Source organism: Colossoma macropomum, unplaced genomic scaffold, assembly GCF_904425465.1.
Source record: "Colossoma macropomum unplaced genomic scaffold, Colossoma_macropomum, whole genome shotgun sequence".
NCBI classification, from domain to species: Eukaryota; Metazoa; Chordata; class Actinopteri; order Characiformes; family Serrasalmidae; genus Colossoma; species Colossoma macropomum.
In genome coordinates this window covers 21,819,774-21,949,633 of record NW_023494806.1, presented here as the reverse complement: position 1 = coordinate 21,949,633, position 129,860 = coordinate 21,819,774, and the positions used below count along the sequence as shown (strand labels likewise).

The 129,860-nt window shown below is 38.9% G+C and overlaps 2 protein-coding genes across 2 annotated transcripts; one reads left to right on the top strand and one right to left on the bottom strand.

Moving 5' to 3' along the window:
- The first annotated feature begins 28,923 nt into the window (after positions 1-28,923).
- Positions 28,924-36,789, top strand: si:ch73-337l15.2 (glutathione hydrolase 6). Its single transcript, XM_036598661.1, has 4 exons — positions 28,924-29,243; positions 30,960-31,264; positions 33,249-33,362; positions 34,125-36,789. The coding sequence occupies exons 1-4, from the start codon at positions 29,119-29,121 to the stop codon at positions 35,393-35,395; spliced, it is 1,815 nt and encodes a 604-aa protein (XP_036454554.1). The 5' UTR covers positions 28,924-29,118; the 3' UTR covers positions 35,396-36,789.
- Positions 36,790-51,372: 14,583 nt separating this feature from the next.
- Positions 51,373-122,240, bottom strand: tmem8b (transmembrane protein 8B). The gene is made up of 9 exons (XM_036599150.1): positions 122,192-122,240; positions 104,651-105,030; positions 75,554-75,650; positions 73,210-73,333; positions 71,601-71,743; positions 65,627-65,805; positions 65,222-65,368; positions 63,575-63,691; positions 51,373-52,521 (listed from the first exon to the last, which is right to left on the bottom strand). Exons 1-9 carry the CDS (start codon positions 122,238-122,240, stop codon positions 52,186-52,188), a joined length of 1,572 nt encoding a protein of 523 aa, XP_036455043.1. The 3' UTR covers positions 51,373-52,185.
- Positions 122,241-129,860: the final 7,620 nt, after the last annotated feature.

Here is a 129,860-nt window from a genome sequence, read left to right as displayed (position 1 = left end):
AAAATGTGATTACTTTTTCTCTCTCACCACCTGCCTAAGCCCACTGCCGCTTCCACAATCCCAGAGCAGGAGTCCAGTACAACACCAACGCTCAACTTATCACCCACAAACATGTCCACTACCGAGGAGGTTACTAGTTTAATCATCCCTCAAAGGAGCTTATTAAGACTGAGACTAATAACTGACTCATCACATGGGTTTATCAGTCTACTTAGGCTTTAGCAGGAAGTTCAGTGTTTGTAAAGAAGCCATTAATTGGTCCTCATCTAACGAGCATGTTTGTTACATGCCATAGTTAGTAAAGAAGCATTTATGGTGTTTCTTTTGAGGATTGTTTTTTTTTTTTCCATTCAGTGGGTAAGTATTTTAAAAATAGTCTCCTAAAATATAGTAACTGTATTCTGAATATTGCCTTTACAAAGTGTAAGTTGGACTGAATACAAATACCTAATTTCTGTATTCTGAATACATATTCCTAATACTGTTAAAACACTGTTTATGTTTGAATTTCTGTATGTAGGCTTTAGCATCCCAACATTGCACCTCCCACAGGTCAGACCAAATTTGCATGCCTGCATATGTGTTTGTGTATTTTGTGCTTGTTCTGATTTGACTATGACTGTAGAGAGCAAAGACTTCACATTCAAGGTGCAAAACCAGCCATTATGTGTTTTCACCTGCTCTTTTTCTGTCAGTCACTGATACAAACTAATGTAATGTTAGCTAGCTAGTATGTAGTTAATATGGCAGTAATGTAGAAATAAAGTGAACACATCAAAACACATCTGATATTGTAAAAGAACAAAACGAACAGACATGTTCCAGCCCATTTTATAGGTTTTAATATTCCTTATTATGCTTATATAATCATTTATCCTTTAATTTGTTTAATTCAATGAGAGTTCAACTTTTAAAACTTGATATATAAGTGAATGCACTTGTGCAATAAAACTAAATGTTATTTTCACAGTTGTGTGTTGGCTTATAGTACACTGTATTAAGTTTACAGTAACAATATTTTGGACAAGACTTTTATTCCAGACAGAGATCATTTGGCTATAGAGTATAAAGCATGGGCCTAACAGGGATGCTAGTTTTCTCTCTGTAACTCTCTCTATGTATTTTTTGTTACAGCTTACCTCTAATATGTCCAATAGTGATGGTGGTCAGGGTTTGTCAGTGTGGGGCTATTTACTTGCTCCATGCTAGTGGGTGGCTAAATGATTTCATCAGTCTTATCTTCCCTACATGTCCCTCAAAGACGAACACAACTCTCAAGGTTGGGCTGTTGACAGCTGCTGGCATGAGCCTGAATTAGATACAGTTTAAAAAGGCACATTATTGACTGAACAGCTAAAAGGATGACATAGTACGGTATATAGAGCGCTGTCTTGGGTCAGAAGCAAGAAGACAGTGTGACCCCAGGTAAACAAAACTATAGAAAAACTCCCCGAATCCCAGGCTAAACTCAACATTTCTGTGTTACTTTTATTCAGGGATTTTAGACTGGAGGTATGTGGGAAAGATATAGGATATAATTTTAGGGACACTAAAATTGACGTTGGATGCTGTCTGCGTAGGGTTGTTTTGAGTCTCCTGTTATCACTGTCATGGTTTCATATATGTAGTATAGCAAAAATTCATACTATGCAGAAGTTAACTATTGGTTTAGGTGCTAGCTTTCCATTGGGCCAATAAAATCAAGATCTGAATGGCAATAGCTGATGTTAATTCTAGCTAAAGTTAGGACACTCTGTTTCATAATTTAGCTGGTAATACATAGCTAGAAAACTGTTACAGTTGGTTAGTGCTGAAAGATGGAGTATTTTTCTGCTCAGTAGTTTTGGTATTTCCAACAAATTGCTTTTTTACTTCATCTACACTGTGATAGCGTTCAACCTGTTGTGGTATGTCTTCTCAGAACTTGTTACATTGCTCCTAGCATAATCACACATGACTCAGAAGAAGCATGTGCCAGCCTTTACCCTCTAAGTGTGATAGCATTGTGTGATAGAAGTAGACTTAACTAGAAGCTGGGAATTTGATATGACTAAATCAAGGAGAAAATCGGCTAAAAAAATTCTATTTCTATCAACCAGACAGCTTCTCAGTTTAGCAACTTGCCCCACAAACTGTAGCTAACTTGTATGCATGCATGTGGACTTTATTTACCTAATAAATGCTGAGATAAGACTCTTTTGAGGTGTTCTTGAGGTGCCCTGACTTTCCAATGTGGTACATAATGGTACTCCATCAATGAGGCCTAGTGAGATTTCCATAGACCTACTGGTGACCAAGTTCCTTGGTGAAGGGTGCAGCTGAGGCTCAAGCCTTAAAACCAACAGTGACCTCTGAAGTCCTTAAATAATGCCACTATAAGCATGTTTGAGCTTGACCTTGAAAAATATGTCACCATGTATTTCCACATTTATATTCAGGATTGATATTTGCTGTTTTGTTGTTATCAGTCAACACCATGCTGTTACATTTTTGAAAGTCAAAAATCACTTTCACTTCCCCCTGTTTGCGGTCGGTGTGAATAATCATAAGGACGTTTGGCATAGCCATTTGCTGTTCTAAATGGCTTGTGTTTACATGCATGAAATTCAAGCATCAAGCCTTTTCAAAATGCAGAGGATACATATTTTCTATTATCCACAACTAATGCATATTACCACCTTCAGCGGTGGCTGTGTGAGCGAGTGCTATGTCAGCAAAGTCGTCGGCTAAAGCTTCGACCCAATCTAACTCGTGTGTTTCTTCAGGACTTGCGAGGCTTCGTCATCTTCACGCTTCTGTAAAAATGATGTGGAAAATTTCTACATTTATTGACTACTTTCTGCCTGAGAGGACGTTGCTGAAACTAAGCTTTCAAAGTCACAGAGAAGTTAATTCTTAAGGCCTTTACACACCGAGAATGATTTATTTGTGCAGTTTATTCAAATGTCAGTAAATTAATTCAAACAAGTGTTAAACTGATGTATCTGCCACATCATGCAGCTTTTTTTAGAAGGCAAAAATGTTAGTTGCCATCTGTTTGATTTTTTTTAGAACTTTTACAGGCAATGAGAACTCCCTGACCAATGACTGTCATCTCTGACATCAGCATGGCAATATCCAACATGCCAGCAACTGCCCAGCTAGCGGAGAACGTTCCCATAACTTTTGGTCAACATTACCGAGAAGTTGTAATAATGTTTAAAGAAAACCTTCTAATGTAAACATCTAATAAGAATGTTGTAAGGTTGTTTAGCATTTCAAATAATGTTCATGTTAACTAAAACATTACACATTTTAACTGCAACATCCAGAGGACGTTTTGATGTTTTTAGATAACATTGCCAGCAGACGTCCGAGCGGTGTGCAAAAGCACTCATAAAGATCTCGTTCCCGAACATGCTCCTTACGCTTCTGCAAAATGGAAAGTAACCTGCCTAATATCTTTGGCCTCTTTTCCTCTGTAGAGCCATATTGTAATGTTCTGTGCTGGTGCAGACTCGAGAGACCAGTTATGTTTTCTTTTTTTGACTGTATTGCCAAATCAGGACCACGAAATAGAGAAGGGAAACTATGCAGGACAGTGGCTCAACTACAGCTAACAGGCTAATATCTACACACACCACAGAACAAGTTCAGTTCCAGCTCAAAGCACCGCAGAACAGGTTTAGTTTTTGCCTTCTGTCACTTCGTCACCAGCTGCTCAAATTCACTCCCTCAGATTTGCTTCATTAACATCTAAATTTGCCTCAGCATAGCCTCAGTTAGCTTCTGTTCTGTGATGTGCAGAACTGTTAGCATGCTATGCTAATGCTACTTATGTCCTCTCTCCTAGTTAGCAGTACTGTTTCACATTTAATAATTGCTGCTTGGCATGGTTTGGCATTTATTAAATAATGGATTGAAAATTGTGTACCGCTTTCATTTCTTTTGTGACAGAATTTATTTAGTTGTTTTCAGTTTTGAAATAAAGCAGGAAGCACAATACCAAAGCAAATGTGGAACCAATTAGCAACATTAAGTCATCCCATTGAACAGTTCTTTGGTACTGAGCACGGGTAGCCAACTGTGTCAAGAAAACTGTGTTAAGCCTTTCATGCCCACAGTGGAAAATAGACCATTGTTTGCATTTTGTTTCCAAATGTTTTACAGTCTAAACAGTTAAACAGTCTGTTTATGTCACATTTTGTGTGTAACAGCATTTACACTGATAACGGAACCAAAAAGGGTTCTTTGGGGAACCATCTTTGCTACATGAGAATCATCTTTGGTTCCCCGAAGAAGCATTTTTTGTAAGTGAGACTTAAAATATGAACAACTTTCTTAAAGAACCCCCACATAATGTAAATGATCTATACTAAACTATACTGTACTATACTTACATTCAAACTTACTATACTATACTTACATTCAAACTAAGAACTGTTGAAGATCCTCTAGTTTTAAGAGTTCACAGTGAAAGGGGAAAAAATATGGATTAGTCTTCAGCTCTGCACTCATAAAAATAATGGTTGCTAAATGGTTTTTGGCTTGATTATACGTTTCAAGGACAAAACTTTTAATTGGCAACTTTAAGGTTTTGAAACTTTAAAAATGCTCAGCATATTTGCACAAATAACCATCCAAGGTCCTTTAGGGACCCAAGATGGTTCTCCAAAGAGCCCTTTTTGCCACATTTATTTTTAAGAATGTAAATCATTAATAGGGAGAAAATAGGAAATGACTGGCACAGGAGAAATGGCTCATGGATAACTTCCCTACTTGTAGCCCAGCACTGTTAAAAGCTTTTCACCTCCTGATTGTAACTCAAAGGATAATTGACCTCGAGGGCCCTTAATGAACATCACATATCACACTGAAATTACACTGTCCTGTCAACGGAGCAGTCTAGCGGAACAGAGCAACCCTCAGACACCCGTGGTGAAGGTCATGTTCCATGAACCAAACAAGCCATACCCAGCTTGGTAAGCATTTTGAGCGAATTAATACCATTAACGCTGCAACACGTCACAAGAAAACCGCTACGTTTCCAAAACCATGTTGCCATTTGAGGAAGCTATCTTGTTTTTGATGTACTTTTCTCATTGGCAGGCTAAAGTTGCTACGCGCTAACCTTTTCACCTGCATCTCAGCCAATATCCTCATGACGGTGTGGACTGTGATCGTGTATTGATTGAGCGCCCTGTGCAGCAGACAAGGATGCCCTTTGTGCTCTAATTAGCAAAGCCTTGAAAAATGAGCGCTGCAGCAGAGCAGATAAGTGCATTTGTCAGAGTCTGGTGCTTTGCGCTGAGTTAGCCTCGTAACTGCCATGCAGGTTTCTTTCTGTTGGATTAAGGTCACGATCTTTGAAGTAATGTAGAAAGGAAATGAGGTAAAGATGCGCGAAAGGCTAAAGATGATGCTGAGCTGGATCCGTTCATCCATAAACAGGCTTAGTCTTTGCTATTAAATTACAATATATGTTTGTTGCATAGCAATATACACTGACTGGCCACTTCATTAAGTACACCTCTTTCAATCTACACTCATTTACTAGGTTGATGGTATGATACATATTCACTTTATAGATCTATAATTACAACCTGTAGTCCATCTGTTTCTCTGCATAATTTGCTAGCCACCATTACCCTGTTCTTCAGTGGTCAGGACCCTCACAATACCACCACAGAGCAGGTATCATTTGAGTGGTGGATCATTCTCAGTACTGCAGTGACACTGACATGGTGGTGGTGTGTTAGTGTGTGTTGTGCTGGTACGAGTTGGTCAGACACAGGAGTTTCTAAATTCTATGTGTACTCACTGTCCACTTGATTAGACACACCTATCTCATTGGCCACCTTGTAGATGTAAAGTCAGAGACGATAGCTCAGCTGTTGCTGCACAGTTTGTGTTGGTCATCCTCTAGTCCTTCATCAGTGGTCACAGGACGCTGCCCACAGGACGCTGTTGTCTGGATATTTTTGGATGGTGGACTATTCTCAGTCCAGCAGTGAACCTGAGGTGTTAAAAAACTCCAGCAGCACTGCTGTGTCTGATCCACTCGTACCAGTGCAACACACACTAACACACCACCACCACGTCAGTGTTACTGCAGTGCTGAGAATGATCCTCCACCCAAATAATACCTGCTCTGTGGTGGTCCTGTGGGGTCCTGATCACTGAAGAACAGGGTACAATGGACTAAGAAAATATGCAGAGAAAGAGATAGTTCTACAGTTACAAACTGTAGTCTATGAAATGCAACTATAGGGTAAAAGGCCCTGATATAATAGACAAAGAGTGTAGATACATGGAGGTGTGCTTAATGAAATGGCCAATCAGTGTACACAACATATTGCTGTTAAAGCAAGTGTTAAAGCATCCTTCAGTAGTTGAAGGAAATGAAAGGATAAAAGTGATTTATGCCAAACTAAAACATTTTTAAGCTGAAATCATAGCTTTATTTTGAGTCAAAATAAGGAGCTTTGAAGCACATGTCAAGATATTAGGGCCCTTTTAAGCTGAAGCTCATATTGATGCTTGTTTTGACTTCCTGAAATGCTGTAATTGATCATGACATAAAGCCTCATTTAGGGATTGCTTTGAGATGGGTTTGGTTTTGGCAGCCTTTTACATCAACTGACCATGTACACACCTATTCACTTTCAAAGCCCAATTCAAATTAAAGGGGCTGAGATGTTTAAAAAGGGCATTTTGTGGAGAGCAGTTCTGGAAGCATTCAGGATTTTTTTTCAGTATATGAAAATACAATTATAGATGAAGTTATTCTAATATTGTGATATTCTGTGTGCAGATCTGATATTAATTATACAAGCTTAATGTATATTCAGATCCATTTTTTCTAGTTGCAAGAACATATGCAATCCTGATAAATATTCTATTCGTTTTTTTTGTCTTTTGTTTTTTACAACTTTTACATTTATGTGTCTATTTTTTTTTACATGAAAATAGAGAACAATATTTTGCAGATTATTTTTGACCAGTATTCAAATGGAAACAGTACAAAGACAAGATATTTAATGTTTCAACTATTTTTTTTTGTATAAATATGCTTATTCTAAATTTGATGCATGTTCCAAAAAGTTGAGACAGTGGACACTTCAGCTGCTTAACAGTCTGGGGTCTCTGTTGTTATATTATGCACTTCATTATGTACCACACGTTTTTAATGGAATGCAGGCAGGCCCGTTTAGCACCTGCACTTTCTTACTACAAAGCCATGCTGTTGTACCACATGCAGAATATGGCTTGGCACAGTCTTGCTGAAACAACAGGGATGTCCCTGAAAAAGACATCATCTAGATGGCAGCATTTGTTGCTCCAAAATGCGTATGTACCCCTCAGCTTTAATGGTGCCTTCACAGATGTGCAAGTTACACATGCCATTGGTACTATCACTCCCCCATATTATGACAGATGCTAGCTTTTGAACTTTACATTGGTCATTTGGGATGGTCTTTTTCCTCCTTGGACCAGAGATCACCACATTCATTATTTCCAAAAACAATCTGAGCAGTGAACTCGCCAGTCCACTGCACACGTTTCCACTTTGGGTCTGTCTATCTCAGATGAGCTTTAGCCCAGAGAGGTTGGCAGCGTTTCAGATTGTTGTTGGCTTCCACTTTGTGAAGTAGCTGCAGTTGTAGATGCAGCAACAAACTATGTGACTACTGATGAGAGTTTTCCTGAGCCAATGCAGTCATACTCATCACAGAAGCATGTCTGTTTTTAATGCAGCACTGTCTTTTTCAGGGATATCCATGCTTATTTCCACATAACAATGCCAAGACTGGGTGCTAGACTGACCTGCCTGTCTCCTTTTGAAAACGAGTGGTGCAGTATGACGTGCAAAATATGCACCAAAGACCCAATACAGTTGCGCAGCTAAAGACTTGTATAACCTAAGAATAAAGGCAAAAAATCCTGCTTTCATAACTAGATCAGCTGGTGTCTTTAGTTACAAAATGTGTATTAAATGTTATTCAAAGGAAAGGTGATGCAACAAAGTGGTGAAAATGCTTCTGTCCCAACTTTTGTGGAATGTGCTGGAGGTATTATATTTGGAAAGAGCATATATTTACAAAAAATAAATAAATAAATAAAAAAAATAAAGTTCATAAGCTAAAACTTTAAATATCATGTTTTTGTACTGTTTCAATTAAATTCAGATCAGACAGAATTTACTAATCTCTGCTTTCTGTTTTTATTGGCATTTTACATACTGTCCCAGCTTTTTTGGAATTGGGTTTGTTTTCCAGGCACTATAAATCCATTGCCCCTTTTTGGTAAATCATGACAACCACTTTTTAACTTCAGAACAAGGCTTGAGATGGTGCAAAATGTATATCTTCCCCCTTGTCTAGAAACGAAATGACCACACACTCATTGTGCTCAGCCAAAAGGGTGTCAGACCCCTCATGAACAGAACAATACACACCCAGTAGTGTGTCAACCGTCAACAGTTACATTTAGGAGCTACATGTAAAAGGTCTGAGAACAAGGTCTAAATGGAAAGCGCTGGAGATGACTTTGAGCATAAACGTCCGCACAGCATCATCAATCACCCTCCATATCTGAGAGAGGAAACTTTCACAATAGACAATGCAGCCACTGTGCTGCAGGCCAGAGGAGTCTAATCTTGTAATGGCAGGAGCTGAATCGGAGCCAAGCTCTGTGTAGCATTGTGAAGATATCATGGCGTCAACTTTTGAGGTGCTAACCATTTAACTTCATCCCAGTCAGAGTGGAGGTGGGGGGGGTATGACGGACAGAGCTGCCAGATAACAGACACACAATCATTTATTCAGTGCAGCGAGGTGGATATGAGAAGAGCCGTATGCGTCTTGCCTCTCCTTCTTCCAGCTTTCAGCTAATCTGGCCATGACTCATTGGACGCCAAAGGAGGCTGTTATCACAGCCGCTATCAAACCTATACAGTTTCTCGTTTGCATACTTTGATTCATAGTCACAGATGAAAAAATATGTTGTTTTGACATTTTGACATATTATTTCCAGTGACGAATCGTAGTCTTTGCGAGGCACGTGGGCACAAGCGTATCTTTTGAGGCCATCTGTAAAAATACAAACAAATACATAAATATTAAAAATTGCAACAGTGACAGTCTCTGTACACCAGCAAGTTGGACCTACAGTGTATGTGTTTCTAAAAAAATTGGCCTATGACTGAGGATTTCCTGTGGAGCCAGATTTCAACGCCACAGGAACGTGACAGGCTGCCTAGTAGAATAGCTTACTTTCAGCATATTTGTCACATTGTTCACATCTGATGTTTTGTATACTTGCTATCTAAATGATTCTTGAATTGTAACTACAATTCTAGGATAACATTGGTATAAATTTGTATAAAAAGGTTCTTTACAGATTCTTTACAGGTTCTTCCTGTGTTGAGCTGCGAGCGAGCAATGAGGAGTGAAAGGGGGAACATAGCTGTGAAAACACACACATACACACACATTATCTAAGCTGCATATCCTTCTGGGTCATGGGGGGTGCTGGAGCCTATTCCAGCGGTCGTTGGGCGGAAGGCAGGAAACACCCTAGACAGGTCGCCACCATGTTTCATCAACATTTTGAGGCAAAAAAAAAAAATTAGAGATGCATAGATCAACCATGGTGGTGACCCATAATTGTTCCACCTCATTGGACAGTTGTTTGCAGAAAAGTGAATCAAGCAGTGCTTTAAAAGCTTTTAAATCAAATTCTTTAAGTTGGTGACTTGCATCCTGCATTTAAAGCACTATGTATTACATTTAGACAGACAACTTGGCAGTGCCAGGACTGTCACTACAGAATGATTTGTGAAGCGACAGCCCTGGCCTGATTGTAATTTTAATGCGCTGCTCAGCGAGTCGTGAGGAATGGAGATTTACAACGGGTGATTTTCGAGAAGCTCTCCAGACTTTTAAGTTCACTGGTTGAATATTCACATATTCAAAAAAGCACTGTTTTTGAACAAGTTGAGAGTTTGAGGTTGATGGAGGGAATAAATAGCTGATTCTCAGTTTCACTGCTCACTCGCTCTGTTCTGAAGCTGATGAGGATGTTAAGTGAGGCATGAGCTTTGGGAAAGGCTGAGCTCTTCAGTCATTTAAAGCTCACACTGTACTGCAGAATTCCATTATTCCTTACCACAAGTATCTGAGAGAAGTGCCATTGTCTTCAATGACAGCGAGCCATTTGTTGCTACAGTGCCTCGGTTCCTACACTCTGGAACTCCTTATGCCAATACATTCATGACTGCTCGTCCATCTCACCTTCCAAAAACAAAAACCTTCTCTTCACACAGTGCTATCTACTTGCATTTACCTCATAATATGTGTTATATATGGTAGTACAAGGTTTCTAATAGAATGGCCAGTGAGTGTTATCATAGATTCCAAAGCACGCTTTGAGGAGTTATACATTCGTGTGCAAACGTTGGGGCGCTAAAGAAACTAAAATTTGCAGAAAAATGTCATTTTTAAGTATATTCCCTGTAGAGGATGTGTTAACTTGTTCTCACTTAGAAAATCAACAAAACTTGTCATTTAGCTAGGGGTTTTCTTTTGCATATGACTGAATGCACCTGCAAAAATACATTTCCTGTACAAAAGTCAAAACAGTCATTAAGTACAAGATGTATATGTTAGTATTAAACATCTATTTTTTTGAGAGAAAGAAATCTGCAGGGATATTTTTTCATGCTTCTTTGAAACACCACCAATGTTCAGTCTTAGAAGTTGGTTACATTTTCCACTTCCTATAATCCAAGTAAACTCAATTACAAATTTAGGCTCATCAGTCCATAAAACCTTATTCCACATTTCAGATGTCCCGTTTCAGTGGTCTTCTCACAGTGGAACGATAGACAGAAACACCTGTGGAGTTTTTTCAGATCTGAAGCAAAAGTGAAGCTCATCTTTCTTTTCTCTCTCAAAGATAAAAGCTGTAAGTACTGTTTATCTGATGGTGACAGTTTTGGTGGTTTACCAGGTCCCATTTTCTCCGTAGCTGTTAATATATACAGTAACTTACATGTTTTCTTGGTTTTCTCAGTGAAAATAAATTCAACTTTCTGCACATTTTAATGCACAATTACTGTATTTTTGTATATTGGAGAAAAGCATAAAATGTGGATGTCACGCTTCCGGGTTCTCCTCCCTTGCCTAACACTCTCCAGGACTCCAATTCCCATGATTCCAATCCTGATGATGTCACTCCTTCCACCAATCACACACAGCTTCCTCGTTCTCAGTCACCTGAGTATTAATGCAATACACCTGTGTTTGTTTGTCCCAGGCTTTAAATAGTTTCTGGTTTGTTCTCCTCATTGTGAGGTATTGCCCTTCACTGGACTACTGAGCGGTTTTTCTACTGGTTTTCTGATTTGTGTATTGGACCCTTTGCCTGTTTTTGGATATTGCGTTTTTGTGTTTTAAGATCCGTGAGCGTCTCTCTGTGCTTGTGCAGCATTACAGTGGCCTGTGCAAAATTATCACAGATTTTATATTTTATGTTTCTTTTTTTTTAATATATTAAACTAAAGAAAAAAAATAAAAACATCTTTTTTGTCACTTAGAAAATCAACTAATTGTGTAATTTAAGTGGGGTTGTTCAAACTTTTGTATGTTTCCTGCTTTTTTCTGAAACTGAAAAAAGAGTAACTTTTACATAATGGCAGTTTTTACTGGAAATAAAATAAATAAAAGGGTGGTCTCTGACTTTTGCACAGTACTGTACATATGTTTTCATCCCTGTTTTCTTCTTGGCTTAATTTTGTTATTGTTAATACTCAAGTTTTGTTTTCTTCTTCTTATTCTTCTTCTTATTATTATTCATTTGGTTTTCATTGTTTCTCTTCTTTCCCTAATTTCCTTGCTGTTGTTAATATTGTTGCTTCATTGCTCAGTTGGGTTCCGTACTGTTTCCTTTTCCTCTTGTGATTATACCTGTGCTTCATTGTTGAGCTCTGATTTGATTGCTTTGTAAAATAAGCAAGAGCTTTGGGAAGATAGGTTATCTTTTTTGCAATCAGTACATAGTAAGTGAAGGCATTAGGATCCAAAGGCCAGTACAGTACAGTAGAATTGTAGGGGTTTCGGATTGTAGCGTCCCACTACTGGCTGCTGTTTCCATGGACGCGTGGGAGTTGTGGCCATGTAGAGCAGTCATGCAAGGAGGTTCTTGGGCAAGAGAGACATTCTTTGTACATAAGTTGTTGTTGTTGTTGTTAGCATAATGATATGCATATGTGTCATTTGTGTCATTCTGTGCGAGCTTTGAGGTTGTTGGTGCAGTGTTGGTGCCTACCATCCCATGGCTAGAAGTGGCCTGTCTGCTATCTTGGCCATTTCAACAATGCAATGTTTCCCACATTTTCTTCTTCGCTGACGCTACAGTATTAACTGCAGAAGAATAAAGAAACTGACAAAGAACACAGTGGCTTGATGCTGAGGTTTGGTCCCACAATATGCTAGACTCGATGCTTCCACCACACCGCTATCCAGTTAAACACGCCACTTGTGCTAACATGGTAGAGATGCATTCTTAAGCTATTTGCTGCGAGAACATTGTATCCTATAATTGAATTAAACAATAACTGATAAACTGTTATTAAATCAGTTATTATGGGAAAAAAACCTTACATGTAAAGCTTTTAAATGCATATTGCAGGTAGCCGCCGAGCTGCCATTTGATGAATGGACTGAGTGCCTTAGTAATTGCTTTGAGACAAGCAAAATAGGGTTCCACAAATAAACTGGGACTAAATTGAAATTGAATGACTTTCCCTGGAGTTGCTCAAGCTCAGTGGACTAGACAGGGTTTTATTTTGAGATTTAATTGGTTGGCTTTGACATAACACAAAACTTTGCATGTATTTAAAACGGTCCACATCACAGGGAAAAAAAAAAAATTATATATATGTGTATTTTTTTTCCTGCTTTTCAAATGACTTTGTTGGTAGTGTATTAGCATTGTTAAAGTTTTAAATCTACCACTGACCCCCCCAGTTCATTTTGTCTGTATATGCTCACTTGCCATTTTTTTAGGTACACCTACCATGTACAGCACAATCATTATCCATTTTATCAGCTCCATTTACCATGCAGGTGCACTTTGTAGTTCTACTATTACATTTTTTATGTAGCACTAGCATAATTTCAAAGTGACAGCGGAATCAACCAATCACGTTTGATTTATAACAGGCAGGGCCGATTTCGTGAGAAAAAGTATCATTCTATACCTTCTGGAAGTCCTAGACACATCACTGACTGTGGATATGAGTGACATTCTAATCAATGGGTTGTTAGAAATGTAAAACAGTGACAGTTCTATACAGGGCCTCTCTGCTAAGTCACTGTGAAACTGCTATATGGTAAAATGTGCTACTATATCTGTGGTAAGCTTCAAATAAAAAAAGGTCTTTTTGAAACTTCATATATCTGTGTTTAATTTAGAACTTCCAAAACAAAAATACCTATATCAGTGAACCTGACAAAATGGACAATGGGTGAAGATACATGGTAGATGAACCTAGTAAAGTATACAGTGGATGTATTTATGTCTGTATGTGTGTTTCCCAATCGTGGTTTAATAGCTAAACACAACATGGGCTGAAGTGGTGGTATATAGGTATGTTCCATAAACTTCTATTTGAAACAATCAAAACATACAAAGAACATTTGATGTATGTCCATGCTAACATTGGGAGAACTTTTATCAACACCTTGGAACATCATTTGCTTTCGTTATGGAGAATTCTGACTGTTTTCCTTAATTTCTGCATAATACAATTGTGAAGAAAAAAAAACTCATTAAGATGAAAAGTCATTCAGAGAGGTTTGATCTGAAATGCACTATTCGAGAGAAACCTACCAAATTAGAATTGTTCACAATGGCGGTGATAGGAACCAGACATCTGACACTGAGTTTAATGCCTCTAAAAACTACATCACAGACAGCTATTACATCACATATATTGCTGCCTGATGTATACAGCTTTATTTTATGATAGTTTTAGATGTAGTTTTAAAGTAAAAGATATTATTTAAAATACATTCATGGCAGATGTCACACGTCTCTCCGGCTCTGACATTCTCAAATACTCCTTTTCCCAGAACTCCTTGGGAGACCACGTAACAGTGGAACGTCCACAGTCCACCAATCACCGTTCTCAATCACCTGAGTACTAATCTGTCTCACCTGTTCTGTTTATCATGTGATTAGATCTAGTCTAGTATATGAGCCTGGGCTTTAAAGTAGTTACTTTGTGAGGTATTGTTTCTCATTGTAGAACTACTGAAGGTTCTTGTATATTTGTTTTGCCTGCTTGTGTATCTTATTTTTGGACTTTGGCTTTTTGCCTTTCTCCTTTTTGAATCTTGGTTGCCTGATCTTGTTTTTGTTATGTGTATCATTTTCTGTGTCTTGTCGTTTTTTGGATCTGACCACTGCCTGTTTAGTGACTATGAGTTTTGCCAAAACCTTAACCTGTAAGGCCTCATTTCTTATTTTTAAGCATTTGGCTGGTTCTGTCATGTTACACAGAAACATAAATGCCGGATGTTCTTAGGTAAAATAGTACCCAAAAAAATTTACCACTATTTTACCATTATCAACATTATGTATAATACTTAGAAGACATCTCTAGGCTCACTGGTCTTTTTGGAGTGCAAGGAACATGGTTATATTTGTGTCATAGACATCACAATCCCTGGTTCCAGTCACCACCGCTGTTAAGACATCTGTTTCGAAAAAGTTTCAATGCACCATTTTACATTAAAAACTCTAAATTACTCTGCTTACAACTCAACCGGTTATTTATGCAGAAATTTTGAAAAATGTGTGCAACACTTTAATGTTATTTTAATGTTCCCTGAAGTTCCCAAAGGTGGGAAACATTCTCCTTTAGCTGAAATACTGGAAAGCTATGAAAGCAACAAATGTCTTTACATTCTGGCTCCTCATCTCAGCAATTGGGTTTTTTTTTTCATAAGCAGACCAATTAACTGCAGAAATACTATCAGCATCCACATGAGAGTTATCAACTCCAACTGCTGCCCACTGGATGCTACTCTGCTTCCAACACATCCCTGTTTTTAATTGTCCATCTGTCAGAACATAGTGCAGCAATCTACTCTAACTCTGCTTTGCATGCGTAAAAATCCAAGCTTCTCTGTCTATTCTGCTTTAACTTCTATTTGTTCCTCTACATGTGTCTTCTCTGTGAAAGCGTGGAGTTTGGCGGAGTGGTAGTTTGATCAAACTTGAGTTTATCAGTGCCAAAGACCTGCGCTTCATTCATTTTGCATTTCCTTTTGGGTCTAGTAAATCAAAATAATGAATCTACTGTGCTATTAAAGAGCATTTTTCTAAGCTTTTGCATATTTTGCATGCCAGTAACATCATTGCTTGGTGGATAACTTAGAGTAACTACCAAGCAGTGTTTTTACCATATAGAAAATGCAGAAGCTTTGTAAAAGCACAAAGAAAAAGCGTTGCTATTACAGATATTGGTTATTCAAATATATTTGGTTTGAAAACAAAAACAGACCAGACAGTTTATTCTTTGGGAAAAAAAAACAGATGCCTGAGAAAATAGAAAGCTATTTGTTTCTATTTGTCTTGCTTATCCATTGCCTTGATTGGTCAGTGAAGCAAAGCTGAGCCCTGATCAAAATGTAAATGAAGCCCACATGTCATGCTGTATATTAAAAGGAAGGTTTGCCATTTCTTCAAAATGTAACACTATTTCTTGGTCCATGGATGATTTTTTGTGGAGATGCATTTATTTCTTCCTGTTATTGAAATGGAAATATACAGTATAAGGCAAACTGCAGCCTGAATCTTGACCCAGTTTATCAAAATGGCAGGAAAACTCTTGAAGGAAACACCAGTAAAGAATTTAGTGTCTGTCACATAAAAATGACTAAAGAACATGTTACATAGGGTTTATATTAAAGTAATCAAATTTATTTTACATGAAGATTTGAATGTGTTGCTCCTGAATAGTTAAGACAACCCTTCAAAAATAATAAAAAGAATAATAAATGTACAAGAAAGGGTTTTTTTCTTTGCAGTTCCATACACTCAAAAAATAAATTGTTGTATGATTGTGCCTCACATTTCCATTCAAATAGAGCAGAGACAGTATACACAGACTTTGTTAGCTCAATATAAAGTTTATAGTATAAAGATATATATATATATAAGTGTCAAAAAAATTTAGTTTTCTTTAAATCAGAATAAACAGTTTTAATTAATTGAAATGTTTTTTCATATATTTAATGTTAACATGCTATCAGTTTAAGTCAAACAACCCTGTGGTTTTTTGAGTTTAGAAGAATCTTTTTTTGGTTCCATAAAGAACCATTCATTGAATGTGTCACACATCCCTCCAGCCATAACTCCCAGGATTCCAATTCCCAGAACCCTCTGGGTGAACATGTAACATCGAGGTCACCTGGTTCCACCTACCAGAGATCAGCTTCCCCTGACTATCGATGTTCTTCACCTGTTTTAACTATCATGTGACTAGATTCAGTTAGTTTATAAGCCTAGGGCTTTAGGCCTGTGCCCTTTTTGGACTTTGGTTGCCTAGATGTTTGTACATTGTTGGCTCATTTTGGTTTTGACCTTTGCCTGTTTTTCAACCTTGTTTTTCAACCTTATTTCAATCAAACAAATTGTGTGTTTTGGACAGACTAGTAAAGCCTCTCTTTTACATTTTAACCGCATGTGTCATGACCAAGTCTGACTCTTTTCAAAATGGTTCTTTGATGAACCGTTTTTGTAAATGTGATTTGTGAATTTGTTGAAGAACCTTCACAAAATGGTTCTAAAAAGAACTGTTAAAAGGTTCTTCACATGCATAGACCTCTTTCTAAAGCATAGTTCTTTAGAAGACAAATTGATTCTTCTGTAGCATCACTCAGAGGGCCATTGAGGCATTTTTTTTTGAAACACAATTCCACAATGTTTGGCCTTTAAGAAGCTCAGAATACTATGGTGTAAGCTCAGAGACAACATATGTAATGAATTTAGCCAAAATCATGCTGAAAATAAATTCTGTTACTTCTCAAAGCTCAGCGTCAGTGGCTCACTGGCAGTGGAAGAATATGTTTAGCCTTGAAGATCAATACATTAGGACAGAGGCAACCAGCACTATCCACAAAGGGCTGGTGTGGCTGCAGGTTTTTATTCTAGCCCAGCAGCAGCAGACCTAATAGAATAACAGGTTATTTGAATCAGCATTGCCTTTGACTTTGACCCACCACTTTTCAAAGTACTGGGTTGATGACCCACCAACATTTGATTGAGTTTAGTAAAAGAACTCAATGTTAATATGCATGAGCCGCTGAACAGACAGAGGGTCAAACTCAGCAGCAGAACCAATCAAAATCTCCGGTTACACTTTCTTTGAGTTGTCCTTTTTAGATGAAACAAACGCTCAACAGACTCTCAGTAACATGTCAAAAACATATGAGGTTTAGGATTAGGTATTGGGTTGAGGTTAAGGTTAGGGTTAGGATTAGGGCCAGGGTGAGGGTTAGGATCAGGCTATGGGTTGAGCTTAAGGTTAAGGTTAAAAGCTCAGCTAAGTCATCAACTATGTGAGAGGGTGCGGAAGGAGGTCTATAGATCCGAGCTACCACGAAACTGTTATTGTGTGCTATGCACACTTTTAGGACTAAGAACACAAAATATTTATCTTCGGATAATGAGATAAGAGGTTTTACTTGAATAACAGATTTGGTGTAAATAGCCACTCCGCCACCCCTTGCATTCCTGTCAGCTCTGTGTAGATCATAACCAGATAGAGATAGTTCTGAATTAGATACAGATTGTTTTAGCCAGGATTCTGTCAAAACTACAATATCAGGATTGGCTTGTGAAATCAAAATTTACAAATGATCCAATTTACTGTGCTGATGAAGGTTTCTAATGTTTAAATGAATTATGCCCATGCCTTTTCTGTGTTTTAAACTAATAGGATCTGTTAGTAATTTTGTTGTAAGCATTGGTTTCGGGATCTGTGATGTGATTTGGAGATGGAGGGGTGACAGGGATGGCTTAATGCTGATAAGATTAGCTGGGTTAATAAAATAGTTGCCTTTCCGCTTTATTCCCTTGACTGAATGTCTAATCCTAGGTTGGGTGCTAATGACTACAGAGATAGCTGAATGATTATTTCTAATTTCAGGTAGTCGTTTCAGGTTAAGAACGGAGTAAAACACATTGTGACTTAAAATCTGCAAGTCAACCCTGCTGGGGTGAATCCCATCGTTCCTATAAAAGAATGGACGGCTACCTGGAGCCAGCTGTGCAGGTTTAACAAGCGGCTAAAATGACCACTGCCTCTGCCCATGGAGGGGATTGGACCAGAGATAAAAATCCTTTTGCCACAGTTTTTGAGGGCATTAAAGAGCTGTGAAAAGTCTTTCTTCAGGAGCTCAGTTTTTTTTGTTGTTACAGCCAATGTGTATAATCACATTGCGAACATTTGCATGTTTAGCGAGGAGGCTAGGAAGTTGCTGTGTAATGTCATTTACCATGGCACCTAAGAAGGAGTAGGTGATTGCCGGGTCTCTGTTTACGTGTCTGATGTAGAGTCCCCAACAATCAATGTAGATGGTGGAGACTGCCACATGAGCGGTGAGGACCAGTGAGAAGGCTGTGTGTCGACGTTCAGAGATTGTATCTGGCGAGAAGGGTGTGCGATGGTGTCCAATGTTGGGATCTGACGCGGAGGCCTCGCACCGGCATCCAGCGGCGCGGACCGGCAGGAACACCGTGTCGAGAAAGCCTGCGGTGGTGAAGATCGTGGGTGTCTGCCGAGAACTGCTGGAGAAGGGCACCTTAGCTCCACCTGGTGCGACCCTGGTGACCCTCCGTGTGTGGCCAATGAAAGCACAGGAGGCAAGAGGGAACCAGGTGAACCCCCCGCCTGAGTGTCCTCAAGCTCCTCCAGGGTGGAGAATCTGTTGCTCAGGGGGATATTACAAGGCAGAGGGTGCCGAGCCAAGCGAGTTCCCGCAGGCCACACTCCATGGCTCCGTCTAGTAAGGCGTAGAGCAGCTCACTTGGTTACACTTTATTTCACTGCACTATGTATAATGTTTTGAATGTTGCTTTCAATATTTCTTAGTTTTGCCTTCAAGCTTCAAGGTTAATGCAGCAAACAAGTAATGAGAGCTTATAACCAATTAGCATTGTGCAAACTATGCATAAATCATCACATATGTACAGACAGCCACAATTCAGGCTTTAAGATGGCTATTTATACCTATATGTTGTACAGTATTTCATACAGTATCAGAAACCACATAAGCAAGTGTATTTTAATTTATTTAACACCTTGACATGCTTTGATGCAAATGTGATTTATGCATTCAATTTGCATGATGCTAATTAGTGGCCATAAAATGTCATTACTTGTTAATGTATTAGTCTGCAATGCAAAACTAAAGAAGCATACTTCAGTCACCAAACATCTACTCTAAGTGAGACATTGTGTAAGTTTGATTATTTTTGCCAAACTTTATCTTTAAGAAGTCATCTGAATGATTTAAAGCTGTACTGTGTAAGATTTGGTAATACTATTAGGCAGTGTTCATAAGGCCACATGACACCTACATAAGCCTTTTATTACAACTGATATAAATCTACATAAACTAAAGCAGCCTTTATAACAGATGATGCCTATTGGAGTAAGCCTTTATAAATGTTTATGAACACCACGTGGAAGTGAAGTGTTAAAAGAAGTAGCATGACTAAGTCAGGAGACAAAAAACAGGTTAAAATATGATGCATGTGCAATGACCCCGCAAAGCCTGAAATAGTCATTTAAAGGTCAGACGTGTCTGGACAGATTTCGCAGAATTTTTTCAGACCACATCATACGCTTTTACTTATTAACATACACACACAGACAAAAAGAAGGTCTGGCTTGATGTTTAAATCTCTAATTCAAAATCAACATAATACTGATGAAGATAGTGGATGATTCACTTACATCCTCAGAAGACACAACCTTTACCAAGTTTTGCCTGAGTTCTCTTTGAATACTTTTTGAAAGGTGCTTGCAACAGTCAGATTCATCCACTTGGGGAAGGAGTACGAAGAACAACCGACATTACAAAACGTTCATCCGCACATCGTGTGCAATTACACATTCCCACCAGAGAGGTCTCTAAATCCCCAAAACTTTGACCTATTTGAGCCAGTAGATTTGTGTGCTGCATATTTACTCTTAAGACTTTTTCCCACTCTTGGAAAGAAATAAAGACTTGATCAAGGGTAAGAAAAGAGCATAGTCATAAAGTAGATCCAGCAGAATACAGAAACTATTTTTAAAATGAAAGAAAAAAATATTTTTTTCCTTCAAAGTGTGAAAGTTTGTCTCTATATACAGACCTCCCATTGTGTGGGATCAGCGGGTGTCAGCCCTACTCCTGGAGATGTTCCATACTTGCCTGCAGTGTTTAATTACAAACTAATAATAACACACCTGTTCCAGCTAATCAGTGTTTTCAGGAGACCTTCAGGAGACGAGGATTAGACGAGCTTGTTTGTGCTCAGTCTTTCTCGTGTTATGGAGTGCAGAAATCATGAGCTTTCATTCATCACCAGAATGATTAGTCTAGGCAGCCGTCTAATCATGTTCCCTTGAGCGAATCGCTTATACAAGGCGTCGGATAGAATAAGCAATAACAACAAGCCTAGGAAACAAATTTTTGAGAAGTTTCTGAGGTAAGTTTGGGGTCATTTGCAGGAATAGTAGTCTAAACATAAGTTTGCTTGTGTGGTTTTACATCTTTCAATTCATCAAGCTGCCAACAGTTGTATACAAAAGTTTGAATAGCTCCCTTTAAATTACATGTTTTATTGATGTTCTAAGTGAAAATAACACATCCTCTACAGGGAACAAATTTAAGTGTGCAATTTTCTTAACTAATTATTGATTTGCTATGTTTAACAAATCGAAAATAAAAACATAGAATGCTATATATGTCATGACTTTAGCACAGGCCACATTTCATGTTTTAGTTTTTTTCTAATATGTTAAATTCAGTAAAACAGTAACTGTGCATGAAATCACTTAAAAAATCAACAAAACCTGTATTTAGACCAGGGGCGGCAAAACTTTTGCATATTGTGAGCAGACACACTTACCTACATAATCACCATTGTATTGAGAAAACTTTGTAAGTTTTGCAGTTTATATATATTTTTTGCTTTGTTGTTTTGAAAATTCCTTTTAAAAAACACTTTGGCTACGTTCACATTACTAAGCTGAATTGGCACAAATCCATTTGTTTTTGCTTCAATGTGATCCAGATCTAATGTTTTCGTAGCAGTGTGGATCCGCAAATCTGATCTTTGTAAATCAGATGTGAGCCATCTGGCTACATTACAGGCCTCCTTGCTCAATTCTGATTTTCCAGTGTGTGCGCAGTGGAAAAAAACAAAACAAAACAAAACAAAACAAAACATATCATCGCTGTCCAGTGTAAAACATGTATCTCCATTTTTTGTGATTTTTGCTTTTCTGCATCATTCGAGCTCAGCAGCTGTTCTTTACATGGTGTGACCAATAGAAATGCTCCAAAACTGCTTAGAATAAAATCTCTTTCCATTGACTTACATTGAAAGTAAAGAATGTTTTTGTAGATACTTGTTTTTCTGTGGACAGCGACGATATGAATTCCAATCTGACTATTCGCATTAAGTTAATGGGATATTTATCCGATCTTGGATCGCATATGAAAAGAGTTTAGTTCTGATTAGAGAAGATTAGATTTGTGTGTCCACACAGCTCAGAAAAAAATAAAAAAAATCTTTGTCACATGAAGGCAGAAAATCAGATTTGTGCCACTTCAACCTGGTAGTGTGAACATAGCCTTACATATGTGTGCCTAGATTGGATATGTGACCTTAAAGGTAATGGTCAGATCAGTAATCATGTTTTCCACTGCGCATGTGCCGTCTTTCAGCATTAATGTGGTAGCAGTAACAAACCTGAAGTTAGCACCAGTAAGCAGTGCAAAAGCAATGCATCTGGCCCTTTTTCACTTTTGTCTTTCTCTAATAAAGTTGAGCTGAGAGCTGTTCATAGCGAATTATCTTCGCAAATGTCGGCTTGTTCTGCTGTTAGTTGTTCATGATGCATGTGATTCATTCTCTTGGTGTTATTGATTAATATGTGAATGTAGCCTTTGCAGCTGTGTAATTCCAGTAATTCAGTTACAAGGTAGAATGAGTACCAATTGCCATATAAGGCAGCAAGTTGAGTATTCAGCTATATAAGGCAGAGTTCTGAATAGACTGTATAGTCAGTGTCTTAACTGCAGCTACAATCAGGGTTGGCATGTAATGGAATACAAGTATGAGGAATATATACTCAGAATACTGAAATTAAGTATCTGTATTCAGTTCAAGTTAAAGTGTAAAGGCAGTATTCAGAATACAGTACTTTTTACATTTTTAGGAGAATGCTTTTAGAATAATTACCCACTACATAAAAAACAAAATCATCTTTAAAAGTAAACCATCAATGCTTATTTAATAACTATTTTAAATCAGTGTAGCAAACATATTCATTAGACAAACTCTAAAGAGGACCTCAGTGAACAGCTTCTTTACAAAAACTGAAGTTCCTGCTAAAGCCTGAGTAGACTGATAAACCAATGTGATGAGCCAGTTATTTATGTCAACATTACTGAGCTTTCTTGAGGGATGATCAAACTCATGTTAGGGAGATTTAGCAGACAATGAAAAAGAAAAAATGGTGAGAATTCAGTAGAGTAGCTCAACCAGTTTGCTCTGACGTTCATGTGGTTACTGAATAATAAGCCTCCGTATGTAACAAGCCTGGTATTTTAAGGGGTTAAACGAGACATGATTTTTACATGAAACATATTAACAGAAGAATTACAGGAAGAAAACTTCCAATGAGTAACAGTGAGGAACAGTGTGAATGATATAAAAATGTCCCGTATCAAGTGTCATGTGACTTCTCAAGATATACTGTAAATATATTGTAGACGTACTCTGATGTATTCTGTGTTCTGATGGTACTTTTTTAACGTATTGTAATGGAGTATGTTACTGAATACATTTAAGACAGTGACTTTTTCACAGTATTCTGCCCAAGCCTGGCTACAATGTATTAAAAACTCTTACTGTATCAGTGAAGAAGAACAGTGTTCACATGTTGAAAGTCAATATCAAGTTACATGAATAGTCATGATACACTGCAAGTTCAATAATCAATCAGCTCTTCATTCAATCTTGTGTCAATGAAGCTAGACTTTATGGCAGGGCTGCCTCTTAGAAACTATTTGAATCCAAGGCCAACTCACAAGACACACTAAGGAGCAGAAGGCCTGAACATTCAGCTTTAATGTTTTACTGCAGCTCATAATAGAGTTTACATTCCAAGTAAACATATCTTGACTTGAACAGCACCATAAACATGCAGCTGTTCACAAAGTGAAAGGAAGTGCTAAAAGTTTTTACTTAGGCCTATTATTCAGTTACTACTTTTAAGACTTATTATTCAGTATAAATTAAGTTCCCTGGACAAAAACTTACATCTCCTTGCATGTTTAAGGTGGTAGTAACTTCAGGCTCCTTCAGATGGCATTGCATAAGGATGATGATGATGATGATGATGATGATGATCGGGTTATAAATACCTGTGGGTTGTGAGACTGGATTCATAGATTATGAAGAGGTGGTGCAATGCAGTGATTGTCTTGTTCAATGTGTGGTAAATGGGTCATAAGCAGATGTTAATGATTGTCAAAAAAGGAGTGATTGCATTTGGGCATGCCAGAGGCCTCTGTATGAAGTACGTAGCTGGATTTGCAGGTGTATTGAAGCGTATGGTCATACGGGCCTACCAGCAGTGGCAAAAATCCCAGTCTACAGGAATCAGGATTGTGGCCGAAATATGAAAGTGATGGACAGGGACCACCAGTGTGTGATTAAAAATCGCTTTGCTTACAGGCAAGATTTGCTTCTAGAAGTCTTTGCAGGTCCTTCACAACCAATTTCTGAAAGAACACTCTGCAGGGAACTGCATACTATGAACATATGGAGCAGAGTGGCACGCAAGAGGCCTTTGCTCAGTTTTGCTCTCAAAGTTGCCTGGTTACAGTGGGCGAAGAGACACAAACATTGGACTGTTCATGATTGAAAACGTGTTATCTGGTTAGATAAATCTCGTTGTGGTGACAGTAAATTTGAACCACAATGTCTACATTGAGCTGCTGGACAAGCAGGTTTTGCCTTTTGCTCATCATCTTACCGAGGAACATAACGTTCCTATCCCTGCATTCCAACATGACAATTGTTGTAATGCAAATGGGCTGCAAATGTGACTGATTGGCATGATGAACATTCAGGAGCATTCACATATCTGGACTGCCCTCTTGAAAATCTGTGGGACGACCTGGAACAATGAGTAAGACGCCAGTGAGGGTATCCATGAAATCTGGCCAAACAGTGCAATTCTTTGATGCAAGAGTGGCTGAACATTAATGTCGCCTACATCCAGAAGCTTGTCCAGTCCATGTCAAATCTAGTTGCTGCTGTTATTTGTGCTTGTGGAGGTATTACACTCTTTTAGGTACGTTTCAGTCACAGGTGACTAATTTTTTGTCCGGTGAGCTTATTTGGTAATGATTATGAAATTTGTGTCATTATAGCTGTTGTTATCCATACTAGTCTTGGGGTATACATTTTTATTCCTCTTGCTCCAACAACAACAACAATAATAATAATAATAAATGTCATTTATTCAGTGTTGTACAGAACTTGCGTATGCTTCTATATGTTTTCTATTTTGTGATATTTTGATTGCCCCTACACCCTGTGATTGTGTAAACATTCACAAGCAATTTAAATGCAAATGCTTACATAACTGCAGTTATAGGCGGCCAAAACAAATAACTAAATCATTTACCTTATCACTCTTGCTGAACAAATAAGCTATCAAAAAGCCTTGTACTTCTTGTACTCAGTAATGCATTGTTATATTTAAGCTATATTTAATTATTTGTATTCTTTCAAAGGATTACATACACAGTGTGGTAGAGCTGAAGGAGATGACACAAACAGTGTCATCTAAGGAATCATAAATAAACATGCTCTAGGTTCTTTATATGTAAGTCTATAGATTATGCAGATACAAATACTGTCTGAATTGACTCCTAGTTTGAGTCAGTTATGCCGGTGCAGTACTTAAAATTTTCATCACAAATGACTCAGTATTCTATAATGAGGTAATGTTATAAGCCCCATCATAATGATCTGCACTCCAGGCGTAGCTCTATAAAGTTTGTACTCATTTTTACTAACTGTTTATAGCTGCCTGCATTAAAGTACTTCAGAAAAATGGGGTAAAATTCTATCTGTTGCTTGTGCACAATGAGCAGTAGCTGACTCATGTCTACACTGTGAAATGGTTACACTAAATTAACCCATTTATGTCTATACTGGAATTCAAGTTACTACACTAGCTTCACTGAGCTTCACTGAAAACCAGTGTAAAACTGGTCAAACAGTGTGGCAACAGTGTCAAATTTTCTTACTGTACTTTTTTAGTCTTTGGTCTAAAAGGTCCAATCATTCTTATACAGAGAGACTTCTCACTGAAATGTATTGAAACCTCCCAGCCAGCACACACTCTTTGTTTGTTTATGTGTGTCTGTGTAGGTTAACTGTGGTGTGTTGTGACAATTTGCTGTGCTTCACGTGCTGTCAGTTTGCTGTGCTTTAGCTGAGGTCTTTGATGTTAGCAATCTCTGCCGTAGCTTGTATTTGTTTAGCATCATTTATCTTATTTTATAATTTTGCTTATTTTATATACTTCATATATACTTTTAATTTTGTGTGAATACTGATGTGAGAATGAATCTATTCAATCATCAATAATAAATCCCCGTATTAAATGGCAGAACTTTGGTACCACTTTGCAATAAGACTACCCTTGTGAGGACTTTATGGATGGTTTATTAATAATATTTATTAATGGTTACTAATTAGGTCATATGCACCTTAAACAACTAATTAGGTCATAGGCACATTAACAAGCATTTATAACATACAAATATTGTTATGGAAAGGAGTGCACTTTTACAAAGGGGATGATTTTTATTTTTTTTAGTACCCCCTTATACCCCCTCAAATCCAGCCCTGGTTTCTGACTGCTCTGTGTCAGTGTGTGTACAGTAAAATGCTTTATAATGAACCGGCTGAAACTTCTTGAAAGTTCTTCGTGCCTTTAGGGGCTGGAGCACTCTCGAGAACACTGGCTTTTTGTTTGTCATTATAAATATGTATAAACTTCCAGGCTGACATATATCGTACAAATCACTCAAGCGCCAAAACCTCTCTCTCTCTCTCTCTCTCTCTCTCTCTCTCTCTCTCTCTCTCTCACACACACACACACATATGCAAGAATGATCAAAGTGGATTCTGCACTGTGAGAACTTTTTTAGCTGCATTCTCAAACTGCACTGACATTCAGAAGTGTATAGTAAACATTTCAGCGTGGCCCCAGGCTCACATTCTGTGATTCCTACACAGTACATACTCGGCACCCACACACACACATGAGTGACATTTCGCCGTCTCTTTGCTTAAGATGTTCAATCTCGGCCTGCATCTCCTGCGTTTTTCTTTAACACCTTGATGTGTCGCTGCCCTCTTCGAATCACAGTGGGGACTTTACATTCAATTACGTTGTGCGTGCCTGCAAAATGTCAGAAAGAAATAACGCCAGGCCCTGTCCAGCACGCCGCCTCTGAAGATGGAGATTTGGAAACGTGGTCTACTTTGAAAATCATATGGGGCCTGCTCCTGTCCAGGTCAACCGGATATTGAAGATCATTTCAGTGGTTTCAGTGTCTGAACCATCTGTGATGGGTTTATCTGAGCTTAACAAAACATGCTGTTCGTTATCTCACTATATTAGTCTTTTAATCTTTTTAATCAAGAGTTTATGGATCTAAATGTGTCTAGTCTTGATTATCGAGCAATAAGGAGGGAGCATCTGCTGCTAAGTATCCAAAGTTCAACTCAATGTCAAATTTATAGCAGTTTTTAACATGTTGTTCTAGATTTACAGAAATATGAATCCAAATGATGACCAAACCAGTGGTGGCAGTAGAAGGAAAATGTCCTGAAAGCATGAAGAACATCATCCAACATCATCTAATCAACTTTCACAGAAGGAGGTAATGTGAACTCGCTCCGTTCTCTGCATCAACATAACTGTTTTAATCACAGTGACTTCTCATTTATGCACACTGACAGAAATCACTCATGATATTACTTTATTGCTGTTATACATGTGTATATACACACTCCTACACATTTAAAGCATAACTACTGTTTTATTTACTCAATTTAACATATTTAAGATAATAATAAGTTATTAACAATATAAGCACAGATAAAAGAGCAAAAAAAAGAGGAATCTTTACACAAGGATATTTAAGATGTATTGCACATTATATATTGCACATGGAGTATCGATTATATTGCAAACAGCAAATGGTGATGACTACACAGTTTATGTACTGTAGGTGTGTGAGGTCAATAGGGGGTGGGGGGTGTTCTACTGGGAGCAGTGCTGGTTGTATAGTCTAACAGCAGCAGGAAGGAAGGACCTGCGATAGCGCTCCTTCACACACACTCGCAGCCTGTCACGGAAGGAGATGCCCAGTGCTGCCAGAGTCTCATGTATGGGGTGGGAGCTGTTATCCAGCAGGGGTGCATGATCCTCCTGTCTCGCTCACCACCTGTACTGGGTCTAAGAAACTTCCCAGGACAACTGTGCAAAAAGTTATGGCACATTTTATATTTTATGTATATTTTTATTTATTTATTTATTTATTTGCCAATATGTTAAACTCAGCAAATAAATAGATTTTGTGCACTAAAATTTGTGGGTGGAAAAATTGTATGTTTAATTTTGTTCTTTGCAGTGCTGTAGTGTTTATTTTAACTGTGTGCGTGCGTGCGTGCGTGTGTGTGTGTGTGTGTGTGTCTAAAATGACTGGTAAAGTTGCATGGTAAAATTTTGCATAAGGTTATAATAAATAATCCAGAATACCTCACATTTCAAAAGGGGTGATCAGCTGGGAGGAAACATGACAAAATTATCATAATTGTTTAGCATTTAATAACTTCCTGCTTCCAAAATACTTTAAATATTAAGTAAACATATAATTATCTAACAAGCCAAATTTTTCACCTTCTCTGTTTCTGGCAGCAGCAAAATTTGATTTGATTTACTACGGCAAAATAACCTATTTTTTTTCTTTACTGTGTCGAAATAAAGCCTAATTTTCTCAAAAGAATTACTTGCTATGGCAAAATAATGTTTAACATTGTCAAAGTAATAATGAAACAATGAATTATTTTCTCCAAACTTTGACTTACTGTGTCAAATACACACACACACACACACACACACATATCATCTAAACCGCTTATCCTTCTGGGTCGCGGTGGGGTGCTGGAGCCTATTCCAGCTGTCATTGGGCGGAAGGCAGGATACACCCTGGACAGGTCGCCAGTCCATCGCAGGGCCTGTGTCAAATAATGACATATAAATAATAATGCTGAAATGAATACTTTGTTACTTGAAATTTAATTGCTTATTATTTCCTTGTAATTACGTCTTAATAATTGAAAATATTGACAGAATAAATCTTTGCTTTGGAATAGTAAGTCACAATTTGCACAAAATTAGACACGCTTCTCCCAGAAACAGAGAGAGAAAAAAAACAAAGGCGTTTTTTCCTCCTGTGCTTGGCGGGAATCGGCTTTTGCATATATAAAGGTCGCCTTTCTAGCTTTGAGCACCTGCTCTGCTGGCCGCGCGCGCCTCTAAAGCTCAGACCGGTCGCTCGAGTCTGACAGCCTTCAGGTGAGAGAGCAGAGCTGAGACAGCTGAGCTGAGAGAGCAGGTGAACCAGGAAGTGGCGCACGAAGAAAGAAACGTTCCCAACCCGAAAGGAAAGACTTTATTATGCTGAATGCAGCTCAGACGAGCAGCTCTCCGCTTCTCAGTGTGGCAGCATTAATGTCAGACTTCAAACGATGGTGCACGACTCTGTTCGGTACACCAAGCTAGACGGCAATAATCGAGAGGAAACACATCATGAGGGCAGCGACGAAGAACATGATGACGAAGAAGCAGAAGAAGTGACAGTTTATTTGAGGCAGTGAGTGACAGAACGTCAAAAGAGAGAGCTTTTTGGTTTGCTGCTGTTGTTATTGTAGTCTTTTACCACGAAATAAGCGTTTAGTTTTCGGTGGTCGTGTCAATACAGGCGCAGAAACGGTGTGAAACGCTCTCAGTGTGACCTCATAGTTACACAGCTGAGGGGAACAAGCTAACTATGCTAAAGTCAACAGTGGTGGCCTCTTCAGTGTCATTACTGCTGACTCATTTCATTCCTCCTTTAGTTGGATGAAAAGCCTTAAATATCCACACAAACTACTAATGAACAGCTTGAGGTGGACTTTGCTAAAGAAAAATACATGGCATGAGGTAAAAACCTTGAGAACAGTCACCGTGGAATCCATTCTACGGAGCCCCTGAGGTGACATGGTGATTGTTTTTTAATACGGCATGAATTACTATATGCAGGCCACAATTTACAATATTGTGACTTTAATTTACTCTATTGAGGCCATAATTTATGATAGAGACTATAGTGATGCAACAATTTACTGTATTAAGGGCATGAATTGTTATATTTAGACCACATATTAATAAACTTTGGTCACAAATTGCTATACTGAGGCCACAGTTTACTATATTGAGGCAATACTTTACAATATTGAGGCCACATTTTACTGTATTGAGGCCATAGTTTATTATAGAGGCCACAAAGTACTATACTGATGACAGTTTACTGTATTAAGGTCATGAATTGTTATATTTAGGCCACATATTAAAATACTGTGGTCATAATATACTGAGGGCACAATTTACTATATCGAGGCCACAAATTAATATATTGTTAATTATTATTAATACATTATTATTAAATATAATTCTAAGTAGGCTGTTTTTACAGCTTGTTGTCTATAATGTGGACCATATGGACAGAACGGTAAGTTTTGAAACTTTCTGTTATAGTATTGTTTTCTCACACCCACTGGTGCACAGTGATGTAATAAAAGCTCAGAAGATGTTCTAGAGAGTCATATCAATTAAAGATCACAGCAACACAAGAATTTTGTTATTTTAGGTGGTCTGGTACGATGATAATAGTCAGACTGACTATTAGATTGTAATTGACTTAGACCGACTATAAGCCTGCTACTCTAAGAAATTCAGTCTCTAAGTCTTGATTTTCCTTTAGGTCTCCTTTGATTTGTAAACTGTATATTAGGCCTGCAGCTTCTTTGGGGGAAAATAAAACAAAACATTTTCCATATTTATTTGCATTTTGCATTGAAGCATGCATGTCTTATTCTGACTGCGGTCTTGAGAAGCACAATGAAATAGCAAAGATGTGCACTGCAGTCCCTTTTCTTTTAAAATGAGGGGTCCTTTCTTGTAGGATTTTCTGAGGATAAAGCCACTGTGAATGACCCATAGTGTAGACAGATTGTGTGTCCAGTTCTTGTGATGGCATACTTTGTTTTCAGCCTTGGTTACTGAGCGAATGCATAGCGGAGAGGATCAAAGCGGTGGGCCCTCTCCACAGTGATCCCTCCGGCCTTCTCATAGGTTCTGAGCAACATCACAGCACTGAATTGAGCTCCAGATAGGCAGGGTGACGCTTAGATCCTGCACTCCTTGGCAAACGATCTGCTTTGTCTCTGTGTTTTATTCATCTGTGAATTTCTTATCTTATCAGACTTCAGAAGTTTCTGTCTTTCTTGTTTGTCATCTGCTATTGTTGTGCCTCTTTTGTGTCCCTCAGGCCATCTGATGGACTGAATGGAAAGGCCGTGAAAAAAGACACGTGGGTCCGGGTGACGGTGGCTCTAGTTCTGCTGGGTATCGTCCTCGGGTGCATGCTGCTTGAAAGGCATGGATGGTGGTCTGATCCTGAAGGCCTGCAGAATGAGCATAACAAAGACGCGAAAACCCTGGAGGAACATCACCACCACCATGCAGGGGAGGAAGATGATGACCACAAAGATGGAGATGATCACCACAACTCTGATGGCCACTCTCATGGGCATTCTTCACTGTACCACCATGGAGTTGTCCTGACATCTTCAGGTTTAAATGTTTCTATAATTAATTCTAGTAAATTAAAACAATCAGTTAACAATAATTAGTTAACAATTAATTAACAATAATTTATCACATGACTTAGTGGTTAAATGCAATTAATCACAAATTTATTATTTATTTCCACTGTGTAAATCGGCCTATCCATTTACTAAAGTTAATTTGCTGTAGGTTGATGCATCCGTTGTTTTCCATCCAACATTGTCGGGTCTGTTGCATATTACCAGGCCTAATGCTGTTGGTGTTAGATGTGTGTTTGGCTTGCATGTGATTTCATAGGCTGGCTGTACTCCAGTGATAACTAAACTCAGTCTGACTGTAACTTCACATGGCCTTAGTTTTGTTGAGCAAGCCAACTGGCAAAGTTTTGAAAGGAAACTTCCATTTCAAAAGGCCTTTCTCCATCATCACAGTATAGAGAGACTTCTTATACAGTCTGATTCATGTGAGGGCTAGAGTGGTGCGCATTCAATTCGCAGCTTGAACTACGGGAGATTCATAGAGTCAAAAAAACTTGGATTAATGGCACTAATTTTTTTAACTATGTTGAAGTGAGATTGCGTTATTATTGTGTTAACCTCGACAGCCCAAGTGTGCTTATATAAGATGTAAGACTGCTTAAAGGTTTAGAGTCAAGTTATTTTTTTAGTATACAGTAATACAGTATACAGTTCTGTTCAAAACTTTGCAATCACTTGTTATATAAAATTTGTGTTGTTTTAATTACAACAATATCTTATGCACTGCAGATTTAAACTATACATCAAAAGGTTGTATAGTTTTATTCAATCTTTCAAGGAATTTGAGTAGGTCTGGCCCAAACAGCATTTTACAGGCTTCGAATACTTGTTGACTGCTCGGTTTGTTTGGTCAAGTTTTAAACCTGCTGTAAAACTGTTTCATTAGAAAAGAAAAGGAGAAAATATTTTTGTCTGAAGCGGTTACGTGACAGAGCAGAGTCTGAGTCTGTTTGAGATGATTCATTAGACTTGTTGTGCCTCCACGTTATACTAACCTCTTATTCAACACTTTTCACTGAGCATTTTTCTAATTTAAGGTGCTCCTACACACCTCTGTTCTTTTAGCCTCAGTGTCCTTGTGGAAAGTGCTGCGGTTTGTTGTTCTCTGAAACAAGATGGCTTGAAATCCTGGCTTCAATTGACGATGCATTTGGATATACCTGCTAAAATTGATTTATTTTTAACATTTTTTATATTAACAATAACTGTTCTATCCAAAGGCCTGTGCTGATTACATTTATTTTTTCACATAAAAAGACTTCTCAATGCTTAATAAAGAAATGAATACCAGTGTAATGAACAAATGCAGTCATATGAAACAGTTTCAACAACCGTGGTCAAATTATGGTCAATTTGTACATTTTGTAATAGTTTTTCTTCCACTGTCGGCAGATATTAGTTATTTCTTAATTTATACAGCTTCCAACTATTTGACAGCTATGAATTTGCACTGCAGCAGCAAACAAAATTCACTTTTCTGTATTTAAAACCAATTTGGCTTGTATTGTTGATAGTGTTGATTCCACAGTTTGCTTTTTCAGTATTTTTGAATGGTATTACACATTTAAATATCATAAACTACACACCAAAAGGTATTTTTAGATGTTCTATTCAACATTTACAGTCCTTCAGGAACGACACAAATGCTTTTGCATGTTAATTAATTCTGTTCATCATTCTAGACATATCTAACATGTCTTATTCTTTTTTACAGCTTCATAGCTTTCTCCTATTGGAAAGCTATAAGGTTGAACAGGACTAGAATATTAAAATTATTTTATGTTAAAACACTGATTGCAAACTTTTGAACAGTATGGTATAGATTTGTATCTATCATACACCAGTATCTTAATGTGTCTATAGGAGTTCCAGATCAATACAGTTTAAAAGGAATCAGTTTTAGATTGTTTATAACTGTTTTAATGAGCGAGAGTTGTTGTTGGTATCTGCAGCGAACTGCTCCAGGGTCGGTAAAGAGCTTCTGCAGGAGGGAGGAAATGTGGTGGATGCTGCGATTGCTTCTCTGCTCTGCCTGGGAGTCATCCACCCACACACAGCAGGAGTGGGTCAGTAATGTACCCTCGATTCATCATCTACAAATCAAATAATATAATAATGGGCAGCCATAAATTGGAATCATTCCAAGCTCCACAACATGTTTCAGCATTAATTCATTTAAAATGACTATTTGGACCTTCTGACTTTGATGCTATTGCATTTATTTGAACTGGACATTTGGGCTTATCTGACACTGATACAATTTTATGAGAAATGCTATCAGTAAACATTTAGTCTGCCAAATTTCTTTCAAGATATCACCAGTGGTATTTGTATCTAATGTATAAAGCATTGGAAACAATCAATTTTGTAATGAGTATGAATTTTATGGGCTGTATATGTGTAGCAAAGCCCCTGAGACTAGACGCATGTAAGAATTAGGGCTGCATCTGTCTCTAAGTGAAAAATCACTCATGAGAGGCCAGATCACATGTATTTTTACATAGCTTTTTTCTTTAAGCTCTGTAATACAATAAAATCCATTAACGAAACCTTATATTTCTTGAATAGGTGAATACTTAGGTAAATGGGTGGTTTTTAATCTCCATTACCTTTAATTGTCTTTCAGGAGGTTAATGAGGGTCTAGAAATGGGATTTGTATGCATAATGATTATTGATTGTTCACTTAATGTTAAAATTAATGGTTCTCATATATGATGGATCTTGGAATGGTCAACCTTGAAAGAGACCTTGCAATCTGAAACAAGTAATTTGTGCTATACTCTATGTTTTTGGAGATTTTAAATCATTTTGGCCCTTTTTTCTTAAGGTGGTGTATTCTCGGCCATTCTGTACAACCACACCACAGGATCATTCAAGACAGTACGTTCCATTGCACAGCACTCACCATTAGCCACTTATGGGGTTCCATCCATTCTTCAGGGCATAAAAGCGCTGCACTCTCAGCATGGACGATCAGACTGGAGCAGGCTTTTCAAGGAAGCCATAGTGCTAGCTGAGGACGGCTTCTTCATCGACGACGTCCTGGGCAGGGCCTTGGAGACCCACGGGAACGAAATTCTGCAGTCCAAGCTGTGCAGTGTGTTTTGTGACACGAGTGGACGCGTGAAATCGGCAGGCGTGCCTGTCGCCAACCGGAATCTATCAGAGCTGTTGCGGGCGGCTAGCCTAAATGAGTCCCATTTCCCAGAAACGCTGGCCATGAAATTGGCTGAAGACCTCTCGGCACGCGAGGGGCCCACTTTCTTAGCCGCCCTTCAGCGTAGCCATGGAGAAATCAATGACTCCCTTATCACGCAGGGAGAGAAATACACTGTCCTTTCAGCCAGCTCCCCTTTCGCCGGACCGATGCTATCTGATATATTAGAGCGAGTCAGGGAGCAAAGCCTTTCCTTTCAGAGTGATGCTGGAGATTTTAACAGGGCCGCCGCCTCTTTCTCCAGCCTCTTAAACTTGATTCAAGGACCCAACAATACAGCCCTGGCTGAGAAGAACCTAGACCTCATGGAGTTATTTGCTCTCAATACGCGAAGCAGTCACATCGGGGTGCTGGACAGGCAGGGTAATTTTATCATTCTGACAGCTTCGCTCAATGACACGTGGGGTTCTGGCCGGTTCTTGCCATCAAGTGGAGTTATCCTTAGCAGCTTTACATCGGACATCTCTGACTTGCCTTACTTTAGCTTTCCATTGGTTCTAAAGATCAACAATGATGGCGATGATGAGGAAGACAATGAAGAAGACAGCGAAGTAGTGGTCATTGCCACTACTGGAGGTTTTTCAGCCTTACTTAATGCTGCTATTCTCCTGCAAAGGATTGACTTTGGAATGGCTTCTGCAGATGCCATTCATAGCCCTCTTCTCCATCTGCAGCAGGGAAGCTCTACAGCTATGGCCATTTGCCTGTCTTCTATTTCAAATAGCTCAGACATATATAGGCTGCTTTCAGAGACAGATGGTGACCTACAGCATGTGGAGGAGTGCTTAGATTGTTCCCTATCCATGGTACTGAGGTTACATGCAGAACATGTTGGCGCATATGGAGCTCCTGCTATCAGCACCCATGCTGATGGCTACTGAAGGAAGCATAAATATACACCTTAGCATTGCAAGATAGGGCCACTCTTTACTTCGATGGTCCCCTATAGCTTATCTACAGATATTCAGAACAAATCCTCATATCTCCAAAATGATGTTTTGGATCATTTTGGATAATTTCTGTTGTTCCAGTCATCATGAAACTTTTATGCAACATAAAGGGCAGTTGGTGTTTTCAAATTATACTAAATAATAGAAAATGACAAAAAAAAAGATTATAGGGGGTTTGGCTTGGATTAGGACCAGGGTTAGGTTTTAGGTTAAGGTGAAAGTTAAGGTTAGAATGAGCATTAGGTTTAGGTTTTAGGAAGTTTTTTAACAGATATTAAAATAAGCTTTAGATTTTTTAAGAACCAAGCGTAGCTGCCTTGACATATTTTGTTACTTTCAACTGTTACGTAGTGGTAGTCATTTGATTCAACACAAACTCTTAAAGCTTTTCAGTGATCCCTGTTATTGAGGATAATTTTAAATGTTAAAGGCGAAAAAAAATATTATGCAAAGGCAAAGACATACAGAACAAAATAATTTTAATGTATAATCTGAACCCTTTCATATACTTACAAAGGTAACTTGAAGTCTCCACTGTGTACATAAACAAGTCTGCGACCATTTGCCTCAGCCCTGTCACCGGGTGTTTTTAGTTTGTGCTCTTAGTGGTAATATGTATTGCTATCTAGCTTTACAGAGGCACAACACTATTGATATTTCTCATGTATCTCCAGCCTCCTCATCGCTGCCCTCGAAAAGAACTTGGTGTTTTTCGATTGGATGGATAGTGTATTTAATCCTCTGATTGTTTACCAAGTGATGACAAAAATTCGTATAGAAAGAAATGCTGATGACTTTGAGTCTGTATACACTGATCTAATGGACAGGCAGCACAGCCGACTTGCAGATGTAGAGTAGATTAGTCCCAGGATTTGACCGGGAACTACAACACAGAACACATGTATGACATTGTCGGAAAGTTCCGTTTTTGTAGTTTAAGGTGGATGTTGAATTTTGTTGATATCTCAAACAGTTGTAAAATTAAGTTTACTTGCTGTAAATATGACGCCAGCACTTCATTTGTCATAAAAGGATTAATGGATAATAGTAGAAGAGAATGTGATATTTAGTAGCATATTTAGACAAGCATCTACAAAGCATCTACAGTGAACCATCACAAGGCGCTTCCAACGTTATAATAAATGATGATGTTAATCCACTAAATAAGGCTTGGCAAGTGTTTTTCAGCTTAATCTCTATCTGCCAGTATCGATTTATCAATTTATTTATGCATGTGGTTGTTTACACGGACAGTAATTTTGATGTGTTACATTAAAAAAAAAAAACCTGTGAATTTGAAAAAACACTTCCATGATGAAGCAACTGCCCTCTGACTTATTTTATAAGGGTGTTTTTGAGTCAATTGGCTTTCTATTCTTTTCTTGGTGTTGAAATCATTGTCAGTGCTGATCAGCCATATGCTACAGATACAGCTGAAAGGGATTGGGTTGAAAATCTGGAGTATTCCTTCTCAATAATTCCTCCATAATAGAGAAATTCAGTTGTCTGAGCCTAATCAGATTAACCTAAACCAATCATCAGGTTGATCTACACCTATGTATGGTGAGGGCCATCAGAGGACAGGATATCTGTACAGTCTCGGGTGTGTTTTGCATAATGTGCAAATGGCAAAGCCATTAGCTTTGCTCGTCATGCGCTGTCTGCTATTCAGGTTGGTGTGGCCGTGCAGACGGACAGCATTATCTGCCTACCTCCGGATAGCCGCCTGCTTGTTACATTAATTTAGATGAATGTGCGCGAGGCATGTATATTGATGCCTGGCTTCACACACCGGGGTCTTATCAGAGCACTGCTGCCTGAGGGCTTACCTGCGTACCCTTCCCTCTTTGATAAATCTTGATTTTGCACACAGCAGGTGAGCGGTCCTCGCTGATGGAAAAAATGCTTTCTTTATTGCTGCGGAGGCAGATTTTTTCCCCACTCCCCTTCCTCCTTTGATTGTAAAAGATGTGGTCTGTCTTCGTCGGCTTCTGCTGTCGACTTTGATTTTCATTCCCCGGGCGCACTGTAGTGTGCCATTCCTCTCTTCTGCTCTGCTGTTCTAAATCACCAGTGTCTGGCAAAAACAGTGGGACAGAATATATCAGAGTTCAGGCCATTCTGTTCCAGAATGTGCCATGCTTGCTTTAAGCCCTATCTGAAAACCCTGCATTTAAGGCAAAACTGCTGGCTTTGCTTTTACTACCAAGCATATTTTTAACTAGTGTTTTGAAAGAGCCAGTAGTTTTGTATTGTGTCTGTCCCTCCAAAATGATAACTTCATCGGTGAAGGGAAAAACTTAAATGTAGGGGTTGGTTATGTGATGCTATATTAATTGCATCACAGTGTGCTTTCCTGAGCATATTGTGGATACATCTTTTTGAGAACTGCATGTACTGTGAGAAACACAGATGTAGATTTATTTTGTAGTTCGGTCCCATTCGGCCGGGCCAAAGCAGAAAAAGATACGTTGTTGCGTTTTAGTCCTGGTTTGCTTAGTGTTCACACCAGCATATTTAACATTGAACCAAAAGATGTAAACAAAAGTCATATGAGTAACAAGTGACAGCTGACTGGACAGATTTTACGATGTACAGTAACTGTGGTAAGGTCCACAGAACTTTCTGAATCATGCTGTTCTCTGTTCTGTCTGGGCTTGCTGGCTTTTATTGGTCTTGTTTTATCTGTCTGGTGATTTTAGAGCAATAAGCCAATCCCTCCCTGCATTACTGTGGTACTGTGGACGTGAAGTAGGGTAAAATCCTTGTAACAACCTAGAGTAGCTTTTTGCTTTTACAAAACGGAGAAAACTTGGCGCATAAATTATGTGTTAATGTGTGCAGTCAAATGTGTATATTGAGTATTCTTTAATGACTTCAAACATGCCTCAGCCCTGTTTTAAAACCAACATTATTCGTTCTATAATTACAGATTCAGAGCTTATGAAGAGATAATAAAACAAATGCACATGTCAAAACAGCATCAGAAACCCATCTTTTCCACATACCAAAGACATTATGCAGAGAGGAGGTGATGGCTCATTCTGTCTTTGGTTTGTTTAAACGTCTTTGGTCTGCATTTATACTGTAAATGAACCTTGAGTTCAGAGTTTGTTTTGAAGCAAACCAAGACCAACCTGCTCTGGGGATCTTAGTTTATTAACTGTTTTTTTTGGACAATTATTTGATTTTCCCTCATGTTCCTTCTCAAATAAGTGGAAAAAAAAACAGCCTTCTTTTAAATGTGGTTCTAGTGTTTTGCTGGTGCATGTCCTCCGTTCCAACATGTTTGTAGTCCCCAGAAAAACAAAGTGTTGTGGTATGCAGACAGGTGACAAATTAAAGGAGAAACCAACATCAGATGGGCCACCACAAGCTGCCAAAACAGCTTCCATGTGCCTTGGCAGGGAAATCTACAGTCTCTGGAACTGGGCTGGGAGGATGTAACAGCATTCTTCCAAAAATATTCCCTTCGTTGGTTTAATAATGGTGGTGAAGAGTCTGACATGTTGGTCCAAAATCTCCCACAAGTGTTCAGTTGGGTTTAGATCTGGTCTGCAAAGGCCATAGCATAAGATGTACTTCATTTTCATATTCATCAGATCATTCAGTGACCACTTGTAACCTGTGAACGAAGGTATTGTCATCCTGGAAGAGGACACTCCCATCAGGATCAAAATGTTTCATCACAGGATAAAGGTGGTCAGTCAGAATAACTCTGTATTTGTCTTTGTATTTATGCACTGCAACGTTGCTATTTTTTTATTAAGTAGTGGATGGACTGTAGCAGTCTCATCACGTCCTGTATTGACATTCTCGGTCACTTGAGGAGCGGCTGCTCTTCGTTTTTCCTTTTGCACTCTAATGCACAAGCATCACGCTCATTGAATATGTGCTTTCGACCAAAGTTTCAAACTCTGTTTAATGATGTCTTTCCTATAAGTCTGCATTCAGATGTCATTTCAGTCACTGTTCATATAGAAACACTGGCCAGTTGAGCAGTCTTTGGGACTGAAGCTCCTGCCATCTATGTCCCAATAATGAGCCCTCTTTCAAAGTCACTTAGATCCTTTCTTCTTGCCATAGTGATCGAAACTCAAGGTCATCTAGGCCTGCTCAGTATGTTTATACCTCATAGAGAATGATAGGATGTTAATTACATAATTGTATGCAGGACAGCTGTCTGGAAGAAACTTCACTTGTCATGTTTCACCTCTCTTTTATTCAGGTTTTCCATTTAATTTGCCACCTCTCTGTATGAATCATGAAAGAATCTTCAAGAATTGTAATTTTTTTTTTGTGTTTTTTGCCATACTGCCGACCATTGCTTTAATGTACGTTGATTTAAGGAGATTTTATTCTAATCAATTTCAAAACATTTTTAATTGATCTATCATGAAGTGTTCACATAACATAAAGGGCAGCATTTTAAAATGGTGCTTTTGTTTTTTTTCTGTTTCAATATGACAGCGACGACATAGTCATGCGAAGCTGATGATATAATGATATGATAATGTAATCAGTAAGTAGATGAAGTATCTTTTTATCGTTCAGCGTAGATTTATTATCTGTGATGATTTTGAAGCTACACAGCACAATTCTAGCCTTATCTGCCAAATTATGAAATTATAAATGTTGTACCGTTTTTTGCAAATCTTGCACTGAAGCCTCAGAAATAGCCTAAATATAAAATTGTATGTTTTTTTGATGCTGTATGTGAACAGACTTAATTCATTTGTAATTGTATTGCACTGAAATGACTTATAAAGATCTATGTGAGTTTGTACTGAATACCGTCAAAGTAAATGTTCTATTTCTCGTAATTTTCTAGACTCATTAGTTCTTTTTTTCCTGTCTTCCTGTAACTTCTGTTCTGGATTTGAGTGGGTTGTCAATGTCAGAACAGTAATGACTGGGGTATCTGCTCACTTGCCATGCTGCAGTAATACGTTCGCCTGTCACTCCGTTCTCGGCGGCTGGGGGCCTATGAATATTCAGCTTGGCTTTCAATTAAAATGTTGTTTGTCTCCGCCCCTTTGCGATGCTGTGCCCAGGCTGCTGCCAGCTCAGCCTTTTGCTGAGACGCTGTCAGATTGACTTCGGTCAAGAGTAGCACAATATGAATATGGAGTAAGTTATGATGTAGCAGCAATGTAGCAGCAGTGTAGCATTGTGGGTAGTGTATTGGTCTCCTAAAACTCACATAAAGAGCTCTAAATTCAAGAAAGAAACTTTATATTTGCAATGTTAATATAATCATATAAAAAGTTGAATGTGGTAGATTTTGCATCATATGAATTAGGGCTGTGAAGTCTATCATTTGTTAATCCTTATCGCAGAGTTAGCATTCTTAGTACTTTTGTTGCAGATGTAACCAAGCACTGAGTGTTTTATTGTATGCTGTGATCATCCTGGCCAAACCCAAATGTTGTTTGGCTGTTTGAACGAGTCAAGACATTCACACGATCCAACAAATGTAAATCATTTACATATGCAGGTATGTAATGCAGGCTGATCTTTAACCCTCATAATCTTAATATTGTGGCGCTGCCACTTGCTCAGGTTCGTAGGAAAGGCTCTAGAGGTGTGGTATGTAGAGCATAATTGCAGCGTGGGGCATATCATTTTGTATATCACTTTGTTCATTTGTATACTTGTTTATTTGTAGTAGGATACTTTGTTTTTGGCCCATGTGTAGTAGGATATGTTGTTTAAGGGGTTCTATGTAATAGGATACGACAAGCATTTTGGCTTATATGTAGTACAATACTTAGCTTTTGGCTCATATACAATTTTAGAAATAAAGGTACTGTGCAGGTACATTTTTCGTTCATCGAGATACAAACAATGTAAATGTACTCTCAAAGGTACAACAGTGATTTTAAGGTCCAATTGTGCACCTTAAATTAGTTTTACCCAGGTGAAAAGTACATATTTGTACCTTTTCATAACCTAATGTTTTAAAACAGAACAGTAAAATAAAAAGCCTGGAGACGAGATGGGGTATGTGGAGTCAGTACCACTTAGAAAATATAATTTCAATGGATTATGGTACAATCATGTTCTCTGACTAAAAGTACTGAGATGTACCCTTAAGGGTACCACCCCAGTGACAAGAGGGGTACTGCCCCAGTGACAGTTTCAGTACAGTATGTTACTTTTACCTTAGATATTTGGGTTTTGGCTCATGTAACAGAAATGTTTTGCCTTAAATAGCACAATACTTGGCATTAACTGTAAAAAAGTGGAATAATGCAAGATTATTTGAAACTAATATTACTAGTATTGTTTTTGTTCATCTAACCAACTCATTTTTCATTGCGTTATTTCATTTAAAATATCTATTTGGATTTAATTTAAAAAGTTAAATTGCTTGTTACCACACATAGTCTGTTTTTAGGTTGAACTAGTGAACTATTTTAAAAGTGTATTTGAGTTTTGTGTTATGCAAAAACTCAATTCCAAAAAGAGTTGGGACAGTATGTAAAGTGCAAATATGCATACAAAGCAGTGATTTTGAAATCTACTTTGACCTGTACTTGAACAAAAACAGTATGAAGACAAGATATGTTTTACCTTGTCAGCTTCATTTTTATTATATGCACTTATTCCACAATTGATGCTTGCAACATGTTGCTGCAAAAAACTGGGGCAATTTAAGACTAGGAATGTTCAAAAATGTTAAATGTTCAAAAGACACCCAAAACAGGCGATGCAATTATGCTTGGATATGAGAGGAGCAACCAGCTGAAGTCTAGTGCTTTATAAGCTTTATGATGGGTTGAAGGCTCACCACTTTGTTAAAAATGCATTAGCAAAAAATCTTAGGTATTTCACCCTCTACACTGCATGATATCTTCAAAAGATTCAGAGAATCCAGAGAAATCTCTGCGCAAAGGCAGAGGCCAAAAAGCACAAATGAATTGCCATGACTTTCGACCCCTCAGACAGCACTGAATTAAAAACCTGCATGTTTCTGTGATGGATATCAGGACTTCTTCAGGCTGGAGCTCGTTTGAAATAAACTGATGTACAGTGGAAACATGTTTTGCGGTCTTAGTGGGGGGTGTTTGTGGGCAACTTGCACACCTGTGAATGCCTCAATAACGCTAAACACATTTTAGAGCAACATATGCTGCCTTTTAGTCTTTTTCAGGGACGTCCATGCTTATTTCAGCATAACACCAAGCCACGTTCTGCACGTTACAACAGCATGGCTGGGCAGTCAGAGAGTGTGGGTGTTAGACTGGCCTGTCTGCAGTCCAGACCTGTCTCCCATTGAAAGCATGTCTTATTAAGCTCAAAATGTGACAGTAAAGGCCCTATATAGTTGCTCAGCTGAAGACTTGTATAACAAAAGAATGGCAGAAAATAATGGTTGGAAAACGGGACTAATTGGTGTCTTCAGTTCCCAAACGTTTATTAAGTGCTGTTAAAAGGAAAAGTGAAGTAACACAATGACAAACATGCTTTCGTCCCAGCTTTTTTGGAACAAATTGTAGGCATCGAATTTGGGTATTATATATTTTGGATATTATATATTTACAAAAAAACAATGAAGTTCATAAGTTAAATTGTATATTTCGACTTTTCAATTTAATAGAGGTCAAACAGAATATATTGATTATTACTTTCTGTTTTTATTGGCATTTCATTGAGGTTGTAGTATGATACTTTGGTTTTCACTTATATCTAGGAGGTTACTTGGGTGTTGACTCATACAGCAGGATGGAAGATATAGTAGGCTACCTTGTTTTTTGTCTGATATGTACTCTTAAAATGAAAAGTTTTAAATTGGTTATTGACTTAGATGTACAGTTGTATGACAAACCTTTAATTGGTATAGACTCTTTATGTTATATGAAGGTTCTTCAGACTTTTAAAAAGGTTCTTCACACCCACTTTCCTGATATCCAGAATGGTTTTAAAACGTATGTTGTTGCATTCTTGGCTTTTGGCTCATATGTAGTAGAATTTTAAAAACAATCCATCTAAACATACTATCTTTGAGGATCAGTGAGAAGGCACCTTTACAGTTGTGGCATTAGCAGTGGATTATTTGTATCATTACAGATTAAAAGTTCATTATCAAAGGACTTGCAGTGCCTCCAGCGACATGCGGTAGAAAGTAATCTGTTGACATGGCTATACTTAAGCATGTCTTTTATGTGGTTAGATGCCTGTTCCTGTTAACCGCTTGCCATTCATTTGTATCAGCAGGGGAGCCCTGAAATAAGGCATCAGCTTCACATAAATTCTCTCAGCCTTCGTTACTGATAGATGCTAAGAAATCTCGTTATGCGACTGGTTCGGTATGAGCGTGTTTGTTGTACATGTACAGACTAAAGGAAAGTGTCATCTTTCTACCGCAGCTTTAAAAATAAAGATGCCAGAAAGGGTTCTTTGGGTCAAAAGCTAAAGAAGAACACTTTGGGTTCCCTAATGAACCTTTCGATGGATGGTTTTTTTAAAAAAAAAATCTTTTAGTAAATGAGATTTGTGATGATGAAGAACCTTTTTAATTTACAGAACCAACATATAATTGGATCTATACCTGTTAAAGGTTTAGGCCAAGAACCACTGAAAAACATTTATATTTAAGGCTTCTCACAAGAGTAACTGCAACTGTATTTCTTGGGTTTTCAGCATCCTCAGTGTTCCCGTTCTTTGCTCCCTCACTGCATTGTTCCCCTCGTCTATTAGTATTTAAAAGAGGGTGTTATATGAAGATTATCACTACATGTGACAGGACCGTAGGGAACTTGTAGCATGGAAGGAAATCGGTGTGATATCCATTGTGGGCCTGCTGAATATCTGCGTAAACTGCAAGATTAATTTGAGCGAAGACGGCTTGCGAGGGGAGGACTAAATTTGTTCTTGGTTGTGGGAGGCCACGGTTTGTTAGCTTGATAATCCCCGCTCGCTGCACGTGGAAATGGGGAATTAATGAATATGAAACAGATATGCTCAGTGAGCTCATCTGTATCGGATGCATCACCATCTACAGTCAGTGATTCAAGGCGAGCAAATGTTTATGCCATCATGATTAGGTCATCATAACAGCTATTTTATTTCAAATTGCTCTGATTTACAGTGAGCGCAGTACATAGAACTGTTTAATATTCACTCGTTTCTTACTGTGTAGGCCAGTAGCTCGGGTTCTAGAGTTTCACTGGCATGTATATTCAGGTCTTTTACCTGCTCTAACACACAATGCCAACTCATCAGCTAATTAAATCTGGACATTGATTACTCACAGTATGTTTTATATCTGTCAGCTTTATCCTAATATGAAGGAAATATAAAGGTGGGAGATGGAAAGCTTGTTGTGGGGGGCCAATCCCCCTCCAAACCTGTGTATTGAAGTCTTTGCTTTCATTGTTTAGGCCCTTTATTAATACAATTTAAACGTTTTTCTATTTATTACTGTCCTTGTTTAAAAAAATCTCTGCCAGCATTTTATTAATTTATTTGCTTACCCAGCTGATACAGATACTGATCATTGAACTCAATAGTAATAACAAATGATCTGAAATCTGTGTGTATATATTAATTTGTTCTAAATGCTGTGCTGTGTTATATTAGCATGGAGCTTACATAAAAGTATTCTGTAATGTCAAACACCTGCGAGTCCCTTGACACAGCGATTTGCACAGCATGCCAACACGTTACAAAATGTACATTGTTCCCCAGATTCGATTTCACAATATGTCAAACTAAACGCTACATTTGGGAGAATTTGCTATTGCGTATGTACACTGTTTAGATGCATCTATTTTATCTTTGTAAATGTCAGATCAGTACTCTAGTGTTTAATGTGAGACAGCTGTAGTAGTCAGTAACAATGGGCGGTGTAATCCAAATGCATAGATTGGTTTGGGCTTAGTAGTAGTATGTTGTGGTCAAACATTTCTAATAGTATTGATATATATACATATATATTATAACAAAGCCCTGTAACAGTTCTGATGAACTAAAACCTGAGGAAGCATTTTTTAACTGGTACACCAGATGATGCTGCGTAGCACACCGAATTTTGTGACACCTGAGAATGTGAAACCTCTTTCACATTCACAGCCATGAGACTGCAGCCAAAAAGCAAAAGAAAAATGTGTAAAAAACACAGATAGGCCTTGAGACATGACAGCTGTGATGTTTGGACGACACCTTCAACATTATGTTGTACTGTGAGTGGGGTAAGGACTCACAATCATAATCGGCCAAGATCAGAATTGCTCTAACACGAAATCAGCAATTGGCCAATTTTTTATGTTTATTTTGGATCAGTGTTGGATCAGTGTTGTTTTTTATGATGTAAATAACATGAGGCAGGTAAATGCTGTATATGAAGACTGCTGCTACACCTGTACTAAAATGTTATAGCAGAATTATGCTTGACTCATTCCACTAAATAGCCGGTTGACTGACTTTTGATGTACTTTTTTATTTTGATTTCATGTCATTTAATGGATGGCAAGATCAGAATTGCATTTGGCCATAAAAATCATGATCATTTCATTCCTAGAGAAGAGAGTGTGTGACTGTAGGAGGGCAGAGAACTCTAAGAACTGGAGTTCTGGGTGGCTTCTACTTTAATCTATTTTAAAGAGTTAAATAAGGGAGTGACTTGAGAACTGTAGCAACTTCGATAAAGAAATTTTGTCACAGGAAATAGAAGGTAGAGATGGAAATTTACTGGAAGGAGAATGAGCTTCAGGAGTGGCTCTCCACCCAAACCTTATTTATTTTATAACAAAGGCTGTAAAAACTATGCTTACAATGTTTCAGCATTTGCAATCTAAGAATGTAAAATTGAATGTAATTGTAATTCATTTAGCATAACAGCAATATTAATGCCACATATCTAAGGCTTAAAGGCCTTTCTAAGTAGAACAGTATGTGGTAGAGCAGGCGAAACAAACTGTGCAGCTCAGGCCTAATTACAGAATGAACGCTGTTGTTTGTTGCTTAATTACTAAACAATAAAACGGTTGTGAGGCAGTTGTACATTTTTTCATCCCTCACCCACCCTGTTGATGAGGGAACAACAAACGCTTACAGCAATGCTTGATCCGTTCTCATATCTGTCACCTAGTCCTTTCAGGAACTTCCCAATTAAGTGAATTTCCATTGGCACAAAATAAAGGCCGTGACACTTTGTTTCAGTAATAAGCAAGACTGTAACACCTTGTGTAAGAAGGTGTCAACAGAACTGAGGTGCTAATTGAATTAACAAGTGACTTTATACGAGACATGCCTCTCTCCTTCAAAGCTGTATGACATACTGTCAGCTATGAAGATGGATAAAAAGTTCAGACAATATTCAGGCTTTGAGATGGCTGCTACGCTATAGCTATGTGGTGTTTTTGTCCATTTAATAGATAACAGCATGTCATACAGTGTCAGAAACCACATAAGCAAATCTATTTGTGATTGCTTAACAATCTGACACAGTTTTAGGGAAGCATGTGGTGATTCAGGTATGCAGTTAGCATGATGCTAATTGGTGGTATTACTTGTTTGCTTGAACAGCTTTGTTGCTCCAGCACAAAACTAAAGAAGTAAACTTTAAAATGTCTTGGCTGATAGACTACATTTTGGAGTAAACTGGTCAAATTTGATTTTTCATTTATCATTGACTGTTGAATTACTTTATTGTTCATGTGACTTTTTGAGTGAGCTCTGGAGCTCATTCAGAGCACAGTTTAGCTTGTTAAGCACTTATTATTAATTCGTCTGATTAGAAAAATGATTAGAAATTAGAAAAATGCTACTATGCCTCTTCATGTGTTTTCTTATTCAAAAAAGGTAAACCAAATAAAAATGGACCAATTGTTGACTTTGTTAGATCATATTATTACAGTAAGGGTGGGCGAAATAGATAACGTGATATATATATATATATATATATATATATATAAACAGCAAGACCTCATTTAAAGGCTGTAAAAACTATGCTTACAATGTTTCAACATTTGCAATCTAAGAATTTAAAATTGAATGTAAGAAACAAGAAAACCAATCAAGCAGTTCTTAAAAGTAAACTAGAAAAAGTGCATTTCCTGAAGTAACTGCAGAGTGATTGCGCAGCTTAAGCTTGCTAAGATGTTGCTAGGTGGTCGTTATGGTAACCCCGGTGGTTGCTAGAGTGTTGACACGTGGTTGCTATGGTATCCCAGGTGGTTGCTAGTAGGGCTGGGTGATAAATTGAATTTTATTTTCGATTACAATTTTGGCTTCCAATGATTATGAAAACAAGATAATCGATTAAAAAAATGAATAAACAACTACTGTGCCTCATTCCATTTTGCAGTGTTCTCGTTTTGCCTTGTGTTTTCTTAGTTTTCCTTTTATTTGTTTTTCAGTTGAATTTAAAGAATTTAAAGGAAATTTGCTGTTAAAAAGAAGTTTTTTTTTAAGTTCAGTAAATGCATGATGTTTCCAAAGTCAATGAGTAATTATGTTTAAATAATCGTGATCTCAATATTCACCGAAATAATTGTGATTATGATTTTTGCTATAATCAAGCAGCCCTAGTTGCTAGGGAGTTGCTAAGTGGTTGCTGGTGGTTTATAGAGTGTTACAAATGGACTTCTTTCTCGTAATATAAGCTGGGTGCTGACACTTTTGCGCCCCATTGGATCCTATGGGGAAAAAATTATCATTTAACAATGATTGTAACAAAACCATATGTCTGATCAAAAAGCTCTATACACACCATTCCTAATCCGACCAAACAATCCAGAATTGGAACAGTGTCAATATCCCAAAAACTGTAGGATAAGTTAGTGGACAAAGATCTGGCAGAAAAAGAAGAATACACCATCGCATAACAATAGTGTTTTCACTAATCACTGATTAATAAGATGAGATGATGTCACAAAGGGCTGACATACAGTTAGATACTTGCTAAGGCCAATACACATCAAAAGTTACATGAATAAATGACATGAAAATGTGAATTCTTTAGTTACAATTTTTACAAACACCTATGAAAACTGGAAATGGCACAATTTATTGTGGGGAAATATTGTTTGTGCAGTGGGCAGGGAAAGGAGAACGGGGAGTTTTACTGCCTTATTCTGGAGCTAAAGCTTGTGTGCTGTCACTCACAGCTGGGATCTACAGAGCTCAGTTTGAACTGCTTTTGGAGATGCACATCCACACTTGGCACAAAACAAACAGACCGAATGTCTTTAAGAGCAAGTAAGACATCTTATGCGCTTAGTGTGAAGAGTTTCGCTTCGTTCAGAAGCTGAAACTTTGAGTGCTTCCACATGTTTGTAGTCCAGTTTGAGCTGTTTTGGGAGAAAAAGTTTCAGTTGCTGGGACACAGCTGATCCGTCATCATGGTTATTGCCATGATAATGGATCATGGTTAGGGTTGACTGTTGGTCAGACAGTTAATGTCACCAGTAGAAGAAGCAGAAATCAATAATGTTGCAAATTCGCCTTCTGAAAAATTGCATTTAGGGTGCGAGATATTATCAGTGTGTAAACACCTTTATGCTGCAGCTTATGTAGTTATTAAACAATGTCTTTTTATGATATAGTTGTTCAGTGTTCTAGAACTACTGACAATACCTGTGACATACTCAGAAAAGCATTTGTGAAGTTATCACATTAATGATAACGTATCGTCATATCGCCCACCCCTAGTGCACAGCATAGTCAAACATTTTTGAACCTAATAGGAAGTGCACGTTTTAGACATTGCAGAGTAGAGATAAAGCCAGAACTGCACTTATCTGTTGTCTGATCTCTTTTGGCAGAAGTGCACGGAAGGCTTTGCTAGCAACATCATAAACAGTGGTGGTGCCATTGCCATGCGGAGACCGTCTTTGTGCTGCTGCAGTGCTGCAAGAGCCTCCGTTAGGACAAATTATTTATTACGTTCTCCTCAGAGGCCTGCGCTGGCAGCCTCCCATCTCTTCAATATAGTGGAGCACGACACCATACCACACGCTTCCATTAAGAGCTGAAATATGGCGCGCCATATTCCCAACAAGTGCCTCATTTGATAAACTCTTTGAGAAAAGAGATAGCAGCCACTTTAATACAGAAAAAATAAAATGTTTATTTGTTTTATCGGTTGCTAATGCGTTAAAAGGTGCCCCCTCTGACCCGATCCTCTCCGAGTAAATACAACAGGAAATATGAGGTTATTTATCTGAGGTTTCCCTTTCATTTAAAAAAAATGGTAAATTAAAAAAAAAAGAAGAAAACTGTTCTTGGCAACAGAATCTCTTTATCTCCCTCCTCTATACATCGACAATCAACGATTCTGCAAAGGCAATAAATGCGATCCAAAGAACGGTCAGACATTCCACAGAAGAAAACAACTATACATATACATGTCGTGACATTTACCTCTACCTAGTTATATAAAAAATGTACAGTGTCACATTTTTGTGTCTCAGTGCAAGTTCAGGAAGGAACAGAAATAACGGAAAAAAGAAAATCTGTGCCTCATGGCCCGTCCCAAAGTCCATACTTGTGGTTGCGTGTACTTGTAAGTGCACTCGTGCTTTAAATGTCCAAGTGTGTCCCATTTCACTAAACGCAAACACTTTCCAATATCCCATCAAATCAGAAATAGACCTCGGAAGTTGGGCATCATTCTGTAATTGCTGTCTTGCTTGTATTAGGATCTCAGGATCTAAGCTGGTTTTCTCAGTGATGAAAATGGTGTTTCAGAAAAATTGCCTCCATAGTGCTCTGTGGTAAACACAAATTCTCCAAACCTGAAACATTTTGTTCTGTGTACCTTTCCCCCGAATGTCACTGAGTCATTTAGCAATAAAAAAACAAATAATGCTATATGCTACAAGCAAGGAATACATCTGCACACTGAAACGATGTCACATGAAAATAAGTGTTATTAAACTAACACTGTTATACCAACGTCAGCTATTCAAACTGTTAGCTGCTACTGCCAAAGCAACTTAACTACCACATTTGACAAAGTTTGCTGGTTTGTGTGGGGTTGTACTAGGAGGTTGCCACCGTCATAAAAATATCTACTCAGTGCACAGCAGTGTTCGCTTGCATGTAGCAGTAGTTGTGTTTTGGCTCCATACTTCAGTGGATCCAGCAATGTTCAAATGAAAAATGTCGATATGACAACGTACCAGCTTTAGAACATTTTGTGAACCACATGGCAGTGATTTTCAAAAGATTTCTATAGAGAAAACCAGCCTAGACCTGATATGTGAATGACAACACATGTTCAGAGGTCTATAGGCCAAGTTTATATCCCACAGTTTAAAAAAAAAAACTTTCACAAAAAGTTAAAATTGTGGGAACTTCTGCAACTGGCTGTACCAGATCAGCACACGTGGTCCTAATCTTTTCCAGACACTGCCTCAGAATGCACTTAAAGTCAACCAGAAGCCAAAATTTGACATTACCTTGTTAGTTCATGCACCTGTTCATATTAAGCACAATTCTTCATTTAAAAGGTAAAGTGTAGTGACTTTTGCCCAAAACATTTTCTCATTTTGATTATGTCACGATGCACCAGCAGGCGAGGAATGACCAACCAATAATGTCATGTTTCACCTTTTTTTTCCCCAGCAATCATTGAGCGAAATGGTCAGCGAGCACCAAGACCCTAAATAATACACTGAGTGGCCTGCATAGGCATGAAACTGAAGCCCAAATCCGACCTGTACCAGTAACTTTGAGACCTGACCCGACCAGGCCTGACTGGTACTGCTAAATTTGAAATCCAAATACAATTATCTAACTCACGATAACCTAGAAGCCCAGATTATCACAAACGCAATTTTATAGCGCTTTGCTTTGTTAATTAGCTCCCGAATTGACTGACAGAAAATGAACAAGAATAGCAAAAAAAACTACACACTTATCTGAAAACTGAGTTTTTGCTGTACATTGAATTAACTGCTGGGAGCAAGGACTGAGATACTGATGTTGTTTCTGCAGAATAGCTGCGTCCACAGTAAATGTGTCACTGAAGAGGCGACATTAGTTCCATCGTAGCTCAAAAGGCTATCACAAGCTCAAAACTGTATGTGGCCAGTGTACTTTTGATCTGATGTTACAACCAGGTTAGAATGTTTTCACAAACATTTCCCTGACTCTGTGAATGTGTATGTGACAAACAGGCCGTTGCCCAACCCGGAACTCAATATTTTGTTGGGCCACGTGGTAGACCTCCTCTCAGAAATACATCACTGTATGAAAGGAAAACGCGCTGTGATTTCCGTTTCACGTCAACTTTAAGCAAGAACGTAAACAACAAGCGTGGACTTTGGAAGAGGCCACTCAAATATATATCCACAAACTGTCTTCTCTAATGTCAGCCAAACCCTAAAATAGTTTTGGTCTTTTTGGATTCCAGAGTTAACAATAAATAATTACATGACACGTCTGTACAGTCACCGTCAAATAGCAGCAGCATGTTCAGCTTAGACTTCTTAAAAAGAAACAACAGTGCAATACTGTTACCACCACAAACCATCCCAACATACCAGCAATGGAAAAAATGCTAATAAGAGTAGTAACAATAAAGAAATCAAAAGTAAACATAACAAACAGAAAACAACTCAAGTGTATTTACGTGTTCCCTCAGTCCGATTTTATTTACAGTGTGATGACGAGTTCTCTGGCTTTGTTTTCCCTTTTTTTTCAATTCCAAAGGGAGGAGAGAAAAGGCAAACAGATGTCCGTGTGTTTGAGAAGCGTGTGGAGTGTTATCAGCTGGTGCAGATGCTGTTGATGGTGATGATGGCCGGATCCACCAGGCCCATCTCCTCGTGCTCGTTGACACAGAGCTGGTAGCCACAGCCTCGGCGGCGCTTCAGTGGGGTCACTTTGGCGTCGGGCTTGGCGCGTGGTGGCAGCAGGAAGCCCACACTGCCTGCGATCAGCATGTGCCAGATGCTGTGGATGTAGAAGTAGTTCTCCTCTGTCTCCACAAAGGCATACAGTGCCACGGCCGACGTGGCGATCATGGTGCCTGGGAAGAGGAAGAAGACCCAGCGCTTCCAGGTGGGTGGATAGCAGCGGCGACGGCGGATGGTACGCACAGTCTGAAAAAAAATGTAATTGTAAATTAGAATTTTTATATGCAAATTTGCTTCTTTCTGATGTTATACATTCACATACATAAGAACGATGAAATGTATCAGCTCTAACTTCCACCAGAGGGCAGTGTAAAACCTGTGTCTTATCTGTTTAGCTTTATTAGACGCTGTATTATTTATGAAATACTACTGCAGCTGACTAAACACACTGGTTGAGGAGCTCAGATGGTCTCTGGCGCTGAGTAGCAGAGTACAAAGCACAGCTGTAGCACATAGGAAGCATCACAGAAAAGCACTGATAACCAAGAAGCTGTACTCTTGGAATCCTAATGGAATAAAACTCCATCTTGAGTTTTCTTGTTTAAGTGATCTGATCATAGTCTGATCACAGTGCGTCCTGGTGTGTTTACACCTGGCTTTTCATGTGGTCAGCGCAATCCAAACTTGATGCAATGTGTTACATTTGCAATGTGATCATTTTTTCCTGTAACAATGTAGTGTAATGAATTTAGTTATACTCGTGTCTTTAAGACAAGTAAATTAAATATATGCACTGCATTTAAAATATACACTCTGCTAAAATAAAACCTCTGCTACTGTTTCATGCTCTGTATTCTGATCATGTTATTTTGCTCATGTGAGCGTTTTTATAGTCATTTTTTTTCTTGTGTGGACATTTTTGAAAAAGTAAGCTCTTAAAAACATAAACATACTGTTATGTATAAAATGAAGAAAAGTATATCTCCTAGCTAAATACAGTAGTAACTTGCATCTTGGAGCCTGAATTTTGTCCAAGATTATAATTTGAGATTTGTTAACTTGGCGCTGTATAACACCAGCGTGTTACAACAGGCATGCAGTTAGTATAATGCTAATTGATATATAATCTTCCATTACTTGCTAGCTACATTAGCCATTACACAACTAAAGAAGTAAACTTCAGACACCAGACTTGTCTTGGTTGATCGCTGACATTCAGGATAAGTGCAAAACTGATGTAATTTTTTACCTGCTCATACTCAACAGACCAAAGTACAGGATGTACTTGATATACCCAAATGTGCAGCAAGAATAATACATTCTCCTGTCCTCTCACATATTTTGTTCCATTTGTGCTCACCAGTCTTTGATGTTCATTACCTTCTTCAATGCAGTAAACAAGATTTTGCCCAAGGTTACAAATACAGACAAAGTTATACATGACATTAGCACAACAATGACTCTTATTTAATGATAGGATGCTAAGTAAGGCCCTAGGTCATACTATAGGCATTCAGTCATGGTCTGTTTATTGCAATGCTGTATTGATTACTAATGGATGTATATTTAACCATGAATTTGCATGAATAGTATTGTGATAATGGCACTGTATAAAGTATGACCCATCCCAACAACATCATCGCTGTCCAAAGAAAAATCTTCAAAATGGCAACTTTAGGAGAGAGGCCAAAAATATTATTTAGTTTTAATGTAAGTTAATGCACAATAGTTTCATTCCAAGCGATTTTGGAGCATTCTGTTGATATTTCATCATGAAATCTTCACACAAAGTAAAGAGCAACAGCTGTGCTCAAATGTTTTTGGATAGTTATGATAGGTATAAGAACAATGGTTAAATATCAGAACTACAGCCCACATTTAGCTGCATATATATCCACATATTCCAGCTACAAGACAGGAACACATTGAGAGATACTTCTAGGTTCCACAGTTAAATGCATACACTTAAGCTGGTGGCCATGGTGAATTCATAGCTGTAAAGTGCTTCAACCTCCATGGGTCCAGATATTTATGAAGACTGCTGGGTTAGAGTGCTACAAGCTGGAGCACTAAGCCCAGTCACACATGCTCCCTCCCTCGACACCACGCACTCCATTATTCCATATCACTCGGGCTTTCATTGATGCCATTATCAGTAATGCAAGCACTTCACCGTGGACCAGCTTTTCACAAGAGCACTCACTGCATCGGGGGAAGAGTTGTAAATGCAATCATGAAAAAACTACGCGCTTTTTCAAACCTGGAGCTTCTCAGATTTAGTGCCATTCTTTCTCCGGCCATATCGCTGGAGAGTGGACCGTCTGTTATGGTCTGACCCTTTGCGATGCTAATGTAACATTTAAAGCTGGGGAGATAAGCCATGGCTCCATTTTGCCACAGAGCGCTCTCCACAGCTACCATGCTGATAGTTTTGACCAGCATGCGGCCTTGCCAAACACTCTGTAGACACACCAAACTTGTTACTCTCTGAATGTACAGAAAGAAGAATAATGCATTCTCCTTTCTATCCACCTGTTTTCTTCCATTTCCGCTCTGCATTTCTGCTACTATCCATGCAAACCAGTATTTCACCCAAAGTTATCAAGGTCATCCATGCCTAGACAGAGACTGTCCATGAAAAGCCAGACAGTTTAAACTCTGAACATGTTAAATGTGTTCTGACACATCATATTTGGCAGGTGACTGCCTGTGATTACACCAATTGAGTCCATTATTTTTGATTTTTTAGAGGAGGAATATTGCTCCACTAAGGCACATGCTTAAAAATAAAGGTGCCAAAAAGGTTTCCTTAGGGCAACTCTAAAGATAAACCACTTTTCATTCCCAAAAGAACCTTTCAGTGGATGTGTCTTTAAAGTGTGAAGATCCTTTATAAAATTTAAAGAACCTCTACAAGTTTAAAAGTTTTCCCAAATCTGCATGTCCAAGCCAAGAACCCATTTAGGAACCTTTATTTTAAGAAGTGCAGATGTTTCAAAATCTGTAATATTGAGTTCATATTGTAAAAAAAAACAATGACATGTAAGGCCAGAGGTACATACAAGCGCAGGCGCAGTGCAAAATGGGCCCACAATGCACCTAAATGCATTGTAAGATTCAGTAAGACAAGAGCTTAAACTATGCGTACCCCCACCCACTAACTGCTCAGTTGTGAGGGGTAAGGTTCAACAGGCACAGTGAAATAACAGCCGTTAACAAGCTTGAAACAAAACAGAAAATGAAAGTTCAGTGATGAACAGAGAACAGTGATAATAAATAAGTTTTTTTCCTATTAAAACATTCTTCAGAAGTGTTATTTTACTCCATGACATGACACAAACACACAGACTATGCACAGATATCACTGCCACATCCCACCACTGCGTTTTCTCACACATATATCTGGTCCTGAGAGTCTAAACAGCATTATTCTGATAGTAATCATTCGTTAGGCACATGTTTGAGGTACATGCCTCCATCTAACCACTGCGTATGCTGCCATTGTAAAAGGAAAGGCCTCTTTTGAGACCTCATGATAATTTATTCCTGATTTTAAAGATGGAGGTAAATTGACTCAAAACTGGTCACTGTGAGTTGCTCAAACTTTAGTACATCCAGCAGAATATGTAATTGGCAACATGTGTGATATCTCTTCCTTCTCGGTGCAAGAGTCAGTCATTATGTCAATCAGTTAGAAGCCGTTTCCAAGAGTTGGTTTGCATTACATCTAAATATCTGTACAATACCATTATGTGACAAAAAAATGAAACAAATTTATGTTAAAAAATCAAATTTCTTTGTTAAGTTTTGCCTGAAAACAAAGGATTTAACATTCAATGAAAAATTATAAGTTTTTTTTTCTCCATACTATCTAGGTAGATACCGCCAAGCAGCCACTCCCATTGGTTAGGACTTCAGGAGCCGACCTGAAGGCCTAACTTGTCAGATTAACCACTAACATAATTAGGAACTAACAGTGAAATCAACCATTGTATTGTCCAATCAATCTTGTGAGATAAAACTGATTCAATCAGTAAGTCAGTCAGTCAAATCCGTCAGTTAGAAGCAAGTTCCATGAGGTGCTTGACACCTAAACATCTGTACAATACTACTATGAGAGAAAAAAGTGAAAGCGGTAAAAATTAAGCATCTAACGAAACTATTCCATTACTATTCCAATAACAACTTAATTCATCCTATTTTTTCATAGAATGACAGTAAACAGCAACTTGGAGTTTCACCTGATTTGAACCATTACATGAAACATCTGTACATCAAAGGTAAATACTTTTCAAGCTGTGACAGAACAGTTAGATGTAGATGTAGTTAAAGTTGCATTTACCACTATTTCATAACCCTCCATCTTTCTCTCATAAATATGCCTCTTTTAGTCAAATAGGCCTTTCCTGTCAGCAAAATACAGATGATCCTTGACAGCTATTATACATTTTCAACAGAAAGTTGGGTTTTTGATGGATTTTCAGATGACTTATCAGCTGTGCTTCGCCCTGTTCTTTTATTTCCACACCCACACAGCTAGTACACTATGTCCAACCTTTTATTCTCGCGTCCAAGAAGTCTTCTCCAGCGTTTTTCCTTTATTCTTAAACTTTTGACACTGTGTGTTCGGATTGTGTTCCCTCTCTTGCCTTTCAATGAGCCGAGCAGGCTTCTGCCCACCGCAAAGCAGAACATTTTCATTAATTGGCAATGCCTGACTTGAGCTGTTCTACATTGCGACACTTTCTCGGGTTCTGTTCTTTGTGGTTCATTGCGTAGCCCATGCTAAAGGTGTCATCTGTGATTGATGCCTATATCTCATGCGCTGTACCATCTTGCTCGTGCTCATGCACTGGAAAAGCCTCTGTCACAAATTCATATCTAGGGAAGAGAATATATCTGAGGATGTTCTGAACACGATCCACAATTTCTTTTGCTAGTCATTGAGAACTAAATATCTCTATATGTAGTGTCTCGCTTTGATGTGTGTATATATAGATATTGGTATATTGGTAATACTCTAAAAATTTTAAATGCTTGTTTTCAGAATGCTGAAGTGTAAGCTGTACCAAATCGTTACATGAAAATGTATCTTGAAATGAGTGCAGTCATAAAAAATGGACACACATTTCATATAGGGCTGCAACTATTGAAATATTTTCAGTTTTTAATAATCTTTCAAATAATATCCTGAATATAAAAATTTTAGTAACAGCATAGAAACAAAAACATTTTTATACTTATTGTTGGCTTAATTATTATTGTTATTATTGCACTAATCAATACATTGTATTGATTTATTTTGCTAATAAATAAAACATAATTGAAATACAACAAAGTAATGAAAATTTGCTGTTAAATAATTATTTCATAGCAAATTAAAATGCTTATCCCACCTAATCTGGCAACTCTATAGCAGAAACAGGGTCTTTTTAACCGTCGTCTTGACAACGGGAACTTTTCTCAGTGAACAGGGGAGTGCTGAAGGTTTTTAAAGGTTTTTAAGCCACTCAAAAGAGAACGTGCTAAACTGAATCATTTTCCTGCTGCTCTGGACCACAACTGAAGGCCCGCTAGCTAGCTATTACAAAAGCTATGGGAAATAGAAACTGAGACTGGAAAGAGCGACACCCTGTTTAAACTTCCACTTTATAACACTTTAGTTTTGTTTTGACATTTTCACTGCTACCCGTAGATTACTAACCTTCTTAACTAGTTTTCCTGTAGGTACAGATTTGTGTGGGTTTTAAAGTAAGGTAGGAGTAAATTAATGAGTAATGAGATTACTTTTACAGACAGAAGTAATTAGTAATTTATAATGGATTATGATTACTTTTTTGAATAACTTCCCCAACACTGTGTATAATCATGCATAATTTAACTTTAAAGAAAGTTTATTAAAGTTGGATTTTTATTACTTAAACATGTTACTCCAGTAGAGCATTGTTGTTTTAGAAAATTACTATAGCCTCGAAATTTGTGTCTTGGGTAAATAACACAATGATACACTATATGGACAAAAGAGTTCCTCCGTACTAATAAATCATGTCTATATGGGGCTCGCTTTGTGCCCAGGGGCACAGTCATGCTTGAACAGGAAAGGGCCTTACCTGAACTGTTACCACAAAGTTGAAAGCATTTAACTATCTAAAATGTCTTTGTATGCTACTGGCTGAGCCCAAACCCTGAAATACAGCCCATTATCCTTCCTCTACCAAATTTTAATGTTGGCACTATTCGCGTTCATGTACGCATGGTCTAACGCTGTGTGGTTGAGCTGTTGTTGTTTCTAGATGCTTCTATTTCACAATAAAAACAATAGACTTGTGGCAAAGGAGGTATCCTATGACAGCGCCATGTTTAAAGTCATGATGAAGATGTTCGGTATCACCAATTCTTCTGCCAGTGTTTAGAGGTTGCATGGCTAGGTGCCTAATTTTATGCACCTGTTATCAATGGGTGTGATTGAAAAATGTGATAATTAGGGGTATCCATATAAAATGTGGCAAAAAATCAGCATTCAGTTCCAGAAAAGAATTTTCCAGAATCCAGAATTTAATTATTTTAAGTAAGGCTTCAAAGTGTGAATTCCTAAATGAGAACGGATTGGCTACCGGAGGGAAGCAAAGTCAATTCAGCTCAATTTTCAACATCTTCATCATCTGTTGTAAATGAAAGGTGGGATTAGGTGGCCTACATCCATAATCTTGAATACAAAGTGCTCCGCAAAATGCATTCACTTATCCGGTATATTCAGAAAAGGCATTCATCAGTAAAATAGACTTAATCTACCACCTTCGTGAGAGATCTGAGAGAGAGCGGATATTGATCAGATGGAGCATGAATCGATGCTTCCTTGACACTTGCCAGGTTGGAATTCTGGCATTTTGCGCCTCAAATTTAGCTACCGCTTTTCTCACAGCTCGATGCTGAAAACAATTAAACCACGCTGCGGAGCAAGAGCGGCTCATATGGCTCAGCTATATTTGGCAGCGTTATGATTCCGTTCACACTATCAAGCCCGCTCATGTTTTCTGCAGGCGCTCTGCCATATGAAAGGCTATTCCTGAAATATTTATTTCTTTACTTTCAGAGCCATGATTGAGGTAAAAGTTCAACTTTTGTTGCTATTTTTGCTAAAAATGTGGGCAGGCCTCAGGAAGGCGCTCGCTAAAAACAATGGCAATGATGTTATTCTAATTTATCACATATCTCTCTCTCTCTCTCTCTGTTTCTTTGTCTCACTTGTTCTCCCTCTCTCTCATTTCATCCCACTTTGTCTCTCTATCCTCCTCTTCCCGTCACACATTGCTTCCACACGACTGCAGCCCTCTGCTCTGCTCCACTGATCTAATTTGAGCTAGTCTGCGCACATTCACCATGCTAAGCCTTGCCGAAACAACACGATAAACAAGCTGATATTAATGATCCTTAATAGATAAGCACAACATATTCACGCTGTGCGGTCATGGTGCTTTGCAGGCTAGATGAATTGTATTTTCAGCTTTCAGTGAAAAAAAAACATACCTGAAAACCACAAAGATGAATGCTTTGAGATTTGTCTATGTGGGATGCAGACAGAGAAAGAAAGATGAAGACATTAGCTAAAGGCATTAACATACGGCTATTAAGTACCAAAACTATGAGGAATAGCACGACAAAGGCTTTGATTATGCTGGTATTTAGCCTGCTAGCGCTTGTCAGTGGTTACCCTTGAATTTCCATATATACATCATTTGCAGCCCATATATAGATCAAGAATATTACATTGTATTAGATGGTCCATATTCTACAAAAAAGAGCTTGTTTTTCCAGGCTGATATAAGTAAATTACCTCTGTTCTGACTGGCTGATTCAAAAAGGAATCCAGGCTAAACACTCCTTATAACCTCTAAGTGAATGGGCAAGGCTAATCTGATGTAGGCTAAACAGGCAGATATATGTAAATGTGTGTTTTTTGTGACATCACAAAAACAGCAGGTTCAAAACTCTCAGAAATAAAGGTGTGAAACTGTCACTGAGGCAGTACCCCCCTTTCTGGTACCCTCAAGGGTACATCTCAGTACCTTTAGTCAGGGAACATAATTGTCCCTTAATCCGTTGAAGTTATATTTTCTAAATTGTATTGATTCCACACATCCTGTTTTGTCTCCAGGTTTTTTAAATGTTCTGTTTTAAAACATTAGGTTATGAAAAGGTACAAATATGTACTTTCACCTGGAAAAACTTATTTAAGACACACAACTGGACCTTGAAACCACTGTTGTACCTTTGAAAGTACATTTACATTGTTTGTACATTGGTGTATCTGCACAGTACCTTTACTCCTACCAGTGTAGGGTGTGGAAAATTTTGAGAAAGTTTTCATCTTACACTGTGAATAATGGTTGCTTGGTATAGTAACAAGCAATTTAACTGGATTTATTCAACTCACATGACTTCGCATGAAACTATGTAAAGCAAAATTTCACATCAATTGAGATCTCAAAAACACTTCCACTTTTCCAGTGTACTGCATTTCAATAAAACAAGGAAAGTCTTTTTCCATGATGTGGGCCCTTTAATATTGGCCTTCACAACAATACAAACAGAACAAGGTACATCTATTTGCTGTAACAAAAAGCAGCGTGACAAAACAAAAGTGAGATGTAGTACGTAGTATGTAAAAATCTAGTCATGATTAAATATACAGTAAATATTACTTTCATGCAACTGTGCTGTAACAATATTTTGTGCCTCGAAGTAAATGGCAGCTGCTGCACAGCTTAAAAAACTTTCTCCCTTTTCTGTATGTATGAGCTCATCCATTTTCATGTAATGAAATGTCTGTTGCCTGCTGGGTACGCTGGTGCCTATACTTTATTCAAAACCTCATTTACAGCTCATGTTTTCAACATAAACATGGAGGTAAGGGAAAAAAATAATCACACAAGGAAAATGTCGGGCTTTCTGACTTTTCTCTAGTCTCTCTAGTCTTTGTCCTCCAAGAACAGCAGATATAGACCAGTCTCTTCTCCACCCCTAAATCGATTAGCGTAACTTGCTAGGCACATTCAGCAAATGATTCATGCTCATCAGTTTCACTTCACCTCATGGAGACACCACTCACTCTTCTCCACTTTATCCTGCCTCATATCCACCACTGCGTTCGACTCAAGGGAGGCTTCTCTAAAGCCAATGTTCACATCACGCTTTGGTGTCAGAGGCTACGGCTAAGCCCCCTCCTCTCCCAACACCCATTATTTTTTATCTGCTCACTTCAGGAAACACATTATGGCCCGGAGAGGAGTTAGTGAAAAGAACAAGCTGACTGGTAATGGAACTATAAGGGCATGACTAATACCGTCTGGATAAGGTAATGTCAGTGCCCTCCGTTTATCTTAGCTAGCACGCTCATGCGCGTTAGCCAAGATAAACGTGTGCTGCATTACTCCCTGCTAGTATGTCCCCAGCAAAGAACAACACACTAGATCAAGTGACCCAAAATGACCAAACAAATCACAAATTAAAATGTGCTACATGCTCAAGGGGGCTGGGTGGAGGAAGGGCCAGAACTAGCGCTTAGCATTAGCACTTTACTGCTAAGACTGAGAGGATCATAAACATAGACTGGTGCACTGCGGCATCTTCTACCACAAAGCATTTTATACAAGCAATTACTACAGAGTCGAACAGAAAGGCTTTATATTTGTCTTAGTCTTTTTCTAGCTGGCAACTTCTCTAAACTTTATGTGTGCAACTTGTTCTCGAGTCAGCAGTGGCAGCAGTGAATCTATGAAAAACTGCCAAGCCTACTTTTAGTGTGGAGGCAATGTCTTGCCAAATCTTTTCCAAATACAGAAACTTATTTTTCACACAAGCTGAAGTGTCCTGACCCTGCAACAACACCTGTGTCTTTTAATCTCTGTGGCTCTGAATGCCCCTACTACGAAATGACTGTGCTATTTTTTAAATGCTTGCTGTAAGGTTGCCAACTTTGGTGAGGTGACTAAAGTGAGACTTTCAGGTGGCTGGAGTGAGAACTTGAACCCAAGCTTGTAGCCATCATAAGTAGACCTGTGGTTCCTAAACCAGTCTTCAGTGACCCCCAACTAGTCCACATTTTCTTCTCTAACTCAGCCATGTTGTGTCTGATGATGAGGAGACAGCGCTAACCCAGATACCAACTTGAACTTGAGCGCTTCGGTAACTGAGCTTGTGGGATGGAGTGATATCAAAGCAATCTTGAAGAGAGAACCCTGATGCTCCAGTTTTTAAAGCCAGGGAAAAATCTTGCACGGCTTCCCTTTCACACCGCTTACACACTCTGGCTGTGAAAGTGACATAAAAAGGGCAGAGCTGCAGGAGGTACAGCCAAACTCTTCCTACGATTATATCCTTTGATTTGACCCAGTAGGATGTCATCATGCAGAAAGAACATAAAATAGCTGTTTGTAGCTTATAGCGTGTAGGTTGGTCATCCATTCGCTGGTTCAAGATTTCATTGCAACGAAACCAATATCGGGAGATTCACGCCAAAACTGTGAGAGTAGGCAACTCTGCTTGGTGTTGTATTAAAACCTCATTATTCCCTTTGAAACACCAGCAGCTCTTTCCATTGTGTTAGCAATTCATGATGAATGGACCAATAGCAATGGTCCAAAAATCTTGTATTCAAGAGCCCTTATCATGGAAAACCAAATGTTCTGCCCTTTTCTTTGAAACAATAGATCCAACAATAGTAAACAGTGTTAACATTTAAAATGTACCAGTCCACAATGGAAAGTAAGCTGCAAAACAGCCTGGTTTGATTTCACTGTTCTTGCAATGTCATGAAAACTAAGACATTTACATATATCTGCCCAGTCAACCTACAGATCCTTAGTTCTACCCATTCACATTGAAGTTATAAGGTGTGTTTCAGCTTGAACTGCTTTTTTTTGAATGAGGTACAATACTGGGCAGCCAATCAGAACAGAGCTCATTCATAACTATCAGTCTTAAAGGCACTGTATCAAGCAAGTTTCATTCTGAGGGATAAAGAGAGGTTGTACAATAAACATGTAAAATAAATTATGACTGTTTTTGATACATAAAAACACATGAATGTCATAAGTAAAATAACAAAAATACAAGAGAAGTGGATGGAAAAATGGAAAAATTGAGAAGTTTTCCTTCTCTTAGAAAGTTCCCATGTTGGAGAGTGACAAAAGACATGCCATACACTGCTGCTAAAACACTTCTCGAGAAGCTTTACAGTATCTTGACAGGTAAGTCATGAATCAGTGAACAGCTCAGCACTGTTTCTGAAGATTCTTACCCAGGCAATGGCCATTATGCCCAAGGCAAAGAGGCTGGGGCCTAGCAGGTTCCATAGGCCATGGCGGTCCAGCTGCAGGGCCATGGACAGAGACATTGCCCCGAGCAGGTACAGCACCTAGCAGAGAGAGAAGGAGTAAAGAGAATGTGTTGGAATGGGTTAGGCTGGGTTAAAGATGTCCACATGTCTTCCAATTAAGGGCAGCCTGCTGGGCCTACCTTCAGCCAGACAGGCAGTGTAGGCAGTTTCTGATAAAAATGCCCCCTCCACCCCCACCAGTGCTGCCACACCGGTGCTGATGTGACGTAGGTGATTTGATTAGTGCTCACATACTGCTGCTCTCAGCAAAAACAAACACATACTCATTCTCCCTGGAGGAGAGCAGCTGCTGCACCTAGACTGAGTCTTCCACATCCTCTCAGATACAAATACACACACACACACACTCAGACACACACATTTTGTCTCTTATAAGCCCTCACATTAATCTAACTCTTTTCCTCCCCATTCTTTCTTCCTTTAATTCTCTCTCCCTCCTGACTGCTGTAGTCTGGGGAAAAGCCAATAAGTAAAGCAAAGAAATGGCCCGTGCTAGCACACACACACACACACACACACACACACACACACACACACACACAGAGTTAGCTTAGAAAGTACTCCATCTGGGTTTACTGCAAAACGACTGCCAGACGTCATTACCCACAAAGACAAGCGTAACAGATTGCTGACATTCATATATTTATATTACACTTCTAAATGAAAGTCAGAGAACACCCTTCATTTATTTCATTTCCAGGCAAAACGGCCATTAAGTACAAGTTATTTATTTTTCAGATGTTTCTGGGGATATTAGATATCCACTTGCACCTGGAAGGGAATAGTCAAATGAAAATAAGTGAACAGGAGTTTCTTAAATTAAATTATTTCAAAGTTATAGAGAAAATAGTACTCCTAACAAACTTGCAAGACCTGGCAGACCATCAAACTGTCACTATCAGAAAAACAGTTCTTAAAGCTTTCATCTTTGAGAGAGAGGAGAAAATCAAGCTCCACTCTTGATGGAAAAATCCAGAGGTATTTCTGTCCATCCTTCCACTGTGAGAAGACTCAAGTCTGAAAGTATGTGTATCTGTCAGGAAAGCAGTTACTGGGAAAAAGGAAATGGATAAAAGAGAAAAAAGTTTGCAAAATCAAACACAGAAGCTGCTGGTGTTCTCAGAATAACGGACTGACCGCCCCAGAGTCCAGACCTCAACATCATTGAATGTGTTTGGGATTACTTGAATTGTGAGAAGCAGAAAATGCAACCAACTTCTAAGACTGAACTTTGGAGGTGTGGAACAGTATCTGTGAAGATTTCTTTGAGAAGCTAAAAGTAAGCTAAAGAAGCTAAACTCCTGAAAGGAATGGAAGCGGTAATAAAGGCAAATGGTGAACACAATAAATACTGAAAAAATAGATATTATCTTTATCATTATTTAGTTTTTGAGGTGTTTATGTAATATTCTGTTAAATATATATTTTGTGCCTATTTTTTCTTGGCATTGAAAAATGACCTTGACTGGAAATGAAATAAGTAAAGGATGCTATCTGAATTTCACGCAATACTGGATAAAATATGCATTCTTGCCAAGTGAATTTTACCTGCTTGATGATGGATTTGAGTCTGGCCATAGCAATGACAGTGACCCATACAGACATGAGGGAGCCGAGAAAATCACAGAACTGGAGGACATCGTATTCCATAATGCAGAAAACCACAATGCCTGGCTGATCACACGCATGATAGAACTACAGAAAGTGAAAAAAAGAGAGTTTGAAAGACAATTGAGTTGCCTTATATTGAAATTAACAGTGAACATATTAATAATATTAACATATTAATAATAATTCATATATAATCACTAGTAATAGCAATCCAGTAGCAGCAAATATACAATGTTCTGCATTGCAAACCCATCCTACTTGTGTCACCAGGTTCCACTATAGTCAACATGCCACACTTGTTCAGTCATGCATAGATAGTACAGTATTCACAGGAGAACTCACAGTAGAGAAGAACATGGTGAAGATATAGACGGAGGCCTCCAGCAGATAATGGCTGCGGATGGCGATGGCCACGGGCGGAACAAACATCAGGTTACTCAGACAGAGCAGCAGGGTGGACAGTAGTTGAAATCCATACGAATAAGCCTCTGTATTGTCTGTACAACCCCAGCCGTCCCAGCCTAGGACAGACATAAACACACATTGTTTTGGACGGAGTTTTGTAGAAGGCCCTGATGCAAATACTAGTGTTAGATGCAGCTTAATTACTCAGCCACAATGTTAAAATAATGCCACTGTCATAACGAAACCTCATATCTCTGACAACTTTATAGGAGAAAGAAAAACATTCTTAATTTTCGTCTAAAATTTTAATTTTAATTTTAGATCATCTGTGTGAAAATATTCTCCTTGCATCTTCAAACAGTGTAAATGTAGAAGAGTAATGGAGTTTTTGATTTGACCATGAAGATGTGATCTTTATGACTGACAACTAAATTACTAATTTGCCTTCAAAGAAAGTATTTTCTCTGCCAAAGTACTGCAAAATGTAAGGTCAATGCCATTTTTAAAGAAAAAAAAATGAAAGCGTACAAATAAACCATACATATATTGTATTTTTAACACTGCTGTTGTTAATCTACAGAAATAGAATGTCAATTTAAAAAAAAATAATGCAAATGATCACTTTTATTTCAGACATTTGCGTTTACTATAATGTGTTTATTTTTATTCTAGTGAAGCTGTACAGTACAAGGCAGTATCTCTAAGAAATTAAATGACTGTAATTTAACAGATTTTTACCATCATTGAGAAAAGATACTTTTACTGTTAATTAACGGATTTTGTCTAGTATTCCTGCTGCTGATTTTTACAGAAATTATTATTATTATTTTTTTTTCACAGCTTGGTTACTACAAGGTGAAACACAACATAATACGCACTACATGTCCAAAAGTTTGTATACACCTGCTCATCAAACATTTCTTCTGAAATCAAGTGTATTAATAGGGAGTTTGTTCCTTCCTTACTGCAGTAACTGCCTCTGCTCTTCTGGAAAGATTTTACACTATATATTGGAACATAGCTGTGAGGATTTCATTGCATTCAACCACAAGAACATTACTGAAGTCATGTACTGATGTGAAAAATAAAAAATGGACACAGACAATTGTGTACCCTGCCAATGTGGGCCCACCACCCGCAAGGTCCAGCATGGGGGAGCAGTGCAGTGCCGTATAGGCAGTGGGAGATTGCGGGGGGGGCCCTGGTGGCCTAGGCCCCTGCGGCAGAAACTGGCTCTTGGTACGTGGAATGTAACCTCACTGGGGGGGGAAGGAGCCGGAGCTTGTGCAGGAGGTTGAGAGGTACCAACTAGATATAGTTGGGCTCGCCTCCACCCACAGTGTCGGCTCTGGAACCAAACTCCTTGATAGGGGTTGGTCCCTCTCCTACTCCGGGGTTGCACAGGGTGAGAGGCGCCGGGCGGGTGTGGGGATACTCACGAGTCCCCGGCTGGCAGCCGTGCAGTTGGAGTTTGTCCCAGTGGACGAGAGCGTCGCCTCAATGCGAATTAAAATCGCAGAGAGGAAAACTCTGACTGTTGTGTGTGCTTATGCACCAACAGCAGGTTGGAGTATTCGGCCTTCATGGAGCAAGTGGGCAGGGTTCTGGAAAGGGTCCCGTCTACAGACTCCATAGTCTTACTGGGAGACTTCAATGCTCATGTTGGCAATGACTGGGAGACCTGGAGAGGCGTGATTGGGAAGAATGGCCTGCCCAATCTAAACCCGAATGGTGAATTGTTATTGGACTTGTGTGCTAGGCATGGATGGTCCATAACGAACACCAAGTTCCAACCCAAGGATGTTCATAAGTGTACGTGGTACCAGAGCTCCTTGGCTGAAAGGTCAATGATCGACTTTGTTGTCGTTTCATCTACTCGGGACCGTATGTTCTGGACACTCGGGTGAAGAGGGGTGCTGAGCTGTCGACTGATCACCACCTGGTGGTGAGTTGGATCAGATGGCAGGGAAGACTAATGGTCAGACCCGGTAGGCCCAAGCGAATAGCGAGGGTGTGCTGGGAATGACTGCCGGAGGCCCCTGTTCGGAATGATTTAAACTCCCACCTCCGGGAGAGCTCTCTCATGTCCGGCAGGAGGTAGGAGACATGGAGTCTGAATGGACCCTGTTCAAAACCTCCATTGTGGAAGCTGCCAGGCATGGCTGTGGCCAAAAGCTTGTGGGTGCCTGTCAGGGCGGTAACCCAAGAACCACCTGGTGGACACCGGTGGTGAGGGAGGCCGTCAAGCTGAAGAAAGAGGCCTTTAGGGACTGGATGGCCCGGAGGACTCCCGACTCAGCAGATAGGTACCGACCGGCAAAAAAGGTGGCAGAAGCAAAATCCAGGGCATGGGAGGAGTTTGGAGAAGCCATGGAAAAAGACTTTCGGTTGGCCTCAAGGAGGTTCTGGACAACTGTCCGGTGACTCAGGAGTGGTCGGGGTGGCTGCGCCCAAGCTGTATTCGGCAGGGGTGGGGAGGCTCTGACTTCAAATGAGGATATTGTCGGTCGGTGGAAGGAGCACTTTGAGGAACTCCTTAATCCGGGAGATATGCCTCCCTCACGGGAGTCAGGGCCAGAGGCTTCTGGCGTGTCAAGCTCCATTTCCCTGGTGGAGGTCACTGAGGTAGTTGGCAAGCTCTTCAGTGGCAAGGCACTGGGGGTGGATGAGATTCGTCCAGAGATGCTTAAGGCTCTGGATATTGTGGGGCTGTTGTGGCTGGCACGCCTCTGCAATATTGCATGGACCTCGGGAACAGTACCCTTGGACAAGGTGCTAGAAAGGAGACTGTACCGGACTGTAGTGGTGAAGAGGGAGCTGAGCCATAAGGCGAAGCTCTCTGTTTATCGGTTGGTCTACATCCCGACCCTCACCTATGGTCATGAGCTATGGGTAATGACTGAAAGAATGAGGTCGCGAATACAAGCGGCGGAAATGAGCTTTCTTCTCAGGGTGGCAGGCTACACTCTATTTGATAGGGTGAGGAGCTCGGCCATCCGGGAGGAGCTCAGAGTAGAGCCGCTACTCCTCCGCATTGAGAGGAGCCAGCTGAGGTGGTTCGGGCATCTGATCCGGATGCCCCCTGGACGCCTCCCGGTGGGGGTGTACCAGGCACGGCCTACAGGGACAAGACCCCGGGGTCGTCCTAGGACGCGCTGGAGGGATTATATCTCCAGGTTGGCCTGGGAGCGGCTTGGGGTCCCCGGGAATGAGCTGGAGGAAGTTGCGGGGGACAGGGTCGTCTGGGATTCTCTGCTCTTCCAATTGCTACCGTGACCCTAGCTGGACTAAGCGGTTAATGACGATGATGATGATGATGATGATGATGATGTACTGATGTTGGATGATTAGTTCTAGATCACTCCAACTCATCCCAAAGGTATCAGAAAAACTGAGGGGCTTTATACCCCTCTATCCGATGCTTGGCATTGGGTATTGTGACCTGAGACTTGTGTAAAGCTGCTCCAGAGCATCCCATTCTACCGGCAGTGCTTTTCTATGGAGATTATACAATCTGTGTGTGCAATAGAATGACTGTGTCAGCAATAGATGACCTTAAAGTAGCGCACACATGCATATCATAACACATACATGCCTCCAAATTACCTACACATCCTCGTCAAACACCAAAACAAGAGAAGCACACATTCAGGCACACATTTGCAAGCTCATCTGTGGGTCTTTGTAAACAGCTTCATAAATATAGATTGGATGCTGTAAGCCTGCAGTGATGTAAACAGTGTGAGGAAAGAGGTGCACTGCACTCTTTTCTCACCAACTCTTACCTCACACATAAAATATGAGCAAATAAGAACCAAAACAGTCGCTTTGATTATGACTGCCTAATCAACACCCAAAAAAATATATATATCCTCATTTCAGAAGCTCAGCCTGACTGAAGATTAATTGGATGTCAAAAAAGACGATCACGCGGCGCTTCTTCAGATACTCGAGAAGAAAGCCTGCTCTTGTGGAAGGAATCAGAGGGAAATTAAAGGGGAAATTTTTCAACACCAGCTGTTTGCCCCCGCAAATATTCATTAAAGGGGTAGAAGCGAATACGTGGCTGACTACAGCGCTAGCAAGCCACAATCCAGAGGGGGAGACAAAAAGTGATTCGCGAACTGCTCCATAATGGAGAAGTAATTGAGAGGCCTTGATTAGCATATTTCCCAGCTTTATCGTGCGTCCTCTAATTAAGCAACTGTTTGATTCGTGATCTCTTATTCACATGGAGACATGAGTGACATACGTGCGGCTGAATCATCCGACTTAACCTGCCAATTATCTTTGATTGGCGTTCGACTGTGGAGAGGGGCGATTACGACGAAATTATGAAATATCTCGGCGATTAAAATCGCATTAACCTTTAAACTGATTGCGATGTGCGGAGATAAAAGGAAAAGAATACATTATTATGAATGAGAATGTGATATATATGTAGATACTTTTCAAAACCATTTTGAAAGATAATTCTTAGCATTATATTCCTGAATGAGTTTAACCCTTAGAGGTCTAGTATTATTACTGTCATTTTGATATTGACTATTTATTTACATAATGACAGTCACGTTGTTTTGATGGAAAACAATAACAAAATACAGCAAAAATGTAAAGGATGTTTTTCTCAGTCTGTATGCACAACATCAACTTTTCATCAAATTCAAATGCTACAGTTCTGCTTACAGACATCATAAAAGTCATGTACACATTATGCTAACATTGCTATGAGGATTTGATTGCATTCAGCCACAGAAGCTTTAGTGAGGACTGATCACAAAGAGCCACTCCAACTCATCCCAAAGGTATTGAATGGAGCTCCATCACTCCAGAGAATGCAGTTTCACTGCTCCACAGCCGAATGCTGAGGGGCCTTATATCCTTCTAGCTGACTTGACCTTAGGCTCAAGTGAAGCTGCTTTAGAGTGTTCCATTCTATTGGTAATGCTTTTCTATGGAGATTATACAGGAAGATTCACTCGAAAGAGGCCCTGAATACTCTGTTGTAACTCCTTTTAGGATGAAGCAATCTGAACCAAAATAATACACTACATACCTTGACGTATGTGTAATCAATTGCATTACATGTGATGCTGGAAGTGATCTCCGTTTTCTGCCAGACACATGAAGGGGTATGGGGGTATGCACCCAGAAGTTGCAAACAGAGGTTAAACGTCACGACGGCTGTCTGGCACCTTTCTCATCGCTCCGACACAGGGGCATCCCAGCTTCTTTAAAGCTCCATATACTGAGGAGCACATTGCATGTTGTTTCGCTCAGATTGCTTTGTCCTAGCGAGAGTTATTACAGAATATTCGGGGCCTCTTTCGAGTGAATCTCTCTGTACAAGCTGTGTAATGAATGCAACTTAAAGGCAATTCCAATTTTTCAAAAAGTCTGCATAATTCAATTATTAAGATGTAAACAAAGTGTATTCTGATGTGAAATGGTTTATTGTAAGGAACTTTATTTATTATCCAAAATGAACAGTGAATCTAAACGTGTCTCCTGAGTTTTTATATGTAATGTTAATAATGATAAAATATGTGACAAATCTGAAAAAAATAGGTTTTCTTTGGGGGCTATTTAGCCTTGCAAACATGAACAGATTAAAGAAAAAGAACATTTTAGGCCAAAACCTCATCATAAAACTCATCTCAGGCCCTCAGGCGGCATATTCATAACAATTCTCGTAAAAACTTTCTGTCTGGTTCCTATCACCACCACTGAATTGACTAATTAGAAGGGGTGTCTACACACTTTTGGACATTTCTTGTTCCAGTGAGCTACAGGTGACAAATATTCGCCAGTGATAACTGCAACATTTAGGGATCAAATTCAGCTGATGCCTTTCTAACAACCAAGACAAATTCTCAGGGGAAAAGTAGATTTAAAGTTCAAGACTAGTCACCTGCTTTACACTCGCATGCAGCATACAGGTAGTTGTTGGTGCGGAGGAGCTTGCACTGGCCGTAAGTGCCGCAGTCATTGATGCATGGGGTCAGGTATGAGCGAAGATACACCTCTGCTGTTATATTAGTGCATGCCTCAAACCTGCAACAGACAACAATAAGGATGTTAACAGAGATGCTCACTTTTAAAAATAAAGGTGCTAAAAAGGGTACTTTGGAGCACTTCCATAGAAGAACCACTAATACTTCAGTCTTTTTCCCCAGAAGATTTGGAAAAAAACAAAGGTTCGAAAAGGTCCTGGATACTGAACCAAGCATTGTTCTTCCATGGCATTGCTCCAAAGAATCTGTGTGGGCACCTTCATGTCTAAGAGTGCAATGCAAGCTCCCCAATAAGCTTACATATATAAATTCCCTTTCAGGAACCTGTTTTAAGCAACCTTCCTCTGACTTTGAGAGAAGGGCATATTCAAATTTCCAGCCTGAGAAAAGCTGGAGTGGAGGAACAACAAATCATCCGCAAGTTGAAGCAGAGTTCAGAAGTTGAACCATGTCTTCGGATTCCGCATAACCACAAAACAGGACAAAACTCTGAGATGAAAGGTGACCTTGTGTTTAAGGACAATGTTTTACATCTTCAGAAGCAAGCAGATACGGGGGTGTATTCCCCATTGTGATAGTGTGAAAGTACTTAACAGCTTCTGTTGGCAATTTTAAACAACGTTTTCAAACTTTGCCTGAACTCTCTACCTCGATGTCCAATTTGTGTTAGTGTTTTGAAAAGGCTAAACTGTTTGAGCACTGTGTTTGAAAGACTTTGGACTAGACTGGCTTGGCCTTGATACATCTCAAAGAAGCAAATCCAGCTCGATAGTATATAGCAATCACCGGCAGAAAGGATACAGTGAGAGTCTTTATATTTCATCAAAAGCCTCACACTGCATAACTTGAAAACACTTCCTCAGACAAAAATCTAATTTACACAATGTTCCCTCTTACAACAAATGTAGTTAATTGGTTGAGACATTTGGTGCCTGAAGTTTACTTCTTCAGTTTTGCATTGGAGCTATAAGGCTAAAGTAGCTAACAAGTGCTGGAAGCTTAAACCTCACCATCTAGCAAACTGCAAGCCTAAATAATCACACACTTGCCTCAAACTGTGTTGAATTGTGTGAATGTGATTTTGCCACCAGACTATTCCTATAAATGTACAATCATATGCAAAAGTTTGGGCACTTGTGGTCAAATGATATGTTTTGTTGATTTTTAAGTTAAAATAAGTCTACAGAGAACACACTTCTGGACAATATACAATTACTGCTTATTTGCTGCTTTAATATATTAGGAAAAATATAAAACATGAAATGTGAATTTTGCAAACTTATGTCACATTTATTATTTTATGTTATATTTTTACAGTATGTTAAACTCAAATAAATAGACATTTTGCACTAAATTTTGAAGAAAAAGGCCATATTTAAGTTTGTTCCCTATAGAGGATGTATTAACTTATTCTCACCTACAAAATTAACAAAATGTGTAATTGGACTGGACTGAAATTTGTGCATATGACTGGGTTTGGGTTTATCTTTGACCTGTTAAACTCACCCGTGCTCTGTGGAGCATAGAGATCGGAGGCTGAGGTACCAGGTTCCAGTCTGCGGGTATGGAATCCGCAGCTTGGTAATGTTCGAAGTGGTGTTCACGGATAGAAGAAAGCCTGAAACAGCTTCTGGAAGAATAGAGACATATTTCATTTGGCTACTGCTACCATTTTAACTTTGCCAGTTTAACGTTTCAGGGTAATGAAAGTGCAATCACAACCTGAGGGATTGCTATTACCTTTTCAAAATGGCAGAATCAGACCTGTTAAGCCACCGGAAATGAATTGTCAAACAGATGTAGTTTTTCATTTCAAATTTGGCAGCCTTTGTACATTGTAAACACAAATACACCTTTTGCGATTCAATTTGAATTATGTCTTATTATGTTCACTTACATGGGACATGTGATTGGAAATACATGGTTGAATTATTTCTAACTAGCATTCAAATTTGAATAAGGTCTGAATTATGTGGCTGTACAAAAGGCAAGAATGTGACAGAGCAAGTAAATACATGGTATTTTATCTCGGGACAGGTGATGGAAACACCAGTCCCCACTCCCCACCACCCAAATATCTCATCTACTGGCCATCACAATACCAAAATAACATTTCTCACCATTTCAAAAGGGAAATGATTCTTAAAAAAACACCAAAGTTCTTTCAAGAACATAGTTGGTTCTTCTACGGCATCACTGTAAAGAAGCCTTGCTAGTATCTTCATTTTTAAGAGTGAAAGCACAAATAGGAAAGCAGAAGATTACAGATTATCATATACATAATTAGTTCTAAATCCTGGTCCAAAATACAATACTGTGCAAAAGTCAGAGACTCTTCATTTATTTCATTTCCAGGCAAAATAGCCATTAAGTACAAGTTCTTTCATTTTTCAGGAAATGTTGCTGAGGAGATCAGATGTAGAAACTGTCCAGTTCTTAGAGTTCTTTCTCCTGCTACAGACATATGGTCTCTATCAAGGTGCAAAATACAGGGCGTCCTAGAGGGTCTGGGGCCCCCTATTTAACCACTTGGACCAAATAAATGTCTCAAAATCAAAATTCTGGGGGGTCCCTGAAAATAAACTTATTATGATGTAATGCTGAAAAATAGGTGCACAAATACAAATTCAGTGAAATGTAATTTTTCAGCTGCTACACTCACAAAACAGCGAGCTTCTGTCTTCAGTGTTTATAACTAACTAGGGATGCAGAACTGATCTACCTCAGGGTGATGCTGTTGCAAATTGGTTCCCTCAGTTGGTCCTTCATAGCCTAGTAACTGTAACTATGCATGGGATACCTCTGAAAAACTTTACAATATGCCATAGCATATTTTTAAATCTGGAAATCTGCCCAATTTCCCAAGAGTTCCCTGGAAAGAGTGAATTTTTACTAATTTCTCAAATCCAAGGTGAAAGAGGAGATGTGTAAGATCTCAATTAATGTGTGGAAGATTGCATCACCAAACTAGAAAAGAGCATTTCTTGTAGAAGAATTGTTAAATCAAACATTGTGTTCCCGTTGAAGTTAGCATCAGCATTGCTATGGTGCAGAAGTTAGCAGCCAGCCAATGCTGGAGTAGCCAGCCAACATGGGACCCCCTATATGCCAGGGCACATTTCACACATTGGTTTTTCCTATATTTCAGCAATACATTGAAGCCATGATCCGAACTTGCAAAAAATGATTAAAAGCTATAGAGAAAATGGGACTCCAAAAATTATTTATCAACATGCAATTATTGGCCATTTTGACTGGAAATTAGATAAAAGGGTAATTTCTGACTTTTTCACAGAATTGCAGTTTAGTATTATATCTCTAACTATAAAACCCCAGTTCATCATTACTCAATTTTAAGTTTTACAGGCAACTCATTTATCCACCATTCAACACTTCCCACCCTCTGTAGAAGTTCCAAACATAGTATTTAATGCTTGAGAATAACCCTTCCTTTTGTCTCCATGGGCATTCTCTTTCACAAGTCTGTAGTCTGTCTTATCTCACTTACTGCCGTTGTTGTGAAAAAGGCCAGCTGGGATTCTACATTTTCTCCCCACCAAAGGTGGTCCACTGAGCACACCTAAAGTGTCTCCATTCCCCCTAAAAAGCCCCCATGTGTTCCCTACCCCTTTCATGTAATCTCATCACTTTAAATTGGTCTTATTGAATGCTGCAATGTGGGCCTTTGAAAACAGTTAGCAGGCCTTACTGGCGCTTTACCAAGCGTTACAATACTGAGTCATCTTTGTGCTTTTTTTCTTCCCCATGAGGAGGACAATGGGGAGCTATAGCCGCTAACCATGCAGGATTTAAAACAGCTCTGGTGGGCTGAATCCTAAGCTTCTCTTACCAGATTCGCATTTGACGGAGGAGTTGTCCCGAAGTGCCAGCGGCATTCCATGGTTCAGGCAGCCAAAGACAGTCATGTTCTCCCCTTTTGCTGAAGACTATCAGAAAAAACAACATACAAGACAACAGCACTGTTATAGAGCAGCTAGTGTAAACTTTTAAAACTAGCTCTTTATTTTACCTTAAAAATGAATGTTCCTTAATGGTTCTTGGCTTGGACATACAATTTTTAAATAAATGGAATCTTTACATTATATTAAACTTTACAAAGTTTCTTCATAGTCACACATTTCATTTACCAAAAGGATTCTTTATAGAACTATCCATTGACAGGTTCTTTAGGGAACCAAAAGTGGTTCTTTTGTGCTATTGCTTCAAAGACCCCTTTAGGCTCCATTTTCTTCAATGTTCTTATATCTAACCATCTGTAAACATCTTACACAACTTCTAAGATTATCTATCTATTTAGATCTAGACACACTTACATTTACATTATCTTACAAAAGGTGCCATAAAGAGTTTTTAAATGATGCCATAGAAGAACCACTTTTGGTTCTGTACAAATGTTTGAAAAAGAGATCTGTGATTGGAAAGAACCTTTTAAAGGTTTAAAGAAGCTTCATATAATATAAAAGTTCTTCATCAATTTAGAGCCTCTTCCTAGAACTTCTTAGAAGAAAATGGTTCTTTAAAGAATTTTCTATTGAAAGATTCTTTAGGGAAACAAAACTGGTTCCAGAAAGATCCCTTTCTGGCATCTTTACTTTTAAGAAGCGGATGATGAGCGAACTTTGATGCTACACTGTTTTTCCTTTTCTAGACAGTTTTCAGAGTTAAGAGATGAACCTCTTGTGCAAGAAAAACAGCCACAAGGCACAGTAAGTGCAGATAACCAAGCACAATTCAACAGAATACAATGAGAAGGAAAGAATCACAATATTATCCAGTGCAAGTCATGATCTTGTAAGTATATGAGTAAAAATGTTCACAGAAAAGCAGGATCTTAAGAGGCTCCCTGAAGGTTGCCAAAAGTTCTGCAAGGCATATAGAGCACATATGAGAAGATGTTTGGGGTCCCACTTCAAGACATGTAGTCTGACAGTCTTTGACAGACTTCTAGCCTTAGTCTTTGGAATCGCATGGATTTCTTTATCTGTTCACTCTCACTTTTACACATCTACTACTTTTGTAGCACTGCTTCTGGTGTTGATTGGATAAGGATAGGTTCCCCTAATGAGTTATGGTTCCTCTCAGTGTTTTTTCCTCATGGGAGTTTTCTTTGCCTTGTTCATTAGGTGTCTGGGATATAATCATTGGAACAACATCTGTTATATAAAGCACAATGTCAATAACTTTGAATTGAATTAAAATGACATCCTTGAGAGACAACAGCCTTACTGGAGTGCATCAGAGACAGGTTTGAGGAGTAAAAGGGAGAAGGCCTTCTGATATCTTTTGACAAAAGCTAACTGATTTGCTCTTGTATGTTATTTTTGCACAGTAATTAAAGGCAGCTTGAAGCTGTGGGGGCAAGTGGGGGGTTACTGCAGCTGCATGTTTCAGCACTGCCCTCTGAATGTCTGCAGCAATCTGAAAATAAAGCTGTTCACCCCCGTATCTCCCTCACAGCACATGAATAATAGAAAGAGCTCACACAGAAGAGAATCCAGGACACGGAGCAAATTAGCCAGTCCAGCCAGACGGAGAGGGGGGGAGGAGAGAGAGAGACAGAAAAAGAGAGAGAGATACAGAGATAAAGATGTAGACAGAGAGACACAGAGAGACATACAGAGAGAGAAAGAGAGAGAGAGAAAGAGAGAGATACAGATATATAGATGGAGAGAGAGAGAGACACACAGAGAGATAGACATATAGACAAATAGACAGATAGAGAAATAGACAGAGAGAATGAGAGAGAAATACAGAAATATAAACATAAACATAGTCACAGAGAGACAGACAGAAATAGATAGACAGAGAGAGAAACAGAGAAAGAGAGAGATACAGATACAGAGATATAGATGTAGAAAGAGAGAGAGAGAAGAGAGAGACAGAGATATAAATGTAGACAGAGACACAATGAGATAGACAGAGATAGATAGAAATAGACAGATAGACAGAAATAGACAGAGAGACAGAGAAAGTGAGAGAAAGAGATACAGATACAGAGATATAGATGTAGACAGAGACACAGAGAGATAGAGAGAGAGAGAGATACAGAGATATAGAAGAAACAAAGCAATAGCGATAGACACAGAGAGAGATAAAGAGGTAGAGAAAGAGACAGAGAGGGAAAGACACTGTGAAAGACTGACAGAGAGAAAGAGAGAGTGATAGATGAAGAGAGATAGATAGAGAGAGAGAGTCTACTACGTTGGCTACACTAAATGGGACAGGCATCCATGGAAGCAGAATTCTGCAGAATGATCACAAAAATCCAAAGGAAAACACCAACTAATGCATGCAGGGCAGAATAAGCATGATTTCTTTTGTCAATAAACATTCAAAAAACATCTCTAAATTTCCGGATGCATTTAAAGAGAAATGCTGCATTTTAAGACCCTACAGAGCCAAGAACCGAACCCTGAAGAGTTAATTCAGTCAGATGGTTCTAAGGCTTATTGACCCTCTAACAGCTCCTGATAATCAGCAGCCTCGTTCCAGCACTGCTTTCCAGCCTCAGCTGAGCATTAATCACATCATCAAACGCAGTAAGAACAGTCATTTTCCCAATTAAAGTTCAGAGTTAACTGGACTGCTATCGGACCCTAAAAACAGAGAACTGAGAGAGTCAATATCCTGACTCTCTTAGATATAAAGCAGAGACAAATCCTGACCAAGTACAGGCTCAGTGACCACAGCCTGACCAAATAAAAGGGCAGGTATAAAAAGTCCTGGCTGTCCCAGAACAGAGAGACTGTGGGGTCACTGTGTGGCAGGTGAAGTCAAGACAGAGATGCACTTCTTTACTGTGAGAAATTCAAACTGAAATGTGACATTTTCAGAAACACATTCAAAGATAACAAATTTAGAAAAAACTAACACAAGTCAGAAAATTAGGAATTATTCTTGGGGAGGGGCACACAGCTCCGCTTGCTGCTGAAGATGAAACTACATGTCAAAGAAAGGCCTGGGAGACAGTGAGTAACAACCATCATACCCCCACCCTCCTGACCCCTAACACTACACATATGCATGTAAAAAAATTACAAATATACCATTAGTTTTTTTAATAGTGATGATACTGATGATAATAATAATGTGATGATTAAAATTATAGTCATTAATATTGTTATTATTTTCTGTAATTCATATTATTTTCATTGTTGCATTGTTGTAATGCTTTGACAGTGCTGTACTTGACACAGTCTTGCTAATAACTGAAGTGAACCAAAATGATCGAGAGAGAGAGAGAAAGAGAGATGAAGATGGACGAACAGAGAGAGAAAGAGAGACAGAGAGATTGAGATAGACAGAAAAAGAGAGAGAGCTAGACAGAGAGAACCAGAGATAGAGAGAGAGAAAGAAAGAACGAGAGAGATAGTGAGAGAAAGAGAGGATGAGAGAGAGTTAGGGAGAGATAAAAGTGTGTGTATGTGTGTGTGTGTGTGTGGGGGGGGTTGCTGGGGGGCAGGGGACAAAGAGAGAGAAAGAGCGAACAGAAAGTGTCATGTCTTTTTTGGTTAATCAGAGCTGTTAGCCAGATGCTGTGGGCCGCTAAGCTCTCTGGGTAATGCAGTTTAATAATTGAGTGACCTGTGTTGTTGCTGCTGCCTCATTAAAGCACAACAAGACACGACTGACCCCAAAGAAGCTGCATTTGCCCAGTGGCATTGAGAAAAATCTGAAAAATTAGCTTCAGTTTCACAGCCTAGAGTTCAAGCCTGGAGTTACACATCATGTTTTATTCTTGATTCTCAACCTTTAGGAGCTGCTTAGAACAAAAACATGCAGCAACTTCATAAGTGTTCCTCACTTATAATTCACTGAATCAAGCAGAGAAGCACAGACTTAAAACTGCTGATACAGAATGCAAATGTTATTCAGTTCATAACTTGCTATGCATTTAATCATGTGATTATGTATTTATATTTCAATAGTATAGAAAAATATCAGTAATAAACTCAACTTTTAAAGGTATAGAACTCCTGTTATTTCACCTAAGAAACATAGCTTGAGGCTTTAGCTCCCACATGTTGAAAAACTAGTTGAGGCACCCTTTTGTCTTTTTCACTTAGATCACTGTAATGCGTTCTTTGTGGGATCACCTAAAATCACAACAGACTGCAGCTTATTGAAAATGCAGCAGCCAGGTTACTGACACACAGCAGAAATAATACAGAGCGTATTACACCTGCTTTAGACCGCACTCGCTATCTGTTTCATTTACAATAGACCTCTCAGAACTGAATTATTCCACTGATCTTCAAGGCTCTTAGTGGCTTAGGGCTTTCATACATATCCTACTGTCTGACAGGTTCTGTTCCAAATCGAGCTTTACAATCGTCGAGCACTGGCTTACATCACACAGAATACATCCCAACAGTTCAAAACATTCAGCCATGTTGTTCTTTTGATAATCAGGCTTACTTCTGTGCTGTTTCATTCATTCTATTTACCACTTTGTGTCACTCTGTAAAGGCTGAAATAATCATTTAAAAGTCAGAGGTAAAGGGACGGATTTTTTCAGACCATCTCATACTTTATTTCTTTATTATACTGACATATTAACGTCACATGCACAGGCTCAAAGAAGGTCCAGCTCGATGTTTAGGTCTCCAATGCAAATATCAACGTTATAGTAGATCATTTACTTACATCCTCAAAAGACACGTCCCTCAACACGTTTTGACTGAGTTCTCTTTGAATACTCTTTCAAGTCTGATTTATCCACTTGTAGGGGTCCGAAGCACAGCCAACGCTGTTCCTCCACACATAGTGAGTGATTACATATTTCGTCCAGAGAGATCTCCAAATCCCCAAATCCTACATAGTGCTGGTTTAATGCATAAAATATGCATTATCATTATTGTTGGACCACTGAGTGTGCTGAGATGGGGCTAAGCATAAGCTTGTAAATGAAGTAAATGAGCCAAAACAATACTTAACATACCTTGCGCAAAAACTCGATTTTGTTTAAACATATTTTCTTTATGAGCTGGTACTAGTCTTAGCATCTGAGATAAGTATTTACAGAATTTTGATGTAAAACTGCAGTGCAGAGAGTAATGAGTGTTACTTGAATGTCTTACAAGATTCAAGTGTCTTTTTTGGTAGACCTACCCTAAGTAATATTAAACCCAGACTGAGTAAATGACTGAGGTACTGTTTGCTGGATGCTGACATAACACATAAACATGCTAGCAGAAATTAGCATTGCTGTTGCGGTGGTAAGAAAAAGATACTAGATGTTTTCACCTCAAAAATGAAAACAAAACAATGAGTGACTGAAAGTTCTTGTCCTTATCAGTGGTCCATAGTAGTGTGGCAGCAACCATGGACAGCAACAACCATGGACCGCCTGTTCTAAACTAATTTCTTGGCAGAAGGTGGATTGTTTATTGAGAATATTAAAAAGCTACACTGCGTAAGTTTTGAAGATTAGTAGACCTCTCTGGTAGAAATGTGTAATTGCACCCAATGTGCAGAAGAACATTTTGCGAGGTGTTGGGTGCTTCAGACCCCTTTCCCGAGCTGATGAATCTGATGATTTTGAGCTTGTTGAAAGCGTATTCACAGAGAACTCAGTCAAAACTTGGTGAAGTACATGTTTTCAAAGGATGCAAGTGAATTATCTACTATTGTCGTCATATCTTTATGTGTAATGTTGATTTTGCATTTAAAACATTGAAGCCTTCTTTTTTTTGAGCCTGATGTGACATAAATAGGTAAAGATATATGATGTGGTCTGAAAAACCAGCAAAATCTGACCTGATACCTCTGACTTTTAAATAATTATTTCAGGCTTTACAGGTCGACTCACAGCATTTTAGCCTGTGTCTTCTTTAAATATCCTGACTCAGTAATGCTACTTCTTTCAGTTTTAACTATGAAATCTTACAAAGTGCAGAAATGTTTTGAACTTTGTGTATTTTATCATATTGTCTGTTTCTAACAGGAATAAACTACTCAATGCCATGGATTACAGTGATTTTATTCATATATTTATTTCTTTGAATATTCAGAACCAGTTAAAGATTTGGACATACTTAATTTTTCTTTCTTTTTACATTTTTTTTTACTATTTTCTACATTTATGCCAAAATTTCCTTAAGATTATGAAAAACATGGATTCAGTCAGGTGTCCAAACTTTTGACTGGTACATATATATACATACATACATACATACATACATACAATATATTCTCTATGAAGCTCTAGAGACAAACAATAATCAAAGACAATGCACAACAAGAGCAGATGTCAGTGATGCGTATATATCTTAGGCAGTATATGGTTCTTGTAACACAGTAGAACCTCCAGCAGAAGGATCCATAAAGCTATGTTCGTATTAATCACCATTATCCAGATTGGCGTTTGCTATGTTCACTGTTGCTTGGTATGCAGGCTGCATCCATGAAATGTCAATACTGTGCCAAGCACCTGTGTTCATCTGGCCCCGCACCAGACCCCAATCTGGGAAGTACACTTCCAAACAATGACTGATGGCTAGCAGGGCTGAGCTCAGGGCAGTGCTTTGGCTGTCATTCAAACCACTCTCAAAATTAACAAGCGGCAGAAGTGTTCCGCCGTCAGAGTGACCACAGGATAGCGCGAGTCGGGCCGTCAAGTGGGGAAACCACATTCAAACCACAAACATGTCCATTAAATGCCCAAGATAGCTCCTGTGACCAGCCGCTGATCGTCAGCCAAGGTTATCAGGGGGCAGCAGCTGATGAGGAACCAATGACGGACGTTAATTTTGCACAACCCACATGGCCGGCGCTAACACTGGCCAGCTTTACTGCGTTAGAGCACAGATGTAGATGACTTTGCTTTTCAGCCCATGAAATCTACAGCTTTTGTTCTGGGCACTGGTTCAACTTAGCTTCAACCATTTCATTTATGAGATACAACAATAGACTGCAAAAGAACTCCCGACATAAAACTTCAAGCTAGAAATGTTCAGGGTTTTAACCCTATCATGCCTAATGTATCATTTGTGAAACACTCAAAGACCTTGGTTATGTCCTGCTTATTAGACTCCACCTCCAAAGTAGATGGTGTGCCTGAATGTTCACATTTGGCCACAGTAACATGTATAAGTATGTGGATTCTGTGCCTTCTGTGTGATACTGACTCTATAGTTGGATGCACTAAGCAAGCATTCACACATTTAGAACAAAATTCAGATCTTTAAGAGCTCATTATTGATTTGCCTTTCAAAGTATATAAATAATAATCAATAAAAGGCAGACATATGAAATATATTTTTATTCATATGAGTCAAAATGGACATTAAGTACAATGTATTCAAAAAAAAAATAATTAAACAGAAAATTACACAGAAACCTCAACAACTAAATATAATATTGTGGTGCCAGTGAAGAAGAGGACACAGGAAACTCTTTTACAAATGCTCTTTTACTGAACACAGCAGCAGTGGTGACCTGGTGCTCAGTGATGCCAAAACGGCCATATCAAAATATTTATTTTAAAAAAGTGAGAAAATTTGGTTTTCCATGATGTGGGCCCTTTATAAGTGTGCTTCCCCTAAATATTTAATTTAGCCTGCTTGGAGAGCTAGACTTGTGATTTACTAACAGTTTTATGGGCCAATATACTACATTTTTCTTGTATTTAATTTTTTTCCCCCAATGACATTTGTGTAGTTTTATGTACAAATACATTTCCCAACCTCCAAAACTCTTTTCATCCCTTAGAATTAAATAGGCTATTTTTGTTACTGTGCAGCTGTTTTTGTTAATGTGCCTTTAAGACTGTTATATGTAAATAAGCTCTGTTCAGATTGGATGCCCTCTACTGTACCTCATTCAAAAAGCAGTCTGGGCTAAATAGCAGATCACTTCTGAGCATTCATGGTGGACACACAGACCACACACGACAGTTTAAAGTCTCTCTTACAGTCAGTGCAGCGCTCCCGTGGTGCTATGTGCGTCGCTGCTCTCCATTGCCATGCCTCCTGCGCGTTCATGGGTGAATGAGCCAGTAACGAGACGCTACATAGTCCGCTATTTTCAGAAGAGCCGTCCTGACGGCTGACAAAGTCCGAGCAGAGTCCATGGAGCTGGAAAATGGAACACTGGAGCTCCGACGCTCTGCCTTGACTAACCATGCTGCCAATGCCTGCTTGAACGTCACGGGAGGGTCATAGTAAATGCCACCAGGCCAACACACCACCCCATGCAGCCAGCCGTCATCTCTTTTGCTATCCTCCAGCCAGGCTGCCTCTTCCACGCAGTCCTTGGCAGGGAGCAGTCACTGTTTTGCCTTTGAGTTCATAGATGCACCATTCTCTACACCCCTGAGGACGCATCCCACTTCTGACAGCAATGTGATATCAGTGAATGAGATGATGTGGGAAACATAGCATTTTAAGCAAACGCTTTTTTATTGAACACAGAGACAGTGGAGAACCACCACTCAGCACAGCGAGATATTCAGGCAGGTCACTTCTAACCATACACCCCATGTTCTTGGTAGATACACAGAACTACCCCACAACCCAGCACAGAGCAGCACATGTAACATAGCTGCACTAGTAATGTCTACAACAACAACTCATTTACAGTCTTTCTTACGGTAAGTTCAGCGCTCCTGTGGTGCTATGTGCATCGCCTCTCTGCATGGCCCACACGTCCATGGCCGAATAAGCCAGTAGCGGGATGCTTCATCATTTCTTTTCATTATTTAGAGTGTGCACTCTTCTTTATTACAGCTTCCATTCTTTTTAAGAGACTTGCTTTCAATTTTTCAAAGAAATCTGCAAAAGAAATCTGATATTTTTTCACACCTTCTAAGCACAGTTTTAGAAGTTTGTTGCATTTTCTGCTTCTCACAGTCCAAATGGTCCCAAACACATTTAATGATGCTGAAGTCTGGACTCTCAGGTGGACAGTCCATTGTTCTAAGAACACCAGCATCTCCTTTGTTTGATTTACAAATTTTCTTCTTTTTTGATTTTTTTTCATTTTCTCAGCAATGGCTCCTTGGCAACGACACATGCTTTCAGACTCATAGTGTTGAGTTGTCTTCTCACAGTGGAAGGATGAACGGAAACACCTGTGGATTTTTTCAGATTGAAGCAAAAGTGGAGCTTGATTTTCTCCTCTCTCTCAAAGACGAAAGCTTTAAGTGCTGTTTGTCTGATGGTGACAGGTCTTGTATGCTTATTAGGAGTCCCATTTTCTCTGTGTCTTTTAATCATTTTGTGAACTTCAGATCTTGTTCTGAGCTTAATGGCTATTTTGACTGGAAAGTAAATGAATGAAGGGTAGCCTCTAACTTTTGCACAATACTGTACATGGCTTTTTTTTTTGGCTTGGGATTGAAGGGATATTCATGGTACACTCTACTATTTCAATTTTGGTTCAAACATTTGTTAATTATAAGCTCCACCAGACATTTTTGCACCTTTCCAGCAAAGGTGATTTTCATTACTTAAAATGAAATGCTTAAAAAGTTCAAGGAAAAAATGGAAAAATGCATCCTATTATCCTGAGGGCAAACTGTGCTGAGAGTTTCCTGGTCACATTTTGTGCTGAAGTTGATGAGATCACATCACTTCTAAAAGGATTTAATTAAATGAGAAGTTAGTGCTAAATCTAAACTGTGTCCATTTCCATGCCCTTCTATTTGAGAACATTTCAGTTGAGCATGTTGAGAATGACTGGATTAGACAGAATTAATGAAGAAAGTGAGCGTAGTCCATCACGACTCGTGAGAGAATGCTGTGGTGACCTTCCCTTCATAATTGTACCCATTGAGACCAACACATTCAATCAGGTCTGGCATCAAATGATCCAACTTGTTAATAATTTAAATTACATTATTTTAAAGGGTCCATATCATGAAAAACTGAATTTTCCTCACTCTTCTTTTTAAATAAAAGACTGATGTAGTGTATAAACAGCAGCCAATCAGAACAGAGGTCATTTAAATATACCAGTCTTAAAGGCACAGCAACAAAACCTGTTTAATTTCTAATTTTTAAGGACAAAGAGCCCATCAGAGAAAGTGTTTTCTTTATGTATGAGACACACGGACACTCCAGTGGTTTCTAAAGCTCCTTGCCTATGTACCATCATCTGTTATGCTCTATTAGCCCATAACTGCTAGCTCCAAAAGTCAGAACTGACAGGGACCGCTGTATGTTGGAACCGTCATATATTTTTTATAAGACTCATAGTTTTTATTTTTTAACATTACGCTATGTCTTATTACTAAAATTGGTAACACTTTATTTAGATGTTCCACTGTAGATTCTTTGTAAATGTCCACTCTATATTTAAGTAACATTCAACTGAATAGTCATTAAATGCCACTGAACTTGAAGTTGAATGTAAGTTAGATGGTTCACTATAGATGCTTTGTAAATGCTCAGTCTGCCTTTAAATTACTTTTAACTAAATACCCATTAAATTCAACTGAACTTGAAGTTCAGTGTGAAGGAGTTTATTAAATCTATCCCTAACCCTAAACCTAACCCTAACCTTAACCTCAAGGCAAAACCTACATCTACTCCTAACCCAAACCATAATGTTGTTGATAATTACTGAGGATCACCAGAAAGTTTGTTAATGATTTAAGTAGCTGTAGAGCATCTATAGGGGACCATCCAAATAAAGTGTGACCCTAAATTAATTCGAAAAGAAAAAAATAAGCGTTAAAAAAATAAGAATAATAAGAATAATATATATATATATATATATATATATATATATATATATATATATATATATATATATATATATATAAAATATATAAAGTGTAAAAATACATGTGCTCTCATTGACTGAGGGAGTGCAACTGCAAGCACCTCTCTGCCATAAGAGGATTTTTAAACATACATACATTTAGGCCAAAATCATGTCTTAACGTGACCATAAAGCAATGTCTCAGGCATGACACTGAGCATTTCTAACCATTCCATGTAATAACTTTCTGTGAGGCATTAAATGCATCAAATGTTTGGTTCCTATTATCACCACTGTGAACAATTCTGAAGTTGGGAAATGGTCGACTCTTTCCATAGACTTCAGGTAAAAAAATAAAATGAAAGAATTTTTTTGGTATAAGCCCTTTAATAATTTATAAGCTGGATATGTATAATATCATAGTATTAGTATTAGTTGTTTTTCTTTCTCAAGTCTGGCCATCTGCAGCTCTTTTATCGAAAACGTCCTTGCGCAAGCTCACCGTTGAAATCATGCTCTCATTGCTCTTCACCTTGAAGGACATAATTACTGTGAGAGCATGGGCCTCTCTGGTCCTGCGGCAATCACCTAAGACTGGATGGCAGGGCTGAATCAGGCTCGACCTCAAACTGTCTACGAGAGCCACTCAGAGCGCCCTGGGGGGAACGTTTCTGCCCCCACCCCACATGCACGTTGACTCACCTTCACACAGGGCGGTCTCACTCTCTGTCACGCACACATGCATGAGTCCCATTCTCTGGCCTTTGCTACAGCTCATTAGCCCATCTCGCCCCTCTTGGCAGTGTTTCAAGCGCAAGTGTCTGTTTGAGGACAAACTCAGTAGCTAAGGGGACGGCGTGTGTTTATGTGTATATTTATGTGTGCGTGCTAGCCCCATCATATTTCTATTAGCACAGAAAGGAGGCCAGGCCACTTGGCTAAACACTCTGTTTACATTTCCACTAGTCCACAAAGTCACAGGGAGGTTAAACAAGCTCTGTGCAATTTTATTTGATGGAGGAAAATCAACACAGAAACAAGGTTGACCTCTTGACTCAACAAAGTCAATGAGACAACATGGTTCAACAACTGAACTTGTCTTGGAGATTTGTTCTGGTGGGTCAGGATCGGGTCAAGACATTGCACACTACAATTACTATAGTGGCATACTGCGATCTTTGTTTGAGTTTCATAATGGATTTTTCAAAACGGATGTTAAAGGGCCCACGACATGGAAAACTTGAAATTTTCCCTGCTACTTTGAAATATGTCATTTCAATGTAGTAAATGACATTGATGTTCTGAAGCACTTCATTCACCTCCCCACCCATATGGTTTAAATATGGAAACTGATGGACAAAAAACAATGCGTTTTAAATTTGTTTTTGTGATGTCACAAATACAAATATGTTTACATATAACCATCCTTTCAGCTTACAGCAGTTTAGCTCCACCCTTTCACACTAAAATTATGAACTGATTCAGCCGAGTCTGCTTTTTTAAGGAGGCAAGACACAGGGCAGCCAATCAGAGTGGAGGTATTTGCATATATCAGTCCTAAAGGCACAATAATGAGAAAACAGCCTTTAAAGGAGAAGGAAAGGTCAGAAAATGCTGTGGTAAAAATTAACCTTGACTGCTTTTCATTTTTAAACACACACAAAGTCAATGGTTTTCAGGAGTAAAATCATTAATAATTAATTAGAAACCTTAATTAATTAATTAAAATTTTGTTCAATTAATTAAACAATTTTCCAACCTCCATTTATCCCTTAAAGCCCACAAGGTGAATAAATGATACAAAACGTGAAAAAGTGTTGTGTTTTTTTTCTTTTTCTCTGCATGATGCATGGAAGTACAACACCTTTTGTATAGGAATTTCTCCCCGTTGTGCAAGTCATGGAAAAAAGCGTAGTTTTCTCCACTCTAAACATTTTGCTAGGGACTGTCTGCAGTAACAACACTCCCTATAACATCAACTTGAATGAGTGGACTAAACTGCTTTTAACTGAATAGAGAGTCATGTTGAAATGTGTTCATGGTTCTGTGTTCATCACTCCCATGAATTTTAATGAAGCTTCTTTTACAGCCAGACTTTTATATATGAATAATGCATACTTGGGAGGATTTTAAAAAACAATGCTTACATAGCACTTCAAACTCTTATTTAATTTAAGGGATTTTTAAATACAAAGCAAAAGTATACAGACTGCTGTATCACATTATACTACAAAGAAAACATTAGCTTTAACTTTAATCAAAGTATAATATTTATTAGGACTTTTAAACTTTCTGTATCAAACTGAATGGACAAAAAGTTAGCACGATTCTCTGATCTTCAATTGATTTTTTTACTTGATGGTGATATAACGCTGTAGATCACACAAGCTTTGCAGATTGCTTCACTCACTTGATGTCAGGCAATAAATAATCGTTGCGTAATTAGCATAATGGGTCTTGCTGTAGCACACTCAGCGGGTGATGAGAGGCTATGAGAAGCAGTCCATACTGAGGTAAACCTCTTGATGTGCCTGAGAGCAAAACTGCAGAACTAAGGACACTGTGACATTGCGTGACCTGGCCATGTCCAGTAGCTTGTTTGCAGGAAAGTGTAATGTTGTGGCCACTCTTGTGCACTCTGTGGCCAGAAGTTTGTGTCTCATGAGACACTTTTCAGGTTCATTAAGCTAGACCAGGGGTCACAACCCAAACGTTAAGAAGAACCATTTTGTCATTTCAACAGAAATCAAACCACCTTGGGAGCCACAACACTTTATATCCATTTTACCATCTTGTCTGTAAATCTGTCTCAGTATGTGCTAATGTACTAGCATAGGCTAAAATGCTATAATATATAAACAAAACGCAGTCTTACTTTGCTTTGCTTTAAGCTGTGGCTTAGTTATAGCCACTTTTCTCGCATCTCCAGCAGGAAACTTTTCCACAAAAGTGGAACAGTTTCTTGTAAAATGCCTCTTAACTTTCAACTTTTTACAAAGCTGAAGTCAGCTTCTCATTCGCCAGCTTCTTGTTTGAATTTTCTCGTTCCACCTTAAATGGTGCCTGAGGCACAAGAATGCAACCACTGCACCATTTAACATGGAACAGGACAACTTGAATTAGAAGCTGGTGAATGAGAAGCTGACTTTAGCTATGTGACTTTTTAGTGTTTGACAGTTACTCATTGCAGATTAAACGTATCAGGAAACCAGTTGAGTGCTTATAAATGCAAATAAGTCCATCTCAAATCATCGATGTCTGTCTTAAATTTTTCTCTTTGCCTTTTTGTTGGCTACTAGCTAGGTGAGACTGCTGTCTGTGTTTCAGAGTTAAAGGTTGGCGAATCAGCAGTTGTAGGCTACATTAACTCCAGCGTTCAAGACTATTTATTGTTAAAACCGTGTTAGAATGGTCAACAAAACTTTATTTTACGGCAAAGGAGAATTATTTTATTTTTACCTACAAATCTAATTCTGTTTTGGAACCACAACAGGGCAGTAATAGAACGTGTCAAGAGTGTCTAATACAGGAAGACATAGGTGACATTGTTACTAGATAGACTTAACTTCTGATTAACTAGGGCTGTCATGATTCATTGATTAAACTTGATTAGTCAAGCAAAAATCTTACTGATTAAATTTTAATTGGAATAGGAAATTATTTGTTGGCATATTTTAAAGCTATACTATGTACGATTTGGGGATTCGGAGACCTCTTTGGTGGATATGTGTAACTGACACATATGAAAGAGTGTCCAAAGAGAACTCAGTCAAAACTTGAAGAACAATTTCAGAATCATACATGAATTGCCTACTATTATCATCATATCAGCCTCAGTATATTCATTTGTATATATATATATGTAGATTTTGCCTTTGAGACCTACACATTGAGCCAGACCTTATTTTTGAGCCTGTGCATGTGACGTTAATATATAAAATATGTAAAATTCTTGGCTGGACACCTCTGATTTTTGTAAAGCCTGAAATAATTTTAAATGATTATTTCAGGCTTTACAAGGTGACTCACTCAAGATGTAGTCTTGTAACGAGAACGTCTAGGGACAACCATAAGACATTTTGGGCTAAATGTGATGAGTGGGAACTTACGAGGCACTTATTAAGGTGGAAACAAACTGATCATGAAATTTCAAAACCAATCCAACACCAATCCAACACCTCTCCTTGGCATCCATATTGATGGGATTCTAGTAACACCTTCTCCCCACGTCCGCAACCTCTGAGTTATTTTTGACCCTACACTCTCTTTTGACATCCACATCAAGTCCGTTGTTAAGACAGCATTTTTCCATCTTTGCAATATTTCTCACCTCCGACCATTTCACAGCCAAGCCGATGTAGAAACGGCTAGACTACTGCAATGTTCTTTTTTCTCGCCTCCCTGTGAAAACCCTCACTAGGTTCAAAATGCCGCTGCTAGGATCGTCACCTTTTCAAAAAAGAATGACCACATCACCCCTGTCCTTCAGAGTCTTCACTGGTTGCCCATTACATTCTGTGTTCAGTACAAGGTTCTCCTTATAACATATAAAGCTTTGCATGGTCTGGCTCCTCAATACTTGGCAGAGCTTCTTCATCTATATGTCCCATCCCGTACTTTGAGATCACAAAATCTAGGCCTTCTTTATGTTCCAAGGTTTAAATTGACTTCTATGGGTGGTCGAACATTTAATGTAGTAGCTCCCAAATTATGGAATACTCTCCCCCAGTCTATTTGGGATGCAACCTCTCTATATTCATTTAAATCTCTGTTAAAGACTTACTTGTTTTCACTGTGTTCGTTGTTCCATTTATACTTGAATGTTTACCTGTATTGTCTTTTTGTTTAATGTGTTGGTGTTTAATGTGTTGATGTTCTTTGATTGTAAAGCGTCCTTGAGCATGGGAAAGGCGCTATATAAATGAAAGCGATGATGATGATGATGATGATGATGATGACGAAGGCAGAGCACAAAGCAAGGGCCGATGGTGCTCTTGTCAACACTGTCAGACCAACAACAAGCCTTTTATCAGCCTATGGATGTAACATAAATGAACATGGCTGAAACACCCCTCCAATAAATAGTAAATAAATAAATAAATAAACATAACCTCTTGCATGGGAAGAAAACTTTCCTTTGGCTAATAATCGTGTATTGCTTGCTAGCTTGTTGTGCTTGTGTTATTGATTGTGCTCTGGATATAGATTACAAATGAAAGAAATGAAAAAAAGGAAATGTAAACTTGTTTGCATCAGATTTTGTCGCAATCCAGCACCAAATCTTTAAAAAGTTGTCCCCAGACATAAATTCTTGTTAAGAGATTACATCTCGCCCAGCAAGACCAAAAGCTCCTTCTGCCTTGAGCTCTGGACACTTCAACTCTCAGAATCCTTTGCTAAAATTCTCACCTTCCCCTTCCATCACCAGGAAAACCTGGGCTGTCTTCAGCCCCGACAGACATGGCAAAATGTTTATTTAAATGGAAATGGTGGCGCATTGAACACTCTGTTGTATCATGCAAGCGTTGAAACTATGGCAGCTGAGAAGGTCATTTTTGGCATCCTTCTAGCGTATTCTATTAAAAAAATATTTACATTAAAATACTAAAAAAGGCTGTCTTCTAACGTATTCAGTTGTTGTGAACGCCAAGCTGCAGCTGTGTTTGTAAAGGACTTTAATAGAATCCATTGTGTGCATTGAGTGAGTCTTTTTAATACAGAGGGGTTTATATGCATGGCTTGATTGGATAACACACCCATCAAATGAGAGAAAATATACCTGAAAACCCATTGCACACCATTTCACACCATTTTGATGAAACATGTTGTTCAACCTGGAAATCATAGCAAAACAGTGCACAATGTTTTAATATTGAACGTGCCCCCGGTCCCCCTCTCCTGATTGCTGAGGACTCTCACCTGCTACTGATTTAGTCTGCATTTCTAGTTGTATATAAGACCCAATTTTTGTCTCCCTCTTTATGAGGCTTTGCTTTTGTTGCAGACATGTCACTCATGTTGCTGATTGAGTACCTTCACTGCTTTTGTTATGTTTGTTTGTTTGTTTCTTGTTTGCTTTTCTTTTAACAATAGTTTGCTCAGTTTACCTAAACTGCATTTAACTACCTGCCAGCCTGACTGTTTCTGGACTGACTTTTGTTTTTGTGCTACTAGCTGAGGCTTATTTCACAAAGCACACTCAGCTTAGACACTGCCTAAGTTTCAGCTTCATAAAACTTAACATCCAATCACAATTAACTTGTTTTAAGACAATGTTTAACAACTTTCTCTGCTAACACAGGTTTACATACTCAAGCTCTGATTAGTATGTATGTAATATGTAAAAAGTAAAATATTTTTAATGTTAAAAGCAACTTTGTCACCACTGCCACTGTGTTAGTGCTTATAGGAATAACAGTTGCTTTATATTTTGAATATGTATGGTTCCTTCAGTAAGAGTGATATTTTTCACATAATTAATGTCACGAAGAAAAAAATAGTGATGTGAAAGAGGTGTCTGTGACCATCAGAAGACTCCCTGTTGGTCAGAAGCTGACCAGTGAAGAGGTGTTATAATCTAAATCGCTGGATTTAACCTGCACCAGAGCAGTGGACTGTCTCACAAAGCACGTTCAACAGAGACAGAGTTCCTGACCAAATTTCAGCTTCACAAAACCTAACAAAGAGAACAGCAGTTGAGTCGTTTTATGAAGACGGTTAACAGCTTTCTCTGTTAATCCAGGTTTAGATCTTCAAGCTGTGATTAATCCTCATGAAAGTGTGACGTTATTTTATTCAAAGATGGAAGAAAAATCTACTTAAAATACTGTAAAGTAAAATGTTTTATAATGCTTTTTATAACGGTAAAAAGCAGCACTGTCTCCACTGCCACTGCATCAGTGCTAATTAGAGTAATAATTGCTTTATATTGTTAACATCTATGTGGTATGATGTGCTTCCTCTGCTACATTCTTTGCATGGTTGACACTACAAACCAGAGGTCACCAGAGGGGTCCACCTTTATTAATCCCTGATTGGTCAGAAGCACTCTGAGTTGTTTATAATCTGAAACTTATCCTGCTCTGGAGCAGGTTAGGCATACAATTTAAGTTGCTATGGTGATGCATCCTAGTAAAAAGTGAATCACCTTTGTGAGAGAAATTCTAGTCTTAGATAAAACTAAGCTTAAAATCAGCCGGCTACACCATAAATCCTGCTTTGTGATAGAGACCCCTGGACAATTTTTCCTTTTTATCCTACGTTCGCCTCAACTCCATTGATCAAGCCTGACAGTTAAGATCATTTTCATTTTTTAACCATAAAAAAAAAACTTTGTTTACTCCATTAATCACCAACATAATACACTATATTAGCAAAAGTATTCACTCACCCATCCAAATCATTGAATTCAGGTGTTCCAATCACTTCCATGGCCACAGGTGTATAAAACCAAGCACCTAGGCATGCAGACTGCTTCTACACACATTTGTGAAAGAATGGGTCACTCTCAGGAGATCAGTGAAGCAGGGGGCAGTCGTGGGCTGGAGGTTAGGGAACCAGCCTTGTGACCTGAAGGTCGCCGGTTCGATCCCCTCGGTTGACAGCACGTGACTGAAGTGCCCTTGAGCAAGGCACCTAAGCCCCCAACTGCTCCCCGGGTGCCGTGCATAGGGCTGCCCACTGCTCTGAGCAAGTGTGCTCACTGCCCCCTAGTGTGTGTGTGTGTGTGTGTGTGTGTGTGTTCACTAGTGTGTATGTGGTGTTTCACTGCACGGATAGGTTAAATGTGGAGGTCTAATTCTTATGTGTTCAGACACAGTTGGCTAAAAAAGGTTCAGTTCATTTCATTGAGTTCCAGCATGGTACCGTGATAGGATGCCAAGTCCAGTCTTGAAATTTCCTCGCTACTAAATATTCCACTGTCAACTCTCAGCGGTATTATAACAAAGTGGAAGTGATTGGGAACAACAGCAACTCAGCCACGTAAAATGACAGAGCGGGGTCAGCGGATGCTGAGGTGCATAGTGCGCAGAGGTCGGCAATTTTCTACAGAGTCAATCGCTACAGACCTCCAAACTTCATGTGGCCTTCAGATTAGCTCAAGCTGAGATGTACCCTTTAGGGTACCACCCCAGTGACGAGAGGGGTACCACCCCAGTGACGAGAGGGGTACTGCCCCAGTGACAGTTTCATACCTTTTTTCTGAGAGTGTAGGAAGGGGGATGGAGCTTTAAAGCAGCAAAAGATCAAGAAAACTCACACCTGTGCTGTTTACCACAACCTATTTTTTCTCTTTGTTCCAAAAAGTTGCTGAAAGCCAGAGCAAGCCTAAAAGGAGCTCATGCAGGTGCCTGAGGAAGAATTTACATAGCCTGTGAAAAGTTTCTGAAGAATGTTTCATTTTCACTCCTACTTTTCAAGTAAGAAATTACCTGCAAATGTTTTGTTGGCATTGAACAGTTGTTTAATAATACTTATTTTACAACATTCAGCTTCATGTTCATCAAGTGTCTTTTTTGGAATGAGTAGCAGGCTTTGCCTAAATGATGATTTTCCTATACTACTGTTAAAGAAAATCTAATTTACATGATTTTGCACTTATCCCAACACAGTTGATCTGTCAAGACATGTTTAGTGTTCAAATTTTGCTTCTTTAGCTTAGAATTGGAGATGCTAGGCTATCAGTGCTAACAAACATGGGAAGTCAGCAGTCACAAAACATACATACCAAAACCTACATATATTTGCTCAGCTGTAAGTAAATTTTTACTCAGAGTCCAAAGTAAGCACTTTTTATTTACTTTACTCCGTGTTTTTGTTTTTGCTCACTCACTTACTGGGTCCAGGGAGTCAGTGGTTGGTCCAGAATGCAACTAACATTACTTCATGTGTATATTAAGCTTCACACATATACAGCTGAGGCTCATTTGTGCAGAAAATGTGGTCCTTGAATTCATTATTGGACATTGCATTGATTTTCTGAGTATACTTGCTTAACTTCTCTACCTACATTACCCTACTGTAACTGTATTTGGTGTAGATTCCCTCAGCCCTGTCTTTGGTTGTCTTGCACAGAATGATGCAGAGGAAGGAAGTGATTCCAGTTATCCTAAAAGGCTGCCCCTTCTTTTAGCTACTCTGAAAAGTTTTTATCATTTTTATAGTTCATAATGAGTCATACTGTGTTCTTAACCACTTCGACTTTTTGTACAATTAATTAAGACCTAAGATGGTCTGAGCAGATTGAGAGAAGTTTTGGGGATGTATTTACAGAAATAAGTTTGGTAGTCGACAACTGATTTCTAGTCTTTGTTAGCAATGTTAGCTTAGCAGCTCCAGCACTAAACCAATGAAGCAAAATTTGAACTCCAAACATGTGTTGGCTGATCAACTGCATCTGTGGCAAATCATGTACATTTGATTTTTCACTGAACTATTCCTTTAAAAGCACAGACTGAACACCTGGATTTGAGTGCTGATGAGTACTGACATCACAACAAGAGTATTAAATGTGTTGTTTGGTTTTATTCCCAAAGGCAGAACTTTTGTCATTTGTTTCTTCAGTTTTGCAGTTATTGCAAGGACAAATGGCAAGAGCTAAACAACTTTCTATGAAATGTTAAGTTACTGTAAACATTTAAAAAATCAAGATGTCCCCAAACTTCTCACAGCTAGTGTAAATAAAATGCCTCATTTTGTTTCCTGTTGACTAAACTTGGATGAAGAAATGCCTTGCACTGAATTTCCTGGCCTCCCAATTACATTCATTTTCATCGCCTTGCCTCCTACGTTGTGTCCCTGCACCTGACAAGAAATCGCCGGCAAGATATTGCTGCATAAGACAATAAGCCGTGGGCACCAGCATTGGACGGCTCAGTTTTTACAGTTAAATTTAGTTCAGCTGGTAAATTTGAACCTTTTGTCCATGTCTATAGTGAAAACAATGCCAGCAGCCCCTGCTGTTGCGAAGATATGCAGTCCTATTCATTATATCTAAGCCTGAATAAAATATGTGACACTAAATTGTGTCGGAGAGAGCATATTGGCTTGGCAGGCACTGTCGGCAGACACACCACGGCTTGGGAAAATTACCAAGCTGTGCCTCAAGGCACATAATATCTAAAATCATTATCTCACCAGAGCTGCTATCAGCCGCATTATATCAGTTCTAAAATTGAGATGTTTCATCAAATGAGCCAGTAATGCCACTTGTGCGGTGCTGGAAATATTGGCCGATAGCGTAATTGGTGCATTGATTTAATCGAAAGAGGACTTGAACAGAAACTTCATATTTTTGTGTGTTCGAGGCCATCACTCAGCGTGGGCCTAGAAAAGAACTTGCCATTCTTTTTATCTAGCTGCCCTTCTTTATGTCCATCCAAAAAAGTCTCATTAGAGTCAGGTAATTGCCTTTTCTCCTGGACCAAAGCTGCCTGACTTCTAATGGATGTAATTTTCCATTAATTACAGAGTTGGGGGGACACTTCCAGGAGGACTCACGGCAGGGGGTGAGGGACACACACAGTTGGGCATTTCCTCTGCTGCCATGCACTGTGCCTGCACTACCCCTGCACCATATGTGGTCCCAGCCTAACAAAGCTTCTCTGAATGGTTCTGCATGAATAACACTGTTGCTGGGCATGAAACTCAACCCTGAAATGTCAGCAAGCAGAGGTTAATCAAGGAGAGGCATACAGGGTTCTGAAGGGCGCTGAGCTCCACTGTGCCCAGCAGGAGAATGGATCATCCAGCAGGGGTTCATGGCGTACTCATGATGTGGATCCTATTTGACGTGCATGCAGTGAACCTTATATGCATGTATTTAGAAAACTAACAGCTTAGTTGACGGCTAACGTTTAGGTAAGTTACTGTAAGTTACATTTTATTTTTTCCAAGCGGTCCTCTTATGACATTTGTTGGTTTATGTACCAAAACTGGTCATTTTAGCAGGGGTAGCTGTGTAATTGCTTATGAATTGTCATCTAGCTTATACTGTAGGGATAGTAGCCTGTCAGAAACTAATATAGTGGGATTTGGGCTCAGAGGGACCCAATCTAAAAAATGTTACAGTTAGCTTCTGTGTTAGCTGTTAGCTAGCTTCAGTGTTACCTGTTACCCTTGCTGGACTGGGCACAGCAAAGGTAATGTTGGCTATGCTGACCTGATGTTGGCTAGCTAATTAGTCAGTGTCAGTGTCTGTCTGTGTCACAATTTTATTTGTGACAATGTATTACAACTCAGTCAGCACCATCCAAACATTTTAGCCCACACAGCAGCAGGTGGACTTGTGCTTTGAGGGCAAGAGCTGTATTTGTTTGACTCTTTCATTTGAACAGTTGTCCTCTTTTTCCTCTCTATTCCCTGCTAGAAAAACAGCACAGTACAGCATAACTGGTTACCAGCAAAAACAACATATATTGTGATTTGGATGCTGGCATGCTGGTCAACTAGCATGACCATGCTGGGTGACTAGCTAAACCAGCACCAGACCAGCACCATACTACTGTATAAACCAGCGAAGACCAGCATGGAATTCATTCATCAGTTTTTTTCAGCAGGGTTATGTTTTTGGTAACCATTGGTGCAACTGGATGATGTATTTGCCCAGATATTTGCAAGCATATATCTGTCTACTGGCTTGATATAGTCAGCACCCCGCTGTCTGTAATAATGTATTATTTTGGAAAATAAATTATGGCAAATATTACAAACAACTGAAAGAAATAAAAATGAATGAACAGGTCTGATATAAAATGATTTTATTAAAATGTTGGTACTGACACTGTGCTAAATTAAACGATTTACTAAACTAATTTACAAAGGATAATGAAAGAAATAAATGAATGATAAATAAGTAAATTGGACTGAGTGGAAATAAGTGATAAAATGGCTTTTTGTTTAATACTCTGCTTAACCACCAGTTGACTGCCTGCTGAGCAAAAAGCCAGTGGACCAACAGCTTTGCCGTCAGCAGGCCAAACAGTTTCCCGCTATCCTCTTGCTATCTGGGTGGTTGCCATTGATGCAAGATAATTTGATTTTTGTTAACAGGTAAAGCTTAACTTAGTAAACAGTTACCCAAACTACATTTAAATTTACATATAGCTGGTGCAACCGAACTCTGCTAAGCTAACTGTCTGGTGTATATTTTTGCAGCATGGACTTAAATGCTTATCGATGCAGCACAAGGATAGTTGTTGCTGGTAGATATTTATGTGACCCTTCAGTAGAAAGAAGCATGTTTCATGACTACTGGTGTCTACGTGACACACCTTGGATATTAATCATGACTCTTGCTATTTTCCTAAATAAGCAAGTGTTTTATATGCCTTAATGAAGGCTAAAGAGCAAGGATTTAGGCTTGAAACATTTTTTTTGTTTTTATTTTCACCATATTCATTGCAGATGTAACGTGTAAATGTGGATCCTCTGTGGGGATGAAGCCTGGACAACATTTCACTCCTTTTCAGTTGAGAATCTCCTTTGAGAATGCTGGGTAGTCTAGGACTAGGCTTAATTATTGTCTAAGAAACCTACTTTAAATGTTCAGTTTAAGCTGTAATTCTGCATATTTTGCTCCTTTAGAGACAGGACTAGTTTTCTAATAAATTACCATCGTAGTGGTGTTGGTAGACATTTCACAGGCTCCTGGTCAGGCATAGATACCAAAAATCCTTAGGGATAGTGAATAACCAGAACTGCTTTTTGCCATGTTGCTACAGTGTACATACAGATAGGAAAACAGCTTTGGTAGGACATTCTCTCATGTCTGTCCGCCCTCACATTTAAAGCATTTATTTACAGAATTCAGCATTTGCCCAATGGCTACTGTCATATGTGAGTTTTGAGTCAACAGTGTCAGCTCCATAAGTACAAGAGCTATATCAGAATTATGGTCTGTAGCAAGCAAAGGCAAAATACAGGTGTGACAGAGATTAGATTGAAAAAAGCCAGAATATTTCTTTAACAAACAAGATCTGACTCTCAGCTTTTAATTGGAACTGGACTAAAGACACAGACCACACTTAGTGTGGACAATGCCTTCAAAATCTTACTCTGTTCCATGACTTTTATTCTCTTTGTCCAACTTTCTGATTACTATAGAGTCCGGCAGGGCCCGATAGCCCAAGGTTGGATGCTCCCATTAACTGGCCTGCTCATAAACCTGCGCTACGTCAGCGGAGTGGACATCCATCACCCCACCGTCCTTGCGAGATAATTCCCAGATGGCAGCATATGGCGTCAGGCGGAAATCATTTACTTTACAGCTGTGGCACCCACTCAAGAGGCTGGTCTTTACTTCAACTTTAAAATAGGTCTTTTTTACTATGCCCAGAGCTGCCATTAAATGACAAAGAAAAAAGCCAATCTACAGCAAGCTTCCGAAGTGCTGATTGAGGAAAATGACTTTTCAGCTCACAGACGCAGCTCATTTCCCCCACACTGGTTGACTCGTGTGATACAGGATTGCTTCTAATTGCACTTTGCTTCACTTGAGCACGTTTGACTTAACAAAAAGAGACTTCAGGACAGCATGAACTGCATGTTACATCTAGTACTGTAATTATCAAAGATATTTGATATTTAATCAAGTCAAACCTGAATTTAGACTAGTTAGGACCATCTTGAAGGAATGCTGATTTGCTGACTACTGTACCTCCCATGCTTTGCTTTGTAGACTTAACCATTTATGAAATTAAGTAAAATCATAAGCAAGCTACAAGCTAGTTTTGTTAAATTCTACATGTTATCTTCAGTTACTGATGCTGCAGTGGTTTAACTCACAAGTAAGACATTTGTGACTCAATATACCAAATTTTATTCCAACTTTTTAGCTGTAGCTGGAGTACACTCCACAACCAGAAATACAGATTTTAGCCATCTCTGTATTTGTGACAATTGATTACATTTAAGTTAGCATTAGCATTCCAGCCTAGGCTGTGTGTGTTCATGTGTTTTGGTAGCAAATCTCTGAGGAAAGTCTGACGCAAGGGGATGTTTTCGTTTGGCTGTTGAGTTTCAAAATAGCTAACCTCAGCTACCACTGCTTCCTACAAGATTTTAGAGTATGTCTGTGGGATTTTTTTATTTTTTGCCCATTCATGCAGAAGAGCATTTGTGAGGTCAGACACTGATGTTGGATGAGAGGGCCTGGCTCATAGTCTCTATTCTAGTTCATCCTAAAGGTGTTTGAAGGGGGTGAGGTCAGGGCTCTGTGCAGGCCAGTCAAGTTCTTCCACACCAAACTCACTCAACCATTCCTTTATGGACTTTGCTTTGTGCACTGGGGCTCAGTCATGCTGGAACAGAAAAGGGCCTTCTCCAAACTGTTCCCACAAAGTTGGAAGCATATAATTGTCCAAAGTGTCTTGGTTTGCTGAGCCATTAAGATTTCCCTTCACTGGAACTAAGGGGTCTAGGCCAACTCCTGGAATTACAACCCCATAGCATCATCCCTCCTCCACCAAACTTTACACTTAGCACAATGCAGTCAGGCAGGTAACGTTCTCCTGGAATTCACCAAATTCAGACTCGTCCATCAGACTGCCAGATTTGTCACTCCACAAAATATGTTTCCACTGTTAGTCCAGTGGCGGTGTGCCACTCCCCTCTACACTTGGCATTGTGCATTTGGATCTTAGGCTTGTGTGTAGCTGCTCGGCCATGGAAACCCACTTCATGAAGCTCCTAACGGGCAGTTCTTTTGCTGATGTTGCTTCCATAGGCAATTTAAAACTTGTTAGTGAGTGATTTAACAGAGGACAGGCACTGTGTGCTTCAGCACTCGGCGGTCCCACTCTGTGAGTTAGCGTGGTCTACTGCTTTGTGGTTAAGCTGTTGTTGCTCCTAGTCGTTCCTATTTCACAATTATAGTACTTACAGTTGACCGGGGTAGATCTAGCAGGACAGATCACAAACTGGCTTGTGGCAGAGGTGGCTTCTTATTTGAGCGCCATGTTTAACGTCACTGAGCTCATCAGTACAACACATTCCACTGCCAGTGTTTGTCTATCGAGGCTACAATTTTATCCACCTGTTAACAATGAGTGGCTGAAACTTTGTGTCCCAATACTTTTGTGCATATAGTGTATCTTACTGATTGCTTATCCTGTATGCCTGTATGAGCACAAAAACATCACAATAAAGCCATTATATTTTTAACTCTGATATCTCGCTGATTGCTTGTCCTGTATGCCATGGACCACAGACTGTAGAGTTTTTGTTGTGCATCTGTTTTTATGCAACTCAAAACCCAATCAGAAAATCATTTTTGTGATTGGTTGAGAGGGAACGGTGCAAGAAACAGTAGAAATTATAGTGCTCAAATGAATCACTTACTTGTTCTTTGGGGAGCAAAATGAAAATCTGCAGTGGCAGTGCTCACCACAGCCCCTATTTTGATTTCTTCTCATAGAATATTTAAATATTCAAGATGGTATTTGCTGGAACATTTGAAAATAAACACATTCTGTACTTGTAGCCCTAATTACATCACTAAGATGTATTGGAGAAGCCTCACTTGATTCAAGTGAGTTCAGCAGAGTACAGCATTGTTTTCATTCATATCTTCTCATTTGTCTAAGTGCTGATTTGTCTTGCTCGTGCTTGTCTGCTGATTGAAAATGCATAACCATGCCCTTTTCCATTTACAAAGGGGATGAGACTGAATAGATTCTCTTAGCCAGAACTGATCCTCAAATCAAAGGTTCATTCATAAGTGTTTGATTGCACTGTTCTTACCTCCCATGTTCTCCATATCTTGCACTCTACTTTAAAAGAAAGTGGTTGTCCTGAAATGCTTGTTCACGTGTATGCGGTGTCAGAGAAACCCTGCCTCTGATTCTTTCTCCTTCCTTGCTGACAATCATATTCCCTCTTTAGTCAGGACCACTCAGACACATTTCAACATTCAGTCTGAGCACTGTGTGTTCCACCTCTCAGCCACTGAAAGCTTCATATTTGACGTTTTAAAATAACCCCTAGCCACTGGCGGCTTATTTTCCTCGCCTTTTTCCCCGCCGATACCACTCCAGGAGATATCCATTAATGCACACTGATGAAATCTCCAGGGGGAAATGGAGGTGAGAAGGATGTGGCTGCACTTTTGTGACTGAACAGACACAAGATCGAAGTGCTGCTTAATAGATCCTTCTCCCTATTCCGTCTGACCTTTCAGAGCCTTCTACTGACATTCAAATCAAGGTGAGGGTACATTTGCGTTGTTGTCATCATGTTGTTCACACAAAACCTCTTCAAGTGATCCGTCAAGATTCAAACCGTGATTAAAGATCATATCCAACAGCTTACAATCTCTCTTTCTTTTCTTCTTTCTCAGGAACAAAGACCCACGAGTGAAGTTCAAGCCTCGACAGTTGGAAATGACGGTGACATTTGCGGCAGCACTCTTCAGGTGTTACATCCCTCAAGGCAGGAGGAATTGGCTGGCACTTACTTGATTGCTAACATTTGTTATTAATCAGGCTAAAGTGCAGAACTCCTCATCCACCCACACCTGCATAGTGTTGGAAATCTCTACAGACCTAACCTTGAGCCTTTCAAATGCCAACAAGCTCTTCCAGATCGTTCCTTTTTGGTTGCAAGAACAATCTGAAAACCTGGATTATTCAACCGTTAATCTTTCCAACACCTCCGAAGTGTCACAGAACTTTGTGATTTCATTGCAACTGTTTGAATAAGATTGTTCTACCGTGTGTTTTGCTAGCACCCACCTAGCGATTTTCTCACAAGCCTGAGGAACAATGCATTAAAGACTTGGTTTATCAGAAGGAAGTCCATGAATGTTAAAGGAGTTGCAGAACTACAGTATGTTGTAGTAAAAACTGACGTACAATTTCTAGCATGCAAGATAGCTGTAATTTGACATCTGCAAAGTGTTCATCCTGCAGTTAGCAACCAGGGATAAGAGATGAAAGTATGAATTTCATTCCGTCAGAATGACAGTTATCTTTATCCTTTGCTTTTTCCTGCATTTTGCATGAGTTACTGCCCTTTTTGATGGATCTGGGCTAGCATACCCTGCCAAATATAAGGGTATTAGTCTTGCGTCAGATGTGTGACAGAGCTTGGCTGTTTGGTGCAAGGTAGTATGCAACTCTGGGAAGCAGTAATAAGCAACCATAATAGCAAAGGCTATGGTATTTCAAAAGCCTATAGAACAGAAAGCAGAAAAATAAGCTGTCACTGCATTTTTCTCCCTAGAGACCTACAATGGACCTTAATTTCCATGTTTTGCTCTGCAACCCTTAGCTTGACAAACTTCTAATGTTTTACTGGTTTTTTCCTGTTTTATAACAGGATGTACTTCCATTACCAAATGATGGGAAATCATAATTCACACTTGAGTATGTATGCTATTTTTCTGAACACAGAAAAAAAGATTCTCAGTGTTTAAATGACTATGTGTGTAATTTTCCAAAAACTAATCTGTGCTCAGAAAATGCTACTGCACTCATACCAGCACAACTCCTTCTAACATGCCGTTATTATGTTGGTAGCAGTGCTGTGAACGGTCAGAAACCAAAATGATATGATTTGCATGGCATGCAGACAGATCCTTTTCTCATGAGTCCATGGACAGTGGGGGTGATGAGGAGGCTGCAGCACCCATAGATTTCAGGATTTTACCTACTAGTACTAAAAATAAGTAAAATAAATAATAATAAAAATACAAACTTCAAAATACACTTCATTTAGTAAAGAACTATCTATGCGTGTTTTAGGGCTTGTTTAGCCTTTTGGGGTGTCGTGCTAAAACACAAACAATATTAGTGGCCTAAAATTCATCTAACATTATATCCCTTGTTTTCAACGTATAATGACTGGAAAAACCTCATATCTCCTGCTTGATGTGCGTTTGACTGAAATTTCAGAAGGACAGAGAGTAGAGACAGCAGGCTGTACATCATCGGCTTCATGTACCAGTTATGTGTATATTGTTATCATATTACAGCACGACATGTTACGACAAATTATCCAAACAATTTAAAAGAAGCCATATCATTAATGAACATGTCATAGGGTACTGTGTCACATATATACCTGAAGGTCAGTTATCAGAATGGCTTTGCATAACTATTTGAATTGTTGAATATTCATTGCAGCCCTAAAATAGTCAATGAGTGTAGGCACAAGGTCGGTGTATAAACTAGCAACCTTCTTGCAACCTTCCTTCAGTACCATATGATCCCTCTCTACTCACCACGTTGAGCTTGAGCTCCATGTTGAGGACTCCTCCACTGTCAAGCACTGGCATCAGATTGATGGCAAACACCGCTGCCCGGTCTGGAGGGATGGAGATGTTGGGCCCAAAGAAGATATAGAAATGCACGGAGAAGGTATCCAGCTCATTTCGTAATGTGGGCCGGATGGGCCAGCATTTATTAGTATCGGCGGTGGGAGCCAAATAGGTGATGCTGTCTTCAGCTGTCAGCAGCGGGCCTCGATCAGAGCCGTTCCGCGACAGGCTAGGCAGGCTGGCAGCTGGAAGGGTTTCTGACAGGGAGAAGCCCATGGCAGAGCCGAATGACTGGGGCATATTCATGGCTGAGGAACCCTTGGTGACACTTGGCTTGGAGCAATCTGAAGGGAGAAGATCAGAAGAGGGTTTTAGGTTAAAACCTGATTTAGTAAATGGTGCTCGGCTTATACAGGTTGAGGAAAAACTTAATTGCTATAGAAGGTTTACGTCATGTAGAAGTTCCTTGAAATTTAAAAAGGATCTTCACATATCTCATTTACAGAAAAGATTCTTTAAGAAACCAAAAGTGGTTCTTCCATGGCATCTCTCCAAATATCCATTTTTGGCACTTTTTTTGCGGGTGTTGCGTGAAATACTATATGTTGATTATATTGTTATGTATTGTCATTGTGATATACAGTACTGTGAGGAGATATTTTAGGAGATATTTTTGAGGAGATTACATGGAAGATAATCCACTTGAGTTTCCAGTTTCCAAAACAAAGTCTAGACACAGCCCAGATTACTTAGGTTGTGAAAAACAGAAAATGCAATCAACTTCTAAGACTGAACTTTGGAGGGGTGGCGAAATATCCCTGCAGGTTTCCCAGAAAGAATAGTAGCTGTAATAAAGGCACTAAATACTGAAATTCTTCACTAAATATTGAAAATGTTGGTTATTCAGACTTGATTTTCTGTTAAATATGTATTCCATTTTTTCTGATGTAGAAAAATGTATAACTTAATGGCCTGGGAATTGAGAAACTGATATTAGAACCTGATATTAGGCCTGATATTAATGTAACCTAAAACATATTAGGCTTTTTGGATCTCAATGATTATCATGAAACTCTACACTAACTCATCCGGAATGTCTGAGATTCTCACAACACATGACTTAAAACATTCGTGAATTAATGAAGGGGAAGTTTGCATATTGTTGTTTTCAGAAATATCAGTGTCGCAGAGTCTATATAGTGATAACAAATAGATATATGCATGATATACATACATACATACATACATACATACATACATATATAATATAATATATATATATATGTGTGTGTGTGTGTGTGTGTGTGTGTGTGTGTGTGTATGTATGTGTATGTATGTGTGTATATATATATATATATATATATATATATATATATATATATATATATATATATATATATATAATATTGCGTGGCCCTAGTTAAAACTCATGCACATTTCAGAATGATGAGGGATGAAAGATAGAGAGAGTGAAAGGGAAATGAAGATATTGCATTTTTAGAAATCTCCAGACTGGATTTGATAGGTTGATCTAAGTACACAGGTCACTGCAAGGCTAAAAGATTCTCCCTGTCAGCGCTTGGCATCCGTGAGCTGCATCTCCGAGCCTTTCACTGCAGGAATAGCTCAAGCCTTCCTTTCCAATTTTACCCAGATAGTTTGCATCCAACTGTCAAGATGTCTTGCTGAATCATTGCAGGAATGTTAGAGTATCTCAGTAAAGCTCATATGAGGCACCAGTCACCTCTTCAGCACGCATCCCCCAAAGAACTGTGGAAATAACTCTGAGTCCCTTAAATTCAATATACTATTATTATACACCTATTATTGCTATTTTTACCCATCTACTTATTATTCTTAACTCTGAGTTCTGCAGTTTTGTCATGCTCTACATAAAAAAACTACAAAGCCTCCCATGTGTTCTGAGTCTTTATTCAGATTTGAACAGATGTCTTGCATTACAAAAAACATCCGCAAAATGCCTGACTTAATGAGTTCATAATTGTTTCATTGTCTATCAGTTTTGTTGCTGCTCATTTTTTCAGTGGAATATGCTTTAGTTAAATCTATAATTGAGATCTAAAATGACTGAGAGAAAATAAAAGCAACTTGCAAGCAAAAAACTCACATTCAGTAAATTTCCTGTCTGTGGGAGTTTTTGTGTTTGTATGTGAGAATGTGTGTTTTTTTGAATTTCCTGACGCCACCCCTACAAAGTATTGTTTAACTTTGGTTTATTCTAATCTTACACTCTCAAGAATAAAGAGTTATTTAGAGCAAACGCACAGATTAACTGCTTTTTGTTACCTAAAGAACCTTTCACTCTATGATTCTTTTGAAAACCTTAATTGAATCCACTTGATTGTAAGGTTCATTAGGGAACCTAATGGGAACAAACACTATTGATAATGCAAAGAAGTAAACATTCTCACCTGCACATCTACTTGAGTTCTGGTGTTAAAGCGAACACTCATTGTTAGCAGGTGTATAAAATCAAGGACACGGCCATGCAATCTCCATAGACAAACACTGGCAGTAGAATGGGTCGTACTGAACAGCTCAGTGACTTTGAACTTCACGCATGCCACCTTTGCCACAAGTCAGTTCTAGAAATTTCTACCCTGACAGATACACCCTGGTTAACTGCAAGTGCTATTATTGTGAAATGGAAACATTTAGAAGCAACAATTGCTCAGCCATGAAGAACTAGACAATGCAAGCTCACAGAGTGGGACCACTATGTAGCATGTAAAAATCAACTCTGTGCTTGGAGCTTCATGAACTGGGTTTCCATGGCCAAGCAGCTGCACACAAGCCTCAGATCACTATGCCAAGCATCAGCTAGAGTGGTGTAAAGCACATCACCAGAGGACTCTGGAGCAGTGAAAATGTGTTCTCTGAAATGATGAATCATGCCTATCTGGCAGTCCAAGGGACAAATCTGGGTTTGGCGGATGCCAGGAGAATTTTTCCTAGAAGGAGGGATAATGGTCTGGGCTGTATTTCAGGGTTTGGCCTATAGGATCTTTAGTTCCAGTGAAGGGTAATGTTAATGCTGCAGGATACAAAGAGATATTTGATATTTATAAGCTTTCAACTTTGTGGCAAGAGTTTGAGGAATGTCCTTTCCTGTTCCTGCATGACTGTGCCCCTGTGCACAAAGCAAGCTACATAAAGACATGGTTTGACAAGTTTCATGTGGTGGAACTCCAGTGGCCTGCAGACAGCCCTGACCTCAACCTCACTGAACATTGTAGAGATAAACTGGAGAGCTGATTGTGAGCAAGGCCTTCTTGATCAACACCAGTGCCTGCCCCACAAATGCTCTTTTGAGTGAATGGGCACAAATTCCCACAGACACACTTTAAAATCTTGTGGAGAGCCTTGTCTGAAAAGTGGAGGCTGTAATTGCCACAAAAAGAGGGCCAACTCCATATTAACGCCCATGGTTTTGGAATGATATGGCCAACAAGCTCATGTAGGTGTGATGGTCCACATACTTTTGGCCAGTGTATAAATAGGAATCAGAAATATACATTTCCTTAAGATCTAAGAATCAAAGAAGGGATTTTTGTAGGTTCTCAAATTAGAAAAGTAAAACAAAATGTGAACAAGCTAAGTCAAGCAGTAAAAGCAGCATGCCTGTTGTCGAGATGAGTACATGCTAAGAAAGTAAGAATCCTCCCCAGGATTTCCTTCCAACTGTCTGACTTTTCTCGTTAGCTCAAACCAGCAGCAGAGGTGTTAAGGCAGATGGACAAAAATGACCAGCGTGGCAAGTGATTTCATCCAAACATTTCCGACATGGAAAGCGGAAAGAAGGGAAATGCAGCCCTAGTTATCCTGCTGAATACTGCTGTGACCTCAAAAACGATGTTTCAGAAGCAAAAAACAGCAGAAAAGCAACTACTGTAACTTTTTAAATGGTGTTCAATGAAATCTCTGGGTGATGTATATCTCTCTCACACACACACACACACACACACACACACACACACACATATATATATATATATATATATATATAGAGATAATAGTTACTATGCAAAACGAGAATTGAGTCAATGTCCAATTGAGTGAAGCACTTAAACTGAGGCCCTCTAGTATATGGTTCCTTTCAACTCTGACAAAAATCATTACCTTGTTTTTACCCTCCCTGTGATCTTGGATCTCTTTCAATTGATTAAGTTGTAAGAAATATGTGGATTGCTGCCCTGTTGCCTGGGCAGATTCTGGCTTTTACGCTTGTGTCTGATTATTAATAAACTGCTCTGTCTCATGACTCATGATTCTAAATTGACAATAATCAAGACCGGAGAAGGGCTGTCTGCCATTAAAAACTTTTACGACCCAGCAGTAACCCTGAGAGCGGGGGAGCTGAGGCTATAAAGATGTCGGTGTTTTATGAGGACATCTGAGGGAGAAACCGAGGATCTCTCGCATCCGGGGGAAAAAAGCCTTGATTGGTATGTTAATCCCATTGCATTTACGAGGTGTCTCTGATTGATCGAATCAAGCCTTTTTTCCACTCCTCCATAATTATCGCCATTTTGCTCGTAACGTCATTACCGCTCAAGCTGTCGGAACATGATGATGGGCTAAGGCACGCAATTACAGAGTTGCGGAGGGTCTGCAGAAGTAGACGCGTCAACATGCGGGCTCGAATGGGTACAAGGACGTTTCCCTCTGCATCCCAAACAGCTGGGCTCTGTCTCCTGCACCTGCGTGACCACAGGTGGTGCAGCAGCAGGCCCACATGTTGGCTCTAATGGGGAGCTCTTACTGCAACCCCATCGTGAATAAGTACATATCACTCATCTGACACCTCAATCCACAGAGACTCCATAAGGATAAACAGTGTGTCACTTTTGCCCAGTAAAGGCTTGATGAAAATTGCAGTTCAGGAAAATGCTGCGTCAAATATAAAACCACTAAATGAGTGAAATGGCTGTCTATATAAGTGAACTCTTAAAAATAAAATGGTTGCTTGAACATATTGTTCTAGGGAAAAGCTTTCATTGGTGTACAACCTTTGCATTATGCAGAGGTTTTTGTGCTTTAAAAGGTTCTACACATTTTAAAGTACACCTGTACATCTTATTTACAACAATCGTTCTTCAAAGAACCATAAATGAAAGTGCTTTAGAGAAACAAAGGATTCTGTGGTTGCATAGTGGGTCTTTTTTGGCACCTTAAGGCCTCTGAGCTTACGTGAGCATGCCAGCCCTGTTGATAATACCCTGTGCAAGTCTAAGGAACATCTAATCAAGAACACTGTGAGCATGCATATTTGGCAAAACATATGCTGCAAAGCTGAAGCCGTGATTTTCAAAACAAAAGTGACAATGGGCTTGTTACAACCACAGTAGGCTTTTACTTGCAGACTATCAGATCTCCATAATTTGATTTATTTAACACAGATTCAAAGTCCAAGTTCTGCCAGGAAAAAAAAGCTTAAAAAAAGTCAAAGGAAGTCTACTGCTTTCACCGGTTGTTTACTTTGCCATGGCTGCACCACTGCCTATTAAACACTGACATGGTCGTTGTTAGGCAAAAAAAAAAAAAAAAATTTTCTACCTTTTTCAGTTTCACCATTAGGATCTTTTTCTACCCTGTAGACTGGGGTTCAATCCCCTGCCTGGGTAAGCACCCTACACTATACCAATAAGAGTCCTTGGGCAAGACTCCTAAAACTACCTTCCCCTACCTGTGTAAAATGATCAAGTCACTCTGGATGAGAGCGTCCACCAAATGCAATAAATGTAAATGTTAATCATCATCAAGTCACATGTCTTTAGATGGCAAGTACTTTTAATGTTTGCAATTAAGTTGAAACCCCATTTAGAAGAAGAGAGAGCAGTAGATGCCTTCACTCAATGGTTTAATAGAACAGTAAAGCTAAATTCAATTATAAACATGTTATCACACCCAAATTGGGAAGCACAAAGATACCAAGTATTTCAGATAGAGATTTGCCCATCCACATGAAAACACAGAAATCCATTTTTGTTTGGACGAGAGGCCAAAATGCAGAAAACAAACTGTTTTCAAAAATCTCCAGATACACATACATATAAATATTCAGGTCCTTGGAGTCTAAGGGTGTGCTTTTAATTCTAAACGAGGGGAAACACTTCAGAATTTATAATGCAGTCTAAATGGAGGCGTACACAACATTTGTAGAACTTGGAGCTATGCACACCACAGGAACTCCCAGTATTCATAGAAGCTGCCTTGAGAAAGAGTTGCTTTGTTCAATTAATAAAGTCTGGTAAGGTTCAAAGGATGTGTGATGCATTCATGTAGAGGGGGTTCAAACCCAACCCTGCGGAACCACGGCTTCTTTCCTTCTCTCTAGATGTTTGCCCTCAGACATAGATGAAGAGAAATATCATGTTTCAGTAGGAACAATTTTCAACTCTCTCTGCAACTACAATGTTCAATATGCTGATGCACTGACAAAACATAAACAAGCCAAAATCACTAGCGAAAAAAAATAAGTCCAGGACGGAGGCTAGGATATGAGGGTATTTATTTTTCATGAGGTGCTTTTCCCAGAGCCCCTTAAACTCTCGACCCTCTAGCATTCTCTCACTACAGCATCTACCTTCAGTGCGGAATGTTTCACTCCTGTTGCAGATCACTTTGTATTCCTTATGAGCTAACATTTCTGTTTTGCACACATATGAAATGATTCAAGGTGCAGAAGACAAAAGCAGCATCCCCTAAAGAATGAACATTGAATGTTTCACAAGTAATGATGTCCCTAGACCACCCAGGCCGAACACAACATACTCAATTCCTTAGAAACAACTTGTGTACCAGCATCGACTTGCAGTTCTAAGTTTCAGTGGCTTCTGGATATTTACGACAGAGCCAGCATCTGTTGATGTAAATATATGCAAAGTTGCCTTGCTAGATCAAAGTGTCACTTATTGGCTCTGGCTCATGGCTAATGCAACATCAGTTTAACAAAGCACCACTGTAATTGCTCAGCTCACATTTGTGCTGTGGACAGCTGGTCGATGCCATAAGAACGCAAAAAGAGCCAAAATGCTTGTGTTGATAACTGATGAAAAATGATCTATCTTGTCAATAATGTTTCTTATGTGCTATTAGTTAACAGAACATTAGATTAGAATGCTAGAATGGTAGTGCTTTTAAATTTTGAACATAATTTGTAAAGTAAATGAGAATAGTATTGTATTAGTATGTAGTATTGTGCAAAAGTCAGAGGCCACCTTTAATTTAAGTGTCACAGTAAAAAAGCAGAAAGCGTATATTTAACTGAAAATGACTCAACTCAATGAATCTCAACAACTAAATACAACATTAAAAATATTCATCCATTCATTTTCAGAAGCTTTGCTTCATTTTTTTAAAAGAAATCTGCAGGGATATTTCTCCACACCTCCAAAGTTGAGTTTTAAAAGTTGGTTGTGTTTTCTGCTTCTCAGTCCAAACACATCCAGTGATGTTGAGGTCTGACCTCTGGAGTGGCCAGCCCATTGTTCTGAGAACTCCAACACCTTCTTCTTTTCTGTCTTCTTTTTAGTTCTTCTGTGCTTTTTGTCTGTTTTCTTTTCTCAGTAACAGCAACTTGACAGGTGCACATCCTTTCAGACACATAGTGTTAAGTTGTCTTCTCACAGTGGAAGGATGTACAGAAACACCTATGGATTTTTTCAGATCTAAAGCTTAATTTCTCTCAGTGATGAATGCTTTAAGTGCTGTTCATCTGATGGCATGTGCAGTGTTGTAAGGGTGGCTGGCATGGCCAGCGTCCTGCCTGAAATCTGACTGGTCACCCTAGATGCCTCCCCAAAATTTCTGCCACATTATTGGCTTCCATCTCGCTGTGGGGTTGTCTTTTTCATCTTTAAGAGGAGAAATGTTTTGCTATCAGTGGAACAACTCTCATCCCACCTCTCCAGCCACCCTCTGCCCCGGTTGCACATTCTCGTTGCGAGTATTTGCCGCTTTACTTTTAAGGGGAGAGTAAAATGGCTGTCGGCTATTGGTCAACAGTGGAACACCCCCCTCCCCTCATCCCTTAACCCATGCACTTTCACACTGCCACCATGCTGAAACACCCTGCCACCCCGTTGCCACCCCTGGTAAAATTTTCTAGAACCAGCTTTGGTGATCTTCCAGGTCTTAAGTGGTTATTTTCTTTATATCTTTTAATATTTTTCTTACCTCCAGTTTTAAAAACTCCTTTTTCCCTTTTGACTTTCTACTTCCTTATGCAAGTTCATGCCTTATATCTAAGCTCCTTAGAAACATCCTCTGAAAAATGAATAACTTGTATGAAATGGGTGGTCTGACTTGAAACTAAATAAATGATGGGTGGTCTCTGACTTTTTCACAGTGCTGTAGATTCATTTATGAGTACACTGATTGCAAAATAACCTAAAAATAAAATGAGAATCTGTTCTTTTCACAGCTTTTATTATTGAATCCATGTGTGAAAAAAGGTCAAATAAACCTAGCATGGCTATAAAAGCACACACCATCTTATGGTGGCAAATGGCAGCAGATATAAAGATAATCACCCTCTTATCCAGCTTGATTTACTGTAAGGACCCATCATATGTGTATCTGACAGTGGACATTGAAAAGAAAGGGTGCAGTCAGTGCAGATTTACCGGCACTGTCTGCCGTGTTATTGTTCACAGCTTACTCGCTCCTCACACGGGGCACCAATAAAACCCAGTTGTGCGTTATCTTTTGCTGCCTAATGATAGGAGCCGTGGGTCTAATATTGATTTAAAAGCAGTGTGTGAAAAGAGCAGATAATGTCAGCGAGTAACAGGGCAATAAAAGGTCTGCAGGGTTACTAAGCGACAGTGTTGGCAGACATGTTTGCTGAACACCATGGTCATTTTTTTTTACTTTTTTTCCTCTGCAAATGTCTTATGATGGGAGAAGGTTTTAGAGCATCTTGTGATCCATATATAAAAAAAAAACTAACATGAAACTGAGACAAGAATAAGTAATATGGACCGTAAGACTGCTCTGCATTTGCATTTACCACAAAGTAGAATAACTTGCCCCTGCAGTGCAACACAATGTCTTAGGCTATAATATAAATGTAACTGTTTCTTGATTATTTAATATAATTAAATAAGTCCAAATGTGACATTAGATGTGATGAATTTCAAAACTGGTGGTTGCAAAACACTCATATCCAAGCGCTGAATAATTTGGTGATAATGGTGAAAGTGCACGCTACAGCTGAGTGCAAGCTGCCATTTTTCATTAAACTCCCACAGTGGTTCTGGGAGAAGATGAATGAGAGGAGTGGACAGCTGAGAAGTGGGTGGTTGGTTGGCACACATTTCTGGAGTAACTTCCACCTCCAGCCTTCCGCCCACACCAATCGCACCCCAGAGTAATGAAGCTGCCTGGCTCTGTTGTGCTCCATTAGGTTTTTTGTTGTATTTCTTTTTTTTTTATTTATTTATTTTTGTTTTGTTTTGTTTTGTTTTACAATGCAAACTTCCTAACTCGTCAATTTTGCAGTGAAACAAGTGAAATAATCAATATATCTAATATTACGTATTATGAGACTGAAGTAAGAATGATGACTAATTACTGATGTTTTTTCAAGTATTGTTTGTATTTGAAGTTTTCCCAAAAATGACATTTAGATATGCAAATGAGACATCATCAAATCAAATATGCAAACATTTGCGTATTTTAAATAACTAAAATCTAGGATTTGGATAATTTTACATTTGAAATGTTCATTTCATTGTGAAGACTAGCTCCAGAGAAGGGATTTAACTGAACAGATTATTAAAATTTTATTGTTTTATTGGTTAGTCAAAAAACGCTAAGCACTGTTATAAAATATTTTTTCAACATGTAATATAGCATAAATCCACCCATAAGCAGTATATGATTAAATCTTTCTGTAATATGGTCAAGAATAGGGTTGAGAATGACTATGTTAAATTTCTAGAATGCAGGTGTTTGTCAGAATATTGTCATTAATACAAAAGAAATAGACATATTTAGATGTTGCTGTTCAATAAAAAAATAAAAATAAAATCTTATTTAAACACAGCAGGTGTCCTTTACAATGTGTGAGCATTTCATGATGAATGGACCAGTAGAATTGCCCCAAAACTGCTTGACATTAAATCTACTTATATTACTTTACTTTAAAAAATAAAGAATTTTTGTCTTCCCCAGTAAAGTTATCATTATAGAGATCCTTTATTTTGTGATGATATTCTACTTAGGTTCTACAGGAAGCTAGCTTTTCAATGATATGAAATGAAGTGTCAGCCAAGGGTGGATAGGAACATTTGCTGTGTTACATTCACATAATTAACTTTTTGAGAAGAATGATATTTGTGCCAAGTGTGGATGGAGTTTTGGAAAATGCAGTTAGATGTGAATGGACACGAATTGACTAAACATGCTGAAATAAGCATATTTCTGTTGGGTTGCTGCAGTGTAAGAGAAGATGTGTCTTTGATATTTTTTCCAAAAATCAGAAAAATTACTGACAGGACCAAAATCATCATTTCTGCTTGCAGTGTCTGGTCTTAAAAATAAAAGTCTCCAAATGGTTTTTGGTTTAGACATGTGATTCCTTTGTTCTGTTTGGAGGATCCTTAAGCTTTAACAAGGTTCTTCACACATAAACATCTCATTAAAAAGATAGAGACGTGCGTACTTTAGCTACTTGGGTTCTTCTATGGCATCGCCCCCAAAAAGCCTTTCTGACTCTTTCTTTTAACAAACAGGGCACTTCAAGCATTATTACTTGAATCAAGCAAAACTAAGTAGAAATCTTATTCCTACCACATCCTTGAAAGCTATATTTGAAGAAAGATATATTGACTAGATTTAAGATTTCACTTGCAAAATTACAGTAGACTTTTTTTTTGCAGTGAAGGAGCACACTGGAAAAAAAAAATAATAAAAAAAATAAAACAGTATGTGAGTGTTCATATGCAGAACTGGGGGCGGTTTTGGCCCTTAACTCAGCTCCACTCTGGAAGAGGTCAATCAAAATATCACAGGCAGAGCATACAGCACAGCCCCTGCTGCATTGCTATGGTAACTGGATGCACTAAGAGGGACAAGGTGCGAGAGAAAGAGCACATTAGCTGAAGCTAGCGCAGCAGTCTCTACTTCTTCCCTGCAGAGGTCTAATAATGTATTGCTGAACGGTCCTCCATGAGTGCTATCCATTTCTCATAAGAGCTGAACTCTGCTTCAGTAAGAGCTACTTAATGCTAGCTATACATTAGTGCCGTCTCTTCAACTACTTTTTTTTTGCAGGGGTTTTTAACCAGCTTCTGCGGAGTAGAATACATTTCAGTCAGTCTCTAATATGACACCTCAAATGAAGCAACATGCTGAAATTTGATGGGCAGGAAACCACTTGACAGTTTTCAAGGATTTGATAGGCCTGGTTTTGTCATTGTCATATTTCTAAGCTGAGATTTCAAAGCCTAGCACACACGCTAGAATGTGAGATGATTCCCTAAAGTCTGATTGTTCTAGGTGACAGTCCCCACTGACTCACCCTCCGCATAACTGAAATATTTATAAATGATGCCATTTTCAGGAACAGCATATATTGCTATTTGAGGAACTGACACAGATTATTAATGCAATGTTGTAATTACTAATTACATGAATATATCCGTCAACAGGATTGCTTATTAGACACTGATATGCTGACCTCATTTCAGATTATTAAGTACCGTCACTACACTCTAACCAAATCTTTAGCTTTTAAATACTTTTCTGTGCACTTTTTAAACTTGTCACGGTGTTTAATTCATAGGGAAATCCTCAGGGCCTTCTAGACCTTCTAGAACAGTGGTTCTCAAACTGGAAAACTCTCCAATCAGGATTTTTTTCTGTGGTATCTATGTAGATACAGCCAGAGCTCTCCCAATGGTTAGGACTTCAGGATCTGAACTGAAGGCCTAATGTGTCAGATTAACCACCACTACAATTAAGAACTAACAGTGAAATCAACCAGTAACATTTTCGATTTCCAATGGGTGGGGAAAAAACATCAATCTAGGCCTTCTGGAAGTCCTAGATGCATCATTAACTGCGAGGACAAGCGGTAACCTGAGCGGTCAGATGTTAGACATGAAAAACAGATGTGGCATCTCTATTGTAGAGCTCTGAAGCAGTCACTGTTAAACTACTACAAGGTAAAGTATGTTACCAGCTTCAACTAAAAGCACAAAATCTCTTTTACAAGAATCGAATGTCCTCATTTAATCTAGAATGGCCAAAAACTTTCGTGTGAAGCACTGTTAGCTTATTGATAAAATACTACTTGAATCCTATAGCAGAAATTTGCACTATCCTAAAGATTTTTTCTTGTCATTTTGACCAAGTTTTGAGATATATGGCCCCAACTAAAAGCCTAGCTCTAACAGTTAAAGTTTGTCACTGGATTAGTTGTGCTGTAAACTTGACTATAACATAAATAAATGTCAGTGTTAAAAAATAACAAAGCCATTCTTCCAAAAAAAATGATGATGGTGGTGGGCAGTCTGACACATTGGTCCAAAATCTTCTACAGGTCTTCAGTTGGCTTGAGATTTGGTGACTGCAAAGGCCAGACTATATGCTTTACATCATACTCATCATACTATTCAGTGACCCCTCGTGTCCTGTGCTTGGGGGCATTATCAGCCTGGAATTGAACACTTCCATCAGAATAAAAATGTTTCATCATAAGATGGAGGTGAACAGTCGGAATAACCTTGTATTGATTTGCTGTAATATCCATCTCTGTACTTGTGGAAGGATTTTTCTTGCTGACAGTCTGATCTTGTCCTGCACTGACCTTCTCAGTCACCTGAAGAACAGAAGAATAGTAGCTTTTGACCAAAATGCCCAACACTCTGTAATGATGTCTTTCCCATGGAACTTAAACACAGAGGTTAGCTGACTTTAGTCACTGTTCTTATTGAAACACTTGCCCAAGTTTCTATATCTGTCTAGTAGAAGTGGAAAAGTGGAGCATATTGCCTTAGACATTGAGACGAAAACCTCAAAGCAGCTGATTTGTTTTAGATCTCTTCATTGAAGAAAGAAAATGTCAGGCAGCAAACAAAGGTGAAACACGACCCAGTGTTCCTTATTTTGCCCAACGCACATCAGAACTGCCAGATATATCAGACAGATGGAGAGATACACAGCTGGGAGTGGCAGAGCTGGTTGAAAAAGAGACCTTTTCTCACTTTCTGCAGTACTAAAGGCTGGGACATCCATAAGGTGTGATAAAGGAGTAACACTTTACTTGAACCCACTGACATTACCATACCATAAATATGTAAGGCTCTTGGATATAATTTGGAGGTAGTAAAATGCTGCTTTACAAACATTATTTATATGATTTTTAAAAGTGAGGTCGCTATCAAAAATAACTCCCAGGTTTTTGACACAAGTTTTTAGCTTCAGTGGGTGGGGACTCAACTAAGCCGACACATATTTTCTCTGATCTCTGTTCCCAATAACAAATATTTCTGTTTTATCTTTGTTTAGTTGCATAAAAATATGACACATTCAAGAATTTAAGTCCATTAAGCAGTAAAATTAAGAGCAAATAGACCTGTAATGATTAAATAATAATGAACCAAGATGGAGCCCTGGGGAACTCCACAAGATGAAAGCTAGAACATGTCCCACAGCGTAGTATTCACTACTATGACTATTACACTCGGAGCTGACCACGTAATATTTAGTGGTCAACTGTATCAAACCCCACAAAGAACCAATATGGAAAAGCTACCTGACTGGAAACTACTTTCTTAATGATTTTGCCCACAAAAGGAATTTTTGAAATAGGTCTATAATTGAATAATTGATATTTAAAAGGGTCAATGACAGACTTTGTTCAGTAATATAACAGGGTCATGATACCATTACCATTAACTGTCATGACATATGTCATGGCAACTTATATCACATGCTAGTTTTTTTACAAATGTACTTTAATTAACTATAATGACATCAAGCATTATGACAAATGTCATTAATGTCATTGGTATTAATGGCAATGGTGGTATGAATGGCAAAGGTAACACAAACTAGTTATATTACTTATATTACTGAACATAATCTGTCATGATGAAGGTATTGTCCAAAATTATGCTACAAGAATATTGCACTCAAAAAGTGGGATAGGATTATATAACAGAGACAACACAGCGGTTGACACTCATGTTTGTGTGATGTTTATATGTAGATATGACTGTGTGGTTCGTGAAGCACAGAGAACTTGGTGTGATTGTTTTTCTTCTGGTTTATTTCATTTCTTGGTGTGATTTTTTTTCTTCTGGTTTAAGCTTATTTCATTTAATAACCTTTACAGAGGATCTTAACCTGATGTGAGGTAGTTATTTTCATGTATTTACAATGATTGTTAAAGCTGAGTAAGAATTGTAGGTACAGCATTCCTTAATCAGTATAGTTTCACATTAGATTAGCACCTTCTTACTGTGTTTTGGGAGTGTTATTGCAATTTTATGTGCATGAAGAGTAGAACTGATTTACATATTTATGGATTTGCTGATGTGTGATTGTGTTTCTACAATCACAGCTCGCACTAAACTGTTTTTAACATCAGCTGCAGAATTCTTTTCCTGCTGCTGTGGACAGCTAACCAGCACGATCACAGTTATGAAACAGAAATAAAAGCTACTGACAGCAATCTTTGCAACCTAGATTAATCGATGTCTGAAGATTATAAAAAAAAAAAAATGATGAAAATCGGTTGGGTAATAAGGAAGTTTTTATTTTATTTTATTATGCGAACTCACCATATCTTAGTACACGTGCATTTGTTTACAAGTGGATCTTGATCACTCCAACATAACGCCTCAGATAGAGAACAACAATGCAGCATCTGTGTATTTATATATATGCCCGAATTGCTCTTGAGAATTTTTTCTGTTTATTCTCGCCCCCAACAATGAACTTAAATACCCACCCATGTTCACACTCTTAAAATTAGTTCTTTAAAGAACTGCCTTTTTAAAAGGTTCTTCAGGAAAGCAAAAGTGGTTCTTTTACAACATTGCTCCAAAGAACCCCTTCTGATACCTTTCTGATCCTAAAAATAAATCTGTTCTGTGCCATCTGCATGGCAATTCGAAATCCACTCTCCAGCTCTAAATACTGAATTGCCTGAATACCAATTACTTTGTTGTTATTGCAGTGATGGAGGCAGGTCCCTGATGCTATTAGCTAGAGACAAATGCTTTTGGTCGGAACTGCAAATGAAGAGCTGACTTTTTACATGCCTTATTCCGTGTTCAGAGAGAGTCTCTCAAAAGTCCTTGCCCTGAGGTTGCATATGGATGTTTTCTGAGGCAGCTCAATGTTCCTTGAACAAGGGACGTCTGTCTTGTGCTCAGAAAACAAACAATACACCCACCAATTCCACTGATAGCAGGTTTTTGTAGAATCTCCAACTCTTGTTCTTCAAAGAACACTTTGACACTCAACATATTCACTGTATCTGGAGTATCAGGTAAAGTAAGAATGTTCTATGCAGGTGACTCTTACTCTATTGTTGAAACTCTCAATAGTATTAATGTGTAGCAATGAGCTGCTATAGCCATAGCTACATATAAAAGAGTGTAATAATAAAAGTTAATCTAATAATGTATCTACATGACAATCACTGCAATCAGAATAGAATGGCTGTACAGGTTTAATGAACAATTACATATAGCATTTAAACAGTTACACATGCTATTCCTACTGTTGATTTCGCTCAGTTCCAGCTGGACGTACTTAATAAGCAACATGAGCAGCTACGTAGGACCATCAGGGGGCCACCTAACATCGTCTGGGTTATTAATGTACCATTATGCTGTCTAAGATGCTTGAGTAAGGGGGAAAAGCAACTGGTTAATCATATCTTAAAAGTAAAAAAAAAGTATCTGGACCCAACAAACAGAAAAGAGAAAGGGAAGATGAGGAGAGAAAGCTTGAAGATAAAGGTTTTGTTTTTTGTGGTTTTAACATTTATGCCATTTGTTTTAACTTGTAGTTGGGCAACATGAATCCAGGTTTAGATACTCGGGCTGTGATTAATCCAGGTTTAGATACTCGGGCTGTGATTAATCCAGGTTTAGATACTCGGGCTGTGATTAAACCTTGTTTAGAAACTCAGTCTGTGATTAATAGTTTAAGAAACTCAGGCTGGGATTAATCCAGGTTTAGAAACTCAGGCTGTGATTAATCCAGGTTTAGATACTCAGGCTGTGAATAATCCAGGTTTAGATACTCAGTCTGTGATTAATAGTTTAAGAAACTCAGGCTGTGATTAATAGTTTAAGAAACTTAGGCTGTGATTAATCCAGGTTTAGATATTCAGGCTGTGGATACTCCTCATCTGTACCCATGAAATTGTGACATGACAAACAGCCAATTGCATGAAACATAAGCAGGAGTCCCCAAAAAAGGAAAAAGAAAATCTACCACCTAAATATTAGAAACAATGCTGTTGCCACAGTCACCAGGATTAAATTGAACTAAGTTATCTGGGTAAGCAAGAAATACTGCATCATGGGACAGACCCCTGGATCAAGAATACTAAGAAATTTATCTGAAATGACTAACTAATTTAACTTATTAAATTAGAACCCCAAACAAGCATCCAATCATCAGCAATGCACAAGTTAGCCAGTTTTAAATGCATGTAATTTAGAAAACTTGTAGTAGTCATCACTATTATTTAGCCAATAATTTTACAGTACCTCAGCTAGTAAGATGGGAGTCCCCCAAAAAACCTTGCTTAAGGCCTTGCTTGGTTTTTTGATTTTTTAAACCCATTTGAAAATGTCAACCTCTCTTTACATTGATTGAACATTTCATGATGAATTCAGCAATAGAAATGATCCTGAATTGCTTGGAATATAATCTCATTACATTTTTTTTCTTTCTTCTGTAGTAACAGTTTCCGAGTTGGGAGGTTTTCTTATGACGGGGATGATATGTTTCAGTTCGACAAACATTTCTTTCTCTTTTTTTTTTATCTCATTTAAATGTAATATTTCTGTTTGCAGATATTATTCATAAAGGGTCAACTTTTGCTCTCAGCAGGCGTTTAAAAGCTTGAGGCTCAATGCTCTAGCAGACTCCCACGCATTCTATGCATAGACCTGTTACTGTGCAGAACACTAGGTACTGACCTCCGGATTTTGGACTTCAATAGAACTCATGCTGAGGCTCTGTGGACATTCATGTAAGCTGTTAAGACCACATATTCACACGCTGGCTAAGAGCAGAGCTTGGTTACAAAAGGCTTTCAATCACTAAATAACTGACGTAAGTAGTTATCTTTATGAAAGATCCTTGAAGTTCTAGTAGCAGGCAAAGAGGAGAAAAGCAAATCTTGTGTACTTTTCCGATGCCAGTATGAATTTCAGTGGACCTCTGCATAAAGGAGTTTTGCTACAAAGGGGAGAACGCTTACAAAACATCCTACAGGTCTCTCACGGGGATTGCCGTTGGTACCACGTGACTCGCCGTCACATGCTACACCCATAGGTGAGCAGCTTTTTGTCTTCATTACAGCACCAAATCGAAGGTGTTCACAAAGGATGACGCCTGCCAGATTTCTGGCAGGTGGAACATTTCAGGCATCAGTGAAGGCTAACCTGACACAAGAAAGATTCATCTCTGGCAAGCTAGACAGGGCTGACCCTTCTCAGACATCTCAATGAGTTGAAGAAGCCATAGAGTGATGACTAAATAGATAGCTGCTTGAACAAGTACCTGCTTTGAGGGTCTTATCCAATCAAAGGTTGTAATGAATGTAGATGTGCTGAAGGACAGTTTAAAAACACTCTAGATCTTCATGAAACAAGAAGTGATGTTCAATAGTTGAGAGGGAGAAATCCTTTCATTAGCAAAGAGGATAATGTGCCTTTGACATCTGAGCAATAAATGATGAAACACCCCTCCACTCACAAGCTGTTCCAAAGAACTTCTCCTTTGTAACTTGCTAAACATCAAAAGAACCCAACAGAGGAGTAACCACTTAAACTGCTGGCTTACAATCTGCATGTTTATTATTCAGTAACTGCAATACATGTTTTTCACTGAGGGATATGCAGGCAGGACATTTTAGGATAATGTTAGCTATAATTTGTTTGCTCGAAACAGATTATTAGGACTGTCAAATGATTTTAAAAACAATTAATCATATAGTTTTGAGGAAAAAATGCTAAACAACATCCGTGTGCCGCAGCCCTGTAAAGCCTGAAATAGTAGTAGATTTTGCTTCAGTTTTTCGGACCACGTCATACATCTTTTATGTATTAATGTTACATGCATAGGCTCAAAAAGAAGGCTCAAAATCCACTGATATTCATGATAATCAATGACAATCGATTCAAGATATGATGACAATAGTAGATAATTTGCTTACATTCTTGGGAGAAACGTTCTGCGCCAAGTTTTGACTGAGTTCTCTTTGAATACTCTTTCAATGCATTTGCAATTATCAGATTCATCCACTCGGGGAAGCGGTCAATGCACAATCAGCATTACAAAGTGCTCTTCTGCACGTTGTGTGCAGTTACACATTTCGACCAGAGAGGTCTCCAAATCTCCAAAACTTAAATAGTGTAGCTCTAAACAATAAGTAATGTGGTTTCCTTAGATTTAAAACTAAGTGTGAATAATCACTTTACGTTCTGTTAACTTATTATTTGAAGTTAAATTTACTCAAAATGTTAAGGCAACCAGGCTTTAAAATTCCTATGACTATGGCTTTACTGTTTATCTGATAGAGATGTCTGTTCCCCAGGCTCACAAGAAACCAAAAACAACTGACAGTGAATTCAGAATGTGATTTGCTTGGAAGGTATTTTGCTGGAGACTGAAGGATGTTAAGCATTTCGTTGTAGAATAGTACGGCACAGAGGCTTTCCAGGGCGAACACTGTTTGTAGGCGCCGTGCCAGCGTCTCCTCAGGGAGGAATTGCTGTCTACATTGTCCCTCAGCTCTCAGCAGATAAGCAAATGCATGGCTCTGATCCACCGGAGTGTTCGTCTAGGGCTCCAGACGCGCGCCGCAGACGGGACCCAGCAGCCGTAGGCCCTACACAGCTCCCCCTTACTGAGGATACATGTTTGACAGCAGACCTTACATGAGGTTTTTCTGCTGGATGAAAAAAAAGCAGCCACCTCTGCTTTATTAGACACAAAGTCTGAGGGAGATGAAAAGCTCTTCCCGGTTCTGAGCGCCATGTCAACCAAGGTCATCCTCCACCTTGTAAGATGGATGAGGGTTTCTGAAACATCTTTGGTGTCTAATGCAGAATGCATGTCCACACAAAGTGGTTTTAAATTTTAATACGTGAAGTTTTCAGCAAAGGACAGTGAGGCTAAAAAATGCATACAGATGCACATCAAGGGAAACTCCAGCACTATTTGGAACATACAGAGTCATGGGATTTTTACTAGAAATGACTTGTAGTTATCACATTGTTCTACACCCCCTTAGTGGATTAAACTTTTTTGTGATGTTTGCTCACCACCAGTGCGTAATATCGTAGTGTTTTCTTTATTAAAACGTTCTATCAAACATTTTGAGTTACCATGCTGTACTATCCTAGTGGCCTAAACTTTTATGTTTAGGTCTATAATATCACATAATGATATCACATATAACAAATACATTAAAAAATAAAAAAAGACTTTTGAAAAAAAGTAGTTGATATCTTGTGAGCTGGTCTGAAGAACAAAGTTTGGTTCTAGATCCCCTGGATGTCCCCAGCCATCACATAGATTTGCTAAATTCCATTACCAGTACACTTGATTTTACATAAGGAAGCACTTATTAGCCAAATCAGGTATTGGATGATAACTGCAAATAATACTGGGCTACCAAGAGTAGAGGTTTGGAAATGGTTAAACAAACACATTGACACATGTAAAATCACTACTTACTATATCAAAGTCATCTGTATTTGTTGTAATACCAGAGTTTTTTCAGTTGCCTAAAACTTTGCACAGTACTGTATAAAATATTCAATCCCTTTTACATTTTTGATTGCAACTTTCTTGTCATGCACCGTAAGAACAATCAAAACCAGTTCTTTTTCATTTCTATGATGCATATAAATAAACTTATATTTTTGTGAGGATTGTGCTGTTGGACTGATTTCTTCATGAAAATTTCTTTACCAAAAAAGAGAGTTTGAGCATATGTGTGTCGTTGGCCTTCACCAGTATGTAATATGTGAAGCTCATTATTCAGTTAATCTTATTCTTCAGTAATTGTTAGTAATTATTTGAGAACCACAAACATAAGTTCTGTATTTCCAAACACAGGTTAAGTTGGGTCAGAATGATGCAGGCCAGAGTCTAAAACTATATGTAAGTTCTGAAAAGTATACCCAGATCTTTCAACCACCTCTTTTCTCCAGAATTCCTTGGTGTTACCTGCAGTGTGACTAAACCATTAACTACTGTCGCTGCATCAAACAAGCAAGCAAAGTTTATTTATATAGTTCTTTTTACAACAGGTGTTGTCACAAAGAAGCTTTACAGAAAAATCAGCATTACAGAAAGAAAAATCCGGGTCCAAGTCCCCATGAGCAAGCCAGTGGCAACAGTGGCAAGGAAAAACTCCCTAAGAGCAAGAGGAAGAAACCTTGAGAGGAACCAAGACTCAGAAGGGGAACCCATACTCCTCTGGTCGACACCAGATAGCAAACATTGTTAGTAAAAATAGGAAGATAGGTGAAGCAATGGTTAATTTGATTAGTTTTAGATTATGCAGCGGCAGCAGCATCATTGGGAGGGTTAGTTCATGAGGGTGAGGATTACACAGTGTTGTACAGCATGAAGCTCGATGGTGGCCAAGCTGGTCCAGAAGGCTGGCGAGCAGTGGGCACCCGATTAAGGCAGAAAAAAAATCACACTAAAAAAATATATGTTTACAGAAAAAACACAAAAGCCCACCATTTTCAGTGTTGATAGGGAGTGTCTTATTCTTTGGCCACATTGTGGAGAAAGGTTTGCACGAGTTGTGTGGCACGCATGCACTCAATCACTCTAAGTTGATTCAAACCATGTTGGTGAGTTGTCCACCGAACTGAACTTATGGTGATCTTTTACTAAGCCTGCATGATGTCCAAATCTTTTCACCAGATTATATGTAAATGAAGCTAGTTTGTTAGCTAGTTGCTATGTGCATTCTAGCTTGTGGCTTGATGATTAGCTGGCAGAGTCCATTTTTGTAGCTTAGCTAAGAGGCTAACTTTAGCAAATTTAGGACGATTTCTACCACCTTCCAAATTTTCAATTGAAGTGAGTGTCCAGTTTAAGGGACATAAAAAAGGTGACAAAAAGGTTTCTTCAGAGCAAAGCCATAGGACAGTGGTCACCAACCTCATTGCTGGACACTTTATCCACCCCTTCCTTCTATTCCCATTACAAGTCCTTGATTATATTGATCAGGTGTAGATTTGGGTTGGAGGTGACACCAGCAGGAAGGAACATCTTCAGGAGGAAGTTTGGTGACCACTGCCATAGAAGAACCTCTTTTGGTTCCTTAAATAACCATTACGTAAGGGAAATATGTCAGTGTAGGACCTCAACATAATGACAAGGTTCACTGTACATTGAAGCCAAGAACCATTCAGGAACGCTTCATATTTTAAGAGGTCTGAAGAACCAAAAGCAACTCTTCTTTACTCATTCACGTACACCTAACTGAAATACTGCTTGTTTCCTTGGGACGCTGCCATACATGCAGTGAATTGAATGCCATTCTTTGGCTTCGCAGCCCGTGGAAAATGTAAAGCGCTAAACCCATTTTAATTGCCTCTCTGAATCCCCAGGGTGCTGATAAGGAAGGGTCAACAGACTCAGGCAAACCGAGTCTATCTGAACCCCCTGCTGACAAGAGCGCTCTTGTAGAGAGAGAAGGAGACTCGTTTCACGTTCGATTCGTTTCCTTTCACCTCTCCTTCCAATGATAAACGTTGTTCTTTCCTCTTTTTCTACCCCACTTCTCCCCCTCCTCATATACAACAGCAGTGAAAGGCAAGGCGGCGTCAGAGAGAAGCTTATCAGTCCAGAGCACATTTGATTTCTTTCAACCTTTCTAGCCTCCTCAAACCTGAATGTTTTTCTGTTTTCATGTTCGTTGCATGTGTAATTTTCCTTTTATTTTTCCTCCCAGACCAATAACTGTTTGATAAAGGTGAGGATGGCCCTTCAGTTTAAAGAGATTGTCTCTCACCACCTTGGCATCTGCACCCTACCACAAGAACCAATTTAGTTAGCCTGGTGCAAATGAAAACACAACAGAAAAAAAAATAATAATAATAGGCTTGTTAATTAAGTCTTATATCTCTGAGAGTAGGTTGTACTCTTTAGCAGCTTGCAGTGTGGCACCATATATTGGTCCTTGCAGTTACCAAAAGGGGTTCTTAGCATGGTGCTGTAGAAAAAACACTTTTGGCCCAGATTTTGCTCCAATCTAACTTGCAATACATAGGGATAGACAAAAAACTGGGGGACTGAAATATCGTTCATTTCCTAAATGTGTAGAGTCTGCCCTTTTGATTTAATCTTATTGTTAGATCATACATGACTCACATCTGGAGTTACAAGGCTTTGAAGAGGGGTTGAGATACACATCCTCTGCCTCTCACCTTGTCTAATTGGTGTATTCGTGTGTCCATCTACACTTTGTGAGAAGCTGACCAATGGCAACTCAGGAGATCACAAAGGACTTACTCATCATTTCGGAAACCTTTCAGTCTTCATTCAGTCGACATCAGAGACACATGAAATGGCACGGCATGAAATGGCAAAGAGTTTACAGCTGCTGCAGTGGTTTTCGAAAGTAGTGACAAAGATAACAGAGCATTTTGATAGGAAATATATAGGTATCCTGTTATACACAAGTGCTTTTCAAGGCAATTTTAAGAAGATATCAAGAAAATGCCTTTAGACCCCAGAGGGATGAGAACCACTGTCCTATGGAACCTTTCAATGGATGGTTCCTTGGAGAACTGTTTTTGTAAATGAACTGAGTGAGTGCAGAGGACCTTTTTAAAGAACCTCCACATAATGTAAAGGGTTATACCAATAAGAATCATACATCTAAACCAAAAACCATTTAGGAACCTTCATGGACACTAGGAAGTGGTGCACTCCAGGAAGTAAACATGAAATTGGTATAAAATCTTTACATCATTTGAAGGGTCTTTTAGATTTAAAACATTCACAAATCTCTTTTTTTAAAACAGTTTTTTAGAGAATCAAAAGTGTTCTATGGCATTGATCAAAGACCCCTTTTTGGCAACAGTTTGAAGAGAGTAATGAAACCTTCAGTTGGTACAAATTCTCTACATTATGTGGATCTTAAAAACTATTAAAAAGGTTCTTGACACTCGCACATCTTGTTTACACACACAGTTCTTTAAAGAAGCATAAGCTGAAAGTTTCTATAGGAAACTAAAAGTGGTTCTTCTATGGCATCACTCCAAAAAAACCTTTTGATCACCTTTATTTTTAAAAGTATGCATCTTTAATATTATGCACCTGAAATGTTTACCATGAAGGCATCTGAAAGTTGAATTTTTCAACTCAGCACACCTCGGGACTATCATAGCATGATTTCAGAGACACGTTATTCCCTTTTGAATGCGAATTACTCAGTAAACTAAGCATGAAGCTCCATTTGCAAGCAGTTAGGAGACCGACGTGACGCACCGAAACGCCTTTATCTTTCCCTTTGTGGCAACTACAAAGTGAAGTGGAACAAGACGTTCCCCTTGTAAATGTGGGCAAAGTGACAGATGAAAGAGCAGTGATGGTCCAGTGAAGACGTTCGCAGGAATCATCCATGCCGGTACCACAGAGGCAAAATTTCCATGGGATGCCTCATATTGCAAAAGGGAAAAGAAATACGAAGTGGGAGCATACTTTGAGATGCACTTTTCAGACATGGAGATGAAAGCTCCAAACGCACCCCTTGTGAACCCCAAGGGAGCTCTATTCTTATCCAACGCTAAGCTCAGATCTTCAGAGGCTGGGGAAAAACAAAGTTGCCCATTCCATCGTTCATTCAGAAACACACGCCGCAGGATGCTGCCAAACTGTGGACATCTAAGACTTGAGAGATCCTCCAATTAAGGATGTTTGATATGTCAAACATATATCACAATACTGAACTCTAATGGAAAATTGAGAACAAATTGTAAGGAAAGTGTACCAGCAAAACAGTATATGCTTAAAAAGTTCTTTAAGGGTTCTTTAGAAAAGGCAATGGCTATATTTAGTTAATGCTTAAATGGTTCCTTGCATGATGAAATCATTCTTCAGATTGATGAAGAATGTGTTGGATATGGTTCTATATAGAATCTTTTTAAAAATGGTTCTATATAGCACCAAAAAGGGTTCTTCTATTGTTACATGCTTGACACTGTAAAAATAACAGAACCCTTTTTGGTGCTAAATAGAACCGTTTTCAAAAAGGTTCTAATAGAACCAAATCCAACACATTCTTCATCAATCTGAAGAACCATTTCACCATTTAAACATGAAATGGTTTTATACAGAACTCATGGTTCTAAATAGGACCACTGCCATTTCTAAAGACCCCTTGAAGACCCATCTTTTTTAAATATGTATATTACATATTTTCTTAGCAAGTAACAAAGGCAGTAAACACAGTCTGTAAACGTCTGGGAAGTGAGGAGACCAATTGCTGGAGTTTTGGGAGAGGAATGTTGTCCCATTCTTGTCTGATGTAGGATTCTAGCTGCTCAACAGTCCTGGGTCTTTTTTTTTTTTTGTTTCATGATGTGCCAAATGTTTTCTATGGTCTGGACTGCAGGCTGGCCAGTTCGGCACCTGGACTCTTCTTCTGTGAAGCCATACTGTTGTGATGGATGCAGTATGTGGTTTAGCATTGTCTTGCTGAAATATGCAAGGCCTTCCCTGAAAGAGACGTTGTCTGGATGGGAGCATATGTTGTTCTAAAACCTTTATATACTGTTCAGCATTGAAAGTGCCTTTCCAGATGTGTAAGCTGGCCACACCATGGGCACTAATGCAGCCCCATACCATCAGAGATGCAGCCTTTTGAACTGTGCACTGATAACAAACTGCATGGTCCCTCTCCTCTTGAGTCCTC

What these genes read in the sequence shown, in the direction of transcription:
- tmem8b (XM_036599150.1), bottom strand. Translation starts at nt 122,240, where the DNA reads ATGGGTGTAGCATGTGACGGCGAGTCACGTGGTACCAACGGCAATCCC. An exon ending in CTCCGTCAAATGCGAATCTG is followed by an intron (nt 73,334 to 75,553) that starts GTAAGAGAAGCT and finishes CTATTCTTCCAG; the next exon opens with AAGCTGTTTCAGGCTTTCTT. An exon ending in TGCATGCGAGTGTAAAGCAG is followed by an intron (nt 65,806 to 71,600) that starts GTGACTAGTCTT and finishes TGTCTGTCCTAG; the next exon opens with GCTGGGACGGCTGGGGTTGT.
- si:ch73-337l15.2 (XM_036598661.1), top strand. Translation starts at nt 29,119, where the DNA reads ATGGTGCACGACTCTGTTCGGTACACCAAGCTAGACGGCAATAATCGA. An exon ending in GTGACAGTTTATTTGAGGCA is followed by an intron (nt 29,244 to 30,959) that starts GTGAGTGACAGA and finishes TGTGTCCCTCAG; the next exon opens with GCCATCTGATGGACTGAATG. An exon ending in CCCACACACAGCAGGAGTGG is followed by an intron (nt 33,363 to 34,124) that starts GTCAGTAATGTA and finishes TTTTTTCTTAAG; the next exon opens with GTGGTGTATTCTCGGCCATT.